This window comes from Vigna umbellata, chromosome 3 (assembly GCF_029865625.1).
Source record: "Vigna umbellata cultivar VRB3 chromosome 3, Vumbellata_1.0, whole genome shotgun sequence".
Taxonomy (NCBI): domain Eukaryota; kingdom Viridiplantae; phylum Streptophyta; class Magnoliopsida; order Fabales; family Fabaceae; genus Vigna; species Vigna umbellata.
Genome location: NC_142167.1, coordinates 50,299,964 through 50,411,393, shown reverse-complemented (window position 1 = coordinate 50,411,393; position 111,430 = coordinate 50,299,964). Strand labels below are relative to the sequence as shown.

Below are 111,430 nucleotides of genomic sequence, written 5' to 3'. Positions count from 1 at the left end.
TCGTGATTTTGTGAGTTTTTAACTCCCAAATAATCAAATGAAAACATTGTTTGTGATAGGTCTAAAGCTAGAAGAGGGCTATGTTGAATGGTCTCTTAGGAGATGTAAGTGAGGAATATGGTTGACAAAGGGAAATGGAATGTAGAAGTAATGGTTAGAAGAGGAAGAAAGCTCACTACCTTAGACAGTGATATGAAGGTGGTGTGGTGTTTATGTTAGGTCAACTTTAAGAGGAATGTGACTAGAGAGGTTTCATGAGCTGTTTTAGTCTTGATCTTAAGATGATTAGTATGACAAAAAATGGGCAGCATAACATTACTCAACATCAAAGATGATTACAAGAGAGGAGACACCTCTATTTATAGACTAAAGGTGTCTCCTAAAACAAAAACTTTGCATGTTAACCCTACCAAGCATGTTTTGGCCGAAAACAGTGGCCATTTAAAGAATGAACAAGTATCCACAAATTCTCTCTAATGAGAAAAGGACATGTAGCCACTCATAAAGCAAAATCTTTTCCACTCCTAGAGTACCATATAGTCACTACTAAAGAAAAATCATCTCTAATGAAAGCATGACGCATGGTACATACTTTTCACATGGTTTGGATGTCCAACTAAAGAAAAACCCTACACTAATTAGGCCTTAATACAAACCTTAAACAAACCTTCATTACTTGGTCGAAATACATGGCTTAAATTATTCTTCATTCTCCATGATGGCCCAAGTGAAGAGTTTAACTTCACCCTTTGATGATGACTTTTTTTGCAAAAGATTGGTCATGCTTCTTGTGATAAGACCCTTGGTTAGGAGTTTGTCATCGTCTATTCCCTCTTAAAAAGGATTTGACCTCAAATTAAGAGGTTCTTCACCTTCAACATGTTTCAAATCACCTATAAAAGAAGTTAGATCACAAACATTAAATGTAACACTCACATCATATTTAGTTGGCAACTCTAACCTATATGCATTGTTGTAATTCTTTGAAGCACTATAAAAGGTCTATCACCAAGAGAATTGAGTTTGGATCTCCTTTGTTTTAGAAATCTTTCTTTTTCTTAAATCGAGCCAAACCCAATCTCCCTCTTCAAAAACCAACTCTCTTTTCCCTTTTTTTTATTGTTTTTGGCATATCTCTCGGTTTGGTGTTGAATTTGTGACTTAACTTTTTCATGTATTTTCTTCACAAATTCGGACCTAAATACCCCTTCCTTATTAATGAAATCACTAGGATTTGGGAGAGGTATGAGGTTTAAAAGAGTGAGAGGATTTAAGCCATACAAAACCTTAAAAGGAGACATCTTTGTGGTCTTGTGAATCACCTATTATATGAAAACTCAATATGGAAAATATACTTATTCCAAAATTTGTGGTTTTCTTTCAAAATAGCCCTCAACATGGTTGCTAAAAACCTATTCACAACCTTAGTTTGCCCATTGGTTTGGGGTGACTAGAGGTGAAAAATTGAAGCTTGGTTCCTTTCAACTTAAATGAGGCTTACTCCGTTCTCCAAATTTGAGAGTTTGAATTTGAATTTGAATTTCTCCTTTTCTTTTTTTAGATAATTTAAGGGTTTCTTGACTTATGAATAAAGACTTTCATCTCTTGCATTTGAACTTTGAGATTAGTAAAGAAATGTTGACAAAATTGGGTCATTCTACTTGTCTTAAAGTTCTTTCTAGAATAGTTCTCTCTTTTAGATCTCTCTAGTTTCCTTATTTAGGAGTTAGCCTCACATCTCTTTAGGAACTCTCCATAGCCGAACCAAACACCACCAAACCTCTTATTCAGTGGTGTTTTGGACAGGTGGCAAATCTTAGTGGTGATTTTTTTTTTATTTATTTGGAAAGGGTCTCCTTGCTGTTGCGAAGGAAGAAATTCACTTGCCAAAGACTCTTCCACGCTCAAGTCAGTAAGAGATTATTTTAGAATTGAATGAAAGTGATTGTTTATGAAGTGAATATTCATTGGAGAATACTAGTTGTATTTATAGGATCCACATGTGAACTTATGTTTCTATTACAATAATACTTATATAAAATGTATAATAACAATATAATAAATAGTACAAAATGATAAATAATAACCAATATACTAAACTACATTTAGTTATAATATGTAAATGTGACCCAATAACTTAAAAAACATTATTGAGTCGTGTTCTTTTATATACTATTCGACAAGATACAAATACCATAATTCATTTATATTCCACTTATTTATATATTTATCTCTCATATACTTTAAAATTAATTATCTTCAAATCCTAAATAAATATCTAGATAATATTTGAAAAACAAAAATAAAATATAAATATACAAAGTACAAATTTTGACTTAGGATCAGTTAACCTTTAATCATAACAGTTTCTAATAAAATAAATTAAATAATTATTACATATTAAATTATTTATCTATTAACAATTTATAAAAATACTCCATGTTTCTTAGATGTGTTATTAACATTTATATTCTAGTAAATTATTATATATAATTGAAGATTATTATAGTTAATTATAACAACCGGTAAAAAAAATTAAATCATTTAATTTTTAAAAGGTATAAAATTTAAAGCTATTGAAATATGCTTTTTCTTTAAAAGCCACACAACCTAATTAATATTTTTAATTTTTCAAACCAGCTTGACCACCATTATGCAATTAGGTAGATTCTTCCATTTTTCTTATATTGATATTATTACACCGACAAAGGTCTCATTTGCTTATGCAATAATGAGTACTCATAGTCTCACCATGCCACTGCCAACCATTAACTTCATAACACCTTCTGCCTCATACGCATGGCAATACTACAATCATGGCGCGTGGCAAAGTTTCCTTCTTTCTCTCTCTTCTTATTTTACTCTCTGAAATTTCCTACCCCAACTTCCTCTATTAGCCGTTGAGAGTATTTCAGTTTGGATTTACCCTCCATTTTCACAACATTCTCTGTTCAACTCTGTTCTCTCATTACTGTTTTTAAATACTATTTATTGTTCAGTGCCCCCATCTAAAGTTTTGGCCTTTGCCCTTTATGATGATCCATTGATCAAGTTGATGTATCTCTTTCTCTCTCTAGAACAAGCTGCTATGTTTCTTCTTCTCTGAACTCACCCTCGTTCTCTTCCAATTGTTTCACTACCAACAATTAGGTACCTTTGCCACACTGTACTCTCTATTTGTTCGATTACAATCACCATTTTCAGTTTTTTCTTGAGTGGTCTTCTTGCCCCCTTAATTACTCTTTTACTGGAAAACAAAACATAAAGTCAAAATCACTTCTTTCTTTCTTTTTCTGATTACCCCTTTAAAGAAAAAATTATCACATAAGGGCATAAATTTTTCCTTTTTAATCATGATTAAAAAAAAAATCTTCTTTCTGGCTCTACGACATTGTGGGGGGAAAACATTCTTTCTTTTGTTTTTTTTATTGATTTTGCTTACCCCAGATGAACAAAAATGAAAACGTCTGTTTTTAGCTGTTTACTCTCTGGCATAGTTTAGTTTTTCCACTTGTTCATTTTCTATGATTGTGATCTGTATGTAGATACCACAATAACCTTTCCTTTGTGAATTTTTTTTTTTTTGTGATGAGTAGTGAGAGGTGAAGCATTATAGTTTTTGTTTTGAGAAAATGCATTGTGGAGCTCCATAGAAGTGATAGAGATTTGGTGGCAAGAAATGGAGCAAACGCGGCGCTGGCACGACGTGTTCTGGTTAGGAACATTTGTTATCCATTTGGTTGGTTTGGGTTTGGTTCTTGGGGTTTTAGGCCTAAACAGGTTCAAGCAAAAGAACAGGCTTGACATTGATAAATACACCTACCGGTTCATGGAAAATGAAGCTGGTTTGACGGAGGATTACTGGCCGCTTTATGGGGTGGCAGGAGGCATTGGAACCGCCCTCGGATGGAGTTGGTTGTTGCTGTTAGGGTCACGCGCTACCCAGATGATGAAAGTGTCTGTGCACATCCTCACCACTTACCTTGCAGTGATCAGTGTTTTGTGTTTCTGGGCTGAGCAGTTTTTCTGGGGCGTTGCCTTTGCTATTGGGGCAACCTTGCAGTTCTTATATGTGATTTCTGTCATTGACAGGTATGGTATTGATGAAAGAGGTCTTTGGACATGTATTCTGTTTGAATTGATATTTATTTAATGGTATTAAATTGGGATCACTGTTGCTGTTTTTCCTCAATCTTTGCTACTGTGGAAAATTGTGAGTCAAAAACCTTGACATTGTGGTTGCAATTGTTACTGCCTTTTCTTTAAAACCTTCATGTTTTTCTCTTCTCCAGACTACCATTTACAATGTTGGTTCTGCAAAAGGCTGTCAAGATGGTATGGAATCTTCCTGAAGTTATGAGAGTGGCATATGCATTTATGCTTGTTGTGCTTTTATGGATGGCTTTATGGTCATTTGGAGCTGCTGGTGTTGTGGCTTCAAGCATAGGTGATGGTGGACGCTGGTGGCTTCTTGTGGTGAGCTGGCAAGTTTTGTTCACACTTGTAGGACTGGTTATTTTGTTGTAGCAGATTGTATAATCTGATTAAACTGATATTACTGTGATAATTCATGAATGCAGGTCCTCTCTGTAAGCTTGTTTTGGACAGGAGCTGTGCTGTGCAATACGGTGCATGTCATAGTGTCTGGGACTGTGGTTCGTGTTACTATCCATGGTGGTAGAGAGGCTGAGTCAAATCCTGCTAACTCCTTAATGAAATCTTTACAGTATGCTTTAACAACATCTTTTGGCAGCATTTGTTATGGATCATTATTCACAGCTGCAATTAGGACACTGCGATGGGAGGTATTAGCTACCACTTTGTGTTCTGTGAATTATTTTAAATTCATCTCCTTTGTGTTTATGGAGGCTATTCATTTAATCCTTTTTCATTCATCAAAATTGTGATTCCTTCCAGGTAAGAGGAATCCGGTCAAAGATTGGCAACAATGAGTGTTTGCTTTGCTGTGTTGATTTCCTCTTCCATCTTGTGGAGACTCTTGTCCGATTCTTTAACAAGTATGCATATGTTCAGGTTGACTTCTGTGTCTATATCAGCAATCATTCACCATGTATGATGTATTTTGTGTCATCTGTGAGAACTGAGATTCTAAGAGAGAGATATTACTGATTTTCAATTAATTTAACTACATTGAGGCTAGAAGTGAAAATACAAGGACAGTAGTTTACTTAAGGCAGAAGATCTTTCAAAGAGACCTATAAAAATAGTTTATAGTTTTGGCATATTATGGTAAGCTTATTGATATTACATATCAAAATAGACTCATTCTAGCTTAATTCCACAAGTTTGATGGGTATATTTTTGACATGGGTTATGTTTTAGGTAAATTGTTTAATGAAGACTTACAGAGAAGATTGTCAAATAAATGTATTATTTTGTTTTTCACAAGTTAAAATCTACTTATGCATCTCAACTTGTGAAGTTAAATGTATAAGTTGATTTTAACTTTTCTGAGGAACTCAAATGATTTTACTTTCTTATTTTCCTCCTTTAAATGCTTATAGAGAAGTTTATATAAACAAATTTATCAAGTGTATGAGTTTTATTAACTAAGCTATTTTTCTAGAGACCCCAAATGTCTTGATCTTGAAATCTTTACTAAGCCAACTTACGTTTGAGGTTTTGGTGATTATTGTTAGCTGCACGTTTGTTTGAAAACTTAGGCTACCATGGCTTATGGTTATGTACCCTGCAGATTGCAGTTTATGGTAAAAGCTTTAACCGATCTGCTAGAGATGCATGGGAGTTATTCCAGTCAACTGGAGTTGAAGCAATTGTGGCGTATGATTGTTCAGGTGCTGTGTTGCTAATGGGGACCATTTTTGGGGGCTTGATAACTGGAACTTGCTCTGGTGTCTGGGCCTGGATGAAATGGAATGATAGGGCTTTTATGATTGGGTTGACATCTATGCTCATGGGAATGGTATTGGTAAGTTTGTTTAAATTTTTGGGCTTGGATACATGCTCTTATAGAAAATTCTGTAATCAAAAGCTTGCCTGGTGGAGCTAGGCTCTGCCAGGAGCACCAAATATTTGTTTTAGCAAACAAGTTGTAATCTTTGCAAGCATTTTGCAAAGATTAAACTACAGAGATTCAAATCCTTCCTCCTTTAGTTTCTTCAATCTTGTTTAGCTACTTAAGATTGAAAAGAAATAATTCTTGAGGGCTTAATTGATCCCTCTCACAATCTTCTATTTATAAGAATAAATTGATACACAAATACATGATAAATAGGGTAACCTAGACACAATATAATCATGATAAATAGGGTAATCCTAGACACAATATAATCATGATAAATAGGGTAACCCTTAACACACTATAATGATGATAAAATAGGATAAATATCCTAACATAGCTATTACATTTAAGAGCTATAATTCAATGCAATCTATATACATCTACATAAATGGTAAAACTTAGTGTAATGCATGTCTTGCTCATCATCATTTATGATCATATGTTTGCTTGTTTTTTTGTTTTGGATTTTGCTAAAACATTGTGCTAGCTGTATGCATTCATTGTAAAACTCTGCATTAGCTCAGCAGAAATTTCTTGTTTTGAGAAAACCTGTTGTGAATTCTGATTTTTGCATTGCAATGAGTGGAATGTTAGGGTGATGAAAACTGTTCACGATCTAAGGTGGCATTAGAGTTTATCAAAATTGATCTTAGTGAGGTTTGTTGGGTCTATTTCAGTACCAACTGGATTCCTCCACTTTTACACTTGAAATGTTCAACTTCAATACGAGAGTCATTTTTGTGAGATTGAGTTATACATTTAAAATTTACTTTCTAGAGTGGCATAAGAGCTTATCAAAGTTGATCTTAGCTTGGTTTGTTGGGTCTATTATAGTATCAGCTATCTATTTATCAAAGTTAAACGAGGTTTGTTGAGTCTATTGTAGTACAGCTGTTGGATTGCACTATTTTTACACTTGAAATGTCAAATCTGGGGTGAAAATTCCATATGTTGAAGTTGATTTTTGTGAACCAATTAAACATTGGTGAATAATAACGGCATGGTTGTAAGAATTATTAGATTGGAAAGATATATTAATGGTGGAAAGATCTGTGCACTATTATCAAATCATGAATTGACATATAATTGAAAATTTTGAACTTTTGACATATACTTATTTGTTTGTCTATACCATGATGCGTGCATATTGCATGAAACACATGTATTTTCAGGTTGGAATAGCTATGGTTGTGGTGGAAAGTGCTGTTACATCCATATACATATGCTATGCAGAAGATCCTTTATTGATTCAGAGATGGGACACTGAATTTTTCAACCACATGTCTGAGACACTGCACCAACGACTTCAGCATAGAAGTTCACGTGCGAGGGAAGTTTTAACCCACAATCAGCTTGATTCACGTATTGGAGAACTCTCTTCTATTTGAGGAATCTCTTGATGGTACACTACAATGTCAAATCCTTTAGTTTTAGGCTTTTTGTTTCATTTTGTGGCTATATATGGTAACAGGGTAACTTCACATTACAAGTTTCAAATGGGCATTTTGTACTTTTAAGATAGCGAAAGAAAAAACTGTTCTTGGTTATTGGCATAAACGGATATTTAATGTGCTCTACAAAATGTACAGTGACTTGCCAAAGGCATGTTTTAAAATTTCCACATGATTACATTTTAAACAGTGAATCTTCAATCTCTTAAGATGCAAAAACAATATTTTTTGAATTTTGATTTTGTTCTAATGTGGTTTCTATTGCCTTGATTTTGTCCTTCTCTGATTTTGTTGCGGGACGGACTCCATTATCTAATCCGTTTTCAAATGGTGGGTTAGCTTGATCCGACCCGTTTATGGCAGGACTGAAGCGGGTCAAACTGATAAGTTTTGTAACTTCTAATGAAAACCATATCGATTGTGGTTATACTGATTAAAAAACTGGTTCAACAATAAAAATTTAATGATAAACATTTTTAACTCTTCATATAGAAGAATCAGTATTTCAAGATTCATGATCATCTTTGATATCAAGAAGCATATTGTTTCTTCATGAAAGCTATGGCCGCATGATTCTCTCCACGTGTGTTGGTAATGTGGAAATGTCAGCAAGATCTGTTGCAAACTTTATCTAATTTATAATTGAATTAAGGGTTAAATATGTTTTTAGTCTTTCAACTGATTTTGTTTTTCGTTCATATTTCAAACTTTGTACGTTTTGATCCTCTCCTTAAGGAAATCATAATTTTTGGTCCTCCAAAATAAACTGCGTTAAAAATCAGATGAGATGGCTAATGTTTGATCGTGCTGGGAACTTTGAAACTCTCTTCTACAACATTTAATATTTTTTTAATATGCAAAGTCAATGGACGCACACGCTAACACACCTCCACTAATGCCGGTGAAATTTGTTGTCGCCGGGGAAGCCACCGAAGTTTCATTTCCTTTTCTTCCAAGCATCATGCAAGCATGACCCATTTTTGACATCTACCAAGGTTTTAATTTACGATTACGGGAAATTGCATACAAAAGCAACCACAATAGCTGAAAGCCTAAGGTTTGTGCCAATGGGAGAATTGAACACACCATTGTTGAGGTCAAGAAAGTGAAGGATGGGTGTCAAAAATAAAGTCTAAAAAAACATTGAAGCTAAGAAGGTGGAAGAGGATGAAGATTTGCTGCAAAAAATGGAGGAACACAAGGTGATTTCGTATGTTTTCTTGAGAGTTAACAAGAAATGTCATCTTTCTTATGTTTTCTAACATGGATTCCTAACAGGATTTTGCATGATCCAACTTAAATTAATGCATAATCTAATTGGTTCAAAGCAGTCAAAGTATGCATTTTTTTGTGAATCAAGAATTGCTAAAATCTGCTTTGCTGCATTTTAGAATCACATCTATTCTAAAAATCGAATTGTTATTCATACAATTCTGAAAGTCATGATCAAAAGAATAAAGTCTGATATAACTCAAAGGATCCATCATTAAATAGTGATGGGTGGATGGGACTCTAAAACTTTCTAAGTTATGCCTAGGGTAACAGTACATCAGACATTTTGGCTCTCGAACCAACTGAGATTGAGGAACAACCAAGGGGCAGAAAAGCTTTGGATGATACCTTCACACTATGTACTTGGTTCTGGAAAATTCTGGAAAACGAAATGATACTCCGATTCAGTGCTCATTTCTCATGACCCCACTCATGATGTCGTGTTTTCCAGAATTCTCCACACCTCCTTCTTCAAAGTTCTATTATATATATATATTTCACAAAAAAACCTTCCTTCTCCACATTCAAACGCCACACTTCCACCAATTTATTAGATTAATAACCTTAATTTTTCTTCTGTTCTACTGTTTCAACAGAAAGAACACGACACTCTTCACAAATGGCACACACTTTGTACTCTAATCTGGATCTTAACCTTCCCACATCAAGGTATCTTCTTCACTCTAGACCAACCCAATAGAAGCTAGTGAAGTTCATGGTGATGGGAGATGCGAGAGAAAGGCTTGACCGGAAGATTTGACTGTTTTGTGTTTTGGGATTGAAGCTGCGACGGCCGGTGCGGATCGATTGAAGGAGACGCTGGCATTGACCACATCCCGATGGCTCCATATGCCACCCGCGACGAATCTGGTTGGATGGACAGTGATGGTGCCTTTATCTTCATGATGAGTTGCAGAGATTGCAAAAGAAGGAAGAAACCCTAATGCTTAGAAGAAAAGGAAGGGAAACTCCGATGCTTCCCCGGCGGCAACAAACGTCGCCGGCGATAGCATGAGTTAGTGGAGGTGTGTTGGCGTTCATGTGTGACCACTGACTTTGCATTAAAAAATATTAATTGTTGTAGAAAGAGAGAGTTTCAAAGTTTCCGGCGTGGCCAAACGTTAGCCACCTCACTTGATTTTTAATACCGTTTATTTTGGAGGACCAAAAATTATGGTTTACTTAAGAAGAGGATCAAAACGTACAAAGTTTGAAATAGGGACGAAAAACAAAATGACTTCATAGTTGAGGGACTAAAAACATATTTAACCCTTGAATTAAATATAATTCTCATTGTATTTCATTTTTAAACTAAATTATATATTTATTTTATTTTTAAATTTTATAAAAGTAATATAAAATGTCATCTCAGCAAAATATGATTCTCCTTGTAAATGGAGTTTACAATAATCTATAATATAATCTTCTATATTTTGAGAAAAATGTTTACATGAATTTCGTAACCAAGTTATACATTCACCTATAATACGACATCCCTATGTAATTTGTTAAAAAAAATTATGATTTTCATAAAAATGTAAGAATAAAGTAGATATATAATTTAATTCATAGATAAAAACAAATTTTAAAATAATTTTAAAACAAAAAATATATGTAATCTTTTATTATTTTTAAAATTGCAAAACCATATAAAAAACATGATTGCATTGCGTTTATTGTATTAGAGGAATTTGTACAGAGAAGGCGTTGGAAACAGTAACTTACATGTTCATGAGCCATTTTTATACTTTTTCTTGAGGATTAGGTTTTATTATTTTTACAATTACAAAATCATATAAAAAAAATGATTGCATTGCAATTATTATATTAAAGAGAATTTGTATATAGAAAAGGCCTTGGCAACAATAAATTATATCTTCATAGTCATTTTTTATACTTGTTTCTTAAGGATTAATATGATGTTTGCAAGTATTCTTACATGAATCCAATCTAGTCAATGCGAGTTTGTTTGCAGTGGACTAACAAATTTAGTGTTTTTTTAATTTGATTTAAAAATGTTTGAATGTTCTATGCATTCACTCTCAAGACAAATTTAGCAATCAATTCACTTAATTTGTTTCTTAAGGATTAAGATCGGATGCTTGTACATTGTCTGTAAATGAATCCAATCTACTCAACACAGGTTCGTTTGCAATGGATTATTAAGTATTTTTGAATTTGATTTAAAAGTCTTTGACTGTTCTATCCATTCATTGTCAGGACAAATTTCACAATCAATTCACTTATATTGTGGTTAAAAGCCAACCACAAAAATTCTTAAGTCACTATAGTCATGTGCTATATTAACTATAATCAACAAATCAAACATTTCATTTCAGAGATAATCCTTTTGGTACTTTTGTTTTTAAGGATGAGCTTATGGAAGAGTCAAAATAAAGCAAAATGGAAAATGGTAGATGAAGAAAAGGATGGTGGTGAAGGGTTTGCAGAAATATAAATTGTAGAAAAATTAGTTATCAAGGATAAAATAAGATCTGATAAAGGAAATCAAAGTAACGACTAAAATTGCTACAATCAACATTGATTTTGTCATTTCTTCTTATTTATAAGTTTTCAAAATGTTTGAAATTATATCCATAATTTTCATTTTTTTATTACATTTGATCTAATTATTTATAAAAGAAAAATAATGTAACCTCCCTCTCTAACTAGCTTTAGTCTCAATTTTGATTATCTTTCTTTCTACACTTTTTTATGCTTCGATCAAGTTGTTCCCTTTTTCTTCTTTTTGTTTATCAATGAGCTTGTCGCATTCTTTGATTCAATTTTCTCTCGACATTCTTAACGGATGTTCGAAAAGAGAATACTAATTCATGCTTCTCTCAAAAAAGTATTATCTTGATACTCGATTGGACTCTTCAGCTCTAGGACCTCCCATCTTATTTGTCTTGGATACTTTCAAATTGATTGTAAAAAATGTCACCAATCTCTTCAAAACTTTATGCATTGTTCACTCTCACTCTCACTTGAGTATAATCATGAGACTATTACTAAAGTATTGATATAATACCCATTAATAGGCCTCAACTCATTCGCACTTCAATGTGTAACTTAACACTTGTGCCTATTTATATGCCTAACTTCACACTCTTGTTTTCTTGTTCTTTTACCTTCGTTATACTTATTTTCCTTTAACCCAAATCATTCCCTTTTACCTTCTACGTTGCTCCAATAGCCTTTTCCTTTCAGAGCGCCTCTATCTTACTACCTTCCTCGACTAGCATTGTCGAGCTTGATGGACACTTCTTTGTGCCTATTCTTTGCATGGTGAAAGAATCCAAGAAGGTCCAAAGGCCCAAGTATTAATCTTTTACTCTATAGGTGACATGACATATACTTTTAACGCCTCCTCAATATTATAGGTTCTATGAAGGCATTTTTTAACTTCCCTCACTCAGGCACAACCATGCTTATTAATCAACATGACATAATACACATGGATTTATGGTTCAGGTCCTTCTTCCCTTAAACCTAATTACTTAAGATGGTTAGCGAGAGTTAACACCTCTTACAAGACTCGTTGAGAAATAATTGGCATCGCCAATTTGATTGAAGTATCCAAACACAATCTTTCCTACCTTAATTTTTACATGTTCAGTGTGGTCATTCACCTTTGGGACAAAGAGCTCAATGCTCTCAAGCTACCACCTTAATTGACATCGTTGTCATCCTAGGTTTAAAACCTCTTGGTCGCACCTACCACATTGTTGCTTTTCCTCATGATACCACCCTCCAATCCCAAACTCAATGGAACAAGAAAGCTTATGGGCATTTCTTAGCTGCACATTCCATTAGTGACCTTACGATTCCTATCATCCCTGAATCCCAGACTCAATGGAACAAGAAAGCTTATGGGCATTTCTTAGCTGCACATTTCACTAGTGACCTTACGATTCTTATCATCCGTGAAGAACACTTAGGGTTTCGTATGAAATGGTTATGCACCTAAGTCTTTTGTCCTCTCTGGATTCAAATTTCTCCTTATTTCTCTGAGGTTTAATTGCTCGAGTGGTTCTCACTTTCAAGGTCGCATGTCTACTTGGTCCCCATTTTTTAAAAATATCAACTTCATCACACTTAATTTAATGTGCATCAATGTTAATTTTTCATTCACAACATTAATTGTGTGGTGATGTGACGACCCAACAATTAAACCTAAATAAAAAGAAGGAAAAAGACATAGAACAATTAAACCTAAATAAAAAGAAGGAAAATGACAACACGGTTGAATTTGAATTATTTATTTTACATTTGTTCTTCCCTTCCACTCACATTTTATCAATTCCTTGATTATCTCGTTCGCTCCACATTTTCTTCACAAAAGCTTTAAGTTTAAAATTTTCAAGATTGTTTTTCACAATCAAATCTTCCCCTCGTTGTACCAAGAGAGAAAGTAATGGAAACTCAAAAAAAAGTTTTAGAGAAATAAGTATATAAAAATAAAGGTTTAATGTTTCACTAGGTTCTTGTTTTCGTTCAGAATCTCAAATAGGACCCTTTCTTTTTTGTGTTTCAATTGGGTCCTTATTTTTGTAAAATTGAATTAAATAGGACATTTTCGTTAAATTGATGAGACGGCGTTAAGTGTTAAAACAACACTGTCAGCATACAACATTTAACGTCGTCTCATCAATTTAACGGAAAGGTCCTATTTAATTCAATTTTACAAAAATAAGGACCAATTGAAACGCCAAAAAAGAAAGAGTCCTATTTAAGATTGTGAACGAAAACAGAGACTTATTTGAAACATTAAATCTAAAAATAAATTAACAAGAATAAAAAATATTTCCAAAAGGAAATCTTAGATAAAGTATTTTTTTGAAGTGAGACTCCTGTAGCCATTGATGAGACGAAAAGGTAGTAGATTGCGTTGATCACGAAGAGGCATGGAAATGAAACGAAAGAATTGGAACGCGTAATGAGAATAGAGACAAAGAAAGAAAGTAAAAGAGAGAGAGAAGGAATGTGTCATAATGCATTCCAATTTGGCCTCACCTACTCTACGTTCTGCGCAGGCTTAGCTACCGACCCTCTGTTCTCTTCTGCTCTGTTTTCCTCTGTTTTTCTCTGTTCCTGACACACTGCAACTACACTCTCCAACACTCTGTTTTTCTTCAAAGAAAGAGCACCCCGAAATACACACTTCTCCCATTTATCCCACGAAAGAGGTTCCTTTCAAGCAAAACTTTTCGGGTCTTTTCACCAACTTCATGCATGCTACCCTCTTTTGTATCCTCTCCCACTAATTTGACTCAATGGTCACAAGGAATTAACCAGACAAATCAGTCATGTGCACAAGTTTTAATGAAACAGTCACTTGTTTTGTTCGTTACCATAATAATAAATGATCCTCGTTTGAATGTAGGTCTGCCCTTTCTTTCAGTTTGATCGGTTTCGAATCCAATATCACAAATTGATTACCATATCATTTTGATATTTCAAAACGTATATATGATTATTTAATTTATTGGATTAGTTGACTTGTGAGTTAATTCGGGTGAATTATTAAGAAGAGGTATTGATATTAACACAACTTTTTTTTCATATTTTTCTTTTTTATTTTGAATAAATCAAATACATATAATAATTTTTTGTGATGCTATGGTTCGTTTGGGTGGATGCTATGGTGATGGTGATGGTGATGGGAAAAGGTGATATGGTACAGAAAACCTTAGCCACTGCTTCGTGTGATTTCTTTTCCCCTGTTTCCTTTTCTTTTTGCGACACCTTGTAACAGAGCATTCAATGGTCGTTTTGCTGAGAAAGTAACGGGGGAGAGAATGGTGACAATGGAGGGGAAGATGACGGTTATAAGAGGGTGTGGCATTAGGTTAAAGGGGGAGAGGAAAACCGTGGAGAGACGCGAAGCGAATCGCAACCCTGTTGGGGTTTAGGGTTCGATTTGGAGTTTACAAATAGAAGTTTGGTAGGAGGATAAAAACACTGAGAGTGAGTGGGCGTGAGGCAAAGGGTGAATTGGAGATGGAGTGCGAAACGAAATAGGTATGGGGAGCTTATCTCTTATTTGTTGTGTATGAATATTAGTTGTTTGCCATAGCTTGTTATTTGAGAATAGAACTAATAATGTTTGAATGCTTTAGTTGAAGTAATTTTGATATATTGCTCAATTGCTGCGAGTCTGGAAATGGTATATATCTATTAGGTGCTTTGAGTTTGATTGCATTGAGATTGAAATGTGTTGCTAAAGAATTTGATATTCAGTGGTGTGCTCTGTTACAATGAAACTGAATTGTTAAGCAGGGAATTTCTGATTTCACGTATAAGACATTTTTGTGATTATTTCCTGTCTGACAGCTTATGTAATTATGGATTAATATATTTGAACTGGATGTTAGCTTTGAACAGTTTTGCTTGGCCACTGAGTTACTCTATTTTTCGTGATATATGTACTATAAATTGAATATTTGTGTTTTGATTATAGGTTCTGTTGGGCAGTAATAAAAAGGAATGCTATGGGTATTAGAATGTGATATAGATAGTTAAATTGTGTATCTGTGAATTGGCTGCATGGGATATGAAACATATGTCGGTTAGATAACCTATTTAAGTGTAGAATTAATACATTTTCGAAATCAAGCTAAGTTTAGGGTAACAATGAAATGGGTATAATGTTGTGAGTTTTATTATATGAAGGCTGACACTGCATAATATGCTTTGAATTGGTTAGGGAATTTGTTGTGATTAGGAACATTTTTGGCCTGTTGTAAGATTAGACATTGTGTTGCTAAGATATGAGTAGAAACTAGTATGTACGTTGTCTAAAGTCTGAATTAGTTTAGTTGATATGGATTTTGAACGAAAATAAATACTCAACTTGCATATCAGAATTCTATGACTCAGTTTGAAATATAGTGATGCAATGTATGACATATATGAAGTAACATAGTGATTGGTAAGTGACTATAAAATCTGATACACCCTTATTTGTGGACTAGTTTAGGTGGCTGAAATATCTTTATATAAACTGGGTTTAAGTTATAATTGAAAGTTATACCTACGAGAGTTGTGATTACAGATTTTGCTAATTGCCACTCTATTTTGGGTTGCATCCTAAAACTGATTAAGGTTTTACTAGATGAAAAATGGTTGTTATGCAGTTACAAATGATTAAGTATGTGTGTAAGATGAATTAAAACCGTTTGAACGATAAATATGTTCAATTTTGCTTATATGCATATTGTTAGGAACTGCTACATTAAATATGATTTTTTTTGTTATATTTTCTTATATGAGTAATGGTAGCTAGATTGACTGTAAAAGTAAGATGCTTAGAGGTTTAATATTGATTATGGGTGGTTAAGACATGTGGATGTAGTGAATTCTATTTTTGATCTGTTCAAGTACATTTGGCTTTGGATTAGGTTATTAAAGGCTGTTTGAATGTTGGTTGCTGATATATGAATAAACCTGACTTAGGTAATGGACTTAAACTTGAATTAGACGCTGATTTACACTGCAAAAGGGCTATTGAAACACTGTTTGTGGCTGTGTAAAGTGATTGGGTGTATTGTGTTAACTTTTGGCAATTATACTGCACTTATCTTTGATTCTAGGTGCTGGTTGGCTGGAAATTTACTTGAAATTATATCAGTATGTGTACTAATACCAATTACAGAGTTATATGGTGTATTATGTGCTTAAAAATGCAGTTTTGTGTGATGAGTCATGGCTGTGTGGATGCATACCAGTCTGGAGACCTTGTTTGATATTGATTTAACCATTATAATTGTTAATAATGTTATGTGAATGCTCATGAATCTGTTGGATGTGTTCTTGATGATATATGGTGATGTTAGACGTTGTTCTATTTGTTTTGGCTGAGTGGTTGAGCTTAGTAACATCATGGTACTCGGTTAGAGTAATTTGAACTGAATAGGAAATAGATAGTTGTATGTGAGAGCAAATTGTGAGTTATGAGATACTTAGAGGGGTATTCTTTATGTGTTCAAGAATAGGGAGTGGCCTAAGATAGTTAGCTGTGATACATTTTAAGGTTAGGGTCTCTCTTTTGCATGTGAGATGGGAAGGAACACTCTTAAGTCTGTGTGACTCTCACTTGTCAGTGTGACTTGTTGAAGAGGGGGATTGGTTCTGTGTGATCTTAGTTTGTGTGACATTATACCACTTAAAGGAAATTGATGCAAGAGGGTTATTGGATTCACTATGTTAGTTTGTGTTATTCTATGAATTTTATATTGCTTATGTTTGATTTATTAGCTCAGTCATATTTGTTTGTGATTGTGACAATGATTGAATAACATTTGTATTATACAGGAGCATATGTGAATGTAGATGCTTTTGGTGTTGAGTAGATGATGAGAGAGGAACTAGTGACGAGAGTTTTTAAAAAAAGTTTAATTAGTTATTGTTTTCTTGAAAATGGATTAATAAATCTTTATTAGACAATTTATGTTTCGTTTGGATTATGGATATCAATAATTTCAATTTGTAATAATTTAGTTTCTTTTGAAATTTTTATTTTGTATACGAAAATTTAGTCTTTGATGTGCTTAAGTGACTTCTAGAGTTAGGATGTTACAAGCTTTCTCTACTTAGTTCGAATTCTTCTTACGATTAATCTTTCAACCCGAAAACTTCCAATAATCCTTTTGTCCTTCGATCATTCTCCAAGTTCTCTCTTTTTTTTGTCTTCCTTACTCTGCCTTAAGAAGACTTGAATTGCATACTCCCTTACTCTCTTCAAAGATTCATGTTGCCATCTTTCTCTCAAACCCTAACTGCGAAAGAGCAAATAAAAGGAAAAGAAAGGCTTGGTCCAACAAAAGGAAATAGGATAAGACTTCTCTTCTTCTTCCTCTTGTGTCGTGCTCACTCACTCTCCTCTCTCAAACCCTAATTTCATGAATGGTAAGAAAAAGAAGGAAGATGTCTCCTATAGAAAAGGCAAACATCGTAAAACAAATAGGGTTTCCTCTTTTTGTTTTCTGCGAGTTCGAACTCATCACCCGCAGAGCCACACACAACCTTAACCATTAGGTTAACTCATTTGTTTGCTTAGTTTAAGAGGTAAAGGAATATAAAATCACAAACATGTATGCATGAAACATGAGATACTCAGTGAATTAATCAAGATTGTACTTATATCGTTTGTTCTTTTTGAAATCCAATTTGTGTTCGTGAGATTCTCTTTGAACGCTTGTTAAGAATCCAATTTAGGCCTTAATTGGAATTCTTATGAGGTTGCTTAATTTTCATAATCTCTTGTTTGCTTAGTACCAGGGGTAAAAGAATAAAATTATCAAATGTAGACCTCTTAATGTGATAGATACTCATTTAAATAATTGATGTTTGTCTAATTAATTTGGCTTTGTTGGAACTTGAAGAAACGATAATTATTTGAAAACTAATGAAGAATTAGTTGCAAATGAATTAATTTGTTCCTTATATTATTTCATTCATATCTTTTAACATTATTTCTATTGCAACCCATTTTTACTTTATTGTTTTTCTATCTTTTGCTTTTACATATAGTCTTTATAACCTGAAATATTGAAATTACATTTGAATTAGTTGGAAAACAATTTTAGTTTGGCTGACCTTAATATACTTTTTTTCTTATTAAATTTATGTTCAACAAACTATTTAATTCCTTGCAGCATTAGATGATTAGTGCATTGTATTAGATGACACTTGCTACAGTAGATGATTACTATTTAATTTTTTTTAAATGATAACGATTATATATATATATATATATATATATATATATATATATATATATATATATATTTCTTATTTTAACATTATATGACAATTTTGTGTTATTATGAATTCAATTAAATTTGACTTTTAAACAATTTGTAAATGAAAATACACAGGGAAACAATAGCGGTGAATAGTATTTTTTTTTTTTGCAAATAATGTCCGATAAATAAATAAGACATATGTTCAGACGATGATGTAGAAAACATAATAAAAGTTTTTAAAGAATGAAAACATCAAAGCACATTTTTTATACTAGCTCACTCAACTTGAACTACCTTTGGTTCTCCCTTAAGAAATCATAAGGGGTTGCACTAATCTTATCAAATATTATAATGAGTTTAACCCTCTCTTTGTTACAAGTATTATTACCACTCTTAGTCCCTTAGTCAATCCTGACTAGTCCGAGTATTGTAAACCATTCCTAGTTTACCTAGTTAATCTTAACTAGTTTGAATATTATAAACCACTCCCGGTTCACGTAGTCAATTTTAACTAGTTTGAGTTTATAAATCACTCCTAGTTCACCTACTCAATCATGACTAGTCTCAGTATTATAAACCATTATGGTCCCAATTATCATTACCACTCCTAGTTTACAAGTATTTTCACCATTCCTCTTTTCCTAGTCAACAACACTAGTCTTAGTTTAACCATTGAGACATGAGTAGATCTTTAAGTGGAACTCATAGAACAATATAAATGTATAAGGTTGTAACATGTAACCACTCCTTAAAACATAAAATGGACATTGATATTTGTACTATATGACCGCATGGTTAGGATTATGTGAGAAATCGGACGGTCATTTTGTCATGATGTGTCAAACAATCCAACTTCCACGAGATTAGTGCCATTACTAATTAGCTCAGAGCAAAGTATGATTACCAACAATTGGACCGTAATTAGGCGTGTGAATCCAAAGCCCACTCCGAAAATTAAAAATACATAAGGTAAAGAAGTAGGTGATTGCATTTAATACACATTAATTGCTATAATTTTTGAACGGTTACTGACTTTGATATCAGAGTTCCTTCTACATATAACCTTCCAGTTTGACTAAACGGGAACCTAGGAAGACAGTGACGAAGACGAAGATTTGGATGTTAAGATACATATAATATAATAAGTATATAACATTGACCTTATGACCGAAACAATATTATGTAAATTTAGTCAAAGAAGATGTTGCTAAAGACAATTTAAGTCTTTACATTTTCTTGATAAAAAATAATGTGTTAGATATAAGGCAAAAACATAGAAGATTTTGTATGCTATAATACAATAATTTGTTTTTTTAAAATATATTCTACAAAAAAATTAGTTTTTTTTCAAGTGTGTGGGGATTATTTAAAATATTAGCATAAATAAGAACATTAATTTTAGTCCTACTATTAGTGGTACTTTCATGGGTAGACATTGCTTTCTTGGATGTTTTGATCAATACTTATGAGTGACAGTTACAATATATATTTTTTTTTACAAATAAATACATTATATTAAAAAAAATACAAAAATAAACACAATCTAATAAATTTTGAATTTTGTGTTCTATGTTATCTTTTAAAAATGTTGATGTTTTTAAGGTTTAAAGAACTTTTTGTTTTACACTTAATCGATCTCACAAACTCTTTTATCTTGCAAAAGAAACTATTATTATTTTGTTGTTGTTTTATGCTTGAGGGTGTTTTCTCTCCGAAAACAACATTATATTTACTTCAATCTAAGACTTCTTCTAATTTCTTCTTCACCAATAATTGTTTTCTTCTATTGTTATTTATTATAATTGTTTTTTGACATGATAATTTCATTTCTTGTTTGTCTTACATGCTAACATTTGATGTGTTGTCAATAATTCATTCCAACTTCACGACTCAGCACCTTGTCTAGCACCCAAGCTTCATTCTATGTAAAATTATAAAAAAAGTTTGAATTGATATATATATGTCTAACTAAGAATATGCTGGAGTGAAAAGAGGAAAAAAAAAGTAGGAAGAGATACACATAAGAATAGTGGGAATGATTTTTTTATTTTTTATTTTTTTTACCTTTAGATAAAAAAGTTTTATTTTTTAATTTGAAGTATAAGCTTTTTTACTCATGTTATTTTAAGCCGTAGTGGAGTAAACGATCTAAGTTACAAGTTATGCCCTCCAAATTCGAATCTGACCACTTTCTGATACGAATTCACACATCACTGTTCACTGTTATTCTCTTTTGTTAAGAAAAACACTGTTTAGGTGAGTGTGTCTAGTAGCTTTAACCACTCTTCTTTTACGTTTCTAAATTCTAATGTCCCTTTGGTGAGTGGCCAAACTTCTTCTTAGGAATAATCACTCACCTTTATTACATGAAATACACAGCACAGCACAATATCACGTAGGTAGGAACTATATAGGACTAGGAATAAAAAGCATGAAGGAGACGTCTAATGGGGAAGAGATTGAGATGGTCATTGAACAGTGTCAAACTGTGCCTCAGAGAGAAGCATTGAATATATAAAATCCCAAGTCAGATAGCAATAATAATGAGTAATAAACACCCTACTCCTCCTTCAAACAATAATATTATATACTATATAATCAATAAAAATATATAATAAAACAAAAGTACTTACATAGTTACATGCCATCCTCTTCTTATAGAGACGCCAAGATTTTCTCACTTCTCACACAACCTTCTTCTTGTTCCCATAACAATCTTCTATTATCTGAACACAGTAACATATTCTGATAATGATGATGATGATGATTTTTTGCGTGACGAGAGTGACAAAATAACATTTTTGGTTTGGTCGGTCCCTAGTTTGATGAAAAATATGCAAGGCTTCAAGACAGCACAAGCAAGTTCACAACTCTACTGTCACTCTTCCTTTTTGCTTCGGTGTGTAGTAGCTTTGGCCACCCTTTTGTTCATTTCTTTCCCTTTATTGTTCTTCTTGTATCTCTTTGCGTGCAACAGAGTTGTGCCGTTTTGGTGTTGGCCAGTTTCTGTCTGTGCTGATGAAACAGAGCGTCTCTGTTTTGAAACAGGGGAAACGACGGCAACCGAAACCCCACCACCGGGTTCTGTGATCTTGGGGACCTTCACCATTCCTCTGCCGTTTTTCATCAAGAAGCTGGTGTTGATTTAGGCTCAAGTAACCCTCTCTCACTGCATTTGGTTGCACCGTATGAACAAAAAGAATATGGCTTTAGTGTAGTTTTGTGAAAATAATTCTTGTTTTCTATACCTTTATGAAATAGTCTTTGAAACAGAAAGTCTTTTTTTTTAAAAAAAAAAAGGAAAGAAAGAAATAGTTGCTTCCAAACACATGTTAACTGTTAATTTAAGTGAAGGAAGATCATCATGCGTCTTTTATGAGTGAGTGTGTCTGCAATTTGGATTTTGTATTCTTCTGCAGGTTCTATGTTTAGTGTGAAGTCAAGCAATGTTGTTGGTGGCAGTAACATGCAATATGGAACATTGAGCACGGTGGCTTTTCTTCTTCTTACTTTTTCGCTTTTCTGTTGAAATATTTTATATGGGTTTTATTCTGTGAGGGTCATGTGTGATTAAAATTTTGGGTTGGAAATGTTGTTTTGGTGTAGAATGTTGGGTCTTCGCAGATTGGTTCAAGTGGGGGAGGGTGCATGGATACAGGGCTGCAACTGATGTACCACAAAGGAGTGTCTATGCAAACTTTGCCTTTGGGTAATGGTCATGTTGACAATTGGGCTGATTCAGGCATAGTGGATAATAGCCAACAAACTGATGATACTTCCACAGATATTGATACTGATGATAGAATCCAAGTAAGTAAATAATCTCTTTCTCAATCATGTAATGATTTCTTTTTGGTTCGTGTGAACGAGGCTTAAGACAATAATTTAGGTTATTTTAAATGAGAATTTGTCCATACTTGGTTTAAACTTGTTATCCCTGAAAATAGTAGGAATTTTGGTTTAGTTCTATCAAGATTTCACTTATTTCTAGTTCCTACAGAACAAGGATGTGGTTTTAGTCCTCGCTAGAGACTAAAAATATCACCCTATTAAGGACTAGAGGCAAGAGATTTTGTAATTTTTTGGGACTAGGCATGATTATAATATTTTATCTGGACTATATATTCAAAATTCAAAATTAGTGATAATTTCAACACCAAAAGCATGGTTAATAATACTTCTATAGTTCTACTGGAACAGAATAATTGTGTCTGCAGAATTTCCTTTAGGTCCAATCATCAATTCAGTTGAAAACATAAGGTTTGTTTATATACATGTTGGATTAAGTGCTAATGCATTCTAAAACAGTTTGGGAAACAAGAAATTTATGCTTTCCATGAATTAGAGCAAGTGTGCTTGCTTCTGTAAATGTGTGAGGCGTTAATAGAAGTATCTTTCTACCAGATTTATGTTGTAGAAGAATAACTGAATCTTGATGATGTCTTATAGTGTTTGTTGACCATGTGTTAGTGCAATAGAGTTAAGAATGGCTCACGTATGCTTATGCAGTCCAAGGATCAGACAAAGGTCAAACCTGAAGATCAGAAGGTTTGTTGTTTGATTACAACTTGGTACAATTTGTTGCTACTAAGTTGTGTTTCATTACTAATGATTTATATATTTGGATGCCATTTTTCTAGACCCTTCGTAGACTGGCTCAGAATCGAGAGGCTGCAAAGAAGAGTCGGTTAAGGAAAAAGGTAATTGACACCTCTTTTTCATAAGTATGTTATCTATGTGATTGATGAAGAGACTACTAGACTATTTAATGACTAGTTTTTAAAAATTTACAAATTTTGGTATACTCTGATAGATTTGTGTAAGTTAAGTGTAAAAATAGAAAAATCACATACTTGTATAAAAATTATGTCAGTTTCAATTTAGTTGGGTTCAAGATATGAGCAGAACATGTTGCATTCACTTATAGGTTTTGGTTTTAAATAGGCATATGTACAGCAATTGGAGAACAGCCGAGTCAAGCTTGTTCAATTAGAGCAAGAACTTCAACGAGCACGTCAGCAGGTGTAAGAAGTATTGGATTTCTGGTTGATGTTTTATGTGCAGATAATTTGATTTTGTTTTCTAACTTTGTTTGTTTCATTGTAGGGTATACTTATTGGGACTGAAGGGAATCAAGGTCATTTGGCTGTGGGAAATGGTACCTATAAAAAGAAACATTTCTTGAACATTATTTCCTGCAGTAGCCAAAACATAATGCTTATATTGGTTTCTTGCATTCTCTTAAATTTAAGTTTGGTAGACAAATGGTGTATAGATTATAATCCACTTGTATTGTAGGCATCACTGCTCTCAAAATTTCAATTTCTTAGATTCCTTAGAAAATAGATTACAACTATTCTAATGATATCCATGTGATAAATGGACTTTGCTTAACTAGCATACTAGTTATAGGTGTTTTTATCGGACTGAATGTTTCGCAAAGTTCTTGATTCCATTATTGTTGGATTCATGTCTTATTGGTATTGTATCTCTTTTGAATCTCTTTCGAAATATCCATCCGTTATTAACTAATCTCTTGTATTCATTCATGGATATACTGTTTGACAGTGCTTGTAATCCAAAGTGGAGGAACATCTTAATAGACAATATTGTTTTGGAGTAGTTTACTGCATAGAAATACCTGCAGCTGAATAAATAGTATATTGAGGTCACCATTCTTTTTATGGCCAAAAGATCAAAGATTGCTTCTATTTGTTAACACATGGAGTTGAGGTTCATTTGGTGCATGTTGTGTGATTGATATATTAAAGTGTGATTGATGATATTTTATTGAATATATAGGTGCCTTGGCATTTGACATGGAATATGCTCACTGGGTTGATGAACACCAACATTTGCTCAATGATCTAAGATTGGCTGTAAATTCTCAAATGAGTGATGATGAGTTACACATCCTTGTTGAAGGTGTCAGGGTACATTATAATGAGTTATTTACGTTAAAGAGAATAGGAGCAAAGGCTGATATATTTCACATACTTCATGGAACGTGGAAAACTCCAGTGGAAAGACGTTTTATGTGGCTTGGTGGATTCCGTTCGTCTGAACTGCTAAAGGTGATTGACCAATTTAGTTTTTTCATTTCATTTGTGCTCACATGTGTCTAAATACTTTCTTATTCAATTCCATTTGCTGTCTTTTGAGATTCAGATCATCAAAGACCACCTTGAGCCATTGACAGAGCAGCAGTTGTTGGACATTTGTAATTTGCAAAAATCTTCTCTCCAGTCTGAGGATGCTTTAGAAAAAGGTATGGAAGCGTTGGAACAATATCTTGTGGAAACACTTTCCTCCACCTCCCTTGGACCCACTGGTAATGGAAATGTTGCTGATTACATGGACCAAATGGCTCTTGCAATGGCCAAGCTTGGTGAACTAGAAGGTCTCCTTCACCAGGTAAGAAAAACTAACTTTGTGGAACTAAATTTGATCAGAACTTCAAACCCATCTTCCATTTTCTACTTCTTACTAAATGAAAAATTTTCTTAAAGATATTAAATGGACTTCTGTTTTCATTTACTACTTTTTGAATGGATTGTCTCATGTGGAAACTTTTTATCTTGTTTCATAATTGTAAGTTATTTTTCTCTACTTTCCTTCTATCAGAAAAAAGAAAGAAAAACATTCACCAGCACCATCAACATGATGAGATTCCTAAGTTTATACAAATAGTGTTCTGAGTATGTTTTATGTTCTTAGGCTGATCTCTTGAAGCAACATTATCTTCGACAGTTGCAACGAATTTTGACAGTACGCCAAACCGCCAGGGCATTTCTTGTCCAAAATGATTTCATTTCAAGACTAAGAGCACTTAGTTCATTATGGTTGGCACGCCCTAGAGAATAAGGACTCACATTAGTATCTATCAGCAGTGCTTCTTATGTTGCCTCCAAACTAAATGGAAATGTCTGTTCAAAAGAGGAACAAAGTCATGAGTTGCTGCCACCTTCAAATATACTGTTGATAATAAATCCATTATACTGTGAAGAAACCTTGTTACTGGTAGCTACTAGTCTAATTTTCTTTCATGATAAATTGATGGTGTTGTAACATCTGTATAAGTTCTATCACCTTGGTTGTGCTGTATATTAGTAGCATATTTATGTGGTCATTATTGTGCAAGTGTTAAATCTAAAAGCTGAGACTGGTGTAAATGCATATCAGTATCAAATCATCCTTTCAGCAACAATGGTACTATTGCATAAAAGCATGAATTTTTCTCTGAACAAAGCATAAAAACATGGTAACGCGATAATAGGAAGATAAACCTCAGTATTTTCCCTTTTCTTTTTCTATTAAACATTGACATGAAGCTCTTATAAATAATTTTAAATGTTTTGTTAAGAATATTGTTAATCAACAATATTTTTTTATATTTATAATAATCTATGTAGCGTGAATATTCACACGGGATATGATACAAACACGGACATTTCAATTAGTGTAGTCTCCTTAAATGTATGATAGGAGCACAACAGATTTATATATTAGATTATTATATATTTACATATTCAAAATTATTTATAAACAAGATTAGTCAAATAAAATAATCTAAAAACATTATTAATAAATAAAAAAAATTAATCTACTTACCTAATATCAAATAGTAAAAAATAATTATCATATAAGATTTGTTCTTTATTTTTATAATCATAATTTTATATATTTATAGGTTTTTTTTAGAAAACCACTATTATATTTGTGGGTTTTAACATTGTCCTAAGTCAAATCAAAATTATGATCATATCAAAATTATGATAAGAGACAAAATCATGTAATTTAAATAGGATACTTTATCAATATATGTCGTACATGTGTATGTGGCTGGACAAAGGAAATATTGTATCCGAGATAATAACATACAAAGTTTAATGGATAATAACATATCATTTGAATTGAAAACTTGTTGGAGGAGATTTAAACAATAGGTCAAAATTATGGATTTACTAACAATATATATATATATATATATATATATATATATATATATATATATATATATATATATATATATATATATATATATATATGGATTTACTAACATAAGGTTTTTTTCAATTGATATATTTTAACAAAGTGTACCAGATCTTAATAAACAAAAATACTTCGTATATTATGGATTATAAGTTTTAAGGTCAATGTATTTGAATAATTTCGATTCTCAAAGCTAAAAAACAAAATAAGAAACCCTCCAACCCTTACTCACCTATCTCTCTCATCCCTCATCCCTCTCAACCCTGACTCTTTCCTCTCTCTTTCATTCCAACCTTCTCTTTGTTATTCCTACAATAATTTCAACTGAAAAAAAATAAAAAATACTCACCTAACTCTAGGCAGTGGTTTGAAAAATTGTCCAGTTTCCTCACCTCTGTTAGCTATATACAGTCAAAAAGTGATCACTCTCTTTTTATCAAAGGCACACCTACTGGTTTCACAGCCTTACTTGTTTATGTTGATGATATCATATTAGCAGGGAATTCCATGACAGAAATCAGTCACATAAAAAGCCTTTTGCATAACAGATTCCAAGTAAAGGATCTAGGAGAACTTAAATATTTCCTAGGGCTGGAGGTGGCAAGGTCCAAGAAAGGAATTCATTTGTCTCAAAGAAAATATGCCTTAGACATACTTGAAGAGACAGGAATGCTGAGTTGCAAGCCCTGTTCAACCCCTTTTTTGAGTGACACGAGTACTCTATACAGAAATGACAGCTATTTGAAGGATCCAACCTCTTATCGAAGATTGATAGGGAAGTTGCTTTATCTCACTAACACTAGACCTGATTTGTGTTTCTCTATTAATTTGTTAAGCCAATTTATACAATCTCCTACTGACTACCATTATCGGGCTATCCAACATGTCCTTAGGTACATAAAGTCTAAACCCTCAGAAGGGTTATTCTTTCCAGCTGACTCTCCCATACAGCTAAAGGCCTTCAGTGATTCAGATTGGGCAACTTGTCCAAATACTAGGAGGTCCACTACAGGTTTCTGTGTCTTCCTTGGATCATCACTCATCTCTTGGAAATCAAAGAAACAGAGCACTGTCTCCAGGTCCTCCACTGAGGCTGAATATCGTGCTCTGGCAGCCACTACTTGCGAGCTACAATGGATTCACTATCTATTAGAGGACTTACAGATTAAGGAAGCTGGAATTCCAGCTCTATACTGTGACAACAAATCCGCCAGACATATAGCTCATAATCAGAGCTTTCACGAAAGAACCAAGCATATAGAGCTTGATTGCCATGTTGTTCGTGAAAAGGTGCAAGCTAACCTTCTACATCTTCTCCCCATTCGCTCAGATGAACAACTAGCAGACATCTTTACCAAGTTTCCTCACCGAGTTCGGTTCGGATCTATCGTTCCCAAGCTTGGACTGGCAACTATACACCATCCAGCTTGAGGGGAGGCTATTGAATATTACAAATATAATGGATTACTGTTTTTAAATACAGTAATCTTGTTAGGTTTTGTTATTCTGTTTTTTCTGTTTTCCGGTTTTTTATTCCCTTCCTTCTTGAACTCTATAAATAGAGTTTTCCCTCACTCAAACAGTTGTAATATTTTACGCTCATTCAAATGATAACATCAGTTTTCTTTTCCCTAAATCAAGTTAGGAGTTTGTTCACTAACCTGTTAAACGTGCCCTTCTTGGTCTTCTTCCTTGCCTCCGGTAAAGGCAACTCCTTGCTCCGGCGAAGGGTCTCCATGAAGCCCTAGAATCTTCCTTTTCTTCCACTCGAAGCTTTCTGTGCTGTCACCCACTGCCTTTCTGATTTCGAGGCAGCTTTCAGCGTATAACCAAAGTTTTCTCACGTTTTGGGTTTATTGGGTTAAAGGCCATTGGGCCTATTATTTTCTGATGTGGCCCATTCTCTTTAGTTTTTTTCAATTGATATATTTTAACAAAGTGTACCAGATCTTAATAAACAAAAATACTTCGTATATTATGGATTATAAGTTTTAAGGTCAATGTATTTGAATAATTTCGATTCTCAAAGCTAAAAAACAAAATAAGAAACCCTCCAACCCTTACTCACCTATCTCTCTCATCCCTCATCCCTCTCAACCCTGACTCTTTCCTCTCTCTTTCATTCCAACCTTCTCTTTGTTATTCCTACAATAATTTCAACTGAAAAAAAATAAAAAATACTCACCTAACTCTAGGCAGTGGTTTGAAAAATTGTCCAGTTTCCTCACCTCTGTTAGCTATATACAGTCAAAAAGTGATCACTCTCTTTTTATCAAAGGCACACCTACTGGTTTCACAGCCTTACTTGTTTATGTTGATGATATCATATTAGCAGGGAATTCCATGACAGAAATCAGTCACATAAAAAGCCTTTTGCATAACAGATTCCAAGTAAAGGATCTAGGAGAACTTAAATATTTCCTAGGGCTGGAGGTGGCAAGGTCCAAGAAAGGAATTCATTTGTCTCAAAGAAAATATGCCTTAGACATACTTGAAGAGACAGGAATGCTGAGTTGCAAGCCCTGTTCAACCCCTTTTTTGAGTGACACGAGTACTCTATACAGAAATGACAGCTATTTGAAGGATCCAACCTCTTATCGAAGATTGATAGGGAAGTTGCTTTATCTCACTAACACTAGACCTGATTTGTGTTTCTCTATTAATTTGTTAAGCCAATTTATACAATCTCCTACTGACTACCATTATCGGGCTATCCAACATGTCCTTAGGTACATAAAGTCTAAACCCTCAGAAGGGTTATTCTTTCCAGCTGACTCTCCCATACAGCTAAAGGCCTTCAGTGATTCAGATTGGGCAACTTGTCCAAATACTAGGAGGTCCACTACAGGTTTCTGTGTCTTCCTTGGATCATCACTCATCTCTTGGAAATCAAAGAAACAGAGCACTGTCTCCAGGTCCTCCACTGAGGCTGAATATCGTGCTCTGGCAGCCACTACTTGCGAGCTACAATGGATTCACTATCTATTAGAGGACTTACAGATTAAGGAAGCTGGAATTCCAGCTCTATACTGTGACAACAAATCCGCCAGACATATAGCTCATAATCAGAGCTTTCACGAAAGAACCAAGCATATAGAGCTTGATTGCCATGTTGTTCGTGAAAAGGTGCAAGCTAACCTTCTACATCTTCTCCCCATTCGCTCAGATGAACAACTAGCAGACATCTTTACCAAGTTTCCTCACCGAGTTCGGTTCGGATCTATCGTTCCCAAGCTTGGACTGGCAACTATACACCATCCAGCTTGAGGGGAGGCTATTGAATATTACAGATATAATGGATTACTGTTTTTAAATACAGTAATCTTGTTAGGTTTTGTTATTCTGTTTTTTCTGTTTTCCGGTTTTTTATTCCCTTCCTTCTTGAACTCTATAAATAGAGTTTTCCCTCACTCAAACAGTTGTAATATTTTACGCTCATTCAAATGATAACATCAGTTTTCTTTTCCCTAAATCAAGTTAGGAGTTTGTTCACTAACCTGTTAAACGTGCCCTTCTTGGTCTTCTTCCTTGCCTCCGGTAAAGGCAACTCCTTGCTCCGGCGAAGGGTCTCCATGAAGCCCTAGAATCTTCCTTTTCTTCCACTCGAAGCTTTCTGTGCTGTCACCCACTGCCTTTCTGATTTCGAGGCAGCTTTCAGCGTATAACCAAAGTTTTCTCACGTTTTGGGTTTATTGGGTTAAAGGCCATTGGGCCTATTATTTTCTGATGTGGCCCATTCTCTTTAGTTTTTTTCAATTGATATATTTTAACAAAGTGTACCAGATCTTAATAAACAAAAATACTTCGTATATTATGGATTATAAGTTTTAAGGTCAATGTATTTGAATAATTTCGATTCTCAAAGCTAAAAAACAAAATAAGAAACCCTCCAACCCTTACTCACCTATCTCTCTCATCCCTCATCCCTCTCAACCCTGACTCTTTCCTCTCTCTTTCATTCCAACCTTCTCTTTGTTATTCCTACAATAATTTCAACTGAAAAAAATAAAAAATACTCACCTAACTCTAGGCAGTGGTTTGAAAAATTGTCCAGTTTCCTCACCTCTGTTAGCTATATACAGTCAAAAAGTGATCACTCTCTTTTTATCAAAGGCACACCTACTGGTTTCACAGCCTTACTTGTTTATGTTGATGATATCATATTAGCAGGGAATTCCATGACAGAAATCAGTCACATAAAAAGCCTTTTGCATAACAGATTCCAAGTAAAGGATCTAGGAGAACTTAAATATTTCCTAGGGCTGGAGGTGGCAAGGTCCAAGAAAGGAATTCATTTGTCTCAAAGAAAATATGCCTTAGACATACTTGAAGAGACAGGAATGCTGAGTTGCAAGCCCTGTTCAACCCCTTTTTTGAGTGACACGAGTACTCTATACAGAAATGACAGCTATTTGAAGGATCCAACCTCTTATCGAAGATTGATAGGGAAGTTGCTTTATCTCACTAACACTAGACCTGATTTGTGTTTCTCTATTAATTTGTTAAGCCAATTTATACAATCTCCTACTGACTACCATTATCGGGCTATCCAACATGTCCTTAGGTACATAAAGTCTAAACCCTCAGAAGGGTTATTCTTTCCAGCTGACTCTCCCATACAGCTAAAGGCCTTCAGTGATTCAGATTGGGCAACTTGTCCAAATACTAGGAGGTCCACTACAGGTTTCTGTGTCTTCCTTGGATCATCACTCATCTCTTGGAAATCAAAGAAACAGAGCACTGTCTCCAGGTCCTCCACTGAGGCTGAATATCGTGCTCTGGCAGCCACTACTTGCGAGCTACAATGGATTCACTATCTATTAGAGGACTTACAGATTAAGGAAGCTGGAATTCCAGCTCTATACTGTGACAACAAATCCGCCAGACATATAGCTCATAATCAGAGCTTTCACGAAAGAACCAAGCATATAGAGCTTGATTGCCATGTTGTTCGTGAAAAGGTGCAAGCTAACCTTCTACATCTTCTCCCCATTCGCTCAGATGAACAACTAGCAGACATCTTTACCAAGTTTCCTCACCGAGTTCGGTTCGGATCTATCGTTCCCAAGCTTGGACTGGCAACTATACACCATCCAGCTTGAGGGGAGGCTATTGAATATTACAGATATAATGGATTACTGTTTTTAAATACAGTAATCTTGTTAGGTTTTGTTATTCTGTTTTTTCTGTTTTCCGGTTTTTTATTCCCTTCCTTCTTGAACTCTATAAATAGAGTTTTCCCTCACTCAAACAGTTGTAATATTTTACGCTCATTCAAATGATAACATCAGTTTTCTTTTCCCTAAATCAAGTTAGGAGTTTGTTCACTAACCTGTTAAACGTGCCCTTCTTGGTCTTCTTCCTTGCCTCCGGTAAAGGCAACTCCTTGCTCCGCGAAGGGTCTCCATGAAGCCCTAGAATCTTCCTTTTCTTCCACTCGAAGCTTTCTGTGCTGTCACCCACTGCCTTTCTGATTTCGAGGCAGCTTCAGCGTATAACCAAAGTTTTCTCACGTTTTGGGTTTATTGGGTTAAAGGCCATTGGGCCTATATTTTCTGATGTGGCCCATTCTCTTTAGTTTTTTTTCAATTGATATATTTTAACAAAGTGTACCAGATCTTAATAAACAAAAAATACTTCGTATATTATGGATTATAAGTTTTAAGGTCAATGTATTTGAATAATTTCGATTCTCAAAGCTAAAAAAACAAAATAAGAAACCCTCCAACCCTTACTCACCTATCTCTCTCATCCCTCATCCCTCTCAACCTGACTCTTTCCTCTCTCTTTCATTCCAACCTTCTTTGTTATTCCTACAATAATTTCAACTGAAAAAAAATAAAAAATACTCACCTAACTCTAGGCAGTGGTTTGAAAAATTGTCCAGTTTCCTCACCTCTGTTAGCTATATACAGTCAAAAAGTGATCACTCTCTTTTATCAAAGGCACACCTACTGGTTTCACAGCCTTACTTGTTTATGTTGATGATATCATATTAGCAGGGAATTCCATGACAGAAATCAGTCACATAAAAGCCTTTTGCATAACAGATTCCAAGTAAAGGATCTAGGAGAACTTAAATATTTCCTAGGGCTGGAGGTGGCAAGGTCCAAGAAAGGAATTCATTTGTCTCAAAGAAAATATGCCTTAGACATACTTGAAGAGACAGGAATGCTGAGTTGCAAGCCCTGTTCAACCCCTTTTTTGAGTGACACGAGTACTCTATACAGAAATGACAGCTATTTGAAGGATCCAACCTCTTATCGAAGATTGATAGGGAAGTTGCTTTATCTCACTAACACTAGACCTGATTTGTTTCTCTATTAATTTGTTAAGCCAATTTATACAATCTCCTATGACTACCATTATCGGGCTATCCAACATGTCCTTAGGTACATAAAGTCTAAACCCTCAGAAGGGTTATTCTTTCCAGCTGACTCTCCCATACAGCTAAAGGCCTTCAGTGATTCAGATTGGGCAACTTGTCCAAATACTAGGAGGTCCACTACAGGTTTCTGTGTCTTCCTTGGATCATCACTCATCTCTTGGAAATCAAAGAAAAGAGCACTGTCTCCAGGTCCTCCACTGAGGCTGAATATCGTGCTCTGGCAGCCACTACTTGCGAGCTACAATGGATTCACTATCTATTAGAGGACTTACAGATTAAGGAAGCTGGAATTCCAGCTCTATACTGTGACAACAAATCCGCCAGACATATAGCTCATAATCAGAGCTTTCACGAAAGAACCAAGCATATAGAGCTTGATTGCCATGTTGTTCGTGAAAAGGTGCAAGCTAACCTTCTACATCTTCCCCATTCGCTCAGATGAACAACTAGCAGACATCTTTACCAAGTTTCCTCACCGAGTTCGGTTCGGATCTATCGTTCCCAAGCTTGGACTGGCAACTATACACCATCCAGCTTGAGGGGAGGCTATTGAATATTACAGATATAATGGATTACTGTTTTTAAATACAGTAATCTTGTTAGGTTTTGTTATTCTGTTTTTTCTGTTTTCCGGTTTTTTATTCCCTTCCTTCTTGAACTCTATAAATAGAGTTTTTCCCTCACTCAAACAGTTGTAATATTTTACGCTCATTCAAATGATAACATCAGTTTTCTTTTCCCTAAATCAAGTTAGGAGTTTGTTCACTAACCTGTTAAACGTGCCCTTCTTGGTCTTCTTCCTTGCCTCCGGTAAAGGCAACTCCTTGCCGGCGAAGGGTCTCCATGAAGCCCTAGAATCTTCCTTTTCTTCCACTCGAAGCTTTCTGTGCTGTCACCCACTGCCTTTCTGATTTCGAGGCAGCTTTCAGCGTATAACCAAAGTTTTCTCACGTTTTGGGTTATTGGGTTAAAGGCCATTGGGCCTATTATTTTCTGATGTGGCCCATTCTCTTTAGTTTTTTTCAATTGATATATTTTAACAAAGTGTACCAGATCTTAATAAACAAAAATACTTCGTATATATGGATTATAAGTTTTTAAGGTCAATGTATTTGAATAATTTCGATTCTCAAAGCTAAAAAACAAATAAGAAACCCTCCAACCCTTACTCACCTATCTCTCTCATCCCTCATCCCTCTCAACCCTGACTCTTTCCTCTCTCTTTCATTCCAACCTTCTCTTTGTTATTCCTACAATAATTTCAACTGAAAAAAATAAAAAATACTCACCTAACTCTAGGCAGTGGTTTGAAAAATTGTCCAGTTTCCTCACCTCTGTTAGCTATATACAGTCAAAAAGTGATCACTCTCTTTTTATCAAAGGCACACCTACTGGTTTCACAGCCTTACTTGTTTATGTTGATGATATCATATTAGCAGGGAATTCCATGACAGAAATCAGTCACATAAAAAGCCTTTTGCATAACAGATTCCAAGTAAAGGATCTAGGAGAACTTAAATATTTCCTAGGGCTGGAGGTGCAAGGTCCAAGAAAGGAATTCATTTGTCTCAAAGAAAATATGCCTTAGACATACTTGAAGAGACAGGAATGCTGAGTTGCAAGCCCTGTTCAACCCTTTTTTGAGTGACACGAGTACTCTATACAGAAAATGACAGCTATTTGAAGGATCCAACCTCTTATCGAAGATTGATAGGGAAGTTGCTTTATCTCACTAACACTAGACCTGATTTGGTTTCTCTATAATTTGTTAAGCCAATTTATACAATCTCCTACTGACTACCATTATCGGGCTATCCAACATGTCCTTAGGTACATAAAGTCTAAACCCTAGAGGGTTATTCTTTCCAGCTGACTCTCCCATACAGCTAAAGGCCTTCAGTGATTCAGATTGGGCAACTTGTCCAAATACTAGGAGGTCCACTACAGGTTTCGTGTCTTCCTTGGATCATCACTCATCTCTTGGAAATCAAAGAAACAGAGCACTGTCTCCAGGTCCTCCACTGAGGCTGAATATCGTGCTCTGGCAGCCACTACTTGCGAGCTACAATGGATTCACTATCTATTAGAGGACTTACAGATTAAGGAAGCTGGAATTCCAGCTCTATACTGTGACAACAAATCCGCCAGAACATATAGCTCATAATCAGAGCTTTCACGAAAGAACCAAGCATATAGAGCTTGATTGCCATGTTGTTCGTGAAAAGGTGCAAGCTAACCTTCTACATCTTCTCCCCATTCGCTCAGATGAACAACTAGCAGACATCTTTACCAGTTTCCTCACCGAGTTCGGTTCGGATCTATCGTTCCCAAGCTTGGACTGGCAACTATACACCATCCAGCTTGAGGGAGGCTATTGAATATTACAGATATAATGGATTACTGTTTTAAATACAGTAATCTTGTTAGGTTTTGTATTCTGTTTTTTCTGTTTTCCGGTTTTTTATTCCCTTCCTTCTTGAACTCTATAAATAGAGTTTTCCCTCACTCAAACAGTTGTAATATTTTACGCTCATTCAAATGATAACATCAGTTTTCTTTTCCCTAAATCAAGTTAGGAGTTTGTTCACTAACCTGTTAAACGTGCCCTTCTTGGTCTTCTTCCTTGCCTCCGGTAAAGGCAACTCCTTGCTCCGGCGAAGGGTCTCCATGAAGCCCTAGAATCTTCCTTTTCTTCCACTCGAAGCTTTCTGTGCTGTCACCCACTGCCTTTCTGATTTCGAGGCAGCTTTCAGCGTATAACCAAAGTTTTCTCACGTTTTGGGTTTATTGGGTTAAAGGCCATTGGGCCTATTATTTTCTGATGTGGCCCATTCTCTTTAGTTTTTTTCAATTGATATATTTTAACAAAGTGTACCAGATCTTAATAAACAAAAATACTTCGTATATTATGGATTATAAGTTTTAAGGTCAATGTATTTGAATAATTTCGATTCTCAAAGCTAAAAAACAAAATAAGAAACCCTCCAACCCTTACTCACCTATCTCTCTCATCCCTCATCCCTCTCAACCCTGACTCTTTCCTCTCTCTTTCATTCCAACCTTCTCTTTGTTATTCCTACAATAATTTCAACTGAAAAAAAAAAAAATACTCACCTAACTCTAGGCAGTGGTTTGAAAAATTGTCCAGTTTCCTCACCTCTGTTAGCTATATACAGTCAAAAAGTGATCACTCTCTTTTTATCAAAGGCACACCTACTGGTTTCACAGCCTTACTTGTTTATGTTGATGATATCATATTAGCAGGGAATTCCATGACAGAAATCAGTCACATAAAAAGCCTTTTGCATAACAGATTCCAAGTAAAGGATCTAGGAGAACTTAAATATTTCCTAGGGCTGGAGGTGGCAAGGTCCAAGAAAGGAATTCATTTGTCTCAAAGAAAATATGCCTTAGACATACTTGAAGAGACAGGAATGCTGAGTTGCAAGCCCTGTTCAACCCCTTTTTTGAGTGACACGAGTACTCTATACAGAAATGACAGCTATTTGAAGGATCCAACCTCTTATCGAAGATTGATAGGGAAGTTGCTTTATCTCACTAACACTAGACCTGATTTGTGTTTCTCTATTAATTTGTTAAGCCAATTTATACAATCTCCTACTGACTACCATTATCGGGCTATCCAACATGTCCTTAGGTACATAAAGTCTAAACCCTCAGAAGGGTTATTCTTTCCAGCTGACTCTCCCATACAGCTAAAGGCCTTCAGTGATTCAGATTGGGCAACTTGTCCAAATACTAGGAGGTCCACTACAGGTTTCTGTGTCTTCCTTGGATCATCACTCATCTCTTGGAAATCAAAGAAACAGAGCACTGTCTCCAGGTCCTCCACTGAGGCTGAATATCGTGCTCTGGCAGCCACTACTTGCGAGCTACAATGGATTCACTATCTATTAGAGGACTTACAGATTAAGGAAGCTGGAATTCCAGCTCTATACTGTGACAACAAATCCGCCAGACATATACACCATCCAGCTTGAGGGGAGGGCTATTGATATATACAGATATAATGGATTACTGTTTTTAAATACAGTAATCTTGTTAGGTTTGTTATTCTGTTTTTTCTGTTTCCGGTTTTTATTCCCTTCCTTCTTGAACTCTATAAATAGAGTTTTCCCTCACTCAAACAGTTGTAATATTTTACGCTCATTCAAATGATAACATCAGTTTTCTTTCCCTAAATCAAGTTAGGAGTTTGTTCACTAACCTGTTAATACGTGCCCTTCTTGGTCTTCTCCTTGCCTCATGGTAAAGGCAACTCCTTGCTCCGGCGAAGGGTCTCCATGAAGCCCTAGAATCTTCCTTTTCTTCCACTCGAAGCTTTCTGTGCTGTCACCCACTGCCTTTCTGATTTCGAGGCAGCTTTCAGCGTATAACCAAAGTTTTCTCACGTTTTGGGTTTATTGGGTTAAAGGCCATTGGGCCTATTATTTTCTGATGTGGCCCATTCTCTTTAGTTTTTTTCAATTGATATATTTTAACAAAGTGTACCAGATCTTAATAAACAAAAATACTTCGTATATTATGGATTATAAGTTTTAAGGTCAATGTATTTGAATAATTTCGATTCTCAAAGCTAAAAAACAAAATAAGAAACCCTCCAACCCTTACTCACCTATCTCTCTCATCCCTCATCCCTCTCAACCCTGACTCTTTCCTCTCTCTTTCATTCCAACCTTTTCTTTGTTATTCCTACAATAATTTCAACTGAAAAAAAATAAAAAATACTCACCTAACTCTAATTCACCTTCCTCACTTGTCCAATTTGTTTTTCTCTCATCTTCATCCTCTCTCTCACCCACACACATCAACCTGCGATACCGCAATTTGTTTTCCACACTAATAATAAAATAATAGATGATGTTGAAGTTGAAGTTGATTTTTTATTGGAAAGCTATCTCATAAAAACTGGTATATTTTGTTAAAATATACTAACTGAAAAAAAAAGTTTATGTATGTTAACAAACCGTCTATATATATATATATAAAATACGTGTCGGATAAATAAAATACACCAGTTATAAAGTGTCTCATAATTTCATAGATAAAGATACAAAGTTTAATGAATAATAAAATACTTGTTGTGGGAGATTTAAACAATATATTTAAGTTTTATTTATCATTAATTTATTATGACAACTACAAATGGTAGAAAGGTGTAAAAACAACTTCACACATTTATGTCTATCCTAGGTTTGTGATAAATTATTTACATAGATGTATGGGACTGAGTAATATCTGTGGTGTAAAATAAATATTCTGCACCAGCTTCCCCATCTTTGTACTTGTGATTGATGATACTCCAAATTATTCAAATGGGCAGAGTTATGATGAACAAGGTGGAATCTTGTATTTTCACTAGACACAAACTTCGGAAGGGTAATAGTAGTTTCTTCAATACTTATTTGCCACTGGTTTATATATTTGCTTTCTGCCATTCATTGTTCCTGCAAAATTTACAGAAAAAGTAAAAACATGAGCAATAGTTAACTATTTTTTCTATTGGTTGGGACTAAAAACAAAGTTGAAAGATTGAAACAGACAAGGAATCTGTACCTGATCTCTGATATTTTTTAGCAGTCACAGCTCGGGGAATGAACACCCCAGTACCTCTTCCACTCTTCCACAAATTCACAGTCAAATGAGGTGATCTCGAACTTTGTGTTTCCCATGAGCAAGAGTGTTTTGCAAGTGCTGGTGGCCTTGTTGAACCACCAACACCACCTTCTCTGAAAGCTTTTTCAACTGATAAATCTTCATCTTCTGATGTCAATTGCAGAATCTGCCTCCTAATCTCAGCATAAAAACTATCATCATCAAACTGTTCCTCCATAGTTAATATCCACCTCTCTAAATACGGTTTGTGTTTGTAAGAATACACATGAAAAATTGAACTTGGGGTTCAAACAAATGTAGGAATTGAGGCTCATATATATAGATCAAAGAATCACATAAAACATAGAAATTTGACAATGTTTGTTTTGGGTCCAAGAAAGCAGGATTGTACAAAATCTGTTTCAAATAGTGTCCAAATTGGAAGAATAAGCTCTATTTAAATATGTGAATAAGTCTCTTATGCTTTAAGTTCTTTGAATTTTAAGTTGTAATCATTTAACAGATGAGCCAAATTAAATGTATGAGCATTTAGAAGGGATTTGGAGGTTACTTTATGTGAGATCTCGAAAATTTAAACCATAATTAAATGTCAAATCCGTAATTATTGTACTGCTGAGTCACCTGGCAGCTTCCATAAATGCACCTTGCCACACGTTCAGTGCATTAAAAACGCACTAAACGCTGCATGCACGAGTGCCACTTGTCACGTTGGAAACTTCTGAAGTCAGAGTGGGTGTGCAGGTGTCGGCCTGAGAGACGTTCGTCTGAACGAACGTGGAATTGAACAAAATGACTTTTTTGAAAAATTCTTCCACTCACCTGCACCACTCATCTTCTTCCTCAGAACCCAACTCTTCATTTTCTCTAGCTTCTCTCTAGAACCAGTTCACCTTCTCTCTTCTGTAACTCACCATTTCCTTCTCCGATCACGTTTCAGAACCGAAGAAACGTTCCTGGAGACGTGAGCATCATTCTGGACCGAACAGAATTTGGATCAGAACTGGTAAGTTCTCATTTCTAAGCGTTCATTCTTTTGGTTTCATGCGAACCCTAGTTCTGGTTGCATGCGTGGGTTTTAGGTCTGAGTCGTTTATTATTCTGGTATTTAGTTTTAGCGCAAGTTGTTGAGCGAAACCTGAGGGTAGGACGTTGTTAGAGGAAACGCTAAATCTTACTCTTTGGGAGTACACTGCTATCCAGGTAAGGGAAGCTTATATATTTAATTTATACTTGTATGATTGCATGAAGGCATGATATGGGTTGTTTGTATGAAATATATGTATATGTGCTGTTCTGGATCTGCATGAACGAACCCTGTTGTGCTGTATGAAGATATTTTCTGTTGGTTGAAATGCATGTTGAATTGGATTCGTATGAAAGATGTATGACTATAGTATGGTTGAATTTATTAATTTGATGAAATCTGTATAGTATGAATTAATCCTGGATATGAAAATTACGAAGTAAGAATCACATGAGAATTAGTGAGTTAACTTAGTTGAAAATCTGGATCTGGTAAATTCCCTATGATAAATTACGATCGTCATCGAATGGTCTTACACCGTTCGGTTTCCCTGAAAAAGACTTAGAGTTGAATTCTTTCATTTGGGAAGGGTTCGGTTTGAGAACGAGCGTCTTTATTTGAATTACTATGTTTGAGCGTTCGGCTCCACATAGAGTTGTCGTACGCCTTAAATTTAATAATATTGCATTAAGTAGCGTTCGGTCTTATACTGAACGTTCGTCCTAAATATCATTCGGTCTTATACCGAAGCGTTTGTCCTAAATAGCGCTCGGTCTTATACCAAGCGTTCGTCATGATTGGGGCTCGGTCATCTACCTAGCGTTCGCATTAATGAAGCGTTCGGTCTTAGATTGAACGTTCGTCCTTATAATTGATTTCTTAACGAACGTAAATAGCGTTCGTCCTAAATGGCTAGTAATTGTATATTGGCGCGTTCGGTCATTGACTGGCAGTCGTCCCATTTTAAACAAAAAGTTCCCAATGTAATTAAGTATTCCTCTTGATATATCTTCATCCAAGTTGAGTCCATCTATACTCTTGGTACTTAAAATATTCGGAAATTGTTTTATTACTTTGGAGTCTTTATGATTGTTAAAGGGTTCTGCTAAATCTGGTTTTAACGTTCGTCCTCTTCCTTCCGAGAGTTGAACGTTCGTTTATTAAGAGAGTGGAACATAGAATGAAAATGTGATGAATATGAAATGTTAAGATGTTCGAACACTATATTAAATGGTTGTACGAGTATGGGATTTGAACGAGCGTTCCATGGAGGAACGTCTCAGATATGTCAAATGTTATTTGGTAAAGTATGAACATGGATAAGTTAAGACTCGCTGTCCATCCTGATGTTCCGTGATACTCATCTTCATGTAGAGGAGGGTAGTCATGTGTGGGAACGGCAGGAGGTCCTTAGTCCATAAGTTAACATGGGCGACGTAAGAACGGACTAACCTCGAGTGGCAGCTGTTTGGTGTATCCCAGTTACTACATCACTCGGGTGCAAGGACGCTTGTAACTACATGGTTCATACAGTCCGGACGGTCTGTCTTATATATATATATATATTGATTTCTATGTTGTTCTATGTTAAGTTACATGTTGCATGTGTGAATAGAATTGTTAAATGTATGAGTTAATTGTATGAATTAAATATTATAAGCTTACCCCTTTCGTTTTCCTTGTGTTGTCCATTGTATCTGTACGTTCGTCTTGTCTTGCAATGATCATCTGTGTGGATGTGAGCAGAAGGCGAGGCTACCCTGGAGGACGTTATTGAGGAAGGGAACTTAGTCGAAGTGGAAGTGAAAGCGGAACAGTAGGACGTCCGTCTTTTATTTTGATTTAGAGCGATCGTAGGTGTAGATTGTAAATGTTAGCTTATGAGAACGTTCGGTCAATTCTTTTGTAAAACCGTTCGTTCCATTTTATTTTTCCTGTTGATTTTGGTTCGCTTGGTATTTTTGTATTGAAGCCGTTCGGCTCTGGAACCTCTGTTATGTATTTAAAGACTGCATTATTACTGTTAATTGTAATTTATTCTGATTTATGGTAATTACTATATTTTGAGATGTTACATTAGTGGTATCAGAGCAGTTTTGTTCTTTTAAAGGACACTGTAGGGTTATGAGTGCACTGTGTTTTTGCTGTGTGCTTATTGTATGTTTAATGAGTTATTACTATTTTAACTCTTGGACATAACTAACGCTCGTTATTCTCTGTGTCCAGAGAACAAATGGCGCCTAGACTCCCTCCTCCACCGCAACCAAGTGAACCCGATACGTCCAACAACACCAGGTTGTTGGAATCGGTGATAGATAGGTTACAGCAACAGAACACTACCTTAATGGAGCAGAACGCTACTCTGATGCAACAGAATCAGAACGCCATGCAGGGTTTGGAGGCTTCTCGAGCCAACTCTGAAACGACTCAGCGACAACTGATGGAAATTCTTGCTGCAACCAGAGGTACTCCTGGAGCGTCCTCTTCAAACGCTGCTCAACCAAATGCAGAATGGAGTTTGGAGAGTTTTCTCCAACATCATCCGTCAAAATTTAATGGTAAGGGCCTCCCTGATGAGGCGGACCAGTGGCTAAGGGATATGGAGAGGATCTTCAATGCCAAGAGGTGTCCGGATGAGAACCGCTTGGCGTACACTGAGTACTTATTGACTGGAGAAGCGAGCCACTGGTGGGCGAGCGCGAGGGCCATTTTGACGGACGCTCAACAACCAGTAACTTGGGAAGTGTTCAGAAACAAATTTTATGAAGAGTACTTCCCTAACAGCGTCCGTTTTGCAAAGGAGGTTGAGTTTTTACAACTGGCTCAGGGGGGTATGTCGGTTTCAGAATACACCAACAAATTCAAACATCTTGTCAGATTCAATACAATGGCCACCAGTGAAGAGTGGCAATGTCGGAAGTTTGAGAACGGTCTAAGGAGTGATTTGAAAGTTCTGATTTCAAGCTTGTGCATACGAACGTTTCCTGCCATGGTTGAGAGGGCCAAGGTGTTGGAGAAGAACATGGCAGAAGCCGAACGACACAAGAAGCAACAAACAGTAAGGGGACCGATCGTCTCAAGGGGAAATGTCAATCAGAGGGGATCTCCTTATGCTCGTCCAAACCAGCCTTCTCAGACGAGCGGATCTCAAGCAGTAGTCCCAGTCGGACAGTCTGGGCAGGGAAGTGTAGTTTGTTTTCGGTGTGGAGGACCGCATTATAGGTCTTCATGCCCTCAGTTGGTGGGAGGAAAGTACTGCAACCGTTGCAGAAGGAACGGGCACTTGGATCACGAGTGCAATATGAGTGGGCGTGCAGTGATGAGGCCGCCCAATGCTGGAAGAAATCAGCCAAGGGGAGGACGAGCCCAAGCGAGTGGTCGAGTGTATGCTATAACGAGCGCTGAGGCAGCGAGCTCAGGTAACCTTATAATTGGTGAATGCATGCTGTTTGGTAGATCGTGCTGTGCCTTGTATGATTCGGGGGCAACGCACTCCTTCATCTCGAAGGCGTGTGTTGAAAAGCTGGGATTAGAAGTGAGCGAGATGCAGTTTGATCTGGTGGTGTCTACCCCAGCAGCTGGCGAGGTTAGGACGTCCACTATGTGCGTCAAGTGTCCTATAGAAGTGGAAGGGCGTAAGTTTAAGGTTAGCCTTATCTGCTTACCTCTTCAAGGTTTGGAGGTGATTTTAGGAATGGATTGGTTGACTGCCAATCGCATTCTTATTGATTGTGGAGCGAAGGAATTGATCTTCCCTGGTGAAGAAGAAGAAGTTCTTTCAGTGACGCTCGGTCAGCTGAAAGAAGACATTATGGAGGGAGCCAGCTGTTTTCTCATTATGACGCATGAAGACGGAGAAGTTAGGAATGCGAATTTGGGACGATCGTCCACTAGTGGCAGCAATGGACGATCGGTGGTGGATGAGTTTGCGGACGTCTTCCCGGAAGAAATACCTGGACTTCCCCCTCAGCGTGAAGTGGAGTTCACCATTGATTTGGTGACGACAGCGGCTCCTATCTCGGTTCAGCCATATCGAATGTCGCCTGCGGAGTTAGCTGAACTTAAAGAGCAGATTGAAGAGTTGATAGAAAAGAAATTCATTAGGCCGAGCGTATCACCTTGGGGAGCGCCCGTGCTGTTAGTAAGGAAGAAGGATGGCAGCTCTCGGTTATGCATAGACTACAGGCAATTAAATAAGCTGACCATCAAGAACAAGTACCCATTACCAAGGATAGATGACCTGCTGGATCAACTACATGGGGCTGCTGTGTTCTCGAAGATTGATTTGAGATCCAGGTATCATCAAATCAGGGTTAAGGAAGACGACATTCAGAAGACAGCATTCAGGTCTCGCTATGGACATTATGAATACGTGGTGATGCCTTTTGGAGTAACGAACGCTCCAGCCGTGTTCATGGAGTATATGAATCGCATATTCAGGCCTTATTTGGATAAGTTTGTGGTCGTCTTCATAGATGATATTCTCATCTATTCCAAGACCGAAGACGAGCATGAAGAGCATCTTAGACTTGTACTTGGAGTGTTGCGGGAGAAGGAGTTATATGCCAAGTTGTCTAAGTGTGAATTCTGGATGAAGGAGATTCAGTTTTTGGGTCATGTGGTGTCGGCTGGAGGCATCTCGGTAGATCCAGCGAAAGTGCGAGCGGTACTGGAATGGGAGAGTCCGCGTTCGGTCACTGAGGTGCGTAGTTTTGTTGGACTGGCGGGCTACTACAGACGTTTCATTGAAGGTTTTGCTAAGATAGTGGCGCCGCTAACTCAGTTGACTCGTAAAGATCAGCCGTTCGCTTGGACCGATCGTTGTGAAGCCAGTTTTCAGGAGTTGAAGGTGAAATTGACGAGCGCTCCAGTGTTAGTTATTCCGGACACGTCTAAACCGTTCGAGGTGTATTGCGACGCTTCTCACCAAGGTCTGGGTTGTGTTTTGATGCAAGAGAAGCGAGCGGTAGCTTATGCGTCTCGTCAGTTGAGAATTCACGAAAAGAATTACCCAACGCACGACCTGGAATTGGCAGCGGTCGTTTTTGCACTGAAGATTTGGAGACATTTCTTGTACGGATCCACGTTCCAAGTCTTCAGTGATCACAAGAGCCTCAAATATTTATTTGATCAGAAGGAGTTGAACATGAGGCAGAGGCGTTGGTTAGAGTTTTTGAAAGACTATGATTTCGAACTGCTGTATCACCCCGGGAAAGCGAACGTAGTAGCAGACGCTCTAAGCAGGAAGTCAGTGCATGTCTCGGTAATGATGGTTAAAGAGCTAAGTTTGGTGGAGAGTTTCCGAGACCTAAGGTTACAGTTCGAATTAGGAGCGAACGCTATTAAATGCTGTAACTTTAAAATTGCTAGCAACGTGTTTGACCGTATCAAGATGAAGCAACGAGAGGACGAAGAACTGGTAAAGATTTTAAGCGCGCTCGGTACAGATCAGGCTAGATTTTTCAACACTGGAACGGACGACCTCTTGCGGTATATGGGAAGGACGTGCGTTCCAAATGATGGAGAGCTGAAGCGAATCATATTGGAAGAAGGACATCACAGCCGTCTTAGCATGCATCCTGGCATGACTAAGATGTATCAGGATCTTAAGAAATCCTTTTGGTGGCCTGGAATGAAGAGTGATGTCGCTCATTTTGTGGCCTCATGTCTAACATGTCAACGAGCGAAGGCGGAGTACCAAAGACCTGGCGGATTACTTCAGCAGCTGGAAATTCCCGAATGGAAGTGGGATAGCATATCCATGGATTTCGTGACCCATCTACCACGCACGGTCAGAAATCACGACTCGATTTGGGTGATCGTGGATAGGCTAACGAAGAGCGCCCACTTCCTGGCCGTAAACTTGAAGATGTCGATGAACAACTTGGCTAAGTTGTATATCCAGGAGATCGTTCGCTTACATGGAGTACCTTCGAGCATCATTTCCGATCGAGACACAAGGTTCACTTCACGATTTTGGCAGTCACTTCAAAGCGAGCTCGGTAGTAAGTTACAAATGAGTTCAGCCTATCACCCTCAAACGGACGGCCAGTCTGAACGGACCATACAGACGCTGGAAGATTTACTGAGGACGTGCGTCCTAGATCACTTAGGCGCCTGGGATGAGGTCCTGCCGCTAGTGGAGTTCACGTATAACAACAGTTTCCAGGCGAGCATTGGAATGGCACCGTTTGAAGCTCTTTATGGAAGAAAATGCCGAACGCCACTTTGCTGGTTCCAAGAGGGAGAGAGCGTGCTAACTGGACCTGAGCTCATCCAGCAAACAACCGAGAAGGTTAAGTTAATTCAAGATAGATTGAAGACGTCCCTGAGCAGGCAGAAACCCTATGCGGATAGAAGAAGAAGACCTTTGGAGTTCGCTGCAGGAGACCATGTATTCTTGAGGCTCAACCCAATCACTGGAGTAGGCAGAGCCGTTCGTCCAAAGAAGCTGTCTCCTAAGTTCATTGGACCATATCAGATTCTAAGAAAGATCGGACCAGTAGCGTACGAGCTTGCATTGCCGCCTCAATTGTCAAACCTTCACCCCGTTTTCCACGTCTCTCAGCTTCAGAAGTATATAGCGAATCCATCACATGTACTGGAGTTGGAAGACATTCAGCTTCGTCCCGACCGAACGTTGGAACTACATCCAGTCCGTATAGAAGATAGCCGCACCAAATACTACAAAGGCAAGGAAGTTCGTTTGGTGAAGATGGTGTGGGACGCTAAGACTGGTGATTCAACGTGGGAGGTTGAGAGCGCCATGAAGGACTTATACCCTAATCTATTTCCGGGTGAGTCTTTAATTTTCGAGGTCGAAAATTTTTGAAGATAGGTGGAATGTGAGATCTCGAAAATTTAAACCATAATTAAATGTCAAATCCGTAATTATTGCACTGCTGAGTCACCTGGCAGCTTCCATAAATGCACCTTGCCACACGTTCAGTGCATTAAAAACGCACTAAACGCTGCATGCACGAGCGCCACTTGTCACGTTGGAAACTTCTGAAGTCAGAGTGGGTGTGCAGGTGTCGGCCTGAGAGACGTTCGTCTGAACGAACGTGGAATTGAACAAAATGACTTTTTTGAAAAATTCTTCCACTCACCTGCACCACTCATCTTCTTCCTCAGAACCCAACTCTTCATTTTCTCTAGCTTTTCTCTAGAACCAGTTCACCTTCTCTCTTCTGTAACTCACCATTTCCTTCTCCGATCACGTTTCAGAACCGTAGAAACGTTCCTGGAGACGTGAGCATCATTCTGGACCGAACAAAATTTGGATCAGAACTGGTAAGTTCTCATTTTTAAGCGTTCATTCTTTTGGTTTCATGCGAACCCTAGTTCTGGTTGCATGCGTGGGTTTTAGGTCTGAGTCGTTTATTATTCTGGTATTTAGTTTTAGCGCAAGTTGTTGAGCGAAACCTGAGGGTAGGACGTTGTTAGAGGAAACGTTAAATCTTACTCTTTGGGAGTACACTGCTATCCAGGTAAGGGAAGCTTATATATTTAATTTATACTTGTATGATTGCGTGAAGGCATGATATGGGTTGTTTGTATGAAATATATGTATATGTGCTGTTCTGGATCTGCATGAACGAACCCTGTTGTGCTGTATGAAGATATTTTCTGTTGGTTGAAATGCATGTTGAATTGGATTCGTATGAAAGATGTATGACTATAGTATGGTTGAATTTATTAATTTGATGAAATCTGTATAGTATGAATTAATCCTGGATATGAAAATTACGAAGTAAGAATCACATGAGAATTAGTGAGTTAACTTAGTTGAAAATCTGGATCTGGTAAATTCCCTATGATAAATTACGATCGTCATCGAATGGTCTTACACCGTTTGGTTTCCCTGAAAAAGACTTAGAGTTGAATTCTTTCATTTGGGAAGGGTTCGGTTTGAGAACGAGCGTCTTTATTTGAATTACTATGTTTGAGCGTTCGGCTCCACATAGAGTTGTCGTACGCCTTAAATTTAATAATATTGCATTAAGTAGCGTTCGGTCTTATACTGAACGTTCGTCCTAAATATCATTCGGTCTTATACCGAAGCGTTTGTCCTAAATAGCGCTCGGTCTTATACCAAGCGTTCGTCATGATTGGGGCTCGGTCATCTACCTAGCGTTCACATTAATGAAGCGTTCGGTCTTAGATTGAACGTTCGTCCTTATAATTGATTTCTTAACGAACGTAAATAGCGTTCGTCCTAAATGGCTAGTAATTGTATATTGGCGCGTTCGGTCATTGACTGGTAGTCGTCCCATTTTAAACAAAAAGTTCCCAATGTAATTAAGTATTCCTCTTGATATATCTTCGTCCAAGTTGAGTCCATCTATACTCTTGGTACTTAAAATATTCGGAAATTGTTTTATTACTTTGGAGTCTTTATGATTGTTAAAGGGTTCTGCTAAATCTGGTTTTAACGTTCGTCCTCTTCCTTCCGAGAGTTGAACGTTCGTTTATTAAGAGAGTGGAACATAGAATGAAAATGTGATGAATATGAAATGTTAAGATGTTCGAACACTATATTAAATGGTTGTACGAGTATGGGATTTGAACGAGCGTTCCATGGAGGAACGTCTCAGATATGTCAAATGTTATTTGGTAAAGTATGAACATGGATAAGTTAAGACTCGCTGTCCATCCTGATGTTCCGTGATACTCATCTTCATGTAGAGGAGGGTAGTCATGTGTGGGAACGACAGGAGGTCCTTAGTCCATAAGTTAACATGGGCGACGTAAGAACGGACTAACCTCGAGTGGCAGATGTTTGGTGTATCCCAGTTACTACATCACTCGGGTGTAAGGATGCTTGTAACTACATGGTTCATACAGTCCAGACGGTCTGTCTTATATATATATATATATATATATATATATATATTGATTTCTATGTTGTTCTATGTTAAGTTACATGTTGCATGTGTGAATAGAATTGTTAAATGTATGAGTTAATTGTATGAATTAAATATTATAAGCTTACCCCTTTCGTTTTCCTTGTGTTGTCCATTGTATATGTACGTTCGTCTTGTCTTGCAATGATCATCCGTGTGGATGTGAGCAGAAGGCGAGGCTACCCTGGAGGACGTTATTGAGGAAGGGAACTTAGTCGAAGTGGAAGTGAAAGCGGAACAGTAGGACGTCCGTCTTTTATTTTGATTTAGAGCGATCGTAGGTGTAGATTGTAAATGTTAGCTTATGAGAACGTTCGGTCAATTCTTTTGTAAAACCGTTCGTTCCATTTTATTTTTCCTGTTGATTTTGGTTCGCTCGGTATTTTTGTATTGAAGCCGTTCGGCTCTGGAACCTCTGTTATGTATTTAAAGACTGTATTATTACTGTTAATTGTAATTTATTCTGATTTATGGTAATTACTATATTTTGGGATGTTACACTTTATAATGCCACAATGTAATGGTTATTCGTCTTCAAATATAAACATAAAGCATACTTGTAGCTCTGGGAACCATGTATTATATAATAGAATATTCGGATTGTGTTATTTCTTAATATTGACTTGGTTTGTGCTTTACGAAGTGGCTAAACAAGAGTATCAAATTGGTGGTGGATCACCACTCACGTAGCATGACTAATTAACTAGCATTCTATGGTCAAACTTATTCTATATTTTGATTCATTTTGGCATAAATTTTATAGAAATGTATGAATATGTTTTAGAATGTTGTTTAATCATGAATGACCTATTGGGTCTATGAAGGAGAAGGTTCACCGGAGAGATACAAACACCAATGACATCTTAGCCCAACTATATAAGAGATTGACATTATTCTCTAACAAAAACCTTAAGACAATGTGTCATTCATTGTTACATAGTGTTTTACTTTCTCATTTCTATCTTTAGACTCATACTTCAATTCCCAACATTATCATATTTCATAAAATTATTAATTTATGTAATAATGAGTTTAAAAGTTGTTTAAGATTATTTGTGATCACTGATGGCCCAAAAATAGTGTAATTCTTTTAAATAATCAAAAAGTGGAATAAAGGCAATGATAATTCATACACTATTCTCAATTATCATATAAAAAATATTCCGTAGGCCGATTTACTGCATTAAATTGTTCCACCTTCGATTGTAGTTATTAAAACGGGTTAATTTAATTTGTTAAATTCGGTTTACATTGAATCATCTTATAAATCGGTTGGTACAACTCCAATTATTTATATGTAATTTAAAAAGAAAAAAAAAGTTAGCCTGATTTAACTCTGCACATTGTAATAGATTAATTGAGTCAATAGTTATTTTTAAAATAAAACATAAAAAAAACTTTTTTTTTTATTTATAAAAACACATAATACATGAAAATTAAGACTCTATGATTAAGTAGTAAATTTTTTATATAACATATCATGGATAATGAATTAAAAGTATCATATTAACTTATTCTTCAATACCAGTAACTTCAAATTTTCAAGGTTTTAATATTAATTTCAAAATTTCAAAATTTCAAAATTTCAAGTTTTTCACAAAAAGAACTAATATATTAAAGAAAGATTTGGTTAAATCGAACAAGTCCAATTGTGAGGCCCAGAAAATTTAAACACTGTAATTATCTGTCAAATGATCATTATTGCGCGCCACGTCACACACTCAGGGCATTAAAAACGCACCAAGCGCTGCATGCACGGGCGCCACTTGTCACGTTGGAAGCTTCTGAAGTCAGAGTGGGTGTGCAGGTGTCGACTTGGGAGACGTTCGTCCGAACGAACATGGATTTAACAAAACTAAGTTTTTGAAAACTCTCTCTCTCACCTGCACCACTCATCTTCTTCCTCAGAACTTAACCTTTCCTTTTCTCCAACTTCTCTCTAGAAACCCTAAACTTCTCTCTACTGTAATCCTCACGTTTCTTCTCCGATCACAATTTCAGAACCATAGGAACGCTCCCTGAGACGTGGGCGTTATTTTGGACCGAATATAATTAGGATCTAAGCTGGTAAGTTCTCTCCTCCCGTCGTCGTTCATTAGGTTTCATGCGAAACCAGGTTCTGGGTTCATGCATGGATGAAAGCTGAGTTATGTTTGATTCTGGTGTATAGATTAAGTGGAAGTTAGTGAGTGGACCTTGAAGTAGAACGCTGTTAGAGGACGCATCATACCCCTGCTTTAGGACGTTTCACATATTGATCCGGGTAAGGGAAGCTTATATATTTAATTTATACTTGTATGATTATATGAAGGCATGATATGGGTTGTCTGTATGAAATATATGTATATGTGCTATTCTGGATCTGCATGAACGAACCCTGTTGTGCTGTTTGAATATGTCTTCTGTTGGTTGAAATGCATGTTGAATTGGATTCGTATGAAAGGTGTATGACTATAGTATAGTTGGATTTATTAATGTAATGAAATCTGTATAGTATGTAAAGTAATGTGGATATGAATTTATAAAGTATGAATCGTATGAAAAATGTTAAAGTTAAGAAAGTTGGAAAATCTGGATATGATAAACTCTCCCTATGATAAATTACGTTCGTCAATCGTACGGTCTTATACCGTTCGGTTTTTCCCTGAAAAGACTTAGAGTAGAATTCTTTCATTTGGGAAGAATTCGGTTTGAGAACGAGCGTCCTTATTTGAATTACTATGTTTGAGCGTTCGGCTCAGCATAAAGTTATCGCACGCCTTAAATTAAATAATACTAAAATAAGTAACGTTCGGTCTTATATCGAACGTTCGTCCTAAATAGCGTTCGGTCTTATATCGAACGTTCGTTCTGAGTAGTGCTCGGTCTTCTACCAAGCGTTCGTCTCAATTGATGCTCGGTCATCTATCTAGCGATCGTCATAGTCAGTGCTCGGTCACATACTAAGCGCTCGTATTATTGAATAACCACTTGGGTAAAATAGCGTTCGTTCAAGTATTTGAATATTCACATTCTTACGTTCGTTCTAATACTAATATCGGTCTTCGATATGCAAATTTCTTCAAAGAAAATTTCTAAGTATTATTAACCATCCTCCTTATATTGAATCTGGTTCAAGATCTTTATTATGAAATTTTCTAAGTATCAGTACTCCTTCAAATTGAGTCGTTTCATTTAACTGACCAAACAGAAAACTACGTTCGATATATATTTCTCTGAGTATCCAGTACCTTTATTTGAACGTTCGTCCTAACTCTTCCACGGACTGAGCGTTCGTCACTTTTGATTCTTGAATCTAAAGATGTAAAAGATGATGAAATATGATAAATTAAAGTGTGAACGCCATATGGAGCGAATTTATGATATTGGATTTTGTACGAGCGTTCCAGGGAGGAACGTCTCATATATGTTAAATACTAAATTGGTAAAGTATGACTGTGGTTATTGCTAATGCTGGCTTGGTCCATCCTGATATTTCGTGATACTCATCTTCACGTAGAAGGGGGTAGTCATGTGTGGAAATGGCAGGAGGTTCTATTCCTTAGGGGTACTTTGGATAGAGCTAACCTCGAGTGGCAGCTGTTGAGTGTATCCCAGTTACTACATCACTCGGGTGCAAGGACGCCTGTAGCTACACGGTTCATACAGTCTGGACGGTCGTATATATATATATATATATAAAATTTCCATGTTATATGAGGTTAAACTGTATGTTGTACTTGTGAATTGAAATGTTGTATATGTATGTTGAATGTATGAATTAAATATTATAAGCTTACCCTTTCGTTTTCCTTGTGTTGTCTATTGTCTATGTACGTTCGTACTGTCTTGCAATGATCATCCGTGTGGATGTGAGCAGATGGTGGTACGTCCCTTGAAGAATTGCTGGAAGAAGAAAATTTGGAAGATGATAATCGAGTGGGAGTAGAAGTAAAGGCTGAGCCTTAGAGCGCTCGTAGATATTAGGTTATAAGTGATTAGTTTCTTTTTGGACGTTCGGTTAAATGTTTTGTAAAAATCGTTCGTTATTAGCGTTCATTGTTTTTGAGCTGTATATTGAAACGTTGCACATTAAGCCGTTCGGCTTTTGAGCTCTGTTAGTTGTAAAGACTGCATTATTACTGATTAATTGTAATTAATTCTAATTTATGGTGATTACTATATTTTGGGATGTTACATTAGTGGTATCAGAGCAGTTTTGTTCTTTTAAGGACACTGTAGGTTATGAGTGCACTGTGTTTTTGTTGTGTGCTTATTGTGTGTTTGATGAGTTATTGTTTTTAACTCTTGAACATTATTAACGTTCGTTTTCTCTGGTACAGAGAACTAATGGCGCCTAGACTCCCTCCTCCACCGCAACCAAGTGAACCCGATACGTCCAACAACACCAGGTTGTTGGAATCGGTGATAGATAGGCTACAGCAACAGAACACTACCTTAATGGAGCAGAACGCTACTCTGATGCAACAGAATCAGAACGCCATGCAGGGTTTGGAGGCTTCTCGAGTCAACTCTGAAACGACTCAGCGACAGTTAATGGAAATACTTGCTGCAACCAGAGGTACGCCTGAAGCGTCCTCTTCAAACGCTGCCCAACCTACTGCTGAGTGGAGTTTAGAGAGCTTCCTTCAGCATCACCCAGCTAAGTTCAGTGGGAAGTACCTCCCTGATGAGGCTGATCAATGGTTGGGAGATATAGAGAGGATCTTCAACGCCAAACGATGTCCAGATGTAAACAGATTGGCGTACGCTGAATACTTGTTGACTGGAGAGGCGAACCACTAGTGGGCGAGCGCGAGAGCTCTCCTGACGGACGCCCAGACTCCCATCACTTGGGAAGTGTTTAGGAGAAAATTTTATGAAGAATATTTTCCTGATAGTGTCCGGTTTGCAAAAGAGGTAGAGTTTCTTCAGCTGGTTCAAGACGGGATGTCTATTTCTGAATATACGAACAAGTTCAAACACTTGGTTCGTTTCAACACGATGGCCACCAATGAAGAGTGGCAGTGCCGGAAGTTTGAAAACGGACTGCGGAGTGACTTGAAGGTATTAATTTCCAGTCTATGTATAAGGACGTTCCCTGCCATGGTTGAGAGGGCCAAGGTGTTAGAGAAGAACATGGCAGAAGCGGAAAGGCACAAGAAGCAACAACAAGTTGTAAGGGGACCAGTAATATCAAGAAGCAATGCCAATCAGAGGAGATCCCCTTACGCTCGTCCAAATCAACCAGCCAATGCGAGTGGTTCTCAAGCATTGGTTCCTGTCGGACAAGCTGGACAAGGAAATGTAACTTGTTTCCAATGTGGAGGACCGCATTATCGGTCGTTGATGAGTCATTATTTTCTTCACTTCACTTAGTTTACTGTACTAAAATTAATCAGGGAATTGTGCTTAATTGTCCAGTATTTTCCCGTTTGTACTGATTGTGCTTAATTTGATCAGAGATTCTTATTTTACTTAATTTGAATTATCTGAGAATAATTATTTACATTATTGAGTGAAGGGAAAATTCTGTAAATATTTTATGACATTTGGAAGAATATTTATTCACACACTGAGTTATCTAGTCGAAGTCGTACTGCATTGAATTAATCTGTGTATTGATCCGTGTAATGACATATTTTTTTTTAATCTGTAGAAGTAAAATAGGCTTGGCATCATTAAACCTCACGGTTTATAGCTCTTGGAGGATGACAATTGTGCTGCCACATTTACTAAGTGAATGCCACGGCCATGGAGAAGTATTTCAGCAAACACACATGCTTTGGATGGAAACAAAAGATGAGAAGGGACCACCAAATTCCAAGTGCAGCCCACAGTTTTATGAAATGTTTTGGAAGAGAATAGCATTGGTTTATGTATACAATTCACGTTGCAAATGAATATTTCAGTAGGGGACCCTATTGCAAATCCTTATACGTGAAGCTTAATTCAAAAGGAGCAACACTTCATCTTTGTCACAGACCACACGGCCATTCATTTTGGAAGAACAAATTGAAGGGGCCACACTTGAGAGTCACGGACCTTGGTCATTGTTTGTTGTTCACGTGAAAGCTTAGCTACAGAGAATTGATTGAAGAAAGTGAAGAAGTATCTGACACAGCCCTACTCTATGGTCAGAAGAGACAAACATACAGTTGGATGGAAAGGACACTTTAATTCCTTCTTCAGGGGTTTTTCAGTGGGGGAGCTGATTATTACTTTTTCATTCTTGTTGCCTCGGATAGAAAACACACAGACCAACATGGAGAATTTTCCAGAGAGAACGTACAGAGCATGACTCCCAACATGGATTGAGAAGGAAGGAAGCTTCTGTGTTGATTGTTGAATACATTGGAGTTACATACTGAAGGAGGCACACGGCCAAACCAGTCAACACTTGTTTGTTTCTTTTTACTTTGAATGTTTCTCTTTGAGAAGACTGAACATCGTTTGTTTTCATGATGAATAAATAGCTTGTATTTATTCCTTTTGTTGAATTCTAATTGCATCTTCCATTTGGTTTTCTGCACATTTATAAAATCTCTTCTAGCCTTCTGTAACTTTTGTGAAAGAGATGCATGGTCTTGTGAAGAACTGCAGAACACGTTCACTCATTTTGTTGTGGAAGTAGAATAGCAAGTGAGGAGTTGATTCACCTTTAATAGAAGTAGGTTGCCATCACCTAAGAAAATATAAAAAAATTGTTTACTTGAAGAAGATAGCTCTCGGTATAGTGAAGAAGAAAACCATATGCAACTTGGGAGATGCTGATTTATTCTTTGCTAGATGGAAGGAGAACCACATGCTGAATTGTTCTTTCACGTAGGGAGGAAGAGAAGGTCTTTGTTTGTTTGAGAAAAGGAGAAGTGAATTTTGGTGAGAAGAGAACGTTGTGGAACAAGGAGAAAAGAAGTATATGGTTGGAAGCAAAAGTGGACGGCTAGCATCTTGAATTTGGACGTTGATTTGTTGCAGCAGCAAAGGTAAGTATATTAGTCATTTAGCTTGGAGAAAATAAGTGAAGAAGTGGAATATGGAGGAGGAGTTCTCGGTTACCATAGCAAAATTTGTGTGAATTCTTTCTTTGAAGTAGTAGCTTGAAGAGTGCAGCCTTGGTCCACCAGCACATGACTTTCTCGGCAAAATTGGTCCATGTAGTAGTATAGTTTATGAAGTTTTTAATGCTTTCAATCTCTTTGGTTTGTTTTTCGTGTGGTATGCTTTTGGATTCAGCAAATACACATTTCATTTTGCCTTAAGAAAGTGGACGGTCTACATGTGTGTTTCCATGTGAATATGTTTTGTTTGTTTACTTTCCTTTTAGATAATGCTCATGGTCCAACATCATCTTTCTTTCATATAATTCTACTTTGCTTACTTTTTAAAATTGAAAAGAACCGTGGAAGTGCAGCACCAATCTTGATTTCTTAAGAATATGTTTGTTTATATTATTATGGGAAAAAGTAAAGTGTTAGTTTCATAAAAAGACAAAAGCTTTCAAAAGTTTGGTTTTTATTTTGGAACATCTTTCATTTTACGTGAATGGAAATGAAGAAGTGGCCCACGGCCATTTGAAGCATTTCTTTTATTTGTTTATGAATGGACAAATTGAAGTAATAGTTGCACGGTCATAGATAACGTGTTTTCAATTGCTTTTGGAAATGGGTGAAGCATATGGATTAAAATATGATAGATTTTGGAAATGCACCGTGATGGAAGAAAGAGCACTTGAATTATTTTAAATTCCTTTGCATGCAACACATGAAGTGTCACGGCCAAAGAAGAGGAGAAGCATTTTACTTGTTTTAATTTTCTTTAAATTGAATACATGGATGTGTCACAGCCAAGGAGTTTTTTTTAGAAGCATTTGCAATTTTAATTTCTTTTGGTAGATGAATGGGTCATGGTAGATAAGTTTTATTTTATTTTCCCTCTTTTGTCTTAAAATATTTTCTATAATTCATTGGAATGACTTGTTGTATATTTTTTGTGCATCCGTAAATTTTTTTTTTTACTATTTCAAATTGCTGTGATTTCATTTTAAAGTACCAATTTCATTTTTACTATTTTAATTTAGTTTTACTTTGTGAATTTTATTTAAACGTTTTATTTTAATTTTATCCTCAAACAAAACCATTAAAAAAATCCCCCCACTACGTGTTGACAAGAGACTGAACCATATTTGGTCCCTGAGAGACGACTTGGGAGTCACCTCCTAATACTGTACTGCATTTTTAATTGCACATCAAATTTGATCGGCCGCGACAGCTGTATCAAATTTTGGCGCCGTTGCCGGGGACCAACGGTTCAGTTTTGAGTCTTGTGTCTGTATTGTGTGATTTGTGTTTTGTTGTGTTTGTGATAGTGTCGTTTTGCTATCTTGTGTTGATTTCTGTGGTTTGAATTTTGTGTGCTATTGTTTCATGATTATAGGGTGTCGTGATTTAGTGCATGACTAGAGGAAATTCTGGATTCATTCCACCCTTCGATCCTGAGATTGATAGGACGTTTCATAGGATAATTAGGCATTCTAGGAATTTGTCTTTAGAATCTGTTTTTGAACCTGTTCCATTAGATATTGTGCATCCTACTGTTGAGTACTCTGTGCATACTGCATCTGTTGCATCTGTACTTGATTCTGATTCTGATTCTGTTGTTTTTCACACTGAGAACAATATGGCACAACCTCCACCTCGCGAGAGGACTTTTAGGGAGATGGCTGCACCTGATTTCGATATTGAAAGCTTGTGCATCCAATATCCTGATGAGGACGTTCCATTTATTCTCAAGACTGGACTGATCCATTTGTTGCCCAAGTTTCATGGTCTTGCAGGTGAGAGTCCACATAAGCATTTGAAGGAATTCCACATTGTCTGTTCCAGTATGAAACCACATGATGTTCCTGAAGAGCACATCTTCCTGAAGGCATTCCCTCACTCATTGGAAAATGTTGCTAAGGATTGGCTGTATGGTTTGGCGCCTAGATCCGTCACCAATTGGGATGATCTGAAGAGGCTGTTCTTAGATAAATTTTTCCCAGCAGCCCGGACCACAGCTATCAGAAAAGACATAACTGGGATCAGGCAGACTGGTGGAGAGAACCTGTATGAGTATTGGGAGAGATTCAAGACACTTTGTGCTAGCTGCCCCTACCATCAGATACCGGAACAACTTCTTATTCAGTATTTCTACGAGGGTCTGAACAACATGGATCGGGGTATGATTGATGCTGCCAGTGGTGGAGCTCTTGGAGACACCACACCTGCTAATGCCAGACAATTGATTGAGAAGATGGCCTCCAACTCCCAGCAGTTTAGCACCAGGAATGATGCCATTGTGGTGAGGGGCGTACATGATGTTGTTGCCCATTCTTTATCAACTGTTGAAAGCAAGTTGGAAAACCAGATTAACTCTCTTGCGAAGTTAGTGACACAGTTGACTGCCAACTAGAGATCTGCAGCTCCATCTGCATCTGTTGCACGACTATGTGCTATTTGTCCTTCCAATGACCATTACACAGATGCATGTCCTTCTTTGCAGCACCATGTTGCCTCTGATTCGCCTCAGGCTTATGCTACAAATATCTATAACAACAGGCAGCCACAACAGCAAAATCATGACTTATCCACCAACAGGTACAACCCAGGGTGGAGGAATCACCCCAATCTTAGATGGAACAATGCGCCACAGCATCAGCAGCAGGCGCCACCTTTCCAGAATGCTGGGGCACCTAACAGATATGTGCCTCCACCTATGCAACAATACCAGAGGCAACAACAACAACAACAACAGCAAGAGACACCTGCCCAACCAGCTGTCCAACCTTCCACTTCGTCTGAACTTTCATTGGAAGAGTTGGTGAGACAGATGACTATGCAAAACCTGCAATTTCAGAAAGATAATATGCAATTCCAACAGGAGACTAGAGCTTCCATACAGAATCTGACTAATCAGATGGGTCAGATGGCTACTCAGATAAATCAGGCGCAGTCTCAGAATTCTGATAAGTTACCATCCCAGACTGTGCAGAATCCAAGAAATGTGAGTGCCATAACCCTCAGATCAGGGAAGCAGATTGTTGTGCCTTCAGAACCCGCTTCTACACCTACACCCATGCCTGCCACTTGTCCTAGAGAGGACGACCATGATGGTCCACGCAGGACGTTTGAAGTGGGTGGATCTTCTTCTCCAGCTAGTGGTTCTTCTTCAGGAGGATCTCCTCCCTTTTCTACCACTACCGCTGCAGCACCATCTCCATTGGTTGACCGACCTATCCCTCTTCCATTCCCTTCACGGGCACTTCCTAGCAAAAAGATGGAAGAGGTGGATAAAGAAATTCTGGAGACCTTCAGGAAGGTGGAGGTGAACATACCTCTACTCGATGCCATCAAGCAAATACCGAAGTATGCCAAATTCTTGAAGGAGCTGTGCACACACAAGAGGAAAATGAAGGGTAATGAGAGGATTAGCATGGGAAGGAATGTATCTGCGCTTATTGGTAAGTCGGTCCCGCACATTCCTGAAAAGTGCAAGGACCCAGGTATATTTTGCATTCCTTGTGTGATTGGAAATAATAAATTTGAAAATGCCATGCTTGATTTGGGTGCTTCTGTTAATGTCATGCCTTTGTCTATATATGAATCTTTATCTCTTGGTCCTTTGCAAACGACGGGTGTGGTCATTCAGTTGGCTAATAGGAGTGTTACTCACCCAACAGGTTTCATAGAAGATGTCTTGGTAAGGGTTGGTGAATTGATTTTTCCTGCTGATTTTTATGTTCTGGAAATGGAGGAGGGATTCTCTCATGGATCCGCTCCTATTATCTTAGGCAGGCCATTCTTAAAAACTGCCCGAACTAAGATTGATGTATATGCTAGAACTTTGTCTATGGAATTTGCTGATATTGTTGTTCATTTTAATATCTTTGATGCAATGAAATTTCCAGCTGAGGACCATTCTCTGTTTAGGATTGATACATTGGATGACATTATTGATGAATTTTTTGTTGACAACTTTAATTCTGTGCATGAGAAGAAGCATTCTTTTCTATCTTCTTTGCATTCATATATTGAATCTGGATTCGAATCAGGTTTTGAGAATGATGTTGATAATGTTGTGGATTTTGATGAGGATTGTGATGTCCAGGATATTGATGCTATGAATGATATTGATGATGTTGTTGACATATTTGAGATGGACATTGATTTTGATTGTGATGAGATGAGTGTTCTGCCTTTACCTGTACACTCTTTAGAATCAGAATGCATTAACCATGTTGCAGGTAGTACACTTGAATCTGACTTGCAGGCACCCACTCTTGAGCTGAAACAGCTACCAGATAACCTCAAGTACGTGTACTTGGAGGATGATGAGAAGAAACCGGTGATCATTTCTACCTCCCTTGATTCTGTTCAAGAGGAGAAGTTGCTTGGTGTGCTGAGGAAGCACAAGAAGGCCATTGGTTGGAGTTTGGCTGACATACCTGGTATTAGCCCATCCACATGCATGCATAGAATTCTTTTGGAAGATGGGGCAAAGCCAGTGAGACAGCCACAAAGAAGGCAAAACCCCGTGATCATGGAAGTCATCAAGAAGGAGGTGACCAAGCTTTTGCAAGAAGGAATCATCTACCCTATTTCAGACAGTCAGTGGGTGAGCCCCATCCATGTTGTGCCCAAGAAAACTGGCCTCACTGTTGTGAAGAATGAGAGGGATGAGCTTATCCCAACAAAAGTGCAGAACAGCTGGAGAGTCTGCATTGACTATAGGAGGCTAAACCAAGCAACCAGGAAAGATCATTTTCCCCTACCATTCATTGATCAGATGCTGGAGCGCCTGGCAGGTAAATCTCATTATTGTTTTCTTGATGGTTTTTCTGGATATTTTCAGATCAATATTGCTCCTGAGGATCAAGAGAAAACAACATTCACCTGCCCCTTTGGCACTTTTGCCTATAGGAGGATGCCCTTCGGTCTATGCAACGCTCCTAGTACCTTCCAACGATGCATGCTTAGCATTTTTAGCGACTTTCTTGAGAGTTGTATAGAGGTGTTTGTGGATGATTTTACTGTGTATGGATCCTCTTTTGATGTATGTTTAGATAGTCTGGAAAAAGTCTTGAAAAGATGCATAGAAACAAACCTTGTTCTCAATTTTGAGAAATGTCACTTTATGGTTGAACAAGGTTTGGTTTTAGGGCATATCATTTCTGAAAAGGGAATAGAGGTAGATCCTGCTAAGATATCTGTGATTTCGCAGTTGCCTTACCCCTCTTGCGTGCGAGAGGTGCGATCTTTCCTTGGACATGCAGGTTTCTACAGGCGCTTCATCAAAGATTTCAGCAAGAAGGCGCTTCCCTTGTCCAGACTACTGCAGAAGGATGTTGACTTTGTTTGTGATGACAGATGCAAGCAGGCTTTTGATTGCTTGAAGGAAGTTTTGACCACCACCCATATCATTCAGGCACCGGATTGGACAACCCCATTTGAGCTCATGTGTGATGCATCTAATTATGCATTGGGGGCTGTCTTGACACAGAAAATTGACAAGCTGCCGAGAGTGATTTACTATGCTTCACGCACTTTGGATGCTGCCCAAGCAAACTATACCACCACTGAAAAAGAGTTGTTGGCAATTGTTTTTGCCCTTGATAAGTTTAGGTCATATTTGCTTGGATCACCTGTTATTGTGTATACTGACCATGCAGCTCTTAAGTTTCTATTGAAAAAGGCTGAGTCAAAGCCTAGATTGATCAGATGGATGCTACTACTCCAGGAGTTTGACTTGCAGATTAAAGACCGGAGTGGAGCACATAATTTGGTTGTAGACCACCTCAGCCGGATTGAGAAAGTTGGGGATGAAGTCGATGTGTTGCCTATCCAAGATGACTTTCCTGATGAGAGTTTGCTGATGATTTCTTATTCTCACCCCACTCCTTGGTTTGCACATATTGTAAATTATTTGGTTGCTTCTGTTTTTCCTCCTTTAGCGTCACGTGCACAGATTGCTAAAATTAAGAGTGATGCTAAATATTATGTTTGGGATGACCCATATCTGTGGAAGTTGTGTAGTGACCAGGTTACTAGGAGATGCATTCCGGACCATGAGATTGACTCGGTCCTGCAGTTCTGTCATGCCTCCTCACCTGGTGGTCATCTAGGGATACAGAGAACAGCTCGTAGGGTGCTTGACTGTGGGTTCTATTGGCCTTCCATCTTCAAGGATGCGGAGAGGATTTGTAGCACCTGTGAGCCTTGTCAAAAAGCAGGAGGACAAATTTCACAGAGACAAGAGATGCCTCAACAGCCTATGTTGTTCTGTGAGGTGTTTGATGTCTGGGGTATAGATTTCATGGGTCCTTTTCCTGTTTCTTTTGGTTTTTCTTATATTCTCCTTGCTGTGGATTATGTTTCAAAATGGGTGGAAGCTAAAGCCACTAGAACTAATGATGCTCGGGTTGTTGTGGATTTTGTTAGATCTCACCTCTTTTGCAGGTTTGGAGTGCCTAGAGCAATTGTTAGTGACCAGGGAACCCATTTTTGCAACAGATCCATGCAAGCTTTGCTCAAGAAATATGGGGTGACGCACAGAGTTTATACACCTTACCACCCCCAAACAAATGGGCAGGCTGAGATCTCCAACAGGGAGATTAAAAGGATTTTGGAAAAGATTGTCCAGCCCAATAGGAAAGATTGGAGTAGTAGACTGGACGATGCTCTTTGGGCCCACAGGACTGCCTACAAAGCACCAATTGGGATGTCTCCTTACAGGGTCGTCTTTGGAAAAACATGTCATTTACCAGTTGAGATTGAGCATCGAGCATATTGGGCTGTGAAGACTTGCAACTTCTCCATGGATCAAGCTGGAGAGGAAAGGAAGTTGCAATTGAATGAACTAGATGAAATCCGATTGGAAGCCTATGAGAATTCGAAGTTCTACAAGGAAAGGACCAAGAGGTTCCATGATAGCTCCATTGTTAGAAAGGACTTTGAGGTTGGCCAACAGGTTTTACTGTATAACTCTAGACTCGGCCTCATGGGTGGTAAGTTGAGATCAAAGTGGGCTGGACCCTTTGTTGTGACTAATGTTTATCCTTATGGTGCAGTAGAAATCCAAAGTCCATCTGCAGTTAAAAGCTTCAAGGTGAACGGGCATAGACTGAAGCCCTTCCTCAGCAATCCTTCTCTGTTGGATGCAGTGGTGGAGGAGACGTCTTTGGTCTACCCCACCTACCCTCCCACCTGACTCAGGGAGTTTCTTCTCTCCTTACCTCCTCACTTTTATTACACTTTGTCGATATTTGATGACTGTTCTGATTGTTTTGATCTGCTGAATGTAACACACTGAGGACATTGTGTCATTTAAGTGTGGTCTATTAGGGGAGGTTGTTTATTTGTTTTTTTGTGTGTATTTTGTTGTGTTTTATGTACAGTTTTGCATGATTTTCGTGAATTCTGGACTGTGATTAGGTTGTCAGTGTTCCTGCACTTCATTGATACTCTGAATTGTTGAAATCCTAGCTTTTCTTTGCTTGGAAGATGATCATGATATTTGAGAATTGAATTGATAGTGTGACCATATTACCTGTGTGAGATTTGAGCCATTTGATGATCTTTCTTGTGTGTGATATATGCCTTGATTGCTTGCACATATGTCTTGGCTTCACTCTTTTAATTGATTCTTGACTAATACGCATGTTTGAAAGGGATAAAGGCATTTTGTTGTTGAGCCTCTTGAGCCAGATGAGCCTACCTTGTTTTGATCCATTGATAGCCCTTTTGAGCCTATGTTTTTCCCCATTTCTTTGTTTTGAAGCTCATACATCAGCCCTAAGTGAAAAAACCATTATTACCTGAGCCTTAGGCAATTTTGTAGCTTTGGAATTGTTTTGGGAATAAGTGTGGTCTCCTGGGAATTTCAGATGAATTGGCTAGTGAGTTCTCTTCGTATCCTGTTTCTGTTTGTAAATATGTGGTGCATCTTGTCTCTTGAAATTGTGTGTTGAACAGAGTAAAGAAAAGAGACAGGATGAAAAAAAAAATGATGAAAAAAAAAATTTTGATAAAAAAAAAAAAAGTGTGAACAACGGTGAATAATGGAGTTAACTAGAGGATGGAATTAGAGGTTGTAGGTGAGTTTGAATGTGTTTATACTTGTTCCCCATTGCTCATCTATTCCTTATGGTTTATAGCTTTTTATCCAGATATATCCTCCCTTGTCCTTAACCCCATTATGACCATAAAAAGACCTTTTGATTTGAACATGCGTATCTGCTTGAGTGTTGATATTAGAGGCTTGCCAAGCCTATTTGTGTTTGCTTTCTTGAGTGCATTGAGTGACATTGATTTACCTTAAACACTTGAGAGAAACACTGATTGTGTGCATCTGTGAGGCTCTGTTGCTGTCGATTCATCTCTTGAACTGATTGAATATTTCCCTTGTACTGAACTGTTTGGATGATTCTTAGAGTATTTGTTTTCATTGATTATGTGTAGGATTCTGCCTATACCTTTTACTGTCCAGATTTTGTGAGAATTGTGAAAGTGTGTTTCTGTTTTGGAGTCTTTGTTGTCTGTCTGTCGAGTATGTGTCACCTCCATGATGTTTGAGTAGTTCCCTGTTTTTCGGTCTAGATTTTGCCCAGGAGTGCAAAAGACTAAGTGTGGTCTATTTTGATGAGTCATTATTTTCTTCACTTCACTTAGTTTACTGTACTAAAATTAATCAGGGAATTATGCTTAATTGTCCAGTATTTTCCCGTTTGTACTGATTGTGCTTAATTTGATCAGAGATTCTTATTTTACTTAATTTGAATTATCTGAGAATAATTATTTACATTATTGAGTGAAGGGAAAATTCTGTAAATATTTTATGACATTTGGAAGAATATTTATTCACACACTGAGTTATCTAGTCGAAGTCGTACTGCATTGAATTAATCTGTGTATTGATCCGTGTAATGACATATTTTTTTTTAATCTGTAGAAGTAAAATAGGCTTGGCATCATTAAACCTCACGGTTTATAGCTCTTGGAGGATGACAATTGTGCTGCCACATTTACTAAGTGAATGCCACGGCCATGGAGAAGTATTTCAGCAAACACACATGCTTTGGATGGAAACAAAAGATGAGAAGGGACCACCAAATTCCAAGTGCAGCCCACAGTTTTATGAAATGTTTTGGAAGAGAATAGCATTGGTTTATGTATACAATTCACGTTGCAAATGAATATTTCAGTAGGGGACCCTATTGCAAATCCTTATACGTGAAGCTTAATTCAAAAGGAGCAACACTTCATCTTTGTCACAGACCACACGGCCATTCATTTTGGAAGAACAAATTGAAGGGGCCACACTTGAGAGTCACGGACCTTGGTCATTGTTTGTTGTTCACGTGAAAGCTTAGCTACAGAGAATTGATTGAAGAAAGTGAAGAAGTATCTGACACAGCCCTACTCTATGGTCAGAAGAGACAAACATACAGTTGGATGGAAAGGACACTTTAATTCCTTCTTCAGGGGTTTTTCAGTGGGGGAGCTGATTATTACTTTTTCATTCTTGTTGCCTCGGATAGAAAACACACAGACCAACATGGAGAATTTTCCAGAGAGAACGTACAGAGCATGACTCCCAACATGGATTGAGAAGGAAGGAAGCTTCTGTGTTGATTGTTGAATACATTGGAGTTACATACTGAAGGAGGCACACGGCCAAACCAGTCAACACTTGTTTGTTTCTTTTTACTTTGAATGTTTCTCTTTGAGAAGACTGAACATCGTTTGTTTTCATGATGAATAAATAGCTTGTATTTATTCCTTTTGTTGAATTCTAATTGCATCTTCCATTTGGTTTTCTGCACATTTATAAAATCTCTTCTAGCCTTCTGTAACTTTTGTGAAAGAGATGCATGGTCTTGTGAAGAACTGCAGAACACGTTCACTCATTTTGTTGTGGAAGTAGAATAGCAAGTGAGGAGTTGATTCACCTTTAATAGAAGTAGGTTGCCATCACCTAAGAAAATATAAAAAAATTGTTTACTTGAAGAAGATAGCTCTCGGTATAGTGAAGAAGAAAACCATATGCAACTTGGGAGATGCTGATTTATTCTTTGCTAGATGGAAGGAGAACCACATGCTGAATTGTTCTTTCACGTAGGGAGGAAGAGAAGGTCTTTGTTTGTTTGAGAAAAGGAGAAGTGAATTTTGGTGAGAAGAGAACGTTGTGGAACAAGGAGAAAAGAAGTATATGGTTGGAAGCAAAAGTGGACGGCTAGCATCTTGAATTTGGACGTTGATTTGTTGCAGCAGCAAAGGTAAGTATATTAGTCATTTAGCTTGGAGAAAATAAGTGAAGAAGTGGAATATGGAGGAGGAGTTCTCGGTTACCATAGCAAAATTTGTGTGAATTCTTTCTTTGAAGTAGTAGCTTGAAGAGTGCAGCCTTGGTCCACCAGCACATGACTTTCTCGGCAAAATTGGTCCATGTAGTAGTATAGTTTATGAAGTTTTTAATGCTTTCAATCTCTTTGGTTTGTTTTTCGTGTGGTATGCTTTTGGATTCAGCAAATACACATTTCATTTTGCCTTAAGAAAGTGGACGGTCTACATGTGTGTTTCCATGTGAATATGTTTTGTTTGTTTACTTTCCTTTTAGATAATGCTCATGGTCCAACATCATCTTTCTTTCATATAATTCTACTTTGCTTACTTTTTAAAATTGAAAAGAACCGTGGAAGTGCAGCACCAATCTTGATTTCTTAAGAATATGTTTGTTTATATTATTATGGGAAAAAGTAAAGTGTTAGTTTCATAAAAAGACAAAAGCTTTCAAAAGTTTGGTTTTTATTTTGGAACATCTTTCATTTTACGTGAATGGAAATGAAGAAGTGGCCCACGGCCATTTGAAGCATTTCTTTTATTTGTTTATGAATGGACAAATTGAAGTAATAGTTGCACGGTCATAGATAACGTGTTTTCAATTGCTTTTGGAAATGGGTGAAGCATATGGATTAAAATATGATAGATTTTGGAAATGCACCGTGATGGAAGAAAGAGCACTTGAATTATTTTAAATTCCTTTGCATGCAACACATGAAGTGTCACGGCCAAAGAAGAGGAGAAGCATTTTACTTGTTTTAATTTTCTTTAAATTGAATACATGGATGTGTCACAGCCAAGGAGTTTTTTTTAGAAGCATTTGCAATTTTAATTTCTTTTGGTAGATGAATGGGTCATGGTAGATAAGTTTTATTTTATTTTCCCTCTTTTGTCTTAAAATATTTTCTATAATTCATTGGAATGACTTGTTGTATATTTTTTGTGCATCCGTAAATTTTTTTTTTTACTATTTCAAATTGCTGTGATTTCATTTTAAAGTACCAATTTCATTTTTACTATTTTAATTTAGTTTTACTTTGTGAATTTTATTTAAACGTTTTATTTTAATTTTATCCTCAAACAAAACCATTAAAAAAATCCCCCCACTACGTGTTGACAAGAGACTGAACCATATTTGGTCCCTGAGAGACGACTTGGGAGTCACCTCCTAATACTGTACTGCATTTTTAATTGCACATCAAATTTGATCGGCCGCGACAGCTGTATCAAATTTTGGCGCCGTTGCCGGGGACCAACGGTTCAGTTTTGAGTCTTGTGTCTGTATTGTGTGATTTGTGTTTTGTTGTGTTTGTGATAGTGTCGTTTTGCTATCTTGTGTTGATTTCTGTGGTTTGAATTTTGTGTGCTATTGTTTCATGATTATAGGGTGTCGTGATTTAGTGCATGACTAGAGGAAATTCTGGATTCATTCCACCCTTCGATCCTGAGATTGATAGGACGTTTCATAGGATAATTAGGCATTCTAGGAATTTGTCTTTAGAATCTGTTTTTGAACCTGTTCCATTAGATATTGTGCATCCTACTGTTGAGTACTCTGTGCATACTGCATCTGTTGCATCTGTACTTGATTCTGATTCTGATTCTGTTGTTTTTCACACTGAGAACAATATGGCACAACCTCCACCTCGCGAGAGGACTTTTAGGGAGATGGCTGCACCTGATTTCGATATTGAAAGCTTGTGCATCCAATATCCTGATGAGGACGTTCCATTTATTCTCAAGACTGGACTGATCCATTTGTTGCCCAAGTTTCATGGTCTTGCAGGTGAGAGTCCACATAAGCATTTGAAGGAATTCCACATTGTCTGTTCCAGTATGAAACCACATGATGTTCCTGAAGAGCACATCTTCCTGAAGGCATTCCCTCACTCATTGGAAAATGTTGCTAAGGATTGGCTGTATGGTTTGGCGCCTAGATCCGTCACCAATTGGGATGATCTGAAGAGGCTGTTCTTAGATAAATTTTTCCCAGCAGCCCGGACCACAGCTATCAGAAAAGACATAACTGGGATCAGGCAGACTGGTGGAGAGAACCTGTATGAGTATTGGGAGAGATTCAAGACACTTTGTGCTAGCTGCCCCTACCATCAGATACCGGAACAACTTCTTATTCAGTATTTCTACGAGGGTCTGAACAACATGGATCGGGGTATGATTGATGCTGCCAGTGGTGGAGCTCTTGGAGACACCACACCTGCTAATGCCAGACAATTGATTGAGAAGATGGCCTCCAACTCCCAGCAGTTTAGCACCAGGAATGATGCCATTGTGGTGAGGGGCGTACATGATGTTGTTGCCCATTCTTTATCAACTGTTGAAAGCAAGTTGGAAAACCAGATTAACTCTCTTGCGAAGTTAGTGACACAGTTGACTGCCAACTAGAGATCTGCAGCTCCATCTGCATCTGTTGCACGACTATGTGCTATTTGTCCTTCCAATGACCATTACACAGATGCATGTCCTTCTTTGCAGCACCATGTTGCCTCTGATTCGCCTCAGGCTTATGCTACAAATATCTATAACAACAGGCAGCCACAACAGCAAAATCATGACTTATCCACCAACAGGTACAACCCAGGGTGGAGGAATCACCCCAATCTTAGATGGAACAATGCGCCACAGCATCAGCAGCAGGCGCCACCTTTCCAGAATGCTGGGGCACCTAACAGATATGTGCCTCCACCTATGCAACAATACCAGAGGCAACAACAACAACAACAACAGCAAGAGACACCTGCCCAACCAGTTGTCCAACCTTCCACTTCGTCTGAACTTTCATTGGAAGAGTTGGTGAGACAGATGACTATGCAAAACCTGCAATTTCAGAAAGATAATATGCAATTCCAACAGGAGACTAGAGCTTCCATACAGAATCTGACTAATCAGATGGGTCAGATGGCTACTCAGATAAATCAGGCGCAGTCTCAGAATTCTGATAAGTTACCATCCCAGACTGTGCAGAATCCAAGAAATGTGAGTGCCATAACCCTCAGATCAGGGAAGCAGATTGTTGTGCCTTCAGAACCCGCTTCTACACCTACACCCATGCCTGCCACTTGTCCTAGAGAGGACGACCATGATGGTCCACGCAGGACGTTTGAAGTGGGTGGATCTTCTTCTCCAGCTAGTGGTTCTTCTTCAGGAGGATCTCCTCCCTTTTCTACCACTACCGCTGCAGCACCATCTCCATTGGTTGACCGACCTATCCCTCTTCCATTCCCTTCACGGGCACTTCCTAGCAAAAAGATGGAAGAGGTGGATAAAGAAATTCTGGAGACCTTCAGGAAGGTGGAGGTGAACATACCTCTACTCGATGCCATCAAGCAAATACCGAAGTATGCCAAATTCTTGAAGGAGCTGTGCACACACAAGAGGAAAATGAAGGGTAATGAGAGGATTAGCATGGGAAGGAATGTATCTGCGCTTATTGGTAAGTCGGTCCCGCACATTCCTGAAAAGTGCAAGGACCCAGGTATATTTTGCATTCCTTGTGTGATTGGAAATAATAAATTTGAAAATGCCATGCTTGATTTGGGTGCTTCTGTTAATGTCATGCCTTTGTCTATATATGAATCTTTATCTCTTGGTCCTTTGCAAACGACGGGTGTGGTCATTCAGTTGGCTAATAGGAGTGTTACTCACCCAACAGGTTTCATAGAAGATGTCTTGGTAAGGGTTGGTGAATTGATTTTTCCTGCTGATTTTTATGTTCTGGAAATGGAGGAGGGATTCTCTCATGGATCCGCTCCTATTATCTTAGGCAGGCCATTCTTAAAAACTGCCCGAACTAAGATTGATGTATATGCTAGAACTTTGTCTATGGAATTTGCTGATATTGTTGTTCATTTTAATATCTTTGATGCAATGAAATTTCCAGCTGAGGACCATTCTCTGTTTAGGATTGATACATTGGATGACATTATTGATGAATTTTTTGTTGACAACTTTAATTCTGTGCATGAGAAGAAGCATTCTTTTCTATCTTCTTTGCATTCATATATTGAATCTGGATTCGAATCAGGTTTTGAGAATGATGTTGATAATGTTGTGGATTTTGATGAGGATTGTGATGTCCAGGATATTGATGCTATGAATGATATTGATGATGTTGTTGACATATTTGAGATGGACATTGATTTTGATTGTGATGAGATGAGTGTTCTGCCTTTACCTGTACACTCTTTAGAATCAGAATGCATTAACCATGTTGCAGGTAGTACACTTGAATCTGACTTGCAGGCACCCACTCTTGAGCTGAAACAGCTACCAGATAACCTCAAGTACGTGTACTTGGAGGATGATGAGAAGAAACCGGTGATCATTTCTACCTCCCTTGATTCTGTTCAAGAGGAGAAGTTGCTTGGTGTGCTGAGGAAGCACAAGAAGGCCATTGGTTGGAGTTTGGCTGACATACCTGGTATTAGCCCATCCACATGCATGCATAGAATTCTTTTGGAAGATGGGGCAAAGCCAGTGAGACAGCCACAAAGAAGGCAAAACCCCGTGATCATGGAAGTCATCAAGAAGGAGGTGACCAAGCTTTTGCAAGAAGGAATCATCTACCCTATTTCAAACAGTCAGTGGGTGAGCCCCATCCATGTTGTGCCCAAGAAAACTGGCCTCACTGTTGTGAAGAATGAGAGGGATGAGCTTATCCCAACAAAAGTGCAGAACAGCTGGAGAGTCTGCATTGACTATAGGAGGCTAAACCAAGCAACCAGGAAAGATCATTTTCCCCTACCATTCATTGATCAGATGCTGGAGCGCCTGGCAGGTAAATCTCATTATTGTTTTCTTGATGGTTTTTCTGGATATTTTCAGATCAATATTGCTCCTGAGGATCAAGAGAAAACAACATTCACCTGCCCCTTTGGCACTTTTGCCTATAGGAGGATGCCCTTCGGTCTATGCAACGCTCCTAGTACCTTCCAACGATGCATGCTTAGCATTTTTAGCGACTTTCTTGAGAGTTGTATAGAGGTGTTTGTGGATGATTTTACTGTGTATGGATCCTCTTTTGATGTATGTTTAGATAGTCTGGAAAAAGTCTTGAAAAGATGCATAGAAACAAACCTTGTTCTCAATTTTGAGAAATGTCACTTTATGGTTGAACAAGGTTTGGTTTTAGGGCATATCATTTCTGAAAAGGGAATAGAGGTAGATCCTGCTAAGATATCTGTGATTTCGCAGTTGCCTTACCCCTCTTGCGTGCGAGAGGTGCGATCTTTCCTTGGACATGCAGGTTTCTACAGGCGCTTCATCAAAGATTTCAGCAAGAAGGCGCTTCCCTTGTCCAGACTACTGCAGAAGGATGTTGACTTTGTTTGTGATGACAGATGCAAGCAGGCTTTTGATTGCTTGAAGGAAGTTTTGACCACCACCCATATCATTCAGGCACCGGATTGGACAACCCCATTTGAGCTCATGTGTGATGCATCTAATTATGCATTGGGGGCTGTCTTGACACAGAAAATTGACAAGCTGCCGAGAGTGATTTACTATGCTTCACGCACTTTGGATGCTGCCCAAGCAAACTATACCACCACTGAAAAAGAGTTGTTGGCAATTGTTTTTGCCCTTGATAAGTTTAGGTCATATTTGCTTGGATCACCTGTTATTGTGTATACTGACCATGCAGCTCTTAAGTTTCTATTGAAAAAGGCTGAGTCAAAGCCTAGATTGATCAGATGGATGCTACTACTCCAGGAGTTTGACTTGCAGATTAAAGACCGGAGTGGAGCACATAATTTGGTTGTAGACCACCTCAGCCGGATTGAGAAAGTTGGGGATGAAGTCGATGTGTTGCCTATCCAAGATGACTTTCCTGATGAGAGTTTGCTGATGATTTCTTATTCTCACCCCACTCCTTGGTTTGCACATATTGTAAATTATTTGGTTGCTTCTGTTTTTCCTCCTTTAGCGTCACGTGCACAGATTGCTAAAATTAAGAGTGATGCTAAATATTATGTTTGGGATGACCCATATCTGTGGAAGTTGTGTAGTGACCAGGTTACTAGGAGATGCATTCCGGACCATGAGATTGACTCGGTCCTGCAGTTCTGTCATGCCTCCTCACCTGGTGGTCATCTAGGGATACAGAGAACAGCTCGTAGGGTGCTTGACTGTGGGTTCTATTGGCCTTCCATCTTCAAGGATGCGGAGAGGATTTGTAGCACCTGTGAGCCTTGTCAAAAAGCAGGAGGACAAATTTCACAGAGACAAGAGATGCCTCAACAGCCTATGTTGTTCTGTGAGGTGTTTGATGTCTGGGGTATAGATTTCATGGGTCCTTTTCCTGTTTCTTTTGGTTTTTCTTATATTCTCCTTGCTGTGGATTATGTTTCAAAATGGGTGGAAGCTAAAGCCACTAGAACTAATGATGCTCGGGTTGTTGTGGATTTTGTTAGATCTCACCTCTTTTGCAGGTTTGGAGTGCCTAGAGCAATTGTTAGTGACCAGGGAACCCATTTTTGCAACAGATCCATGCAAGCTTTGCTCAAGAAATATGGGGTGACGCACAGAGTTTATACACCTTACCACCCCCAAACAAATGGGCAGGCTGAGATCTTCAACAGGGAGATTAAAAGGATTTTGGAAAAGATTGTCCAGCCCAATAGGAAAGATTGGAGTAGTAGACTGGACGATGCTCTTTGGGCCCACAGGACTGCCTACAAAGCACCAATTGGGATGTCTCCTTACAGGGTCGTCTTTGGAAAAACATGTCATTTACCAGTTGAGATTGAGCATCGAGCATATTGGGCTGTGAAGACTTGCAACTTCTCCATGGATCAAGCTGGAGAGGAAAGGAAGTTGCAATTGAATGAACTAGATGAAATCCGATTGGAAGCCTATGAGAATTCGAAGTTCTACAAGGAAAGGACCAAGAGGTTCCATGATAGCTCCATTGTTAGAAAGGACTTTGAGGTTGGCCAACAGGTTTTACTGTATAACTCTAGACTCGGCCTCATGGGTGGTAAGTTGAGATCAAAGTGGGCTGGACCCTTTGTTGTGACTAATGTTTATCCTTATGGTGCAGTAGAAATCCAAAGTCCATCTGCAGTTAAAAGCTTCAAGGTGAACGGGCATAGACTGAAGCCCTTCCTCAGCAATCCTTCTCTGTTGGATGCAGTGGTGGAGGAGACGTCTTTGGTCTACCCCACCTACCCTCCCACCTGACTCAGGGAGTTTCTTCTCTCCTTACCTCCTCACTTTTATTACACTTTGTCGATATTTGATGACTGTTCTGATTGTTTTGATCTGCTGAATGTAACACACTGAGGACATTGTGTCATTTAAGTGTGGTCTATTAGGGGAGGTTGTTTATTTGTTTTTTTGTGTGTATTTTGTTGTGTTTTATGTACAGTTTTGCATGATTTTCGTGAATTCTGGACTGTGATTAGGTTGTCAGTGTTCCTGCACTTCATTGATACTCTGAATTGTTGAAATCCTAGCTTTTCTTTGCTTGGAAGATGATCATGATATTTGAGAATTGAATTGATAGTGTGACCATATTACCTGTGTGAGATTTGAGCCATTTGATGATCTTTCTTGTGTGTGATATATGCCTTGATTGCTTGCACATATGTCTTGGCTTCACTCTTTTAATTGATTCTTGACTAATACGCATGTTTGAAAGGGATAAAGGCATTTTGTTGTTGAGCCTCTTGAGCCAGATGAGCCTACCTTGTTTTGATCCATTGATAGCCCTTTTGAGCCTATGTTTTTCCCCATTTCTTTGTTTTGAAGCTCATACATCAGCCCTAAGTGAAAAAACCATTATTACCTGAGCCTTAGGCAATTTTGTAGCTTTGGAATTGTTTTGGGAATAAGTGTGGTCTCCTGGGAATTTCAGATGAATTGGCTAGTGAGTTCTCTTCGTATCCTGTTTCTGTTTGTAAATATGTGGTGCATCTTGTCTCTTGAAATTGTGTGTTGAACAGAGTAAAGAAAAGAGACAGGATGAAAAAAAAAATGATGAAAAAAAAAATTTTGATAAAAAAAAAAAAAGTGTGAACAACGGTGAATAATGGAGTTAACTAGAGGATGGAATTAGAGGTTGTAGGTGAGTTTGAATGTGTTTATACTTGTTCCCCATTGCTCATCTATTCCTTATGGTTTATAGCTTTTTATCCAGATATATCCTCCCTTGTCCTTAACCCCATTATGACCATAAAAAGACCTTTTGATTTGAACATGCGTATCTGCTTGAGTGTTGATATTAGAGGCTTGCCAAGCCTATTTGTGTTTGCTTTCTTGAGTGCATTGAGTGACATTGATTTACCTTAAACACTTGAGAGAAACACTGATTGTGTGCATCTGTGAGGCTCTGTTGCTGTCGATTCATCTCTTGAACTGATTGAATATTTCCCTTGTACTGAACTGTTTGGATGATTCTTAGAGTATTTGTTTTCATTGATTATGTGTAGGATTCTGCCTATACCTTTTACTGTCTAGATTTTGTGAGAATTGTGAAAGTGTGTTTCTGTTTTGGAGTCTTTGTTGTCTGTCTGTCGAGTATGTGTCACCTCCATGATGTTTGAGTAGTTCCCTGTTTTTCGGTCTAGATTTTGCCCAGGAGTGCAAAAGACTAAGTGTGGTCTATTTTGATGAGTCATTATTTTCTTCACTTCACTTAGTTTACTGTACTAAAATTAATCAGGGAATTATGCTTAATTGTCCAGTATTTTCCCGTTTGTACTGATTGTGCTTAATTTGATCAGAGATTCTTATTTTACTTAATTTGAATTATCTGAGAATAATTATTTACATTATTGAGTGAAGGGAAAATTCTGTAAATATTTTATGACATTTGGAAGAATATTTATTCACACACTGAGTTATCTAGTCGAAGTCGTACTGCATTGAATTAATCTGTGTATTGATCCGTGTAATGACATATTTTTTTTTAATCTGTAGAAGTAAAATAGGCTTGGCATCATTAAACCTCACGGTTTATAGCTCTTGGAGGATGACAATTGTGCTGCCACATTTACTAAGTGAATGCCACGGCCATGGAGAAGTATTTCAGCAAACACACATGCTTTGGATGGAAACAAAAGATGAGAAGGGACCACCAAATTCCAAGTGCAGCCCACAGTTTTATGAAATGTTTTGGAAGAGAATAGCATTGGTTTATGTATACAATTCACGTTGCAAATGAATATTTCAGTAGGGGACCCTATTGCAAATCCTTATACGTGAAGCTTAATTCAAAAGGAGCAACACTTCATCTTTGTCACAGACCACACGGCCATTCATTTTGGAAGAACAAATTGAAGGGGCCACACTTGAGAGTCACGGACCTTGGTCATTGTTTGTTGTTCACGTGAAAGCTTAGCTACAGAGAATTGATTGAAGAAAGTGAAGAAGTATCTGACACAGCCCTACTCTATGGTCAGAAGAGACAAACATACAGTTGGATGGAAAGGACACTTTAATTCCTTCTTCAGGGGTTTTTCAGTGGGGGAGCTGATTATTACTTTTTCATTCTTGTTGCCTCGGATAGAAAACACACAGACCAACATGGAGAATTTTCCAGAGAGAACGTACAGAGCATGACTCCCAACATGGATTGAGAAGGAAGGAAGCTTCTGTGTTGATTGTTGAATACATTGGAGTTACATACTGAAGGAGGCACACGGCCAAACCAGTCAACACTTGTTTGTTTCTTTTTACTTTGAATGTTTCTCTTTGAGAAGACTGAACATCGTTTGTTTTCATGATGAATAAATAGCTTGTATTTATTCCTTTTGTTGAATTCTAATTGCATCTTCCATTTGGTTTTCTGCACATTTATAAAATCTCTTCTAGCCTTCTGTAACTTTTGTGAAAGAGATGCATGGTCTTGTGAAGAACTGCAGAACACGTTCACTCATTTTGTTGTGGAAGTAGAATAGCAAGTGAGGAGTTGATTCACCTTTAATAGAAGTAGGTTGCCATCACCTAAGAAAATATAAAAAAATTGTTTACTTGAAGAAGATAGCTCTCGGTATAGTGAAGAAGAAAACCATATGCAACTTGGGAGATGCTGATTTATTCTTTGCTAGATGGAAGGAGAACCACATGCTGAATTGTTCTTTCACGTAGGGAGGAAGAGAAGGTCTTTGTTTGTTTGAGAAAAGGAGAAGTGAATTTTGGTGAGAAGAGAACGTTGTGGAACAAGGAGAAAAGAAGTATATGGTTGGAAGCAAAAGTGGACGGCTAGCATCTTGAATTTGGACGTTGATTTGTTGCAGCAGCAAAGGTAAGTATATTAGTCATTTAGCTTGGAGAAAATAAGTGAAGAAGTGGAATATGGAGGAGGAGTTCTCGGTTACCATAGCAAAATTTGTGTGAATTCTTTCTTTGAAGTAGTAGCTTGAAGAGTGCAGCCTTGGTCCACCAGCACATGACTTTCTCGGCAAAATTGGTCCATGTAGTAGTATAGTTTATGAAGTTTTTAATGCTTTCAATCTCTTTGGTTTGTTTTTCGTGTGGTATGCTTTTGGATTCAGCAAATACACATTTCATTTTGCCTTAAGAAAGTGGACGGTCTACATGTGTGTTTCCATGTGAATATGTTTTGTTTGTTTACTTTCCTTTTAGATAATGCTCATGGTCCAACATCATCTTTCTTTCATATAATTCTACTTTGCTTACTTTTTAAAATTGAAAAGAACCGTGGAAGTGCAGCACCAATCTTGATTTCTTAAGAATATGTTTGTTTATATTATTATGGGAAAAAGTAAAGTGTTAGTTTCATAAAAAGACAAAAGCTTTCAAAAGTTTGGTTTTTATTTTGGAACATCTTTCATTTTACGTGAATGGAAATGAAGAAGTGGCCCACGGCCATTTGAAGCATTTCTTTTATTTGTTTATGAATGGACAAATTGAAGTAATAGTTGCACGGTCATAGATAACGTGTTTTCAATTGCTTTTGGAAATGGGTGAAGCATATGGATTAAAATATGATAGATTTTGGAAATGCACCGTGATGGAAGAAAGAGCACTTGAATTATTTTAAATTCCTTTGCATGCAACACATGAAGTGTCACGGCCAAAGAAGAGGAGAAGCATTTTACTTGTTTTAATTTTCTTTAAATTGAATACATGGATGTGTCACAGCCAAGGAGTTTTTTTTAGAAGCATTTGCAATTTTAATTTCTTTTGGTAGATGAATGGGTCATGGTAGATAAGTTTTATTTTATTTTCCCTCTTTTGTCTTAAAATATTTTCTATAATTCATTGGAATGACTTGTTGTATATTTTTTGTGCATCCGTAAATTTTTTTTTTTTACTATTTCAAATTGCTGTGATTTCATTTTAAAGTACCAATTTCATTTTTACTATTTTAATTTAGTTTTACTTTGTGAATTTTATTTAAACGTTTTATTTTAATTTTATCCTCAAACAAAACCATTAAAAAAATCCCCCCACTACGTGTTGACAAGAGACTGAACCATATTTGGTCCCTGAGAGACGACTTGGGAGTCACCTCCTAATACTGTACTGCATTTTTAATTGCACATCAAATTTGATCGGCCGCGACAGTTGTTTCAGTCGTCATGCCCTCAATTGGTGGGCGGAAAGCGCTGCACTCGTTGTGGTAGACATGGGCACTTGGATAATGAGTGCAACTTTGGTGGGCGAGCAGTGATGAGGCCAAAAAACGCTGGCAGGAATCAGACTAGAGGAGGACGAGCCCAAGCAGTGGGTCGAGTATATGCCATAACTGGTGCAGAGGCAGCCAACTCAGGTACACTCATCATTAGTACATGCCTTGTGTTTGGTACATCTTGTTGCGTGTTATTTGATTCGGGAGCAACGCATTCTTTCATCTCGAAGGCGTGTGTTTGCAAACTGGGATTAGAAACGAGTGAGATGCAGTTCGATCTGGTGGTATCAACACCAGCGGCTGGAGAGGTTAGGACGTCCACTATGTGCGTCCGGTGTCCTATAGAAATGGAAGGGCGTAAGTACAAAGTTAATCTCATCTGCCTACCTCTTCAAGGGTTGGAGATGATTCTAGGAATGGATTGGTTGGCTACCAATCACATCCTCATAGATTGTGGGAAGAAAGAATTGGTATTTCCGGATGAAGAAGGAGAGGAATTAACAGTGACGCTCGGTCAGTTGAAGGAGGATATAATGGAAGGTGCAAGCTGCTTCCTAATCATGACGCATGAAGACCGAGAGCTTGGAGAATTGAGGCATGAACGAACGTCCGTTGTTGACAGTAAAGAACGAACGGTAGTGGACGAGTTTTCAGACGTTTTCCCGGAAGAGATCCCTGGACTGCCTCCTGTTCGTGAGGTTGAATTCACTATTGACTTGGTTACGACAGCAGCACCCATCTCTGTTCAACCATACCGAATGGCGCCTGCAGAACTGGTTGAACTCAAAAAGCAGATTGAAGAGCTGATGGAGAAACAATTTATCAGGCCGAGTGTATCACCATGGGGAGCGCCTGTGCTCTTGGTGAAAAAGAAGGATGGCAGCTCTCGTTTGTGCATAGATTACCGTCAATTAAACAAGCTGACTATCAAGAACAAATACCCGTTGCCAAGGATAGATGACTTGTTGGATCAACTACATGGAGCAACGGTATTTTCTAAGATTGATTTGTGTTCGGGATATCACCAAATAAGGGTTAAGGAGGACGACATCCAGAAGACAGCGTTCAGATCACGTTATGGGCATTATGAATACGTGGTAATGCCATTTGGAGTGACGAACGCTCCAGCCATCTTCATGGATTACATGAACCGGATATTCAGACCTTATTTGGACAAGTTTGTGGTCGTTTTCATAGATGATATTCTCATCTACTCTAAGACCAATGACGATCATGAAGAACACTTGAGGGCAGTGCTGAACGTGTTGAGAGAAAAAGAGTTGTATGCAAAGCTGTCCAAGTGTGAATTTTGGATGAAGGAGGTACAGTTTTTAGGACATGTGGTCTCAGCTGGAGGCATTTCAGTAGATCCAGCTAAGATACGAGCGGTGTTGGATTGGAAGAGTCCGCGTTCGGTCATGGAAGTAAGGAGTTTTGTTGGTCTTGCGGGATACTATAGACGCTTCATTGAAGGATTTTCGAAGATAGTAGCACCGCTGACACAGCTTACTAGGAAGGATCAACCGTTCGCCTGGACTGATTTGTGTGAGGAACGTTTTCAAGAGTTGAAGAATAAATTGACGAGCGCTCCAGTGCTGATCATTCCTGACACGTCCAAGCCCTTTGAAGTGTATTGTGACGCGTCTCACCAAGGGTTGGGCTGTGTGCTTATGCAAGAGAAGCGAGCGGTAGCGTACGCGTCTCGTCAATTGAAGATACATGAGAGTTATTACCCAACGCACGACCTGGAATTGGCAGCGGTCGTTTTTGCACTGAAGATTTGGAGGCATTACTTGTACGGGTCTATATTTCAAGTCTTCAGTGACCACAAGAGCCTCAAATATTTATTTGATCAGAAGGAGTTGAACATGAGGCAGAGGCGTTGGTTAGAATTTCTGAAAGACTATGAGTTTGAGCTGCTCTATCATCCTGGAAAAGCTAACGTAGTGGCGGACGCCCTAAGCAGGAAGGCAGTGCATGTCTCGGTGATGATGGTGAAAGAACTCAGTTTGGTGGAAAGCTTTAGAGATTTAAGGTTGCAGTTCGAGTTGGAACCGAACAGCATCAAATGCTGTAACCTTAGGATATCCAGTAATGTGTTTGACCGTATCAAGATGAAGCAACGAGAGGATGAAGAACTGGTGAAGATTTTAAGCGCGCTCGGTACAGATCAGGCTAGATTTTTCAACACTGGAACGGACGGCATGTTACGTTACATGGGTCGGACGTGCGTTCCTAATGATGGCGAGCTGAAGAGGATTATCTTGGAGGAAGGTCATCATAGTCGTCTTAGCATACACCCCGGTATGACTAAGATGTACCAAGATCTTAGACGCTCGTTCTGGTGGCCTGGAATGAAGAGTGATGTCGCTCGTTTTGTGGCATCATGTCTAACCTGTCAACGAGCGAAGGCAGAGCACCAAAGACCTGGCGGATTACTTCAGCAGCTGGAAATTCCTGAATGGAAGTGGGATAGCATATCCATGGATTTCGTGACCCATCTACCACGCACGATCAGAAATCACGACTCGATTTGGGTGATCGTGGATAGGCTAACGAAGAGCGCCCACTTCCTGGCCGTTAACTTGAAGATGTCCATGACAAATTTGGCCAAGTTATATATTAAGGAGATCGTTCGTCTGCATGGAGTTCCTTCAAGCATAGTTTCTGACCGAGACACGAGATTCACATCTCGGTTTTGGCAATCTCTACAAGGGGAATTAGGAAGCAGACTGCAGATGAGTTCAGCGTATCATCCTCAAACGGACGGCCAGTCTGAGCGGACCATCCAGACACTGGAAGACCTACTGAGGACGTGCGTCCTGGATCACTTGGGCGCATGGGATGAAGTTCTGCCGCTAGTGGAATTCACGTACAACAACAGCTTTCAAGCGAGCATTGGAATGGCGCCGTTTGAAGCTCTCTATGGTAGGAAGTGTCGAACGCCACTTTGCTGGTTCCAAGATGGAGAGAACGTGCTGACTGGACCTGAGCTCATCCAGCAAACGACTGACAAAGTGAAGTTGATCCAAGAGAGATTGAAGACGTCCCTGAGCAGACAGAAATCATATGCGGATAGAAGGAGAAGACCATTAGAGTTTGCTGCAGGAGATCACGTATTTTTGAGACTCAATCCGATCACTGGAGTAGGTAGAGCCGTTCGTCCAAAGAAGCTATCACACAAGTTCATAGGGCCGTACCAGATTTTGAAGAAGATTGGAACAGTAGCCTACGAGCTTGCTTTGCCTCCTCAACTATCAAACCTTCATCTTGTCTTTCACGTTTCCCAACTCCGGAAGTACATAGCCAATCCCTCTCATATCTTGGAATTGGAAAACGTTCCACTACGCCACGACCGAACGCTGGAGTTGAAACCGGTCCGTATTGAAGACAGCCACACCAAGCTATACAAAGGAAAGGACGTTCGTCTGGTTAAAATGGTGTGGGACGCTAAGACTGGAGATGCAACGTGGGAAGTGGAGGATGCTATGAGGGACTTGTATCCACACTTATTCACGGGTAAGTTCTAAATTTTCGAGGACGAAAATTTTTGTAGTTAGGGAGAATGTGAGGCCCAGAAAATTTAAACACTGTAATTATCTGTCAAATCATCATTATTGCGCGCCACGACACACACTCAAGGCATTAAAAACGCACCAAGCGCTGCATGCACGGGCGCCACTTGTCACGTTGGAAGCTTCTGAAGTCAGAGTGGGTGTGCAGGTGTCGACTTGGGAGACGTTCGTCCGAACGAACATGGATTTAACAAAACTAAGTTTTTGAAAACTCTCTCTCTCACCTGCACCACTCATCTTCTTCCTCAGAACTTAACCTTTCCTTTTCTCCAACTTCTCTCTAGAAACCCTAAACTTCTCTCTACTGTAATCCTCACGTTTCTTCTCTGATCACAATTTCAGAACCATAGGAACGCTCCCTGAGACGTGGGCGTTATTTTGGACCGAATAGAATTAGGATCTAAGCTGGTAAGTTCTCTCCTCCCGTCTTCGTTCATTAGGTTTCATGCGAAACCAGGTTCTGGGTTCATGCATGGATGAAAGCTGAGTTATGTTTGATTCTGGTGTATAGATTAAGTGGAAGTTAGTGAGTGGACCTTGAAGTAGAACGCTGTTAGAGGACGCATCATACCCCTGCTTTAGGACGTTTCACATATTGATCCGGGTAAGGGAAGCTTATATATTTAATTTATACTTCTATGATTATATGAAGGCATGATATGGGTTGTCTGTATGAAATATATGTATATGTGCTATTCTGGATCTGCATGAACGAACCCTGTTGTGCTGTTTGAATATGTCTTCTGTTGGTTGAAATGCATGTTGAATTGGATTCGTATGAAAGGTGTATGACTATAGTATAGTTGGATTTATTAATGTAATGAAATCTGTATAGTATGTAAAGTAATGTGGATATGAATTTATAAAGTATGAATCGTATGAAAAATGTTAAAGTTAAGAAAGTTGGAAAATCTGGATATGATAAACTCTCCCTATGATAAATTACGTTCGTCAATCGTACGGTCTTATACCGTTCGGTTTTTCCCTGAAAAGACTTAGAGTAGAATTCTTTCATTTGGGAAGAATTCGGTTTGAGAACGAGCGTCCTTATTTGAATTACTATGTTTGAGCGTTTGGCTCAGCATAAAGTTATCGCACGCCTTAAATTAAATAATACTAAAATAAGTAACGTTCGGTCTTATATCGAACGTTCGTTCTGAGTAGTGCTCGGTCTTCTACCAAGCGTTCGTCTCAATTGATGCTCGGTCATCTATCTAGCGATCGTCATAGTCAGTGCTCGGTCACATACTAAGCGCTCGTATTATTGAATAACCACGTGGGTAAAATAGCGTTCGTTCAAGTATTTGAATATTCACATTCTTACGTTCGTTCTAATACTAATATCGGTCTTCGATATGCAAATTTCTTCAAAGAAAATTTCTAAGTATTATTAACCATCCTCCTTATATTGAATCTGGTTCAAGATCTTTATTATGAAATTTTCTAAGTATCAGTACTCCTTCAAATTGAGTCGTTTCATTTAACTGACCAAACAGAAAACTACGTTCGATATATATTTCTCTGAGTATCCAGTACCTTTATTTGAACGTTCGTCCTAACTCTTCCACGGACTGAGCGTTCGTCACTTTTGATTCTTGAATCTAAAGATGTAAAAGAAGATGAAATATGATAAATTAAAGTGTGAACGCCATATGGAGCGAATTTATGATATTGGATTTTGTACGAGCGTTCCAGGGAGGAACGTCTCATATATGTTAAATACTAAATTGGTAAAGTATGACTATGGTTATTGCTAATGCTGGCTTGGTCCATCCTGATATTTCGTGATACTTATCTTCACGTAGAAGGGGGTAGACATGTGTGGAAATGGCAGGAGGTTCTATTCCTTAGGGGTACTTTGGATAGAGCTAACCTCGAGTGGCAGCTGTTGAGTGTATCCCAGTTACTACATCACTCGGGTGCAAGGACGCCTGTAGCTACACGGTTCATACAGTCCGGACGGTCGTATATATATATATATAAAATTTCCATGTTATATGAGGTTAAACTGTATGTTGTACTTGTGAATTGAAATGTTGTATATGTATGTTGAATGTATGAATTAAATATTATAAGCTTACCCTTTCGTTTTCCTTGTGTTGTCTATTGTCTATGTACGTTCGTACTGTCTTGCAATGATCATCCGTGTGGATGTGAGCAGATGGTGGTACGTCCCTTGAAGAATTGCTGGAAGAAGAAAATTTGGAAGATGATAATCGAGTGGGAGTAGAAGTAAAGGCTGAGCCTTAGAGCGCTCGTACATATTAGGTTATAAGTGATTAGTTTCTTTTTGGACGTTCGGTTAAATGTTTTGTAAAAATCGTTCGTTATTAGCGTTCGTTGTTTTTGAGCTGTATATTGAAACGCTGCACATTAAGCCGTTCGGCTTTTGAGCTCTGTTAGTTGTAAAGACTGCATTATTACTGATTAATTGTAATTAATTCTAATTTATGGTGATTACTATATTTTGGGATGTTACACCAATTACTTTATATGAATTTCTCTGTCTTTAATTAATTTGTATATTTATAGAGCTGTCAAAACGGGCCATCCGACCCGACCCGGCTCGGCCCACCATGGGTTGGTCACTTAGTGAGCCAATCCAACCTGGCTCATTTATTAGCGAGCCAGAAAAATTCAAATACGGCCCGACCCACCACGGGTTGGCTCACTTAATTATAATTTTTTTAAATAAAAAAAATTACAAACTTTCTATAATTCAAATCTAAACAAATTTCACTTCAAAGATAAGTGTTTAATTAATTTTAAAAATAAGGAACTTAAATAATTTTTTCAAGCAAAAAAAATAATAAATATTGTTTTATAAAATTAAAATTAAATTTTAATAAAATAAAATTAGGTAGGTGGATTGGTGGGTCAACCCGGCCTACCACGAGTTCAACCCGCATGAGCCGGGTTTAAATGAATCGGGTTGAAATCTGACCTGCATAAAAAAAAGGTTTAATCCTTTACTACATCCCTATTTATGTACGAATTTCTCAATTGGGTCCTAGTTTTTTAAAGTGTATCAAAATGGTCCCTAATTTTGAAAATTGATATCAATTGAGTCCTTTCCGTTAAGTTGGCTGGACGGCGTTAAAAAAATTGATGAGTGGGATGCTGAGATGACGAACGAGCGCTCGTCCACCAGCGAACGAACGCTCGTCCATCAGCGAACGAACGCTCGTCGACCACCGAACGAACGGTCGTCCAGTGTGGAACGAACGGTTGTCCAGCAGTAAGAGGTCGACGAGCGTTCGTTCTCTGGTGGACGAGCGTTCGTTCGCTGGTGGACGAGCGCTCGTTCGTCATCTCAGCATCCACTCATCAATTTTTTTAACGCCGTCCAGCCAACTTAACGGAAAGGACTCAATTGATATCAATTTTCAAAATTAGGGACCATTTTGATACACTTTAAAAAACGAGGACCCAATTGAGAAATGCGTACATAAATAGGGATGTAGTAAAGGATTAAACCTAAAAAAAATACAATTTTTTCAAACCCAACCCGACTTAAACCCGTAGTGGGCCGCGTTGACCCGCGGGTTGTAACTCATTTTGACAGCTCTATATATTTATGAAAATTTTTATTTTTGAAAAATAGAGATTTTACATTCTTAACGAATTAAATATTTTTTCACCATTTCTATAACTTTTTTATATAACAAGTCCACTTTTATCAATGTAAAATATTTATTTCTTAAAAATTGATCTTAAGTTTAATTTTTAAATGAATTTTACTTAAATAAATAAAATTAAGGTATATGTAATTTTCCAGGTGCTAATTTGTATCAGAGAAATATAATTAATAACATTTCTATTGTAAAATTATAAAGCTACGATGTTTTATAAAAAAATATCCAAATATCACGATAAAATATAAGATTTAAAAATTCTATATTTTAAATAAGGTTCTCATTATAAAAGTAAAATAATATATTTTTGTCTTAAAACAGTAATTATTAAATAAAATATTAATTAAACTGTAAATATTACATTTATTAAAATAAAATTAAAAAACTTAAAAAATATATAGAATAACATAATTTAAAATAAATAAATTAGATTCTTTGAAGCAGCGTGAAAACTCTGGTGGGACCCATTACATTCACTGTGTTGGGCTTTGGATATAACAATTCTACACATATTCCCTAGCTGTCACAATCCTAGCTAATTCCACAAATATCAATAAAAACTAATATATAAATGACTGAAAATACGGTTTTTTTTTTAATTTTAATCTTTTAACCTTTTAAGTTAATTTTCAATAATACCACTAGATATAACTAACACAAAGAAAGCTTTAGCATTTGCATTAAAAGACGAAAACAGTCATAAAGCCCACATCTCTCTTTAATTCATATCATTATAGCTATAACTAATTCTTACTTTTGTTTATTATTGTAAATGGTTGAAAAATTACGATTTTCTTAAAATTGGTTTATGATTATATGAGTTAAAAAGTTTGAAGATATTTTAGTTTAAATTGATAAAATTAGGTATACTAACAAATTGTTAGTCTGAAAAATAATACTTAATTTAATCAACTTAAATAAGATATTGATAAATGTGATTGAAAGTGAGATTTTGTGACATCCCAAAATATACGGCGTGCATATATAATAAAGACGTCATCATATTATAATAATAGAAAGCAGTTAGAAACATATATCCGAATATTAGGATTACAGTTATCCTTAAAATGCTAAGAAGTCAAAGCGTGAAGTACTAAAGTCTGCCAACATACCACGGGTTCTACATATTATAGTTTTTTCAAAATACATAAGTTAAATTAAGGAAATCCTAATGAAACTAGGATTCAGCGTCATCTTCCTCCAATGCTTGCTCTAGGGGCACCTCCTCGACATCTGCTTCCATCCAAGTGGATGATCATCGCAAAAGAAAACACACCAACATAACACGAACACAAACAAGCAAGGGTGAGCTAATTATATAAAAAGCATACGATATGACAATATGTGCATGCAAGAGTTAACTTCAATCAAGCAAGATAAACACGCATCCTAATATGTTATATTCTAGACTTGACTCGTCCGGACTTTAGAATGATAGTCGAGCTATGGCGGGTCTTGCACTCATGGTGGCTTATGATACTTGGGTTCCCCACCCTACCACACTCACGAGGTTAGCCTGTTCCGGGCCTTGAGGCGTACTGGAAGCCCCCAAGACTAAGACCTCCTGCTACTCTTCACCACATGGTTCAATCCTCTCTACGTGAGAAGAAAGACCATTAGAGTTTCAGGATGACCCCCAAGACTGAGCTCTTACATTCATTCTAAACATACTTGAATCTCAACAAGAGAATTTACTGTGGATCACAACATGAGGCACTACCATGTAACCCCTTGTGAGGTCCATGGAATTACGTCCATCAAACATACTTTGAAAATCACATACTTTCACTTTTACATTGCATACAACCATAGATATAATACTAATTATACTTCAAAAGACCACAAACAACTTAATAAGTCATAAAAAATCACATGAAGTCATTCCATGTACATTAACAGACAATAACAGTCCAAGAAGACCTACTAAACAACACAAAACCCCTTAAACTCATACTTAGACAAGGAAAATAACTTTGAAACTAGCACCAACAGTTCCGGAAAGGCCCAAAACCCTTAAAACGACCTAAAGAACGTCCAAAAATGATATACGGAGCCCCGAAAACCACCCAAAACTGCCCTGGATGATTTTTTGACGACAATAATTGATTATCATATGTGATAATCGATTATTTGCGAGAGCTTTGAAAAGGATACAACTCTCTGACTAGAATAATCGATTATCAAGTGAGATAATCGATTATTCTAATCAATTTTTGACAACAACGTGATTTTTCTAGTTTTGGTGCATCTTAGACATATCCAAATGAACAATTTAAAATCTGTAACACTAATATTGATATGAAACATGTTTATAGATGAAAGTAAAGTATTGCATTGGTCATTTGGATAGGAATTAGATGTACTAAACCAACTCAATTTCTACTCCAAAACATCAAACTCAATAACTAGAGGACCCCAAACCCAATTCTAACACTTTGTACCTATTCTGACCAATTTGGTGACTCAAATAAGTCACAATCCACTTGCTAAGACTGCCTCAATAGCCCAATTATACCCATAACCCCTAACTCTCAAATTCACTACCTCACTTCCTCCAAAAGGACCTAAAACACTACCGAATCACCAAGTTTTCTACCTAGCTAAATTTACAACAGATTTCACACTCCAAATCACTTCTAACATGATCCAATACAGTAATTAAGTTCATCAAACTCACTATAAAGCAATCAATCACAGTTCCATCAATTACATCATTCAATTCAAACCATCCTATATACTTCAAATCCAAAGTACCGTACAAAACCGCACGACAGTCCAAAATTCAACATGCATTTATTTACAAAGCAGATTCAAGAAATAAATTCAAAGAAAAATAATTAGCTCCCCTTACCTAGGGTTCTCACAGTACAGCTCACAACAGCAACTTCACAGAACCTCTCATAGCAAAATGCACAATACCCTACATCCACCAAATTGGTGATAGAAAACAACTCTTAGAGCTAGAATGAACATAGGAAATGGAAAGGAATATTTCTAGCTACATGCAACCAGCAGAGATGCATGCCCTAGGTTCCAAAATCACGGAGGAGAAAGGGGAAACGACTTACCCGCTGAAGAACGAGAATCTAATCAGAGGGTTGCGAAGCTCTCTGCACCGCAGTCACTTGAGCACTACCAAATCAAACATGCAATGACTGAATGTGAGGGAATGGTAGAGAGAAGGCAGAGAGAAGAAGACGGAGTTTTGAGTTTTTAGAGAGAGAATGGAGTTGGGTTAATGAACCAGAATGGGTCTCAAAATTATTTTTAAAGGAACAATTCTTGACTTCATTAACTTAATACTCCATTAAATTTTTAAATAAATTTCCAGGTTCTTACAGATTTTAGTATAAATAATCATGATGATGAAACTTAATCAATGGTAAAACTAATAGAATATCTCACACTAATAGCATAGTGGAAATATAATATCAAATACTATGTATTACTAAATATAACATCTGTCAATTTTTATCCATAAATTAGTATAAATTTAAAAGTTAATAAATTTATCATATATTATTCAATCTAAACAAAGATTACGGAATTGGTTTCATTTATAATGATAATTTGAAGAAATTGAGGTAATGAGGTATAATTAGGGCCACGTGAGCAAAGGTAGGTTTTTCCTGATGTCTATATCCATCATACGTCTTCTCTATTCAGAATGAGATGACATTGATTGATTAAGAGGAGACATTAACATCAAATTCTTGTCCTCATACCATTTTTTTCTTTTTTATCTTTTAAAGTTTTTATTTATCAATGAAATATTTTTTTATTTTTCAAATAAGTTTTTTTGAAGTGTTGTAGATTATACTTTAATTAAAATAGTTATAGAAAGTAAAAATAATAATAATATTTTAAACATTGATGAATAAAATAAATAGAATAAAAATATTTTAAAATGTTGACTTTTACAAAGAAACATGAAAAAAAATTTAGAGATGAAGTAATGAGTCATATTGGATGTAAAAAAAAGGAATTTTTCATTTGAATAGCACATTTTGCTTTTTCCCTCTCAGATTCTATATATTTACGTAATAGTATTATTCTTGTTTTCAATATTATAATTAATCATGTATGCTAATACGTCCAGATAGGTTTGATAACTATGAATCTAGATACGAATATAATATTTTAACATTATATAAGATAAATATGAGATAAAAAAATATATGGTTTACAATAGAAACGGAATCTATTAACATTTATCCTTATATAATATGTTTATTCGGTCTAATAGACATCTTAAAGAATTTTGAATGAAACAGTTTAAACTTATATTACACAATATTAATAAATATATTAGTTATTATTTATCTTTTGTTATATTTTATTAGATTCATATTACTTTCTTGGATAAGTATTATTTTAATAGAGATATAGACTCATAACTCATGTTGATTATATAAATATAACAATAATAATATAAAGATAGAGAGTAGAACGCTTCATACTAAATAGTTATTCTCATATAATAGATTCTAAATTTCTTACTAACTTGACCATCAAAAAATCTTTACAGGTGGATCTTCCACTTTCATCAACGAGAAAGACCTATTCAACAGAAGGGATGATTAAAATTTCTTTATATTGATATCTCAATGTTTCTTTTTAACAAATATTTATAGAATGTGCCTTAATAATTTCTTTTTTAAGTCATGTATAACCTTGAAAAATTAAGTATAAGTGGTCAATAAATTTAATATTAATTTATTATTGAGGTAATGAATTTTAAATCCAATTCAACCTTGCAAAATTAAGCAATTTAAGTTTTGTTTCCACTTATATATTCTAAATTTGTCTTATCTCTCTGGTTAATGTAAAATCTTCAATGTTTCGGATGTGTAGGGCTGTGCTGTTCCAAACCTCCAAATTCTCCTGCACTCTTGTCTCAGCGGCGGATCTTCCTCTCCAATCCTAACTCTCCTTTCAATCCTGAGGGGCGGAGACCTGCAAAAGACTCTCCGATGCCAAAGTCAGTTTCAGAGCAATGGCTTTTCTCAGGGATAGCAATAAATGTGCATTCAATGTAACCTACCTATCATTCACCATGGACTTGTATTTATAGTTTTTACTATGGGCTTGGGATTAGTGAAAAGTTAATCACGGCCCAAAATAGCCCAATAGCTTCTAATTTCTACTTACCTCTAAATCAGATTAATTTACCTGGACCATAATGATTAGTGATTTGGCCGGTCCACGAGGTATGGGCGTCCGCCCACTTGATATGGGCGTCCGCCTTGCGGACGACGAGGCATGGGCGTCCGCCCACGTGGTATAGGCGTCCGCCTTACTCTATTCGATCCTTCATATTTGTTCAAGAGGCGACCTTCCGAGCCTCCCATGTCGGGGAAGGCAGGCAGTCACTGACCCTTTGGATGACTCGGGGTATTAAAAGGGGCGGACGTCCGCCCTTCGAAGTCGGGTGTCCTTCCGTACGACGCCCGGCACTCCCTGGTGCATAAGCCTTCTAAGTCATTTCCAGACGTTTCGTCTCTCAGTATCTTCATGGGCGACCTTCCGTACGGCGTCCGGGACCTCCTAGTACACGTTGTGAGCATGGAGAGTGCGGCGTGTGGTATGGGCGTCCGCCCACGCGAGTTCTCGGATGTTTCTATTACAGAGGTTCTACCCAGTTGGGAGAATTCATTTCGCTGTGCGGCGCCCGGTACTTCGCCAGTATAGGAGAGTTTATGCGGGGTCTAGGTTCGATCCTCGGCATTTATCCAGTTGGGCGGACGGCCTTTTCTGCTGACCTGGCGTTCTTCCGTACGGCGCCCGGTGCTCCCTGGTACATAAGCCCCCCAGTCCTAGTGCACGTAGTGCACGTAGGATTTTGAATACGGCGCGCGTTGGGCCAGGGACCCGCAATTGGGCTGTATCCAGTGGGCTTTTAAATTTCTGATTTTGAGCGGGAAAACACGTGGCGTGTTCCTATTGATGGAAGACGAACCGTCGCCAGATCCGGAGCGTTGGTCGTGCAAGATTTGAACGGCAAGGATGAGCTCAACGGTTACTAAATTTTTCCTATAAATATCAGATGGGGCGAGGTCATTTTCACTTATCTTCCTTACTGAAGCTTTCAAATTCTTTTTCCCTCAGGTAATAAATGGCAGCTGTGTCCATTGAGTCAGGTTCCGAGTCGACGGGCGGAGTCCGGGAGGGGTCGGCGAGGGGCGACAGCGGTGATTCTCTTAGCTCTGTTTCTTCTCGTTTTTTGGAAGAGGCGGTTGGGTCTTCTGGGGCGGACCCTGAGGTGCCGGTCTCGACTGGTGACCAGATCTTTCATGGCGTACCTCTGTTCTTGCTTAAAGGCGGTGTCCGTGTAGTCGGGTCTCCCTTCGAGCCGGACGGTCAAGGGGCGGTGGTGTCGGAGTGGGCTCCCCATGATCCTAGCCTGTATGCTTCCTGTTATGCTTTCCGCAAGGAGTTAGAATGGAGGGTCCGCCGTACCCATATCGTCCGGGATGTAGAAGACTCGAGGTTGATACGTGCTGGGGTAACTTTGTTAAATGAAAGGGTCTTCCATGACGGGAGGTCGAGTCCGTATGATTTTTTCTTCATGTATGTGACCTTCTTCACCCATCTTTTCATCCGGGTGCCTTTTACTAAGTTTCAAACGGCCATACTTCGGGAAGTTAATGTGGCTCCCACGCAGTTGCATCCCAACTCTTGGGCGGCCGTGCAGGCGTTTCTGGCGATGTGTTTAGCCGTGGGCGTGACTCCCACCATCCCGGTCTTCTTTTATTATTTCGAGGCCCGCCTCTCTCCCTCTGGCGGGTGGGTATCTTTCACGTCAGTTCGGGACAAGACCTTGTTCCGCCCCTTCTCTGATTCCTTCAAGAATTTTAAACAACATTACTTCAAAGTAATCATTGACAAAGCCGGCCTCCACGAATTTTCTGATAGTAAAGGGAGGCCGTTGTTCCCATTTTATTGGACGAGGGATCCTCGACGAATAAAGGCGACTTCTATTGGGGCCTTAACAGTACCCGACCTAGAGGTCGTGCGTACCATTAACGCCCTCCCCCGCCGGATCTCCGCCCGTCACTTGGTCGAATGCCTTAGTCTCGAGGATTGTGGACCAAAGGCGTTCGGTATGGTCTTGTCATATTGGGTGTGTTCGCTTTTTCGTATACTGACGTTAATTTTTCTGAATTGCTTTGTTTCTTGCAGAACTGATGACAACTCCGGAGCCCCGCAAATCCAACTTTATGGCCACCAGGAAGAAGTCCGGGGCCAGTTCGTCGACCGCCCGGCCAACGATTGTTCCAAACGTGCCACGTCCTCCTCTTGCCGGCGTTCCGACTGTACGCCTAACCTCGAAGGCAGGGGTCGCTGCCATCGATAAGACCGGGGGTTCAGGCATGAAGATGCCGGGTCCTAGCCCTCTGCCGGAATTTGCTGCCGTCCATGTGGACCCGTCATCCGAGGCAGCTACTGTTTCTGCTGATCCCTTGGTTCGTAAGAGAAAAGATCCTGTTGCTGAGGGACGTAAAGACAAGGAGGGCTCTTCGTCTCGATCGGCTTCAAAGAAGGCCCGGAAGGGTAAGGACAAAGAGAAAGAGCGAGAGAGGGTCTTGGCTGTCCCCTTACCGGGCGGCGTTTTTAGTCCGGAATTCAGCATGAGCGACCGGGCAAAGTTCCACATGAGCTCCTCTCAACGGGCGCTCATTGAACCCCTCTCCGAGTTGGAGTTAACTAACGCTATGCTAGAGATGTCGACCCGGACGTCCGCTCTGGCCTGGTATCTGAGGAAATTTGCTGACCGTCTTGGAGTGGCGGAGGTCCGGGCCGAGCTTGACAAGGAGAAGAAAAACTCGACCTCCCTTCAGCTGACCTTGGAGCAGATGGTCCTCGCTCAAGATGACTATGATAAGAAGATCGAGCAGCTAGAGGCCGATCTTGAGAAGACCAAGAGGGAGGCCGCCGAAAGTTTGGCAGCCGCCCGAGGCGAGCAAGAACGTATGGCGGAGGAAGGTCGCCGGCTGAAGGCGGAGGTAGCCCGCCTAAAGGAAGCCGAGGCCGAGCGTATCAAGGCAAACGAGGCTCTCTCTCGGGACGTTGCCAAAGCTGAAGAGAAGATCGTTGAGTTGGAGTCAACTATCATGTTTGAACATGAGGAAGGCTTCAACAAAGCCCTTCGCCAGATATCTCTTTTGGCGGGCATTCCAGAGCCATATTCCCTCGGCGTTGATATTGAAAAGGACGTCTTTGATGGCGTTCTGGTAGACCTGAATGCCGCCGAGGAGAATGAGCCGACCGTGGGGGCCAGGGTCGTTGGAGATGAATAAGTTTTTATTTGCTTTTATTTTTTGATGTGTATCCTGTGGCCGTCCGCCCAACATCTCGGATTGTCCAGAGGTTGGCCGGACGGTCCTTTTGTAAATCTGGGCGCGTTTTAGCGTCAATGATTAATGCACAGTTGCTTTTTCCAATCTCTCATGCGTCCTTATGTTTGCTTTTATTCTTACAAAGTTAGCTGACTTTAATAATGGTCCGGCCTGGGTGGGGATTTCACTTCCCTTGTCCGGGCGGACGGTCCTTCGCTTCGTCGCCCAACCAAGCTGAGAGTTGTTCTCGTTGGAACACTCTTTTTCACCAGCTTGGAGTTTGGTAGGGCGGACGGTCCTTCGCTTCGTCGCCCCACCAAGCTGAGAGTTGTTCTCGTTGGAACACTCTTTTTCACCAGCTTGGAGTTTGATAGGGCGGACGGTCCTTCGCTTCGTCGCCCCACCAAGCTGAGAGTTGTTCTCGTTGGAACACTCTTTCACCAGCTTGGAGTTTGATAGGGCGGACGGTTCTTCGCTTCGTCGCCCCACCAAGCTGAAAGTTGTTCTCGTTGGAACACTTTTTCACCAGCTTGGAGTTTGGTAGGGCGGACGGTCCTTCGCTTCGTCGCCCAACCAAGCTGAGAGTCGTCCTCTTTGGAACGCTCTTTTTCACCAGCTTGGTCTTAATGGGGCGGACGATCCTCCTATGGCCGAGTTGAGAACGGTTTCTGGTCTCTACAAAATAAAATAACGTTCGTAGAAGAGAAATATCCTGTCTGTCATTTTTTGGAAATAAGAGTACACGTGATTAACTAAAGTAAAATTTTAGATGCGTGGCGTTCCAAGTGTTGGGGATGGGACGTCCGTCCATGCGCTCCAGCCTATACGCTCCGTTTCCTAGGGCCTCCATTACTCGGAACGGCCCTTCCCACTTGGCAGCCAACTTTCCATGAGCTGGGTTTCGGCGGGCGTCACCAGCTTTCCTCCACACTAGGTCCCCCCCTGGAAGCTCCTTGGCCGGACTTTGGAGTTGTATTTTCTTTCAACCATCCGTTTGCATGCTTCGGCCCTCAATGCCGCCCGGTCCCGCCGTTCATCTAGGGAGTCCAACTCGATCCTCATCTCTTGGTCGTTGAGGTTCAGGTCTTCGACTTGCCGCCTCAGGGACGGTTCACCCAGTTCCACCGGTAACATAGCATCAGTACCATAAGTTAAGTTAAAAGGGGTTTCGCCTGTGGTTCCATGAGGTGTGCACCTATACGCCCATAGGACCTCGGGTAACTCGTCCACCCACGCTCCCTTCTTTTCTCCCAAACGCCGCTTAAGCTCCGAGACTATGGTCTTATTCATTGCTTCCGCTTGTCCGTTCGTTTGGGGATGTTCTACTGAACTGGTGACGTGCTTAATCCCCAATCCTTTGAAGAATTCGGCTAGTTTCTTGTCGATAAATTGCCGGCCGTTATCTGTGATGATTGACCGAGGGAGGCCGAAGCGACATATCAATTTCCAGCAGAACTTCTGGACTTGGGCGGCCGTGATGGTTGCCAGGGCCTCGGCCTCTACCCACTTGGTAAAGTAATCCACCGCCACCAGGAGGAACTTCTTCTGTGCCTGCCCTACTGGGAACGGTCCTACGATGTCCATACCCCATTGGGCGAACGGCCACGGGGAAGATATTGAATGGAGGTCGTGCGGCGGTAGGTTGGAGTTGTTGGAATGCTCTTGGCAGCGAACGCATCTTTGGACGAACGCCCTTGTGTCTGCTTCCACGGTAGGCCAGTAATATCCGGCTCTCAGTAGCCGGGCTTTTAGCGTCCGCCAACCTGTGTGAAAGCCGCAAATGCCGTTATGGAGCTCGTCCATGACGTACTGTGCTTCTGCCTCTCCCAAGCAGTTGAGGAGAGGGGAAGAGAATCCTCTGCAATACAGGTCATCCCCCACCACAAAATATCGGGCGACCTTCTTGGCTTCGCGCGGGCCTACCGTCCGCCCTTCATCCTGGCAAGTCATGATTTCCCTGATTTCTGTTCGCCAATCCTTTCCCCCGTCGGACACTGCCGAACACTCTACTGAAGGCTGAAGTAGAACCTGCCGCACGACAGTAGTTAACTGTCCCTTTTCCTTTCCCGAACTAAGTTTAGATAGTACGTCTGCCCTCGCGTTTTGTTCCCTGTGAATGTGCTGAATGTCAACTTTATCGAACGCTTTTGCGAGGTCCGTTGCTCGTTGGAAATACCGCAATAGACGTTCCTCCCGGACTTGGAAATTGCCATTCATTTGACCCACTACCAGCTCTGAGTCCGTCCGGCACGTTATTCTCCTTGCCCCCATGTCTTTTGCCAGCTCAAGGCCGGCCACCAGGGCCTCATACTCGGCCTGATTGTTGGATACCTTGAACTTGAAGATCAGGGAATGTTCCAGCAGGAATCCGTTGGGGCCCTCGAGCACGATGCCGGCCCCGCAGATTGATCGACCAGACGCTCCATCCACATACAAGTTCAACTCGTCCTGGCTGGACGGTGGTAGCTCGGCCGCGAAATCTGCTAAGTGTTGGCCTTTGACCGATCCTCTCGGCTCATACCGTAAGCCGAATTCCGAGAGCTCAACCGCCCATGCCACCATCCGTCCGGCCAAGTCTGGCTTCCTGAGGATTTTGGAGATAGGGAAGTCGGTCCTGACTATCACATGATGGCTTTGGAACTAAGGACGAAGCCTTCGGGAGGCGTGCAACAAAGCTAAGGCCACCTTCTCTACCCGCTGGTATCGAATTTCGGCGTCTAGGAGCGTGCGACTCACAAAATAAATTAGCCTCGCCTGAGGCCGTTCCTGCATTAGCACGACACTGATGGCCGTCTCCGACACTCCTAGGAAAATATGTAGGTCCCCTCCTGGGACCGGGCGATTCATGACTGGTGGGTTTACAAGGATGGTTTTGACGTCCTGGAACGCTCGTTCGCACTCGTCGTCCCAGGCCGGGCCGGCCCCTTTCTTCAATTTTCGCAGGACCGGCCTCATTCTTGCCGCCAGGTTGGGGATAAATCGGGACAAGGCGGTGAGGCGTCCGACCAGTCTTTGGATTTCCTTAAGGGTGGTCGGACTTTGCATTTGTAGTATTGCTTCACACTTGTCCGGGTTGGCCTCGATCCCCCTGGATGTCAACATGAAACCCAAGAACTTTCCGGCAGCTACCCCAAATGTGCATTTGGCGGGGTTTAGGCGCATGCCGAACTTCCTCACTTGGCGAAACACCTCCTCAAGGTCTTTAAGATGCCCCTCTCCCTCCGCGGACCGGACTACCATGTCGTCCACATATACGTCCATGCACCGGCCTATTTGGTCCCGGAAGATCCTGTCCATTAAGCGTTGGTACGTCGCCCCCGCATTCTTCAGGCCGAATGGCATGACCTCATAACAGAAGCTGGACTTCTCTGTTATGAATGCCGTTTTCTCAACGTCCGGTCCATACATAGGAATCTGGTTGTATCCGGAATATGCATCCAGGAAACTCAGCACTCGATGCCCAGAAGCTCCGTCCACCAGGGCGTCTATACTGGGTAGGGGGTGCGAATCTTTCGGGCAGGCTTTGTTCAGGTCCGTGTAGTCAGTGCACATGCGCCACTTTCCACTGGCCTTCTTCACCATAACCACGTTAGCTAGCCACGTGGTGTACGTGACTTCCCGAACAAAACCATCTTTTTCAACTTCTCTACTTCCTCCTCCACAGCCTTTCGTTTCTCCTCGCCCATTCTTCGCCTTTTCTGGGCGATCGGGCGGGCGTTTTGGAAAAGCGAGAGCTTATGACACATTACCGCGGGATGGATGCCCGGCATGTCGGCTGCCGTCCACGCGAATAGATCCCGATTCTTCCATAGGAGTGCCCTCAACTCCTTTTCCATCTCAGGGTTCAACTCCCTGGCGATGAGGGTGGTCTGACTGGGTTCCCTTCCTATCAAGATAGGTTGGGTTTCTCCAATAGGCTCCAGGCGGTCCTCGGTATTCGTTCTTGGGTCGAGGTCTGCCATGGCCACCTCAGAGCCAGCCGCCCGCCTCTTCAGTGGTCGGACGTGCAGTTTCAACCCCGCCGCGTAGCACTCCCGTGCCGTCTTCTGGTCCGCCCGAACCGTACAGATTGTTCCCTTTTCGGAGGGGTACTTCATCGTGAGGTGAGGGGTAGAGATGATTGCTCCAAATGCGTTTAGACACGGCCTTACGAGCAGTACGTTATACGACGTGTTAGCTTCTACCAGCAGGTATCGGACCCTCTTCTCCTCGCTGGAGTGTCCGGTTCCCAACCTTGTTCTCAATTCTACGTACCCCCTAGTATCAACCCTTTCTCCCGCGAAGCCCATTATCTGCCCATCATAAGGGACGATGAGGTCCTCCGAGATATCCATCTGCAGGAAGGTCTTCCAATAGAGGATGTTGACCGAGCTTCCCTGGTCAACCAGAACCTTACTGATCTCATACCGCGCTATCTCTGCCGTTATGACCATCGGGTCGTCCTGGTCAGGATCAGGGGCGTGAAAGTCTTCGTCCGAAAAGGTAATGGGCGGCATGGAGCGGCGTGGCTTGTCCACCAAATGCACGGATTGGAGGGCCCGAACATGGCGTTTACGGGCGGAGGAAGACGATCCTCCTCCCGCGAATCCTCCCAAAATAGTGTTGATATGTCCTCTCAAGGGGCGTTCCCGGCTGCGGCTTCGACTTCGGCTTGGTCGCCTCTTTGAGCGGGGTCGCTCCGCTCTCGCGCTCCTCGACTTATCTTTTCGGTACGCCGACCTCTGAGCAGGCCGTTCGGTTGATTGTGGCGGGCGCTCATCACGGACGTATTTCTTAAGCTTTCCCGCCCGGATGAGCTCCTCTATCTTATCCCTGAGGGTCCAACACTCCTCGGTGGTATGACCCATATTTTTATGGTATGCACAGTGCTTGCTCCGGTCATCGTTCTTCGCTGTCGGGAGCCCTTCCCGCTCCGGTATCAATTCTGCGCTTAGGGCCTCTCGGAGGATTTTCTCCCTTGGGGCGTTCAGAGGTGTGTACTGTTGGAAACGGGGTCCCTTATTCTGCTCCCTGGGCCTAGGACCGGACGTTTTCCCCGTCGACTGACCGGGCTTATTATCGTCCGTCCTTTCTCCACTGGCCTCCTGATTCTCCCTCTTGTATGAGAGCTTCATCTCCTCCACCCTTATCTCATCCGCCGCTCGTTCCCTCAACTCTTCCATTGTTTTGGGCGCTCGTCTGCAGACGCTATCCTTAAACGGCCCCGGCTTTAGAGCCGGCAGGATATAGTGAAGGGCGAGCTCTGGCGTCAGGCTTTTCACGCGCCGGACGGTCTTCTGATACCTGTCCATAAACGTCCGCAGCGCTTCATCCTTCCCCTGCTTGAGGGTCATTAATTCGAATACGGTCAAGTCTTGGGTACTACTGGCCGCGAATTGTTTAATGAATAGCTGCTTTAACCCGGTAAAGTTTTCTATTGAATTAGGGGGGAGGGTATTGAACCATTCCAATGCCTCGTCCTCCAATGAGAGCAAAAACGCTCGGCACCAAATGGCATCATTGCCCGTTCGGAACGCCATTGCATTCGAGAACGTTTGGATATGGGACGCGGGGTCCGTTGTCCCGTTATACATTTTGAATTGCGGAGCCATAAATTGCTCCGAAATTTGGACATTCATTATGTTTTGGGTGAATGGAAGTAACAAGGCGGACGAGGGCTCCGACTTTACTACCATCCGCCCGTCCTCGGCAGCGCTCTCAGCATGCACTGATTTAATTTTACTTCCCTCCGCCTCAGACCCGGTAGGCCTCCAGGTGCTATCACGCTCGGTATCTTGGGGCGTGTGCTCTTCCGCCGTCACCTTTCCCTTATCCTTCGCTCGCTCCTCTCCACCGTCCGCCCTTCCAACCTCCCGGGCTATCCGGGCTTCGCAATCGGCCTTCACGGCCGCCAGCTCGTTCTCGTGATGCTGTTGCATTTCATCCATTTTTTGCTGTAGGGCTCGGATCATCTCAACGGGGTCGTCTGTGCTCATGTTTCTCGTGGTCACCATTGGGTTTTTAAAATCACACGGCCCCACGGTGGGCGCCAAATGTTTCGGATGTGTAGGGCTGTGCTGTTCCAAACCTCCAAATTCTCCTGCACTCTTGTCTCAACGGCGGATCTTCCTCTCCAATCCTAACTCTCCTTTCAATCCTGAGGGGCGGAGACCTGCAAAAGACTCTCCGATGCCAAAGTCAGTTTCAGAGCAATGGCTTTTCTCAGGGATAGCAATAAATGTGCATTCAATGTAACCTACCTACCATTCACCATGGACTTGTATTTATAGTTTTTACTATGGGCTTGGGATTAGTGAAAAGTTAATCACGGCCCAAAATAGCCCAATAGCTTCTAATTTCTACTTACCTCTAAATCAGATTAATTTACCTGGACCATAATGATTAGTGATTTGGCCGGTCCACGAGGTATGGGCGTCCGCCCACTTGATATGGGCGTCCGCCTTGCGGACGACGAGGCATGGGCGTCCGCCCACGTGGTATGGGCGTCCGCCTTACTCTATTCGATCCTTCATATTTGTTCAAGAGGCGACCTTCCGAGCCTCCATGTCGGGGAAGGCGGGCAGTCACTGACCCTTTGGATGACTCGGGGTATTAAAAGGGGCGGACGTCCGCCCTTCGAAGTCGGGTGTCCTTCCGTACGACGCCCGGCACTCCTTGGTGCATAAGCCTTCTAAGTCATTTCCAGACGTTTCGTCTCTCAGTATCTTCATGGGCGACCTTCCGTACGGCGTCCGGGACCTCCTAGTACACGTTGTGAGCATGGAGAGTGCGGCGTGTGGTATGGGCGTCCGCCCACGCGAGTTCTCGGATGTTTCTATTACAGAGGTTCTACCCAGTTGGGAGAATTCATTTCGCTGTGCGGCGCCCGGTACTTCGCCAGTATAGGAGAGTTTATGCGGGGTCTAGGTTCGATCCTCGGCATTTATCCAGTTGGGCGGACGGCCTTTTCCGCTGACCTGGCGTTCTTCCGTACGGCGCCCGGTGCTCCCTGGTACACATTACTTTCAACTTCTTCCGGGTACATTTACTTTTTATACATTAATTTTTCAATCCTTTGTCAGTTTCTTATTCATCATGTTCAATTCTTAAACTTATTTTATTTATTGTGATTAAACACATTTTATTTATTTTCATTTAAATGGACATTTGAATCTGTACTATGTAAGACCCGTATTTTTAGGAGTGGTGGGGACACGGTGGTCACCCACCTCTTGCATTATTAGAATGCAATTATTTGGAAGGGGGAAGAGGGAAGGATCTCATTTGGGCGTCAGGGGAGATGCATCTCACCCGTGAGCACCTCTTGGACAAGGTTGCTCCTGGACCGTGAAGGTGGCTTCTCCTTTTGATGGACCAGCTACGTCTTTAAGGTGTTGGACCGTTTCCTCCAAGTGCTACTGGTGCTGTTGCCGCTGTCCATCCAGCCAGGCAGTGACACCTCTTGCATGCTGCTACTGCTGTCCGTGAAACCAAATCAGGTTGTGTGTTCTCTTCATTTTTGCAGCTCTCAAGCTTGCTAAATCCGTGAGTCAACTTCATTCTCAAGTATTTTGGTGCAGCATTTGAAAAAGGAAATCAACCTGTGACAAGAAGTGCACCGTTCCAGCTCCAAAACAATTCATGCGTGTTCTTTGGAATAAAGGAAGCAACGTCCTCTTCCTTCAGATGTCCCATGTGCACTTTCTTCAATTAATTTCTTGGACATGAGGAATAAAGTCGTGAGTGGTGTGTGTTTCTTCTAAACCAATTCTGAAATGAGTGATAAAGTGGGCCATAATGCTTTCTCCCAACAAATTAGTCACCTTATATTATATAACTGGTGGCTCCCATCTTTATTCTAGCAATTTTGGTCATGCAAAAGTGTAGGGCCGTGTGCTATTTGCACTTCAACAAATTCAACATTTGCTTTTAGGAGTCCTCCACGTGAGCTTTCAACCAATTGGTGGCCCCCTCATTCCATCAAGCACGGTTTGCATACTCCAAAAAGAATTTTCCTATTTAATTCCAAAGATTGCTTGCTGCAGAAAGGAATGGCCATGGGTCGTGTGGCTGATAATCTAAAGCATAGAAGAGAGTCATGTGGGAGAGCAGCCAGAGGAAGGGCACCCTTCCTTCCATTTTCAACCATTCAAAGAACACCCAAGGGAAGTAGTACCAACTTCAGAAGTGCAGAGAGGATGTTTTGGGTTGGACATCTTGTGAGAGTGAAGCTGTTGCAGCAAGGAAGTGAAGAACTGTTGAGGTTGCAAGGAGATCTTGATCTGACGTCTGGGAGGAGATAGATCCCAAAATTTTACTAAGGAAGTCTTCAAGAGGTAAGGGGAGTTTGATTTATTTCCTTAATTTTTGAGATATTAGGTGTTTGCTACAAATCTGGGTAAAATCTGGGAAGAAGGGGTTGAATTTGGGGTTTCTGGAAATCTGACGCGATTCTGCAAAATTCTGCAGAATGCGCGTTCGTCCAATTTTGGTGAGTCAAAAATTGGACGTTCGTCCAAATTGCTCGGGGGTCTTCATGAGCGGTCGGTTCTGAACGAACGTCCGCGTTCGTTCGTCATAATTTATGGGACGCTCGTTAAAATTGTATTTAAACAGTGAATTAATGAGCGTTCGTCCTAACTTAGTATTTTCGTGGGACGTTCTTGAACGTTCGGCCTTGGTCTCAAGACGAACGTCCATAGGTTGTAAAGAGCGTTCGGTCGTGCTATGGATTAACGGACGTTCAATTTTGATGATATTTATTGTAAGTTAGCGATCGTTCATAGCGAACGTTCGGCTCAGATGACGTTTGTATTCGGATAGTACTCGCCATAGACAGCGTTCGTTCTTTAAGGATGTTTGATCCTTAAGCACTCGTCCAAACAGTGATGAATTCAGTATGCTATCCAATGGTTTAGGGTTCGGCCTTGGTTTAATTGTGCGTTCGGCCTTGGTGTGGTTGATACGACTGTCGCGGTCATACAAATTTTATGTGCACGAAAATTTATGCAGTATAACTAGGAAGTGACTCCTAGGTCGTCTCACAAGGACCAACTTGGGTTCAGTCTCAGATCAACAAGTAATGGGGGGTTTTGTGGATGTTTGGTGCGGTAAAATTAAAATTGGACAGGAATTTAAATAAGACAACTGAATTTAAAAAAACTAAAATAAATTTTAACAACGGTAAAAACAATTGGTAAAAAACGGTAAAAAAATGAAAACGAATGGTAAAATTCAACACATAAAATAAAAACATTTAACTGAAAATGGAATTCATCAAACACTTAAATAAAAATTCTTGAACAATACAATTAAAAATGAACGAGCAAAGGTGACACAGCTTCAGAAATTAAAACTACATTTTGGCACTGTTTGAAATGGAAATTCAGAACCTCTGGAAGAGAGGAACCGAGAGTTGCTTCCTAACTATCCTAAATCCTACTCCTAAAATCTAATCCTAAAAACTAATGAGCTTCTCCTCTGCTGCTTGCTGCCTTATATTGACAAAACTCAGAAACATCCTCCTTAAATTCAGGATTTTGGGTTTTGTTTCTTCCTGACTTTCTTAGCCAAATTTTCACCAAATCCTTGGACGTTCCAAAACTGAGCAAATAGGTGGGGTCCTCACTTGTCTTCTTCTTCATTGCTCACGGCTGTAGCTTCTCCAAGTTGCTCCCGTGAGCTTGTGCTAGAACAATTTCTTAGTGGTGGATGGACCCTATATTTCAGCATGTAACAGTTTACACTTTGGAGCTCTTTGGACGTTAGCTTTCAACCAAGTGGTGGCTGGACTGTGATCTTCTTTCCATGTGCTGGACCGTGATGAAGCTGGATGGGAATGGATGAGCTTGCTTGTGGGTCTCGTTGCTGCAGCAGGAACGTGATAGGCAGCCGTGAGCTCCCTTCAATTCTTCTCAAAGTCAGCCTTCTTCTCTACTTCCAGCAGCCACCGTGAGCACTTCCTTAGTAAGCCTTGCTTGTCTCCTTTGGAATAAAAGAGGTACCGTCCAGCTCACTCCCAAGAGAGCCGTGAGTTCATTTTAATGTGTTCCCCCTCCATTAGTTCAATTTACAAAGCTAGAAAGAAGATCCTTGGCTGGTTGCTTAAGGCCGTGTGGTTTTCATGAGGAATCAAAATCTTAGCATTTTGGAACTCTCCCATGGACGTGATTCTTCAAAGTGGTGGCCCCTTAATGCTTGACAAATGAATTGAAAACAAAACCGTGAGCTCCACATGTGGCCCCTTTGCCAAAAATAATTTTCCAAGCTTTGTGTTTTGTCATGAACTTTCCAACATGGTGGCTCCCAATTTGCTAAATGCTTGCAAGGCCATGTAACTTCTTCCTTCAAAACCGTGAATTCATTTCCAATGTGGCCACTTCTTTCCTGTTAATTGTTGGATGGCAAACATCGTGGTCCCCTTCATTTCCATCCATCTTCATCATATGCGTACACACTTCATTCTCCAAGCCAAAAAGAATTCTCCAAAGGTGGCTCCCACTTTCCATTTGTTTCCAAAGCATGTGATGTTTGCTGAAATACTTCTCCATGGCCGTGGATTTTATTATGTGCTACTTCCAATTACATAATGTAAAGCCAACAAAATGGGTAGTGTATGACCGTGAATGCTTAAGACTTATGGCAGCCACTTTCTTCAAAAGCCGTGAGTTGCAACATGGTTTCCAAACCAACCAATATTACTTCTTGAAATGAGCTACAAAATGTGCCAATATGAGTGTTGAATCCTTGAGTGTTGGGAGGTCTTAGCACCGTCCAATGATCAATTCCAGCTACCACAAGTATCAAACAACAAGCAAACAATGCAAACAATTTATAAGTCACTCAAACAGTAAACACAAGACTGACATAGAGGAGTAAAAAAAATACTGGGAACAACACAAAACGAATTTGAACAAAATAAAAACTATACGTGAAAATAGACATCCAGACGAAACTATGAAAAAAAATTGCATGGAAAACGGATAAGAATTGATCTCGAACGAAGACACACAAGTTGACACAACATTCACGCAACACTGTGCGAAAATTGAAATGGCTGAGATGCATTGGGCTCAATTGCCATTTCTCTTTTAACCTTCAAAATGTTCCAAATTGTATTTCCAAAATTTTCCTTGCAATTACTAATGCAAATAATTAGCTCAGATAATTCAAATTAAGTAAAATAAGAATTTCTGATCAAATTAAGCACAATCAGTAAAAACGAGAAAATACTGGACAATTAAGCACAATTCCCTGATTAATTTTAGTACAATAAACTAAGTGAAGTGGAGAAAATAATGATTCATCAGTGGTTGTAATGTGAGCGTTCGGCCTTGGTGTGGTTGTGATGTGAGCGTTCGTCCTTGGTATGGTCGTGAGTGAGCGTTCGGCTTATGCTTGGTTTTTAACGTTCGGTTTGGTGATTAGCAAATAACGTTCGTTCATGAACGATCGTTTAACAGCGTTCGTTCATTAACGTGGGTGATTTGAAAATAGTGTTTGATGAATAGTTCTCGTCTAAATGGCGTTCGGAGAATATGTATGAATCCGTAATTCTTCCGGTGGTATTTTAACACAATTATTGAGAATTGTTGATTATTTTCCTCGATCTAAAATTGATTAATTTATACATATTATTGAGAATATGTATGAATTTGTGATTGAGTACGTTTATTCTGGTGGAGGTGGTACATACACTATGTTATTTACTTGTAACTTCGTCTGTCTTTTTTTAGCATTTTTGCTAGTCTTGCGTGAGACGGAGATTCGAGTGTCACCTTCTTCTGCGCGAGGAGGTGAATGTCTCGCCCAATGACTTCGGCTCGTGTTGAGTGCATCGTTACGCGTAGTATCGATGTTTTTACTCGTTAGTCCTTGAGGAGTCGGGGAGATAGGTCTGAAGTCGCGATGGAAGACGGCTCGGGTCGCCTGTTATTGAGAGCAGGTTATGACGACGAATTACAAGTAAACGACATCAGTTTATGAAAGACTAGTCTGCAGCGTCATGTGAGTCGATTTATCGTGGAAATTGTTATAGTAAGTGTTTCGACTGGATCGGTGGGGACCCTGTAAAAACACACCAACTTACTGTCGAAGACGAACGGGCGGGCGGCGAAGATACATGGACCGGGCGGACACTGCTGAATCCTACGAACCGGAGCTAGCTACACTGACGGGCGGCACCAAGATGGACGATCGCTGTTCCACGCTCCAAACCGGGCGGACGTCCTCCAATCCAGACGCTCTCTCTGTGCTCCAAGCCGGGCGGACGTCCTCCAATCCGGACGCTCGCTCTCTACTCCAAGCCGGGCGGACGTCCTCCACTCCTGGCGGATGGTCCTTCGTTCTCTGCTCCAAGCTGGACGGGCGTCCTTCCGCACTTAGCGCTGCTCCACACTCCCAGTTGGGGAGGGGCCGGGTACCTGCTAAAGGCACTCCGACGCTCAAGTCAGTAATATGACAGAGCGATTGTGATGCGTGTATGCATCGTTATCCAGTTGGTCCAGAGTTCATACCTGAGACCTTTATTTATAGTGAGTTGTAATGGGCTTTTACCTTTTGGGGGCCTGGGAACGGCCCAATAATACCTTAATCTTCATTAAGGACTTTAATGTGTCATTAGCATTTAACCGTGTAATCAGCAAAGTGCGTCGGTTGGGAATGATGGTCGGTCAGGGATGTTACCCTAGGTGGGCGTCCAACTCTTGGGCGGACGTCAAATCCTTGGGCGGATGTCCAATCCTTGGGCGAATGCCCAATCCTTGGCGAACGTCCTGCTCTTGGGCGAACGTCTCATTTTGGGCGGACGTCCAGCTCTTGGGCGAACGTCCACTCCTTGGGCGGACGTCCAATCCTTTGGGCGGACGTCCAGCTCTTGGGCGGACGTCCAATCCTTGAGCGGACGTCCAATCCTTGGGCGAATGCCCAATCCTTGGCGAACGTCCTGCTCTTGGGCGAACGTCCCATCCTTGGCGAACGTCCCATTTTGGGCGGACGTCCAGCTCTTGGGCGAACGTCCACTCCTTGGGCGGACGTCCAATCCTTGGGCGAACATGCATTTACTAGATGGATGGGCGCTCGGTCTATGCCGGGAGGTCTTATTAGTACATAAGCCCCCCAAGCCCGAGCATAATTTTATTGTGCGAAGGGGTTTGTCCGCGCCTGGATGGGCGACATTTGGAAAACCGCTGGATCTATGAAAGCTCGGACAACTGTTCTTTTGGGCGTTCAGTCTTGGTAACTGACACGGGTGGGCGCTCGTCATCTTGAACGGACATGCCATCTTGGGTGGACATTCAAATGGCTGGACGCTCGGCCAGATTGTCGTCCTTGGGCGGACGTCTAAATGGCGGGACGCTCGTCCTGTTTTCCATCTTTGGGAGGTCGTCCTATCTTGGGGGGACGTCACTGAATGGTTGGGCGCTTGGCCTATGCCGGGCGGACCTGCCCCCCGAGCCCGAGCATAATTGTATTGTGCAAAGGGATATTTTAGATGGCCCCCGAATTGCTGGGTTGTCGTGGAGGTCGACTTGGCGTACTTTGCAGGACAAGTGGTCAGGCGGTTGATTGGCGTCCTCCTACTTCAGATTGATGATAAATGCCAGATTCGGCTAAGTCATGGACGGCCTGTCAATTGCTGAATGCCAGATTTGGCTAAGTTATGGACGGCCGGTCAATTGCTGAATGCCAGATTTGGCTAAGTTATGGACGGTCGGTCATTGATGATGAATGCCAGATTTGGCTAAGTTATGGACGGCCGGTCATTGATGATGAATGCCAGATTTGGCTAAGTCATGGACGGCCGGTCATTGATGATGAATGCCAGATTTGGCTAAGTTATGGACGGCCGGTCAATGATGATGAACGCCAGATTTGGCTAAGTTATGGACGGCCTGTCAATTGCTGAATGCCAGATTTGGCTAAGTTATGGACGGCCGGTCAATTGCTGAATGCCAGATTTGGCTAAGTTATGGACGGCCGGTCATTGATGATGAATGCCAGATTTGGCTAAGTTATGGACGGCCGGTCATTGATGATGAATGCCAGATTTGGCTAAGTTACGGACGGCCGATCCTTTGCTGCGTCGCCCAACCAAGCTGAGAGTTGTTCTCGTTGGAACACTCTTTTTCACCAGCTTGGGTTTGATAGGGCGGATGGTCCTTCGCTTCGTCGCCCAACCAAGCTGAGAGTTGTTCTCGTTGGAACACTCTTTTTCACCAGCTTGGAGTTTGGTAGGGCGGACAGTCTTTCGCTTCGTCGCCCAACCAAGCTGAGAGTTGTTCTCGTTGGAACACTCTTTTTCACCAGCTTGGAGTTTGGTAGGGCGGACGGTCTTTCCCTTCGTCGCCATTGTTGCCGGTTACCTGCACCATGAAGGGAACATAGCAAATTTCAAGTTTAAAGAAAGATGTGTCCGTACCTTGTAAGGCCGAAAATATGCTATGGCCAAATGGCAGAGAATTGGTTGAGGCCGAACGGCCGAGACTGTGCTGAGGCTGAACGCTCTTAATCATGTGGAGGCCGAATGGCCGAAATCATGACGAGGCCGAACGGCCGAAGATAGGCTGAGGCCGAACGGCCGAGACAATGCTGAGACCGAACGTCCTTAAATATGTGGAGGCCGAACGGCCGAGACTATGCTGAGGCCGAACGGCCGAGACAATGCTGAGACCGAACGTCCTTAAATATGTGGAGGCCGAACGGCCGAGATCACGCTGAGGCCGAACGGCCAAGGATAGGTTGAGGCCGAACGGTCAATAATACGCTGAGGCCGAGCAGGCCGATAATATGTCGAGGCCGAGCGGCCAATAGTGTGTTGAGGCCGGGCGGCCAATAACATGCTGAGGCCGAACAGCCGAGAGTAGGTTGAGGCCGAACGGCCAAATTTGGCTAAGCACCGGGTCTGAAAGGCCAATTGGTTCAATTCAGAGTACGTACCTTGGCGGCCAAACGGCCGGACTGCGGATGTCAAATTTATCTGTGGTTGAACAGTACCGGAAGGCTAATACTTGAGGTCGGACGGTCATGAATGGGGGCCGTATGGCCAAGTGGCCGAGAAGAGGTTGAGGCCGAACGTTCGAGACTGTGATGAGACCGAACGTTCTTTAATGTGGAGGCCGAATGGCCGAGACCATGCTGAGGCCGATCGGCCAAGGATATGTTGAGGCCGAACAGCCGAGACTATATGTCGTGCGGCTAGGAAGTACTGTCGATGGGGTTGTCTGTGCTCATTTCTCGTTCATTTCTCGTGGTCACCTTTTCGACTGGATCGGTGGGGACCCTGTAAAAACACACCAACTTACTGTCGAAGACGAACGGGCGGGCGGCGAAGATACATGGACCGGGCGGACACTGCTGAATCCTACGAACCGGAGCTAGCTGCACTGACGGGCGGCACCAAGATGGACGATCGATGTTCCATGCTCCAAACCGGGCGGACGTCCTCCAATCCAGACGCTCTCTCTATGCTCCAAGCCGGGCGGACGTCCTCCAATCCGGACGCTCGCTCTCTACTCCAAGCCGGGCGGACGTCCTCCAATCCGGACGCTCGCCCCACGCTCCAAACCGGGCGGACGTCCTCCACTCCTGGCGGATGGTCCTTCGTTCTCTGCTCCAAGCTGGACGGGCGTCCTTCCGCACTTAGCGCTGCTCCACACTCCCAGTTGGGGAGGGGCCGGGTACCTGCTAAAGGCACTCCGACGCTCAAGTCAGTAATATGACAGAGCGATTGTGATGCGTGTATGCATCGTTATCCAGTTGGTCCAGAGTTCATACCTGAGACCTTTATTTATAGTGAGTTGTAATGGGCTTTTACCTTTTGGGGGCCTGGGAACGGCCCAATAATACCTTAATCTTCATTAAGGACTTTAATGTGTCATTAGCATTTAATCGTGTAATCAGCAAAGTGCGTCGGTTGGGAATGATGGTCGGTCAGGGATGTTACCCTAGGTGGGCGTCCAGCTCTTGGGCGGACGTCAAATCCTTGGGCGGACGTCCAATCCTTTGGGCGGACGTCCAGCTCTTGGGCGGACGTCCAATCCTTGGGCGGACATCCAATCCTTGGGCGAATGCCCAATCCTTGGCGAACGTCCTGCTCTTGGGCGAACGTCTTATTTTGGGCGGACGTCCAGCTCTTGGGCGAACGTCCACTCCTTGGGCGGACGTCCAATCCTTTGGGCGGATGTCCAACTCTTGGGCGGACGTCCAATCCTTGGCGAACGTCCTGCTCTTGAGCGAACGTCTCATTTTGGGCGAACGTCCCATCCTTGGCGAACGTCCCATTTTGGGCGGACGTCCAGCTCTTGGGCGAACGTCCACTCCTTGGGCGGACGTCCAATCCTTGGGCGAACATGCATTTACTAGATGGCTGGGCGCTCGGTCTATGCCGGGAGGTCTTATTAGTACAGTAAGTGTAATGGGTTTATGATGTGATACTTCTGGTTATTCATCTTACATGTTGTGGCTGTGGTTTCCAACCGTGATGATCGTACTGGTACGGGAGAGATGGTAGTGCAGATAAAGCTAGATTTGGAATAATTCTTCGAGAGAGATGAGAAGTAAAACTTGTTGGGTCTATAGGTAGTAGCGTGCGTTATTATTAGTGACGTTCGGTCTTGGTATTATTTACTTTCAGGTAGCAGGCGTTATTAGGTAACTGTTGATCTTGATGATAGTTGTTCTCAGGTAGCTAGTGTCCAATCTTAATTTTGGTAACCTGAGGTTTAGTTTGATTACGTTCAGTCAGTACTGAGGTGTTCAGCAGAGTACTCTAGGCGTTTAACCCAGACTCAAGCGTTCTTTATTATAGTGTTCTGTCTCGTAGCGATGGTTCTTAGGGAATGATCTTTATTGGTGATGTTGCTCTAAGGTTGTAATCATTTACGGGGAGTGACCGGCCTTGATATTCGTTGAGGTAGCGATCGATTAATAAGTAGTGATCAGTCGTGATGATGCGTGATTCAGGAAGTGATCATTCTCAGGTAGTGTTCGGGTAGGATGATGCTTGTCTCAGGTAAGGATCGTTAATAGTTAGTGGTCGTTCGTAGAGAACGTTCAGTTTCGATGATGTTGCCCTTAGATAGTGTTCGTCAGAGGCAGTGTTCGGTAAGAATTGATCTTTGAACGTTCGTTCGAATAGTGTTCGAAATAATAGTAATTGTTCTAGTAGAGTGCAGTGTCTTAACGTGTAGTCTAAGTACTTGATTTTACTTAGCGTTTGATCTTTTGGTATTCGACCTAATGGTATCCGGTATAATAATGTTTGGTGTTTAGTGTCGAGCTTAAGTGATCAATCTTAACGTTCGTGTAAACATTATTCGATATAATAGTTCATTGTTTTAGCATTCGATTTAGTAATGATATGATATCTGTGTATATATTGATGTTGAGGGTACTGTAGTAGGATGTCCTGGTCTATGTGCCGATGTTGGACATAGTGAGGGGGCTAAGGATGGTATCACAAGTGGAGAACCTTCCGTTGAGTTACTCACCAATGTATCACCCGGATGAGAGTCTATTGAGTACTGCATTAATTGTTGGGTACTGTGGGATGAGTGTCCAATAGGAATTGTGGTACGATAGTACGAGGATGTCCGACTTAATTATTATATGACATTTGTATTGAAATAACTCTGCATGTTTTATAAATGATGTGTTTCAGGTTAGCTCACCCTTACTTTGCTTGTTTGTGCATGTGAATGCGATGATCGTATAATGTGTGATGTTATACGGGAGCAGTTGAAGGATTGTCACGTGATCCTGTGCAAATGGAGGAAGAGATGGAAGATCGAATTAGAAGGATTCAAGGCTATCTTTGCAGTTGCGTCTGAGCTTAAAACTGATGTTTAGATTTTAGTTTTGTTCGGGATGTTATGTATTATTACAACATTTAAGTTCTGAAAATAATTTTTTTGGGTGAATTTTTGGGATGTTACATACTATGGTTTCTTTTAATAGTTTTTAACAACTAGGAGTGGTAATGGTCCAGGATCGTCCCATATTTTTGACCTGTAAAATGTGGGTTGAATTGGTATGTCTAACTTTGAAAATAAAGGTTCAACAATCTTGTCTAAATTGTAGAATTTTCTAATGTGTTTGTCCTCAGACAAAAATGTTTATTATACTTCTCCTCCGAGCAATGTAAAAGGATGTTAATTTAAAGCGTGTAGCAGCATTTTCTAAACGTCTATTGCAGGTGATTATTAAACTGCATTTTCTATAAGATTTTCTTCTTATACATACTACTGAACTTTTGTTTCTGTGGTTGCCAAATGAAAAAGACAGACCAACTTTTGGAAGTCCCAAATTGATTAAAAATAAAGCCAAATTATAATATATAAGTAGGATGCAAATCTCGTACTTATTTTCAACCTCTAAGTCCAATGGCTAAACCTCCTAACCTGGTAGATTCTTATTTAGCTGAAGTTGAACATCATGTAACTCTGAAGTTACCAAAACTTCAATCACTTGC

General features: G+C 39.7%; 7 protein-coding genes and 1 long non-coding RNA gene across 9 annotated transcripts; 6 read left to right on the top strand and 2 right to left on the bottom strand.

The window, feature by feature from the left end:
* Positions 1-2,751: 2,751 nt before the first annotated feature.
* Positions 2,752-7,697, top strand: LOC124835677 (uncharacterized). The gene is made up of 7 exons (XM_088108269.1): positions 2,752-3,150; positions 3,597-4,092; positions 4,293-4,476; positions 4,581-4,805; positions 4,918-5,034; positions 5,717-5,950; positions 7,216-7,697. The coding sequence occupies exons 2-7, from the start codon at positions 3,680-3,682 to the stop codon at positions 7,429-7,431; spliced, it is 1,389 nt and encodes a 462-aa protein (XP_087964395.1). The 5' UTR covers positions 2,752-3,150; positions 3,597-3,679; the 3' UTR covers positions 7,432-7,697.
* Positions 7,698-13,664: 5,967 nt separating this feature from the next.
* LOC148202864 (transcription factor TGA2.2-like) lies at positions 13,665-25,691 on the top strand. The gene is made up of 12 exons (XM_088110960.1): positions 13,665-14,790; positions 21,337-21,414; positions 21,564-21,670; positions 21,935-22,005; positions 22,122-22,325; positions 22,986-23,063; positions 23,156-23,215; positions 23,460-23,537; positions 23,622-23,673; positions 24,318-24,589; positions 24,684-24,929; positions 25,233-25,691. Exons 2-12 carry the CDS (start codon positions 21,341-21,343, stop codon positions 25,377-25,379), a joined length of 1,389 nt encoding a protein of 462 aa, XP_087967086.1. The 5' UTR covers positions 13,665-14,790; positions 21,337-21,340; the 3' UTR covers positions 25,380-25,691.
* A 12,619-nt stretch (positions 25,692-38,310) lies between these two features.
* Positions 38,311-38,749, bottom strand: LOC148202863 (uncharacterized). The gene is made up of 2 exons (XM_088108759.1): positions 38,473-38,749; positions 38,311-38,363 (listed from the first exon to the last, which is right to left on the bottom strand). The coding sequence occupies exons 1-2, from the start codon at positions 38,747-38,749 to the stop codon at positions 38,311-38,313; spliced, it is 330 nt and encodes a 109-aa protein (XP_087964885.1).
* Positions 38,750-41,789: 3,040 nt separating this feature from the next.
* On the top strand, positions 41,790-52,410 carry LOC124844252 (uncharacterized). The gene is made up of 8 exons (XM_088109692.1): positions 41,790-42,975; positions 43,132-43,202; positions 43,299-43,636; positions 43,853-44,011; positions 44,294-44,405; positions 44,712-45,120; positions 45,985-46,353; positions 52,322-52,410. Exons 1-8 carry the CDS (start codon positions 41,790-41,792, stop codon positions 52,408-52,410), a joined length of 2,733 nt encoding a protein of 910 aa, XP_087965818.1.
* A 1,447-nt stretch (positions 52,411-53,857) lies between these two features.
* LOC124828647 (uncharacterized) lies at positions 53,858-65,269 on the top strand. The gene has a single exon (XM_047302002.2). It carries the CDS (start codon positions 56,896-56,898, stop codon positions 57,892-57,894), a length of 999 nt encoding a protein of 332 aa, XP_047157958.2. The 5' UTR covers positions 53,858-56,895; the 3' UTR covers positions 57,895-65,269.
* A 144-nt stretch (positions 65,270-65,413) lies between these two features.
* On the top strand, positions 65,414-75,597 carry LOC148202862 (uncharacterized). Its single transcript, XM_088110958.1, is given in 1 exon segment — positions 65,414-75,597. A coding segment is annotated over 1 exon segment (5,793 nt). The 5' UTR covers positions 65,414-67,223; the 3' UTR covers positions 73,017-75,597.
* An 18,315-nt stretch (positions 75,598-93,912) lies between these two features.
* Positions 93,913-95,544, bottom strand: LOC148202861 (uncharacterized). Its single transcript, XM_088109691.1, has one exon. It carries the CDS (start codon positions 95,542-95,544, stop codon positions 93,913-93,915), a length of 1,632 nt encoding a protein of 543 aa, XP_087965817.1.
* A 3,972-nt stretch (positions 95,545-99,516) lies between these two features.
* LOC124842264 (uncharacterized) lies at positions 99,517-111,082 on the top strand. Of its 2 annotated transcripts, XR_015785277.1 has the most exons (3): positions 100,222-100,460; positions 100,542-101,297; positions 110,698-111,082. It is a non-coding gene; the product is annotated as an uncharacterized LOC124842264 (long non-coding RNA). The 2 variants fall into 2 exon arrangements; XR_015785276.1 differs by having other exon boundaries at positions 99,517-101,297; positions 110,698-111,033.
* The last annotated feature ends 348 nt before the right edge of the window (positions 111,083-111,430 follow it).

Excerpts from the sequence above, each read along its gene's own strand:
- LOC124835677 (XM_088108269.1), top strand. The coding sequence starts at position 3,680 with ATGGAGCAAACGCGGCGCTGGCACGACGTGTTCTGGTTAGGAACATTT. Across the intron at positions 4,806-4,917 it reads TTAGGACACTGCGATGGGAG|GTAAGAGGAATCCGGTCAAA; the intron begins GTATTAGCTACC and ends GATTCCTTCCAG. Across the intron at positions 5,035-5,716 it reads ACAAGTATGCATATGTTCAG|ATTGCAGTTTATGGTAAAAG; the intron begins GTTGACTTCTGT and ends TGTACCCTGCAG.
- LOC148202864 (XM_088110960.1), top strand. The coding sequence starts at position 21,341 with ATGAAAAATATGCAAGGCTTCAAGACAGCACAAGCAAGTTCACAACTC. Across the intron at positions 22,326-22,985 it reads ATACTGATGATAGAATCCAA|TGCAATAGAGTTAAGAATGG; the intron begins GTAAGTAAATAA and ends ACCATGTGTTAG. Across the intron at positions 24,590-24,683 it reads GTTCGTCTGAACTGCTAAAG|ATCATCAAAGACCACCTTGA; the intron begins GTGATTGACCAA and ends TTTGAGATTCAG.
- LOC148202863 (XM_088108759.1), bottom strand. The coding sequence starts at position 38,749 with ATGGAGGAACAGTTTGATGATGATAGTTTTTATGCTGAGATTAGGAGG. Across the intron at positions 38,364-38,472 it reads TAAAAAATATCAGAGATCAG|GAACAATGAATGGCAGAAAG; the intron begins GTACAGATTCCT and ends TAAATTTTGCAG.
- LOC124844252 (XM_088109692.1), top strand. The coding sequence starts at position 41,790 with ATGGCGCCTAGACTCCCTCCTCCACCGCAACCAAGTGAACCCGATACG. Across the intron at positions 42,976-43,131 it reads CGCTGAGGCAGCGAGCTCAG|CAGCTGGCGAGGTTAGGACG; the intron begins GTAACCTTATAA and ends TGTCTACCCCAG. Across the intron at positions 43,203-43,298 it reads TGGAAGGGCGTAAGTTTAAG|GAATTGATCTTCCCTGGTGA; the intron begins GTTAGCCTTATC and ends TGTGGAGCGAAG.
- LOC124828647 (XM_047302002.2), top strand. The coding sequence starts at position 56,896 with ATGACTAGAGGAAATTCTGGATTCATTCCACCCTTCGATCCTGAGATT.
- LOC148202861 (XM_088109691.1), bottom strand. The coding sequence starts at position 95,544 with ATGGTGGCATGGGCGGTTGAGCTCTCGGAATTCGGCTTACGGTATGAG.